Source organism: Corvus cornix, chromosome 10 (genome assembly GCF_000738735.6).
Source record: "Corvus cornix cornix isolate S_Up_H32 chromosome 10, ASM73873v5, whole genome shotgun sequence".
In the NCBI taxonomy this organism is placed as follows: Eukaryota; Metazoa; Chordata; class Aves; order Passeriformes; family Corvidae; genus Corvus; species Corvus cornix.
In genome coordinates, this window is record NC_046340.1 from 11,122,321 (window position 1) to 11,262,146 (window position 139,826).

The 139,826-nt window shown below is 42.9% G+C and overlaps 7 protein-coding genes and 5 non-coding genes across 16 annotated transcripts; 3 read left to right on the plus strand and 9 right to left on the minus strand.

The window, feature by feature from the left end:
* The first annotated feature begins 4,242 nt into the window (after positions 1–4,242).
* On the plus strand, positions 4,243–18,689 carry DIS3L (DIS3 like exosome 3'-5' exoribonuclease). 2 transcript variants are annotated; one of them, XM_039557731.1, is made up of 17 exons: positions 4,243–4,474; positions 6,954–7,107; positions 7,834–7,962; positions 8,520–8,655; positions 9,424–9,600; positions 10,514–10,592; positions 11,458–11,637; positions 12,185–12,354; positions 12,679–12,840; positions 13,512–13,759; positions 14,537–14,629; positions 15,166–15,699; positions 16,430–16,584; positions 16,683–16,861; positions 17,197–17,342; positions 17,914–18,088; positions 18,161–18,689. In XM_039557731.1, the coding sequence occupies exons 1-17, from the start codon at positions 4,330–4,332 to the stop codon at positions 18,470–18,472; spliced, it is 3,174 nt and encodes a 1,057-aa protein (XP_039413665.1). In that variant the 5' UTR covers positions 4,243–4,329; the 3' UTR covers positions 18,473–18,689. The 2 variants fall into 2 exon arrangements, with proteins under 2 accessions (XP_039413665.1, XP_019136530.3); XM_019280985.3 differs by lacking the exons at positions 4,243–4,474; positions 6,954–7,107; positions 7,834–7,962; ... (2 more) ...; positions 10,514–10,592; positions 12,185–12,354 and having other exon boundaries at positions 11,584–11,637.
* Positions 13,039–25,554, minus strand: TIPIN (TIMELESS interacting protein). 3 transcript variants are annotated; one of them, XM_010390940.3, is made up of 10 exons: positions 25,350–25,554; positions 24,841–24,997; positions 24,323–24,410; positions 24,016–24,091; positions 22,719–22,841; positions 22,100–22,163; positions 20,018–20,215; positions 17,158–19,713; positions 16,589–16,771; positions 13,039–15,720 (listed from the first exon to the last, which is right to left on the minus strand). In XM_010390940.3, exons 2-8 carry the CDS (start codon positions 24,971–24,973, stop codon positions 19,571–19,573), a joined length of 825 nt encoding a protein of 274 aa, XP_010389242.1. In that variant the 5' UTR covers positions 24,974–24,997; positions 25,350–25,554; the 3' UTR covers positions 13,039–15,720; positions 16,589–16,771; positions 17,158–19,570. The 3 variants fall into 3 exon arrangements, with proteins under 3 accessions (XP_010389242.1, XP_039413666.1, XP_010389241.1); XM_039557732.1 differs by having other exon boundaries at positions 24,841–24,994; positions 25,346–25,554; XM_010390939.3 differs by having other exon boundaries at positions 25,346–25,554.
* Positions 21,111–21,245, minus strand: LOC120410568. The gene has a single exon (XR_005602840.1).
* Positions 25,555–31,334: 5,780 nt separating the features above from the next.
* MAP2K1 (mitogen-activated protein kinase kinase 1) lies at positions 31,335–64,661 on the plus strand. The gene is made up of 11 exons (XM_010390937.4): positions 31,335–31,659; positions 46,488–46,698; positions 48,280–48,426; positions 51,636–51,713; positions 52,201–52,252; positions 57,572–57,696; positions 59,842–60,049; positions 60,519–60,583; positions 61,833–61,894; positions 62,808–62,853; positions 63,747–64,661. Exons 1-11 carry the CDS (start codon positions 31,580–31,582, stop codon positions 63,858–63,860), a joined length of 1,188 nt encoding a protein of 395 aa, XP_010389239.2. The 5' UTR covers positions 31,335–31,579; the 3' UTR covers positions 63,861–64,661.
* Positions 64,662–65,111: 450 nt separating this feature from the next.
* Positions 65,112–68,024, minus strand: SNAPC5 (small nuclear RNA activating complex polypeptide 5). The gene is made up of 3 exons (XM_010390935.1): positions 67,888–68,024; positions 67,093–67,182; positions 65,112–66,638 (listed from the first exon to the last, which is right to left on the minus strand). Exons 1-3 carry the CDS (start codon positions 67,975–67,977, stop codon positions 66,537–66,539), a joined length of 282 nt encoding a protein of 93 aa, XP_010389237.1. The 5' UTR covers positions 67,978–68,024; the 3' UTR covers positions 65,112–66,536.
* Positions 68,025–68,254: 230 nt separating this feature from the next.
* Positions 68,255–73,528, minus strand: RPL4 (ribosomal protein L4). Its single transcript, XM_039557454.1, has 10 exons — positions 73,382–73,528; positions 71,861–72,032; positions 70,977–71,083; positions 70,504–70,642; positions 70,048–70,172; positions 69,683–69,812; positions 69,093–69,249; positions 68,865–68,948; positions 68,562–68,682; positions 68,255–68,481 (listed from the first exon to the last, which is right to left on the minus strand). The coding sequence occupies exons 1-10, from the start codon at positions 73,382–73,384 to the stop codon at positions 68,335–68,337; spliced, it is 1,185 nt and encodes a 394-aa protein (XP_039413388.1). The 5' UTR covers positions 73,385–73,528; the 3' UTR covers positions 68,255–68,334.
* On the minus strand, positions 69,569–69,639 carry LOC120410569. The gene has a single exon (XR_005602841.1). It is a non-coding gene; the product is annotated as a small nucleolar RNA SNORD18 (small nucleolar RNA).
* LOC120410571 lies at positions 70,712–70,811 on the minus strand. Its single transcript, XR_005602843.1, has one exon. It is a non-coding gene; the product is annotated as a small nucleolar RNA SNORD16 (small nucleolar RNA).
* LOC120410570 lies at positions 71,165–71,235 on the minus strand. Its single transcript, XR_005602842.1, has one exon. It is a non-coding gene; the product is annotated as a small nucleolar RNA SNORD18 (small nucleolar RNA).
* LOC120410572 lies at positions 72,098–72,198 on the minus strand. Its single transcript, XR_005602844.1, has one exon. It is a non-coding gene; the product is annotated as a small nucleolar RNA SNORD16 (small nucleolar RNA).
* ZWILCH (zwilch kinetochore protein) lies at positions 73,507–82,395 on the plus strand. Of its 2 annotated transcripts, none has more exons than XM_039557452.1 (18): positions 73,507–73,811; positions 74,046–74,097; positions 74,552–74,647; positions 74,764–74,882; positions 75,401–75,597; positions 76,090–76,169; positions 76,435–76,590; positions 76,792–76,863; positions 77,180–77,273; positions 77,644–77,699; positions 78,542–78,644; positions 79,225–79,304; positions 79,511–79,667; positions 80,250–80,278; positions 80,653–80,789; positions 81,047–81,142; positions 81,231–81,349; positions 81,641–81,995. In XM_039557452.1, the coding sequence occupies exons 1-18, from the start codon at positions 73,756–73,758 to the stop codon at positions 81,757–81,759; spliced, it is 1,818 nt and encodes a 605-aa protein (XP_039413386.1). In that variant the 5' UTR covers positions 73,507–73,755; the 3' UTR covers positions 81,760–81,995. The 2 variants fall into 2 exon arrangements, with proteins under 2 accessions (XP_039413386.1, XP_039413387.1); XM_039557453.1 differs by lacking the exon at positions 81,641–81,995 and adding an exon at positions 82,007–82,395 and having other exon boundaries at positions 73,510–73,811.
* A 606-nt stretch (positions 82,396–83,001) lies between these two features.
* On the minus strand, positions 83,002–92,731 carry LCTL (lactase like). Its single transcript, XM_010391246.2, has 13 exons — positions 92,608–92,731; positions 91,454–91,614; positions 89,907–89,994; positions 89,555–89,664; positions 89,150–89,278; positions 88,570–88,665; positions 87,853–87,907; positions 87,610–87,771; positions 86,754–87,028; positions 86,296–86,422; positions 85,676–85,875; positions 85,071–85,134; positions 83,002–83,882 (listed from the first exon to the last, which is right to left on the minus strand). The coding sequence occupies exons 1-13, from the start codon at positions 92,729–92,731 to the stop codon at positions 83,767–83,769; spliced, it is 1,707 nt and encodes a 568-aa protein (XP_010389548.2). The 3' UTR covers positions 83,002–83,766.
* Positions 92,732–139,826: the final 47,095 nt, after the last annotated feature.

Genomic DNA, 139,826 nt, shown 5'->3' on the forward strand with positions numbered 1-139,826 from the left:
TAGTTTTCTTTTATTCATCATTGAGCTCTCAAGGAAAACCTCTTATATCTCATTTTTAGAGCAAATCACAACTGCAGAGTTCCCCATGAGTCAACCCCATTTAATTTCTGATGATAGGAGCCTAAGAGGGAATTAATCAGCTTCACCCAGAAACTTCTTGTTATTTTGAAAGCAGGGAGAGGTAAAAAGTCACCCTTGCTATTCTGTTTTCTATTTACTGGGGTATATAAATAAATAAACCTTACAGCATGATATTGTGCAGCACTGACCCCAGACTTGAGCAAGATATACCACAAGAAGCACTCCCAATTTGGAAGGGGGTGGAAAAGCTGACCTGTTGGGTCTTTCCATCTCTGACCACCATTATCCTTTGAACCCTGCAGGAGCTACTCCAGAGGCCAAGGCACCCCTGAGCATCATTTCAGTGCAAAGGCTCCCACTAAATCAAATGCATTTTGATGACAAAAAGATTGATATGGTAGCCTTCTCCCTTGAACCAAATTGTTTTCATAATTTCTAGCATAACAAATATAAACATGTTTTATGAAAGCAGAAATTCTGGAATACACCAAGTTATTGTCAGCTGCAAATAGCCTAGAGCTCCCTGATGAGATAAAGTGTAACATTCTAATTATGTCAGCATAAAGGAGTTTTTCCTTTAAATAATATTTAGGATCTCTCATCAGTAAATATGGTGAAAATCCTGGGATAAAGTAAATAAAGGCACAGAAAACAAGTGAAACTAAATAGTACACGGCTTTGCATTCCTGTGCTGTAAACTTTTGAACTGCATCCATGGAAGAAAAGGGTGGTGGAAAGAAGATCAAATGCATGCTATAGTAAATATCAGGTATTGTGATAAATTCCTTTTATGCTTCCAATAATTGTAAACATCGTGTAGTTTCATATTCCTGACATGCTTGAAGAAATCTGCAAGTCTTTTTTCTTTTATTATTTTATTATAGAGCTGCATCGCTTTCCAGTTTATTTTGTGGAGAAAATTGTGTCTTTATGCTATAAACAACTCCAAGCAGTTTGTTCACGGAAGCTGAAAGGTGGAATTTCAGCCCATTAGACACGGGCAGGGAAGCAAACGTTCCGATTTCAACCCAAAATCGATTACAGAGCGTCCCACAGCGGGGGTGTCCGGTATTGCAAACGCAAAGGGCTAAGGTGGGCTTGACGAACTGAAATCCACGGTGAAAATTCGGAAGCCCAAAAATGCACGAATACAAAATCATTCTCTTTTCGCTAAAATAACATTAGCATTCTCTTTGTAATGCTGTATAAATGATTTTAAAGGATAAATGAGATAATCATCGGTCAAAGGGCAATCCCAAGCAAAATTACAGAATCTAATTAATATGGGATCTGACAAAAATAATTAAAGGAGGGTGACATAATTAATGCCAGTGGACACTAGATTACATAAACCAGACATTTTAAAAATAATCTGATATATTTCTTTTTTATGAGTGCAAGGAATGTCACATTAATCCTGAGACCTTCCCAGATGTGGGTGCAATTTTTAAAATACTTGGCTTTTACTGAGCCAGCAATCCAGGAGAAGGAATCTCCAAGAGAAGACAGCATTTATCCAGTTTAGTATGAGTTAGAAGGAGATGTTGAATTGCCAATTGCTCCACAATTGCTTTAAGAATGGAAGAACCACTTCAAAAATATGCTATGAGATAATCAAATCTTGCATCCTCTACCTCAGTGACAGAGTACTTGGAGAAAAAAAAAAATAAAAAGGCCTTTTTCAAGTGGAAAGATACAATTTCTATTGATTCCATGACTCTGTGGATCCTAGATTAATTCTCTGCCTCTTGTTTGTGGCATTTGTCAGATGAGTCAGGCTTGGGAAACTTGAGCCAATTGCTGGTATTCTCCAGTGATCTCAAATTTCTTCCCCCAAACACTTCTATCAAACTTGTATCAAAAGGTAACACACTGAAATTCTGTACTGCATCTCCTGACAGGCTTCTCCAGGCAGGGAGAGCTCCCGAGAGGCTCCCACTTCCCATCCCAGGCAAGCACAAATATGGGATTGAACTTTAAAGACTTCTATTGCCCATGTAAAATAAAAGCTTCTCTAGCACTTGCTGGTGTTATCCATGGGAGCATTGCACAAAGTGAGGAATACTCCATAAAAATAATACTTGTACTGATGTCTTTGTATTCTACCATGATTTTTTTCTTTACAAGTACTTTATGAAGTGAAGCTGTATGCAGGAATGTATGTCCCATAGTTCTGCAGGCAGACTGTACTTCATCTTTATTCTTCAACATTTGGTAAGATCTTCTAATAGTGGTACTCTAACATTTTTGCAAATTTCATTTTAAAACAATTAAACATGCACACATTATCCTGCTAGTTTTGGGTGTGCCTGCACCAACTTCTTGCCCTGTGTAAAGACAATTACCAGATGCATGAAGTACCAGATGATGAAAGTTCATCTCTGATCTCACAGGGACAAACTCAGCTGTCAGATAAAGTGTCAAGAGTTCTCTTTGGCTCTAGTGACTCCAGCTTGGCCTTTTGCAATCATTTGAGTTTTCTTCCAAAAAAAGGAAGGAAGTGGGGAAACTCAGAATGATAAAACTGTTCCAACTACAATGTTAGAAATACATATGCAGCTACTCAACAGTATCAGCAAGGCATGAACTTGGCCCAAAGATCTTCCATTTTCCTCTGTGAAACAGTGAACAAATGAGAGCAGTGATCTCAGCTACTTTTATTTAATTAACCTTCATTTTATTACAGTCACTGAATGTCACTGAGTAAGCACACTGGTCTATGTTCCTCACTGTGTCAGCAATCAGCATCTGCTACATTTCAAACTCAATTAAATGTCTTTTTTTCCCAAATGTTGAGTTTTTCTTACCCTTTCTATCAGCATGGGTTACTTCATCTTTGTTCCCGCAGAACAAGAGCTCCATCATTTTGGTCTCCATTTCCCTTTTCCTCTCACATCCTTCTTACATAATACATCTAATATCATCCTGACTCCCAAACCAAGTCTACACTTTGATTGTCTCTCACTAAGTTATAACACCTCCTCCTCCTCAGATGTTTGAGAACTTGGCTTCTGCAAATCAGCTTCTTACAGATGGTGCTTCCATTTACTGGCACAAATTGGTTACTTAGAAGTATTAGTCATTGGAGATACACATTTTATAAAACATGTGAAAAATAAGACACAGAATAAACAGGAACATACAGTGACATACTGCCTCGGCTCTTTTCCAGTGGTTTTTTCCCTCCTAAGGACAAACACTACACAGCTCTCACCATGTATTTACGTTCAAGTGAAGTTATGGTGTAGGCAATTATTATTTGAGAAAGTATGAATGCTTTTTTAAGAGTCAAAACAATAACCCCCAAAATGCCACACATGCAGCATTACAGACACAGAGCAGTGACTCAGACCCAGAGACACTACTTTGGACTCCTGACTAGACTTCATCTGTCAGTGCCTTTATCTTCCCCCCCCCGTAAATGTGAAGGGCTATACTGGTGATTACTGTAAAATTAGTTGTCATTAGGGCTTGCCTGCTCTCCTTACGCAGCCTTGCCCTGATCTCTACCTCAACTCCCCGAGTGCTCCGGCGTGCGATCTCACAAAATCAGGGGTGAGGAACGGACCTGGAATTTCTCCTGGAAGGTGCTGTGAAAGACCATGGGGGGGTCACACAACTGCATCCCTCACTTTAAGGGAATCTGCCCTCTGTGTTCACCCAACCTCACAAGCGTGGGCTCCCTCGGGGCTCAGCGCCTGCACTGGTCGGGCTCCTCCTCAGCCCTCACCTCACCGACCCCTCAGAGCCCTGTCGATTCCCTCAGCCCGCCCCGGCTCCCTCAGCTCGCTCCCGCCCGTCCCTCAGGCCGCCCCGGTTCCCTGAGCGCGTTCCCGCTTGTCCGTCAGCTCCAGTTCACTCAGCTCGCTCCCGCCCGGCCCTCAGCCGCCCCGGTTCCCTCAGCCCGCCCCGGTGCCCTGAGCTCGTTCCCGCTGCCCCTCAGCTCCAGTTCCACCTCCCTCAACTCGCTCCCGCTCGTCCCTCAGCCGCCCCGGTTCCCTCAGCTCGAGGCCCCTTAGCCCGCCCCGGTTCCCTCAGCTCGTCCCGACCCGGTTCCCTCAGCCCGCCCCTCCCGCTCTCTTCCCGCCCCTCGGTTGAGGCCGTTCCCCGCGCGGTGACCCCGCGCCCCGCCCCGCGCAGGCGCCCCGGCAGTCGCGGCCTCGGGGGCCGCCGGTCCCCGCCGGTCCCCGCCGGTCCCCGCCATTCCCCGCCATTCCCCGCCATTCCCGGCCGGTCCGAGCCGCCCCGATGCTCCGCACGGAGAAGGTTCTGCAGCTGCGGGGGCAGCAGGGCCGCGCCGTGCGGGTGGTGCGGGAGCACTACCTGCGCCCCGACGTGCCGTGCCGCAGCGCCCTGTGCCGCAGCGCCCAGTGCCGCGCCGCCTGTGCCCGCGGTGAGGGGTCTGGGGGAGCCGGGGGTGCGCGCTGACAGAGTCGGGATCGCCGCGGGCCGGGCTGGGGCGGTGGGCAGCGTCCCCGGGGCCGCGGGTCGCGGGGGGCAGAGCCGGGTGCAGTGATCCCTGAGGAGGGAGTGATCCCTGAGCGGGGGTGATGCCTGAGCGAGGGGTGATCCCTGAGCTGGCGGTGATCCTTGGGCAGGGGGTGACTCCTGGGCTGGGGTGATGCCTGAGTGGGGAGTGATGCCCGGGCTGGGGTGATCCCTGAAGCGGGGGGGATGATCCCCGGGCTGGGTTTTCCGGACGGTGCTGAACAATTCGCCTCTATAGCAATAGTTTTCCTTTAAAGTAAGATCCTTTAGAAATCAACGAGGCGTTAAGAGCGGAAGGAATCGAGGAGCTGATTGTTAGAGGGTTTAACTGTGAACAGTTTACTGGCAGTGATAAAAGGCTAAAGGATTGTTCAATTTTTACACTTCTCCTGTTTTAAAAGATCCTTTAAAATGCATTAATTTCTGAAGGGTGGTGGTTTATAGCATGAATTAAATGCTATACATATCTGTTAAGTATTACAATGGGGCCAAGCTATTATCTTGAAGCTATTGTAATTCTGCATCAGCAGCTATTCCTGTTCAGTAATTAAATGTAATTGCCTATGTTATATCAGGGCATTTCAGACACGGGAAGGCTGCCAGGCTCTGATGTCTGCATTTGTTGTTGTTTTTACATACTGTGGTGCTGTTATGTGCATCATAGATCATCACCTGAGCTTTGATATTTCAGTTGGGGTTGTTGTTGTTGTTCAATACCACAATTTATTTGATGCAGGAAAGTGACTGGCAAATAACAAACATAATATCCAACCTGTTTAAATCGACCAAATGACTTGCTTGCTTAAAAGAAAAGGTTGAGAATTGTAACTCTTTTTTTTTTTTTTCCCCTTTGGAACTGTGATTGACATAGATATTTTCACTTTTAATTTAGGTTCCTGTTGCAACAGAGGGCAAAAGGTGTATTACTTAGATTATATTATTATACTGTATTACTGCTATCTAGGAGATCAGGACTAGTGATAGTTACTGCTCCTTAAAATACTGCATTTGGTTATGAATTCCTCAAGGATAACTTAAAGGCACATATCAGAAAAAAACCTCTCCTGCTGTGCCTAACTTCCCCTCTTTTGCACTTAAATGTAGATTGTGCTACAGGTGTCTGTCAGAATATGTCCCTATGTAATTATTCAAGGTAACCCAGATGTGAACAAAATATTTGTTTTCCTTCCTGACTCTACACAGTGTGCTCAGCAAATCTATTTCCTGCCCTGTGAGAGACTGCCTGCAAAAATCACATCTGCAGGTGCTTGTAAGGGTGAGCTGTGGCTGCCTAGAAGTCGTTCTCTTCTAGATGTATGGGTTAGGCAAGGATAGCTTCGCATAGGCAGGTCTCATAAATCTTCCAGTGACATTTCACTTTTAATGCTCTTCTGAATTATTAATAAATATTAGCTTTCTTGTATGTGTTCTGCCATCATCCATTATAAGCCTTCAGTGTGAGATGAGGCCAAGTTACTGTGAGCACAGTTGTGCTAGCTGGATTCACTTCTTGTGGTTGCAGCTCAAAGTTTGTCCCATGTCAGCTTCTAAGAAATACATGAAAATAACCTTACTTGTCAATACCTATATACTTTGTTCTATATAATTTGCCCTGTGGTGAGTTCAGCAGTTCAGTATTTATGATAAAGAATAAATAGGTATTAAGAGAAAATACAGTGGAAATCCCCTCCCATCTGAAAGCTATTGGGGAATCTTTGAAATACCAAAAGCAATTAAATTCATTAATTTTGAGGTACATTTTAAGATGTCGTCTGCGATGTTTTTGCTGTGGTATTTTGATGGCATATTCCTAAGGGAGAGAGTCTCCATAAAGAAAATTAACACCGATGGTTAATAGTTTAAGTTTAAAAACCTCTTCTCTTTGCAGAAGCAGTGGCTTTCTCTACATGTACCCTTACCTGTGCTCTTTTATGTAAAGAGCCTGCTGTAAATGGTGTGTTTGAGCAGAGAGCTGTAGGAGCAGGGTAAAGGAACTGCTCATAATTCTACAGCCTTTGGAAATTCCATGAAAAGATTTTCTGTGCCAGATATATAGTCCCTTTTTTCATATGGAAGCAGAGAAGAAAGAACTGTAACCTTCACTCTTTTAAGTTATAGCTTTTTCATAATGAAAGTGGATTATTTTTCTCTCCTTTGGATAGAATTTGCACTAAATTTTGGCATCAGTGGATGCAAAAGGGTTTTGTCACAGATTTATGGACTGTACCACAGGATTGTACCATAATATCCATAATATTGTTTATCAGGAAAAGAAATATACCCATTTGAGAAGACACAACTCTAATTCTTACATCGGAAAGTATTTTCAAGAAACCAATATTGCAACTGAAAGTTTATCCTTTAAACTCTGAATTATCTTTTAGACGGCAAATTGTTATCAGACGATGTCACACACTACGTTGTCCCCGACTGCAAGGTTGTTCAGGAGTACCTGGAGATTCTGGAATTTCCGGAGCTGAAAGGAATTATTTTCATGCAAACAGCTTGTCAGGCTGTGCAACATCAGAAAGGACGCAGGTACTTACCCCATAAGAACTTATTTTTTATTAAGATTGATGTAAAAATACTGATTTGTAAAATGTATAATTTGTTTCAAGTGTCTTAATGTAGTTTTACAGAAGGGCAAGGACTGGGATCCTTTGTGATCCGTGGACATCAATGCCTGGCATAGTTTTCACTCAATAGGAGAGGTATGAAACCTGTATCATTATTAGCTAATCAAATGGCCAGTGACAGGAATTAATGAGACTTTGCAGTAATGATCTATCATGTGCCCACAGCTTGATTATGGACAGGTTTTGGTTTGCTGTATTGATGCCTGAGCACTTCTCTTTGGGGAGCAATTAATATTGTTGTATGGTACTTACCTCACCAGACATTAACCTGGGCATTGCCATAGCATTTCAGAGTAAAATTTGCTCTCAAGGCCATCCTATATTTCTAAAGCACAAATGCCTTTGAAGAAATAGCCCTTGTCCCAAAAGTGACAAACAAATAAGTTCCTGAACACTTAGGATATTTTGTGGGGCTCACTGGAAAACAAGTATGTTTAAAATCAGAAGCATAAAAAACTTGCTTGTGGGTGATGGTTCAGGATTTATCATCAGTGTTGTAATGTAATGAATACATTTCTCTGTGCATGACAGTAATTTTCCTTGAGTTTTTCAGCTGTATTTTCACATGGAGTTAAAACAGCATTATCAAAAGAAAGCACAAGAATATATTTATCTTTTTTCATTCCAGACAGTACAACAAATTACGGAATCTATTGAAGGATCCCCGTCATGACTGTACTGTGTTTGCTAATGAATTCCACCAGCACTGCTACCTGCCAAGGGAGAAGGGAGAATCCATGGAGAAGTGGCAGACCAGGTTTGTTTGAACCTCTGCAGTGCCACACTTTATAGCATCATGACTTTGTATTTAGGAGTATGAGCATGCAGTGGGTACTGAGAGTTCATGCTCTTGTTCTGCTTAGCTTTGCAACAGTTCACAGCCACAGAAAGTCTGCGTTGTGCTTTAATAGTTACAAAAGTATCAACATTGTTTTCTTAGGGAACTAGACAAAGTGTACTAAATTAAATGCAATAATGCTAAGGAAAAAGCTGGATCAGTTTGAAGTTACACCGTAGCACTGGAGTCTGAGCACGGCTTTTTACAAGCTTTCACTCAGAGGAACTTTTTGTTATAGTGTTGCAGCTAGGGCACAAGTGGGTATATTGGGGAGGAAACATTCTATTTTCCTCTCTTCTCATGGTGCTTAAGAATGGCACATAAACGTTTTTGCAGAAAAATGTTCCTGTAGCTCGGTGTATGTCTTTTAAAAGTCTGGGTGTTAAATCAAAATCTTGTTTATACAAAGCCAGCAAAATCTTGCAAGTAACAAATGAGCTATGCCAGAAATCTTATTTCAAACTTTGCTTTTCTAGGAATATTTACAGTGCAGCAGCCTGGTACTACAATCACTGCCTGGGTCAGATGCCAGTTGTTATGGTAACAGAAGATGAAGATGCTATCAGGCAGTACGGAAATGAAACAGAAGGAGTGTTTGTGATTTCCTTCAAGGTAACACGCCAGAAAAATAAAAGGTTTCCTTTACGTCCCATCAAAATGATGAAGCAAGTGCATTAAAGTATATTGCAAATCATGTCAGAGTTTACATTCAAGAAAGCTGTGATGGTAACTCATGTCTCCATTTATCAAAGCAAGCAAGTATGTCACTTATGAGAATGTTGGAATAACCAGTGGCAGTGAGCAAAGCAGAGAGTTGGAAAGATAAAAAGCAGCTCTGAGGATAGAGGCCATCTTTCTTAGGAGACCTTTTCCTTGTTTTCCTTGTTTTCCTTGTTTTTAAGGAATTTGGCATTTATGAGCAGTGATCAGTTCCCTCAGCCAGCTGTCTAAATCTGGAGTGCAAGCAGTCCATAAGCAGCTGTAGCCTAAATATCCATCAGCAATGTTCTGCCCCTTACTTTGCCTGGACTGCTGAGGATACAGTGAAGCCTGAGAAGATAATTCATTCTTCCTTTTGGTGTCCATCTCTGATACCACTTGTATTCAGTGGGATGTGGGGATGGGATGTTTATGTTCAGCTGTGAAAGGATGTTGAATAAAAACAGCACCAAACTGATTTACCTTTACTGCATTTAACAGTGGATTAGGCTGAACCTGGGACAGTCTGTGGGGTTTAGAGCAGACTCATCATAACCATTTGGAAGTGCTATTTGAGTGTAGTGTGAGATAGCTCTTGTCCATTATGGGCTTTCCAAATGCATTATTAAAAGAACAGAGGTCTCTAAATACTTTCCTGTTTATTTATATTTGTGCATACAGAATTACTTGGATAACTTCTGGCCTGACCTAAAGGCTGCCCATGAACTCTTTGACTCCATAGCCCAAGCTCGGCGTGAGCGGGAGAGCGAAAGCCAAGAGAACCACGGAAAAGAATATCCTGAGCACTTACCTGTGGAAATATTGGAGTCTGGGATCAAATCCGGAAGATACCTGCAGGTATTTTTGTGCAGAGAATGTACACAGAACAATGCAGTCTTGTACTTGGTCCCTTTAGTTGCCTGAATTAGAGTGATTAGAGAAAGAAATACGGCTATGGTGGGAAGAGGGAAAGGAAACAAAAAGCAAGAGGATGGAAGGGATTAGGATTCTTAGGATTCTCAAAATATTTCCCCTACACTTTTTTGTGACACGTGGATTTGTTTTTGTTGTTGTTTGTTTGTTTGCTTTGGGTTTTTTTTTTCCTTGGAGAAGTTAAAATAAGAATTGGCTATTGAGGTTGTGAAATGTGCTATGGATTTTTCTTCAGGTTGATATGTGATGTACCTGTAAATCGAGAGACCAGGTGTGATTTGAAGCAGTGAGACCTCATTCTTAAATATAAATAGTGCTGCACAAAGGCAGCAGTTCTAACTTCATTTGCACAGACATCTTTCAGTCAATGAAATTAATTTACTGGTTTATGGCTGTTCAGGGCCTTAATATAGATTGTTGGTAGACAAGTGTCCTTCTTTCAAAAATAATTTAAAGAATTAGAGCCAGTAATTTGTTCCTTTCTTGGCAATTCCAGCAGCGAGGCAGGAATAAAATATGAACAGAAAGACGGAGGTTTTTCTTTCTTGTTGGAATAATGCCAGATTCTGTGCTAAAGCAGGCAGCAAAGGTAATCTTACATTGCCTGTGGTTGGAATAAAATGTCGTCTACCGTCTTACAAATAAATTCAGGATTTAAAAGTTCTACATTCTGCATTCCCCCCTATAGAGAGAATAATTGTGTTCAAAATAACCTACGGATCAATAAAAACTAAGTCATGTAAAAAAAAATTGCAAACCCCAAATTTTTATCCTTTAAAGTTGTCCATTTTTAGGGTGACTGTTCCATTCTGTTGATTGGTTTGTTGGTCTCTTTCAGGGTACACTGAATGTCAATAAGCACCGAGCACAGCTGGAAGCTTTTGTTCGGCTTCAGGGGTTTGGCAGCAAAGACACAGGTGAGGAGCCGGTTTTCAGTTATCAATCAAGATGAAGGCCGAGACACTGCAGTGCTTGTGTGGTTTTCATGGGCCAGAAATGAGGCTGAAAATTAACCAGAGGGTGGAACTTGGGAGCAAAACTCCTTCCTCTTTCTTAGCACCTTTGGCCATATTTTGGCCTCTTGTCCTGTTTCCCTGCATCTCTGAAGCGAAATGTGAAATGCTGATGCAAATTGTTGTCCCTGTGCTTTGCTCCAACCTCAGGTGACCACTCCTTTGACTGCAATAAGAGTTTGCATAGATGTTGGCAGGATTAGGAAGCTGGTCTTCGTGAACATAATTGGAAAATTGCCTTTTGGATCAAGCTGATCCAGGATTATCTCTCTGGCATGAGTTACTAATCAACACCTTTGAAGGAGCAGTCCATTACCCTTGCACAGACACATTGGCCCAGCTCTAACTAATAACTACTTTCAAATGTTCCTGTGACAGACCCTGCAGTCAAACCAGTGCTCAATATACTCATTATTTTTTAAAAGCTTGTTTTATTCTGAACCCTGCCCAGAATCCTGTGGCAGTGGCTTTCCCAATTTAACTATGCTGTGTGTTTTTAAAGCTGCTGCCTAAGAACAATGAACTCATCCCAGCCTATGCTGCTTTTTATCCAAAAGTTCACTTACAGAATTCCTTAATAGGTCCTTAAAAAAAAAAAAAAAGAGGAAAAGGTTTTCCTTTCCTTGCAATATTAATTACTTACCAGTAGTCCTTTTTGGAAGAAATCATATTGGAAAAGTAATTTTCTGTTATTTCAGCAGAATGCTGCCAAGAATGGAGGGATTTGAATTTTTGTAGCAGATTATAGTTCTGTTTATTTTAAATACAGAACTCCAAAGTGACATCCTTATTTATGGGGCCAAGGCTCGGAATCGTGCAATCCACGGGGATGTGGTGGTGGTTGAGTTGCTCCCTGTGCATGAATGGAAAGGAAGGACTGTTGCCCTCTGTGAAAATGAGACTGAGGACAAAGCACCTGCAGACACCACAGGTGACCCTATGCCCACAGGTAAGGAGAAGCATCCTTTTAATTCCCTGCTGATAAATAACGAAAAAAAAAATTGTTAGGTGAAGAAGTATCCCAGTGTGACATGCCTGGGTACCTTGGGAACTTAGAGTCTCGTTTGAAATTATTACTCTGCAGCTATAGCTGCATCTTAAATTTTTGTTGAGGTCAGAGCTAGAAGTTTTAAGAGGTTAATTCTCTTTTTGTAGGGAAATGATATTTTGTTTTGCTCTTTGCTGTTAAAAGTTTTCTGTATTACTAGAATTGGCCACGTTTCAGCAGCAGTGAGAATAATTTATGTCCTGTATCAATTGAAATCTATACATTGAGTTAGTCTCCATATAAATAAAAGCTCATTAAAATCTGCCTGTGCCAACAATAGTTTATGACACACTTGTATTGTCTGCACACCATATGTTGTTGGCAATTGTGACACAGATTTGGGGACACATCAGTTCATTTTACGAAGCAATGAATCTCCTGTACCTCCCACATATTTGCTTTCTTGGTCCTGTTAAACTCTTTAATGCACAATGTTCCTTATTTAAAGGTAAAGTAGTTGGAATCATCCAAAAGAACTGGAGGGATTATGTGGTCACTTTCCCTTCTAAAGAAGAGAGCCAGTCCCAGGGCAGAAATGCTCAGAAAGTCCTTGTAACACCTTGGGATTACCGAATTCCCAAAATCCGGATCAGCACTCAGCAGGCTGAAGCATTACAGGTAATTTAACTGAAGTGTTTCTCTGTTCTGTGTTCTTACAAAGCTGTGTGGGTGTTATATGCTCTAATGATGTTTTCTTTGACAAAAACATGGTAAAACTATTAAAGTGAAGTCTGTGAGGGTTCAATTTCTGCCTTGAAGGATTGTGTTCAATTCCTGTCGGAACCACTTCAGGTTAAGACGCTTATTTGAGTTCTGAATTTGGCCACGCTTACATACCACTTGCTTTGGGTTTTTTCTGATAAATGAAAGGTCCTGTTAGGGGTATACAAATTGTACTTTTAAGGGGAACAGTGCTGTTCTAACAGAGCTGCCTTGCTGCAGGAGTACAGAGTTGTCGTGCGCATCGATTCCTGGGAGTCAACTTCCCTCTATCCAAACGGACACTTTGTGAGAGTTCTGGGGAGAATTGGAGATCTTGAGGGGGAAATCGCAGCAATTCTGGTGGAGAACAGCATTTCTGCTGCCCCTTTCTCAGAAATCCAGGTTTGTCTTTGTGATCAGATCCAGTCTTTTCTGTTCATTTCCAGGGCCTTGTTTCTCAAAGAGAGGGACCCTTTTACAGCCGAACATCTTTGTTGCCAGTGGGTTTTTGAAAGCCCATTTTGAAAGCTGAAAATTTATTATTATTTTAGTTTATTTTTCTGGAATCTTTTGGATCAGTGGTTCTATTGACACTATGGATTTTCAAGTCAAGAGCGATTTTAATAGAATCCATTTGCTGTGAGGAAAGATTACAAACTCTTAATTCAAATTTGAGCTAGGCTTTTAAGATGTTTCTGTCTTTAGTGTGTGGTTATGCTACTTATCCTAAAGTCCTCCTCCTACTGTATTAAATACTTTGTTTTCAACTGGGAGAGGATCCAGCTTTCTCAGGTAACTATTTTGATTATACCTACAATTAACTGAAAGAAAAAGACTGTAAAAGACCAATATGTAGTGGTTATATTTGCCAGAGCTGCAGTATCACCACAGTAATAACACTGGTTACTAATGCACATAGAATTCTTTTCAATTTTTTCCATACTTTCCATAAAGTAAATGTAATGGACTTGGAAAATTAAACACAAGAAGAATTTGAAAAACTAATTAAATCTAATTAGTTGGTATCTTTTTGTAGAAAATATAGATTTATGTTCAACAATATTTCTGTACAGATGAGTGAAATGCCTGTGAGTTCTCCGAAGAATCCATGGAAAGTGAGTCCAGAGGAGGAAAAAAAACGCCTTGACTTGAGAGATACCCACTTGATATTCAGCATTGACCCCAAGGGCTGCGAGGATGTGGATGATGCTCTCTCTGTCAGGACTCTGCCCAATGGCAATCTCGAGCTGGGGGTGCACATTGCAGATGTGACTCACTTTGTGGCAGCAAATTCCTACACTGATGTTGAGGCCAGAGCAAGGTAAGTTATTTTCTGAAAATTAGAAAATTCATGAAGCTCAGAAGTTTGTGATGCTACCTTTAGGAAACTTTGGAAGGAAAGAAACATGCTTCCACCTTTCATGTCCTACTAAAGACTTGTTAAAGCTAATTAAACTATTATATAACTAATTACATTCTGCTTTTATTTGGACACATTTTCCAGAAAGTTATAGTATAAGGTTATTTTTCCCTCATCACTCCTCTTTGCTTTAGAGTCTAATTTAACATCTGTGACTTGAAGTATTTTTGAAAACCACTCGTTTGTATTCCAAGGGAGATGAACACCCACAAAATGGAATTAAGTCTCACATTAATTTAATTCCAGAGGTATTTGTCAGGCTTATGTTTTAATATTCAATCTTGTCTTTTAATGTCCAAATATTTCATTCCCTTTTTTCTTTTATTGTCGCTATTTGGACTTAAACTGCTGAATCACTTCATGAACTGTATTGTTTGTAGATGCAAAGAAGTATAAACTGTAGGCAGCAGAGATGTTTGATGTACCCATTAAATCACCTATTCTTCAGTGAGCATATTTTGTCCAGCCCTGGTTCTGCCCTTAATGGCAGCTGAAATACCAAGGAAGGCAAAATTAGGGTTTTACTGTACAAATAGCTATTTAAATAATTTTACTTTGGTATTGCACCTGTGAGTGTTCTGTAGAAATAACCTTTTAAAATCAGACTATGAAGCAATGCTTACACCCCAGACCCAGGAGTCCTGGTGAGAAGAACAGCAACTGTGTTTTGTTCCTCAGGGCTACCACGTATTACTTAGCCGATCGGCGCTATGACATGCTGCCCTCTGTCCTCAGTGCTGACGTGTGCTCCCTCCTCAGCGGAGTGGACAGGTAAGGGTTTGGAATTGTTCTGAGCAAGGGAGACTTTTACAAGTCATTTTGCATTATTACTAAATCATCAACTGGAAGAATTGTGTACATTAGAAATTACCTTTCAGTTCTACCACAGGTAGGCTGAATTTTATAGACCAGTTTATATCAATTTACAGGCTCAGTTGGCTGCTAGCATGAGGATATGCAGGGTGCAGAGGTGTTCATTGTGAATGCATCTGACTAATAAAATAAAAATGGATAAAAATAACTATCACAGTGTAGCTCTGCTTTAACACAAAGGAGACCTTATACCTTAGGGGTACTCTGCTTCAGCAGATGAACTGAAAATACTGCTGTGTAGCTGGTCCTCATTTAAGTTGTGATGCATGAGACTGAAAGGCAAGTGCATTATTTAGTGGTGTTGCTGAGCACTGGTTTCATGAAGAAAAAGATGCTTCCACAACCATAATTAAGTCTATAAAAGAGTTGAATGTGCTTGAAATGGGAGTTTAAGTCTACCAGAACTATGTCAGAACTGTGGTGTTGTCTTTCAGATACGCTGTGAGCGTCTTGTGGGAGCTGGAGAAGGAATCGTACGAGACGCTGAGGGTTCAATACACCAAAACTCTCATCCGCTCTGCCTACAAGCTGGAGTATGAGACAGCACAGGGATTGTTGGATGGAGACACGAGTGTGGTGGGGGATATCCTGGAACTGAAAAGCCTGGATGAAGGAATGAGGCAGAAGAAGCTGGCTGAGCTGGTTTGGGCCATATCCAAGCTCACCGACATAGCACGACACATCCGAGCTAAGCGGGACAGGTGCGGCGCGCTGGAGCTGGAAGGGATCGAGATCCGAGTGCAGCTGGATGACAGACGGAATATCCATGACCTCATTCCCAAGCAGCCGCTGGAAGTGCACGAGACCGTGGCGGAATGCATGATCCTGGCCAACCACTGGGTGGCGAAAAGAATTTCCGAGGATTTTCCCCACCAAGCTCTGCTGCGGCAACACCCTCCACCACGACAGGAATTCTTCACTGAGCTTCGAGAATGTGCCAGTGCCAAAGGCTTCTCAATAGACACACGGTAGCTTTTATTACTAAAGTTCTGTAATTAAAGTTAAGCAGTTAACTACTTGGCCATATTATCATTACAAACAATTCCAGCTCCAAGTATCAATGTTAAGAGACACTGCATAGCAGTTCTTGAAACAAATTTTATCAGAACCTTTCTGATGATGTTCTGACCAGGGGAAGCTGCCTGCATTCTGCTGGCTGTACTGCAAGTGGCAGTGGCTGAATAATTTCAGACATATTCAGATAAAGCATTTGTTCAGTCACTGTGCACTGGTCAAGCTCTTGCAGTGGCCTTGTTTGCACTGTATTTCCTGGGTAAGAGAGTACTGGTTTAAATTAGGTTAATTCTGTGCAGTGTAGTAATTTTAAATGACTCAAAATAATTCAGAATTACTTGGTCAAGATAACATGAGAAGGCCATGGTGGAAGGCATCAGTAGAGCCTCTGTGACCTGGGTGTCACCTTGTCCCATTTGTGCTGGACACAAAGGTTTTGGACCAGCTCTCTCTTTTGTACTGCATAGGAAGGGGTTTTGCTCCAGTCCCTGGTTCTCCAGGTTGCAGCAGATAACTGGGTGAAAACTGGGTTTTTTCTAAACATTTTCCTAGAGCAGAACTGTTATTAAACTGCATTGAAAGTTTCAATATCATTGTGCTTGCCATTTTTTTATGAGTAACTATTAACTTCTATGTGGGTTTTATGCTGTTGTTACCTATAAGCCATTATGACCTTCTCGACAGGTCTAACAAAGCTTTGGCTGAGTCTCTGGACAGAGCAAACGACCCCTCGGATCCCATTGTGAACAAACTGCTGCGCTCCATGGCCACCCACGCCATGTCCAACGCCCTATACTTCTCAACTGGTTCTTGTCCCGAGGAGCAGTTTCATCATTATGGTACCTGGTCATTCTTCTGCCTTTGCTGTGATTTCTGGACTCTTGCAGGAGGCACATGATGGCTTTGATTGCTAACCTCTCTTCCTTTCTCTTGGCAGGGCTGGCCCTAGAGAAATACACTCACTTCACTTCTCCCATCAGGAGATACGCTGACATTGTTGTGCACAGGCTCTTGATAGCAGCAACCCTGAAGGGAACCACAGGGGATGTTAAGGATAACATAATCAGTAACAAGTATCTTGAGGAGTTGTCCAGACACATTAATAACAGGAATCGGGTAAGGGGGTCCTTGTGGGAGTCTCCATGGTGCCCTAGGGAATGGGATACTAGTCCCGACTGTGCTTTTGGGAACTAAGAGTATCACTTTACTTTTATTTTTATTTGTAGTGCATTGAGGTTTTTTTAAATATGTTTTCTTCTGAGAGTGGTTGTAAAAGTGCCTTCATATTTCACTTGTACTTCATGTAAGATTTCCTTTTAGCTGTAATTTTTCTAGGGGACAGGTAAGGGAGTAAATAATGGGAAAAAGCAGCTGTGCAAATCAAAGCCAAAGACGCCTGTTGGAATACTTACGTAGGTTTTTGTCTCTCTTTGTGTGCGGGGTGCTCACAGGCAGCGCAGCGTGCTCAGAAGCAGTCCACAGAGCTCTTCCAGTGCATGTACTTCCGAGACAGGAGCGCCGAGAGCGACGAGCGCTGCGTGGCCGACGGGGTCGTCTACTCCATCCGCACCAACGGCGTGCTCGTCTTCGTCCCCCGGTGAGCCTGGCACGGCTGGGAATGGGCTGGGAAATAACACCTGGTGTTAGTGGAATGCTGGGAGGGCACAGCCTGGGTATAAACCAGCTCAATGCAGATGTGTCGTCTCCAGCATTCCAGAGGGTTGGCTGTGAGGCTCAAGAGCCAGAAGCTCCCCAGCCAGGAAAGGCTGCCTTAGAGAGAGCCCAGGGCAAACATGCTGCTGCTCTTCAAGTAGCTTTTTTTTAATGGAGAACTTGTCTCCTCACTGTCTGTCCAGAAAAACCTGTAAAGCTGCTCTTTTCCCATCACTGAGCCATTCCAGGCCCCACCCAGAACTAAGATAATGGATCACTGACTATTTCACTTTTGCTTTACTGCTCTCAGAACACTTCAGTCACTGTCTCCACGCTGTTTTCAAATCTGGGTTTCTGTGACACCACCTATCAGCATCCCTGGAGCAGGATTATCAGGCTGCCGTGCCCACCCCTTCCTGTTGCTTTTCTACAATCCCAGCCAGCCTGTGGGTTTCAAAATTAAGACACCTGAAAAGGCTGAAAACGGTTAGAACAGCTTCTCTGCTTTTTTGTAGATATGGAATCAAAGGTGCTGCCTACATGAAAAACAAAGAGGGCTTGGTCATCTCCTGTCAAGGGGCTGGGAACTGCCAGTGGAAGCCTGGGTCCCTCCATCGCTCTCAGCATAAAATCACCTCCACTACAACTACTGGAGACTCAGTGACCTTGAGCCTTTTCGATCACATCACAGTGAGTATCTCATCAGAGAGGAGGAAAAGGAAATAGCACCATCAGAAATATAAACAAAATATTGCTTTCCAGGTGAGAATCCTTGTGCAGACTTCCCGCTGCCACGCTGACACTATCAAGCTGGAAATCATCAGGAACGCACCGCACCACACTGCGGACACAGAGGCCGCCCAGAAGAGTTTCCATGTGGTGAAATCTGACTTGGTGAAAGAAGTCAGCCAGTCTGCAGAGGAAACCCAGCGTGCCCAAGAGAGAGCCAGGGTGGAAGTGATGGATGAGGAGTCCCAGGAGTTCTGCCAGACCAAGGGGCCCAGCCTGTACCAGCTGCTGGAGGAGATCCGGGAGCTGGCACTGCTGGATGTGACAGAGGACATCACGATGTGAACTGGGACCTGGCACCGGCTGCCTGGGGCTGTCCTGCTCCTGTTCACTGTGCACAAGTGGTTGGGGGATTTTTTAAAAAGCAGTTTATTTAAATATTCAAGTGTTCTTTTACTAAGCTCAATGTCTATTTTAAATAAGAATTATTTTTATCTGATTATGGGTATGGGTGAGTTATGAAAAGATTTTTTACCTGATAAAGCTCATATTTCAGACTAAAGACACTGGGCTGTGAATTATTTTAAGTATCATTCAAAAAATTACTTTGCTCATGTTGTCCATAAATTAGGTTCTTAAAACCTAAATACCTCCTTCTTCCCTACAAGGATATAAAAAGCAAATTCCTTCATAAAATAACACCTGGTACCCTGAGGGTAGTGGCTTAATTCAGTGTCTAGAAATTCAGTACTTTTTACTATTGGAAGGGGTGATTCCCCTTCATTCCACAAAAGGGAAAAGCTGTTGTGTAAGGAAAAACAAGACTCTAAGAAGAGGATGAAGCAGAGCTTCAAGCAGAGAGCAGGATCAGGTAAGGAAGGTCTTGTTCCCTGAGGGGAGGTACTTGTCTGGGGAGAGATGTCTGACCCAAGGGATGGGGAAGTGTGGGAGGCCTGGCCTTGTAAGAGCCTCATACAAGAATTTCAGGTTTGACTTCTGAAATTTAATAGCTTCCATTTTATAAGAAAAATATATAAGTAATGGATAAGCAGTTTAAAAAAATCCAGTATCCCTGTTAAAAAAACCCCAAACCCACAACTTTAATAGCAACTTAATCCATCAACATCCCAGTTAATTCAGTTTGACATAAATTATAAACTATAGTCAAAGTAGGTCCAAAAACTCATAAACATTTCCTAAAAAAAACATTTTGGGAGGTGGAAAAGAAGGCTCAAGTGCAACTGAAGAACTTTGTTCTGTTTGCTGGTGTATGGAACTGCTCCTCTGCAGCTTCCAGGGAAGAGTTCTGTCCTGCAGTGATGCCATGGGAAAGACTTCCCTGAAGCTTCTGGAGTGCCAAGAGCCAGCAACATTTCAGTATAATGACAGTACTTAAAGCAGGAGGGTCTTTTGGTCAAGAAAGGCATTCACAGTGTGGGGAAGTTACTGCTCTTCCCTGGCACATTCCAGTTCTTCATCTGTGGGAGCATCCTTGGCTGCAGGAACCTGAGTGTCTTCAATAAGGTCAGTGGGATCCTGAATAACTGGGCTGTCAAACTCCTCTTCTGAGTAACTACTGGGGAGCTCTATTGAGGAGAGAAAGAAAAACCATAAGCAGACACTGTTGCTGTGTTTAACTGATGGTTCCATCACCAGAATCCCAGTCTGTGGCAAAGGCAGCTCAAAGGTAACAGGGTGAGCTGCATTTCACCAAGACAAAACTGTCACAGCTTGGCACAACAAGCAGGGGAGCAGTGACGGCTCTGGAGTTTAACTACAGGAAAACTGTTAAAATATGAGAGTTACACATTATAGCACTTACTAGAAAAGCCATCAGAGCCATGACCCAGCAGCTCAGGCCACTGCCCTCACTGAAACTGGGGTCCTTACCCTGGTTTTGGGACTGGCTGTGGCCCTGCAGCCGCGCCTGCCTCCGCTCCAGGGCCAGCTGCCGGTTCTTCTTCATCCGCTCCTGCTGCTCCTCCGTCAGAGTTGTACCAGGCAGGGAATTCAGTTCTTCTGCATTTCCAGAGCGGGAATGTGCATCTTCAGCAGCTGGATCCAGTCCATTGCTTTCCCCTTCTCCTTCTGGTTAAAAACAAGGGTTGGCAGGGGGAAGAAGAGCAGAATCAACACCTTTAACCCATAGAGATTGACTACATGTCAGTCAAGAGAATATTCTGAAACCATTTCTATGATCTACATTTTGTATTGACAGCTGAAGATCATTGTATAATATAATTTTAATGGGCAATTTTCTGCCTAGGCCCACATCTCCAATAGTCAAAGGACACAACAAGTGCTCAGAGCTCACACACACAGAATAATCAATGCCTGAGTGTAAAGAGGCACAGCACACTGAGTTAGCAACAGGAGCTGTGCTTGAAGGGTCAAAAGGGACAGGAACTCCAGGCAATCTTTAGGGCCAGGTAATTTTCCTCCCAACCCTACTAATAAAACACTCTCCTTAAGGAAGTGGCAGGAGTAGCTACAGGAATTCCAACCTTTCAAGGCCAGGCTGGATGGCACCAATGGAAGCTGTCCCTGCCCATGGCAGGGGATGGAACAGGGTGGGTTTTAAGGTCCCTTCCCACCCAAACCCTTCCAGCATTCTGTGAAGCAGAGGTTTGAACACACACACTGAATACTGTTCTGAATTCAGTGTGCTCTATTACAGAGATATTTGTTCATCTGCCAGCACTGAAATGTGCAAGGTGGAGGCAGTTCAGTTAGACAAGCTTCACCACCCAGAGAGCAGCAGAGCACTCTCGAAAGAGTGCCCAAGGCCTCTGCACCACTTTAAGCCTGTGAATAGAAAGGTGAGCTGACAAAAGGGTTGGGTTGTTAATACAATGCCCCAGCTTGAATTTTTATTTCACACTTGTGAGATGCCTGCTCTAGCTTTTCCCCTGAAGGCTGGGCAGCTGTAGCAGTGCACTCAGTCACACAGTTCAGGAGCAGCTCAACAACACATTTAAAGCCCAGTGTATGGAACCATCGCACAGAACATCTGATCACTCTACAGACCCTGTCGGCAGGAACCACTCGTGTTGCTGTCCGTGGCTGCTTCTGGCTGCAGTGCAGTTCTCACCAATGCAGCAGCAGTGAAGACAGCCACGTGTCACCAACTGCCCCAAGCTGAGGCCAGATCTTACCACTCATGAACTCATCCACCAAAACACCATTCCCAGGCACTGGCTGAGGTTCACATGAAGACAAACGGGACAAGGGGTAGATAACACTCTCAAGACTATCACACTCACAGTGAAGGTATAAAAACCTGCACAAGGTCCTTAGGAATGACAATGAAATTCCCTCCTTTCTGCTGCTAAAGTTTCTAACTATCACATGAAGCTTCCTCTTCTAATTAAAAAATTGTTTATGTCTAATTTCTATCTGATTGGAAGAGACTCTTGACTTATGTCCTCAGTAAATGCTGGGTTTTGATCCTGGAAGAAGGAATGCTCCCAGCAGCTGTGTGCCAGAACTGACAGACATAACAGTGCCCCCCACATTAGCAGGTACTTTGCCTATGAAGGGCACCACACCCTGACTGCACTGCAACTCCCTGGAGGATGTTTATGATTCCTCCTTCTGTAAGATCCAAGAGTTCTCCAGACTGCACTCATGTGAGAGTGCAACACAAACCTGTGTGCTCAATAACTGCATTTCTGGAGGGTTTTTTGAAGAATATTTCTAACAATGCTGGTTAATACCCATTTTCCATTTCCTTTCAGCAGACCATACAATTTTATTTATTTTCACATACTTATGTGCAAGTATGTGCATACTTATGTACCAGTTCAGTTTTGTCATCATAAGATTCACAGAAGCCTGGTTTTAAAGGAGAGACCTCTCAGCAGCTTCTTCTGCATGAGAAAAGCGTATCATGACCATTCACTTCTGGTCAGTGCAAGGGAAGTAAATAACCTTAAGCACTGAAGTACTGAACAAACAGCAGAGAGAGCATACCTTCATTATTTTTGAAGTCTTCATGTAAAATAGGAAGATCAAGTCTAATCCGCTTTAGGCAGGTCTGCAAATGGGAGATTAAAACACTGGTACTTCATCTGTAGCAAGTTTTTATGTTCAACTTTGGGAGTATGGGAAAACCACAGCAATTTCATTTTATGCTGTATTACTCTGAAGAAAATACTCCTTTCACTCAATGTCCATTTGAGACACACACCTTCAATGCTGTGGATCATCTTCCCAGTCCTGCATCTATCACCCAGCCAGGTGAAGCTGAATTCTTTACCAGTCTTCTTTTGCAGGTTCAAACATTAAAAAACAACCAAACAAAACCCCCAAACCCACCCAGTTCCAGCACTCTTAAGCAACTTTCTGTGGTTAAAGATGTCCTGAAAATGCTGAACCATTCTCCAAAGTATTATTTCAAATACATAAAGGTTGTATCTAAACTTAAATACCAGACAAAGCTCTAAACTGAGAGAAATTAATTTAAATAACATTATACTTCTTAGCAGTATGCACAACCTAAGTCTTCTTTTGCTGCATAATTGATCTCCTAAACGTACCACTTGCACTATTCCAAACAGCATGAAGAGAAACTGACAGAAACAATTCATACCTGAACTTCCTTTTTGTTTCCCAAAGACTCCACTCTGTCAATAAAATCCTCAAACTGCAGTTTTGGGAACAGTCTGTGAGCCCAATGCTCCATATGTTGTATCAGTGTCTTCAGGTCCTCTGCCTAGAGCAAGAAAGACAACACCCAGCTACTAAACCTGACAGAGTCAGGAGACTGCAGAGGTAAACAGGACACTAAATCCTGAAAACATGAAGCATCTGCAGATTGACAGTCTCTGGAAAATGTAAGCAGTATGAATGTGTGGGTAACCTTTCCTTCCTCCTCCCACAATCCAGTGTAAGCATAATCTCAGGCTATGAGAACAGCAGTGATACAAGTTCAGGGGAGTATTTGCATATCCTGTAAAACATCTGCCAGGTCCTGAAGCATTGTCCTTAAACAATCAGGGCTGAACCCAGGCTGAAATAAATCCACAGGGGCACAGCTGGCATTGATTCTTATGTTTAGAATGCAGATACATCAAAATAACCTGATCTAGGAAAGATTTTTGTACCTTTCAGCACTACTGCCCAGTTTCTTTGTGCCTCCAGCGGTAAGGAGAACATTTATACCATGAATGCTCTCCAAAAACCAGAGATGCACAGGTCTCCTTGCAAGTGTGTCAGGAGAATCATGGAACTGTTTGGGTTGGAAAAGTCCTAAGATCACAGAGTCCAAGCACTCCCCCAGCACTGCCAAGGCCATCACTAAACCATGTCCCCAAGTGCCACATCTGCATGTCTTTGAAATCCCCCCAGGGATGACGAGTCCACAGCACAGGCTGCCCAGAGCCAGACAACGCTCTTGGTGAAGAAATTTTTCCTAATAACTGATCTAAACCTCCCCTGGCACAACTTGAGGCTGTTTGCTCTTGTCCTATTGCTTGTTACTTGGAAGAAGAGACTGACCCTCACCTGTCTACAACGAACTCTATAATGACATGTAAAGGAAAATAAGCTCTGCATGTTTAAGCGCCTCCAAAACAATAAGAAAGCTTGTAGTGAAAGTCCTGATTTTTCTTTGCTCAAGTGGTATGTCACTTTTTTTTTTTTTGAAACCTTGAAATTCAAAACCCTACTTCTATGGACAATACAAGAGTCACAGATGGGATGTTCTACTTTTAGAGTTGAGGAAAAGAATTTTATGATCAAAGATGGGTTTTCTTAAAGCATTCAAGTTTGTTCAGATACTGCTGGAAAGCTGGCTAACCAGCTTTCTCCCTGTATCAGATGGGCAGCACTCTATCAAATCTACATTAACCTCCCAGGAAACAAAACAAAAGCTCACCAGGTCTTACCTCGTGCCCTTTACCCTTGAACTTCACGTTGTCAAACATGTGTCTCAGGGCTGGGAGCCCTCTTTCTGAAATTAACCTGAGAATAGGAAATGGGCAAAGTTATTTGAAACCCACACTTCTTTCTTTCAACTAACAAGTAAAAAAACCCAAACAAAGAAAAAACGCTCACATTCCTTGAAACAGCCTAAAGCTTGGATTCTTTCTGTTGATTATAAAGAACTTAGACCAGTTTTACAGGTACCTTAATCATTCTCCCACAGCCCTACACCAAACTCATCACACAAAGAAATATTCTGTATAAAGTTACCTTTGGGCATCTAATCTAGGCCTTGGTCTTTTAACTGCTTTCTGTGTGGTCACAGCAGAATCCTTTGTTTGGGACTGCTGGTTTCCATCTGGATCCAGGGGAAAAAATGACATAATTTAAGCATTCAATGCAATTGCCATCACCTAGAATTGCACTGCGTACATTTTAAGTTTCTACTTGTATTTCTGATAAGTGCATTGATAGTGCATCCGATACTCTTATCTCCCCTAGAAGCCAAGTCACAAAGAGTAATAGATCATTGCTGTATAATTACCTCTACCAACATTTTGTCAGAAGAGCTTGAATTTTATAAAGATTCCTTTGTGCACATATTTTCATGGAATCTACAAAAATAAACTTTTCCCACTAGCTGGAAAGCATCGCATGATTAACTATGTAAGTTTACAGTTTGTTTTCTGCCTATTTTTATGCAGTGAACTCAATGCAGTGAAGTTCAACACCAATAATTTCGATTGCACAGCATTCAAATGGGATTTTTAGGGGTCACCGGTGTTCACCTCCATTAGCTTGAGCCCATTCAGCATCGTCTCTTCCCGGAGAGGCAGGAGGTGGAAGAGGTGGGAACGTTTCATCTTCAGTGTTATCATAATCAGGAAGATCAAACAAGTTGTTCTCTAAAGGATCTATCATTGCCACAGAAGCCTTTTTTGCCTCCTGCAGAAAACAGCAAAAGCATTTAAAGAGAAGCAGCGAGGCTTCCACAGAGGCAGATAAACGTCAATTATAGATAGTATTTTAAGGTTTTTCAGAAAAAGATTTGCCAGCCAGATCATCCTGCAAATTAAACAGCAGATACCATACAGAGGATAACACAACCCACCCTCGCTGAGCTGAATAAAATAAGGGCTAGTCATACTTCAACTCGTCAAAATCACTTGGGTGTGGCAGGAATAAACCAAAATAAAGGGATTTCTGACCACAGCGCTTATCCATGGAGCCGCGTGCTACTCACATCCCTGACCAAAGGCTTCGAGGTGGCAATTCGCCAAATTTACAGCTCACCCACTTCGAAACACCGCCTGGAGGAGGATTCCCCTTTTCCGGCTCCTCAAGTGAAGCTAATTCCAGAGACCTCGTCCGGAGCGGGGCTGGGCTGAGCCGATACCAGCAAGAGCACTCTTTCGAGAGCCCTTTCTCGGGCGGCTCCGAGCGGCTCCGGCCGTGCGGGAGCGCGGGGCGGGCTGAGGGGCCGGAGCCACCCCCGTGCGCGCCAAGTCCCGCGAGAGTCCCGTGTCTCGCGAGCTCCCGGCCGCGGCGGCGCAGGGGTTTTGGCGCCAAAACGCAGTGGGCGGGGCGGGGCGGCGAGGCGATCCCAGGGCTTGGGCGTGGGACCTGAGAATGGTCTGGGTGGGAAGGGACATGGCAGATTATCTCATTCCCGTTCCAGCCCTCTTGCTGTCGGCAGGGACATCTTCCACTAGACCAGATTGGCCCAAGTTCTGTCCAGCCTGGCCGTAGATACTTCCAGGGAGGGAACAGCTTCTTTAGGCAGCCTGTGCCAGGACCTCACCACCCTCACAAGGAGGAATTTCATCCTAACCATCTAAACCTACTGTCAGTTTGAAGCCATTCCCCCTTGTCCTGTCTCTCCAGACCCCTGTAAACAGTCCCTCTCCATCCTTCCTGTAAATTCCCTTCATGTACTGGAAGGCCACAATTAGGTAACCCCAGAGCTTCTCTTCTCCAGGCTGAACAATCACAATTCTCTCAGTCTTTCCCCATAGGAGAGGTGCACCATCCCTCTGATTATTTAGGTCCCTCCTCTGGACTCACTCCCCTTCCTGTGCCGGGCCCGAGGGCCAGGGCAGCTCTGCAGGTGGGATCTCACCTAAGCAGGACAGAGGGGCAGAATTCCCCCTCACCTGCTGCCCTTCCCGTGGGATCTGCCCAGGATACACTTGGCTTTCTGGGCTGCCACTGCACATGGCTCGGGCACGTCCAATGTCTCATCCACCAGCACCTCCAGCCCCCTGCAGTGTTGCCTTGTCAGGGAAAACGTGCTGGGGATTAGTGTTTAATTTGAAGTATCCAATGTTACAAAGCCCCATGATGAGTTACCCCCAGAAATGGGATTTAAAATAGTGCCTGTTGAGCCCCCTGTCGCTTCAGAGAATCACAGAATCACTGAGGTTGGAAAAGACCTCCAAGACCATCAAGTCCAACCTGTGCCCAATGCCCACCTTATCACCAGCCCGGAGCACTGAGTACCATGTCCAGATGTTCCTTGGACACCCCCAGGGATGAGGACTCAAAACCTCCCTGGACAGCCCCTTGCAAAGTCTGACTACCATTTCTGTGAGGAAATTCCTGCTGATGTCCAACCTGAACCTCCCCTGGTGCAGCTTAAGACGATGTCCTCATTCTGTCCCTGTTCCCTGGGAGCAGAGCCCGACCCCTCCCCCCCGGCTGCCCCCTCCTGTCAGGGAGTTGTGCAGAGCCAGAAGGTTCCACCTGAGCCTCCTTTTCTCCAGGCTGAGCCCCCCTCCCAGCTCCCTCCTGGGGCTCCAGACCCTTCCCCAGCTCCGTTCCCTTCCCTGGACACGCTCCAGCCCCTCAGCGTCCTCCCTGAACTGAGGGGCCGGGCACAGCACTCGAGGTGCTCCTCCCCAGTGCCCAGCACAGGGCCAGAATTGCTGCTCTATTCCTGCGGCCACACAATTCCCAGTCCAGGTCAGGGATTCTCACCCCGTCTCAAAGGAAAGGACCAGGACAGGGAGTGATCCCGAGCTCATCTCCAGACAGACCCTTCTGGTAATTTAAAACTGAACAGTTTGCAGTTGTCCAGGCTGGAATAAACATGCAGAGCCCTCAGAGGTTTGGCAGCTGTGCACATAAAATGCCATGTAAGGATTTGGGCTGCAGGAACAACAGGAGAGGCTCCCGTCTCCAATGCAGTTGGAGCTGTAAATTGTTCTCATATTTTTACAGCTCAGTCCATAGAAATGTATCTGACTTAAATTATAGTCTCTTCATTTAAACAAAACTATATAAATTAATGTAAAATATTAATCCATTAAAGGAATTGGTTTCCCCTTATTTCTCTATAAATTCAAATTTGACATACAATGTTTCTGATAATTTAATGTATTCCTTCTAATATGACAAAATCAATTGCAGTTACTTTCTGGTTAAAATTATTTTAACAGTTAATGTTTAAAATGTGTATTCCCCATTGCTGTAGCATCAAGAATACATTAAATATAGGGAGAACATACTAATGGATTTTTTAGCACTGAATCCATTTATCTTATCTTTTTAGATATGGAAAATTTCTTCAATCGACTGAGGCAGTTGAAGTATGAAAATTAACACAGAGATTTAATAATAATCTTAGATCAAGTGCTGCTAATTTCCAGCACAAAATATTGTAATTGTGTCATATGAAATTACTGAAAATCAAATATCTACACAATGAGCTCTTTGTATTGAAAATAATAGTCACTCTTTGTACTAAAAGTCCTTACAAACAAAAAAAGCAGAAGATCACTTACAATCTCTGCAGAAGATGCAGGGTTATAAAACCCACCATATTTATGCAACTTTGATGAATCAATATTTTTGAAGAGTGTTTAATTAGAAACTGGACTTGATGACTTAGGTGGTTCTTTCCAGTCCTATGTTCCTAATTAAATAAAAAGCAAATGCTGGCAGGCATTGATTATTGGTTTTTCCTCAGGAAATGAATAACCAGCCACATGCTGCTAAAATAATAAGTCAGGAAAAAACAAACAAAAAACCCCCCACAGGTTGCCTCTATTCTAGAAAACACTTCTGGTTTCTAGTTCAGGTGAAAAGGAAATATTACTGCTTGTTTCTGTTTGATTCCTGTAATTTCATTAGAAAAACTGCAGAAAATTAGCACCTTATTTTATATTTCAGTCTCATTTCCTGCTTTGTTACACGTAATATACAGCAAAGCAAATCTGTCAAATGGATAATTGCCTGCTTCCACGCTTGAAGGGGTTTATTCCTAAGGGAGCAGCATTTGCTCGGCAAGAAAACCTCCAAATACTATGTTGGCAAAGCTGTTCATGCCATAAACCCCCAGCATAACTGCTCCCATTGTATCTGTATTAGTGGGAAGTCACATCTTAAGGATTAAGCAAATTTCAGATATTTGTGATTTATACTTATTTATATTTATACCTTGCTAATCTAATCTAAATTTTATATTATGCGGACACTTTAAACACTAATTTATAGGCTTTTAGTATATCACAAAGCATTTAAATTGTGTTCTGATGCACAGTGCTCTTTAAAATCCCTGTTTCTTGAGGAAAATAAGGTGCAAGGCAGGTTGTGATTTCCGTCAGGCTGTCTGTCAGCTCCCTTCAAATAATTTCTGATCCTGTTGGCCAATTTCAATCAAATTCAAACCAGACTTCTTAAATTCCATTGCTTTATGGGACTAATTATTTCCCTAACTTGCTGTGCTAACCACTAAATTGATTAAGTATTAAATCTTGCAAAAAGAAGTTTGTGTGCCTATGTTTTGGCAGTAAAATATGCAGCTTTATGTGACAATTGAGTTTGAAAAGTTGGTTTAATTTAGATGCAATTGATCTATATAGTAATTGTGGTTTTCTTTTCATGCAAGAAATTAGGCAAAATTTCGGTTTCTGTAAGAGGAAAAAAGTGGTAATGAAGACAAGCTTCTTTGTTCCCCTTCTATTTACAGAGACAAATTATTTCTATTTTTCCAAGCTGTGGTGGAATCAATAAATCAGAAAGTCTCCCTGCACAGAAGCCTCTCACTGAAATTACAGTGGCTTCTATTTTTTCTTCATCTTTTCCTATGTGATTCACCTCCAGAAACACCTGTTTGTAGAGAAAAACACAGTTCCTTCCATGGAGAATATTCAAATTCCCAAAACATGTGTTCTGTTTTGGCTGGGGAAATGTACTTAATTTTTAGTTACAAATGCCCTGAAGTTAAACTTATTTGTTTCACAGAGGACAGCACAGAAATTATTTCTGCAGTGGCATCAATCCATATGCCTGTGAATTTATTTCTAGATACAGTCAATCCAAGATATGTTTGGTTTTTGTGCTTTGGTCAAAGGGATTTTAAAAGAGATTAATGAAATCGGTAATTCCACAGTCCAGTGTTCTCAGTGCAAGGATAAAGCGCTCCAGAGGAGGGAGCTGTCCCTTAATATCTGGAATTGGATGGAGGGAATATGTTTTTATTGGCAAAGCTGTGAAAAAAATAATTTAATCTTTTTTTTGTTATACTTTAGAAATGGGTAAGATGATAGGAAATATTTAGCATTTTTGCATTATACATGGGGAAATTTGTTCATCATTTCAGTTTCTGTAAAAACATTAATGATTACTTTGATTAAAATATAATTTTACTTTTGCAAACCACAAAAAATTTAAATTACACAGAATTCAGGCTGGTTCTTTATCCAAAGTATTTACAGTATAAATTTTGTTATGAAATTTACTCTGCACTTCTTTTTGTGTCTGAATCAACTCATTGGAGTATAAAACCTGTCCACTGCTGGAAAGATATTATTCATTCAAGTGGTGTATTCACGTCTTGTATATGAAAAAGACTATTAGGAAATCTCAGGAAAAAAACGGAACTGCTAAAGAAACTGCTTTTTCACTCTTTTACCCATACCAAGCCATTACCTCCACCTTAGTGCTGAGCTACTTGGTGCTGCTTCACTTCTTGCCTCACGTGTGTCTGTGAGAGGTTTCATTTATTACTTAAGCAAATTTATGAGTAACTGCAGAGTCTTTTCTGCTCAATGTGTTAGGTTTGTTGACAGATGGAGCACTGTGTGGTACAGAAATGTACAGTAGCAGCAGAAAGAATTTCTCAGCTGTGTCAGAAATCAGAAGAATTCCGCAAGCCCTTCTCACTGTGTAACTCCTACAGGCCTTAAAAGAGTTTTCAGCTGACTTCTGCTGGATTCAGACAATGAGAAATTAATCTTATAAAGCAACTCAAACTTTAGCAAAGTTCTTTACAGATCTCAGAAGTAGAGTCAGGATTGTAACGTCACTCTGTTCACGGAAGTCAAATGCCCGGAACTCCTTTTACCTCCTGAATCTTATCAAATTATTAACGTATGTGTCATAGTTAATGCATGTGTGTGTCCAGATTGGTTTTCTTATTGAAACAGGGCCATTGGGTGCTTTAATATTCCATATCCTGCCCCTCGCCCCCTGCAAGATCCACAACTAAACAACAGAATCTTTATGTTTAAATTCTCCCTCTTGGAAAGAGAATTGACATGGAAGAACACATTCTACTGACTGTAGCAAGGATATATATTGATCTCAAAGCAATTTTGCTACCCCAGAAGAGCCCACTGGAGCAAGGACGCCCAGTCGTCCTGTCCAAGGGGTGACGTGCCCTGCTGGCCCGTGAGCCAGCCCTGGCTGGTGACAGGCCCCACGTGTCCTGGGCTGACTGACCAGCACTGTTCCAGCTGCCCAGGTCCAGCCGAGCTGTCACAGGACACCATTGTCCTGCTTGTTTGCTGTTGCTTCTCCTCTGGGATCCCTCTGCTTCCAATGCTTGTAATACTGCAGTTCACACGCCCTTTAGTATTAAGTAGCATAATTAAAAAAAAAAACAACCAGGTCTTTATCGATCTGTGGAAGCAAGTTGATGTTAAAGCAAGGCAGTGCTCTGTTTAAGTCATCATAGAATAGGTTGGGTTGGAAGGGACATTAAAGCCCATCCCATTCCACCCCCTGCCATGGGCAGGGACACCTTCCACTATCCCAGGTTGCCCAAGAGCCGTCCGACCTGGCCTTGGACACTTCCAGGGATGGGGCAGCCACAGCTCCTCTGTGCAGCCTGTGCCAGGGCCTCCCCACCGTCACAGGGAAGGATTATTCCCGATATCGCCCCTGATCCGCGGACAGGGCTGGGTCAGGGCAGCAGCGCTGTGAGGGCAGAGCTTCCCCCCCGGCCTCGCTCCCCGCCGTGCGCGTGCGCGCGCTCCCCGCGCATGCGCGCGGCCGGTGCGGGCGGCGCGCGCCGGCGCGGTCCCGGCCGGGCACATCCCGATCCCGGGCAGTGCCCACCGGAGCTCGGAGCGCTCGGAGCGGTGTCTGGGAGTCTCCCGGTCACCTGCCCGCAGCCCGCGGGGGCACCGCAAGACAGGGGAGCTCCCCCCCGAGTTTGCCGCGCCACAGGAAGTCCCTCGGACCTGTCCGAAGTGGGGCCGCGGCCGCTCCGTCCGCTCCCCTGCGCGCCGTGTGCGGGCGAAGATGCCGAAGAAGAAGCCCGGGCCGATCCAGCTGAACCCCGCTCCGGATGGATCCGCCGTAAACGGGACCAGCTCTGCAGAGTGAGTGGAGCCGGGGGCGGGGGGTGCGGGCCGGCCCGGGCCGAGCGCTGTCCGCGGGGTGCGGTGCTCCCGAGCCCGTCCTGCCCCGCACCCGCCCGGCCCGGCTGCCACAAACATCCCAGGCGGGGATTCCCGGGGTACCCCGGGGTGGGAGATACTCAGAGTCTCCTCCGCGGAGTAAGTGGATGGTGCCTTCGGCAATAAACAAACTTCTGTCACATACGCGAGGGAAAAAAAACCTGGTGAAAAAACAGGGGGAAACTTGTCTAACTCCTTTCTCATAGTCCGTGATGGTGTCTGCTGGGTTCTTAGCTTATATAATTACCTAGTAATCCCCAATTACATGTTTCCGATGGCATATTTCATAAACGTGTGTGTGTGAGAATTTATGCTGGAACCCGCAGGTTTGTAGAAAAGGTGTTTTGTTTTGTTTTGCCTCGTCCTTGGCTTTAACCCAAACAATCGTTAGTTTGAGTAAATCTGTTCTTCACTAATTGACATGTTGTGCTGGGTACGGCAGAAACAGCTTCGGAGCTCCTCTGTGTGCAACACAAGCATGACACTGTAAATGTGGGAAGGGCTGAGCTAATCACGGGGACACTTCTGGGGGAAAAAATACTGAATATTGGATGGTTGCATGTTGCTGATGAAGCCTCTGTTGCACGTTTCTCACGGATGTGGGTGGGCAGGGTGGCCTCAGTCAGGCAGACACAACACCAGCACCTCGAAGTGATGAAATGTTACAGAAGGTTTTCATTTGAGGTTCACGGATCGCTGTTCACACCTTGATTTTTAGACAAAGGTGTTAGGCTGGCTCTTCAGTGAGCCTTGAAACAAAGGTGCGTCCTGGAGGAGCACATTCCTGCCCCTGTATGGTCAGTTCGGTCCTCTCTGGGAGATGTAAACTGAGCTGCGATGTGCTGTTGTACCACGGTGACAGAGAGGATGTGAGGCAGGCTTGCAGTGACATGTGCAAGTCTTGGGCTTTAAAGTGCTCTGTATTCATCAGTGCCACATTTTCAGACAGGCTCAGATCTCGTTTAACCACCCAAACATCTAAAAAATAATCAAACAACCGAAACCAGATCAACCACAAAAGAACTGTAACCCCAAAACCAAGTAAATACCTCCCGAAAAATAAAACATTCAGCATCTAGCAGCTCCAGCTGTGACATTTCTAGTAAACTCTTTTGATGATTAACTGAGAGATGAGCTGTTTAAAAACTGTTCTTTGGCAGAAGTTACTGATTGTATCTAAGCATTATGATATGAATATTACACAGCTTTTGTTCTGGATTGAGAGGGGGAAAATACTGTTTTTTTAAAATTTGCTTGGGTAGCACTTTCCAGTCGATTTTCTCAAGGCAGTTGGGAATATGTTGATTTAGTCTTCAGGGATCTCTTTGCATTTTAGTCTTGTTCTACAGAATAAATCTGATACACCAATCATTTGCTGCTTGTAGTACCTGATGTAAATCACCTTGCTCCTGATATACTCAATATCGTATCTCTTCCCTCAAGAAGTGTCATTAATTTTAAATTGCTTTTATGTGTATGGTACTCATTTACTTGTTGGAAGCCTTTGGAGACTCCTGGGAGTGCTGAGTCTTTTTTGCACTGATGAACTGCCTTGCTTCATTTTCTGCACTGTGTGTTGATTTGGCTGGGGTCTGTGTGTGTGTTCCCCAGACTTCTGATGTGTGTCACACACAAGACCTTATGCCCAGCTTTTGCCAGGCTTAGAGGTGTCTAGTATTTTTAAAAGAAGTAGCTTAATGAAAGTAAATTCAGCAACCAGTTGTCCTATATACAGCCAGGATTAATTAATCATGGAAATATCCCCTCATCCTGCTAATTTTAAGCCCTCATTGTGAAAGATTTCAAATAGCAAAGAGCAGTTGCATCATAATTTGGAAATGTTTTTGGAATTAAGTTGAAAACAGTTTTGTTTTTCATTTCCTTAATCTGTAAGGTTGTTTATTTTTCTCCCCTCTCCTGCTCTGGGTTTTTTCCCCCTTTGGTCACTGGCTGAATTCCTCAGTAAGGTGTTTGTGAGGCTGTTGTGCATCGCCAGGCGTTCCAAGTATGCCGTGCGTCCCTGCACTGCCATATTAACACTTTCTGAAGCTCTGAGCCTGCTATCATGGAATTTTGGCTATATGAGGCTCCATTTACTCGTTACATACACAAACCTGTCCTTCTCCAAATGCCTCCCTGCTCTTCAGAGACGGGAAAGCATGGAAGGAGCTCAAATGACTTGGCAAAGCAAAAGGGAAGATTCCAAGCGAGGCGATGAGATTCCTGTCTGTAAGTGCATGAAGGACCCAAGCATCCAGAAGGAAGGAAGTTATTTAGGCCCAAAGGCAATTTTGGCACAAAACCAAACGGATGTGCATGGGCCCTGGGGAGTTGTGTGCTGGAATTCCGAGACTTTCTCACTGTCAATGGGGGAAGGTTCTGTGACTTATTAATGCTTTTAGGAATGAGCACTTCTGATACTGTGACTTCCTGGCAGAAAGGAAGGGGAAAGGGAGGAAATGAAAGAAGGGGCTGGATGATTCAGGATGTCCTGCTTCACATGTGTGTCTTGTCCTCTGTTTTCATCCTTATTTGGTGATGGGAACTCATTGACTGAAGCAAGGGAAAGCTTATAGCATGTGGTGTAGGGCTTTAAGAGTATGCAGGAGGCCCAAGTCTCATGTGCATGACTCTTTTATCTTTTTGCCTTTCTTTTTCTCTTTTTTCTCCCTTGTTTTCTTGGCAAGGTAGTATAAAAGGGAGTTAGGGCACTTAAAATTAAATACATGTATCCCAAATATTTTAATGAAAATTTCACAATGTTTCTCTCCAACAGTAGATTTTGGTACTTGTAGCAATTACTTAACTACAACATCCTGTACAAATAATTTTTCTCGCGGGCCTTCCCAATCCCTGGCTCTGCCCAGTTGGACAATAGAGACAACTTCTTGAAAGGTTTTCCTGTGCCCTGAGCTTCACTTCTGTTTCTGACACTTCCCGCAGAGTTGCGGTTGCACAGAGAGGGCTGAACCTTTCTGCTGCTCTGAGCTCTGTGCTGCCTGAGCTCCTCACACTGAAACCAAGATGACACTGGCCAGCTGCGGTCTAATTTCATTCTGCTGCCTTCAGAGCTGCACAGATATAATTGTGCGAAGCTTCTGCAGAGAAAGGAAAAAAAACCTAACCAAACCTGAATGAAAATTAATAGAAAGAAAACTCTTTTGGCTGAATGATCTGGGATAGTTTAGTGTCTTAATAGCCAAAAGAAACAAGAACAAATCTCCAATTTATGTATTTATGTTTCTTTCAAACTTCTGACTCCCTGTTGCTTTGAATATCTGACAGTTTTCACCCAATCTTTTTTTCTCTAAAGCCAACCCAGCCCCAGAACGTGAAGTAGAAAAAAAAGCAGGTTTTGAGATAATGCCGCTTTCTGTATTAGAATAAGTTTTTTGTTCACATGAAAAGAAAGGTACTTCATGAAGTTCTTTAATTGCATCTTTAAAATAAAAAAAAAAGTCAGAGAGAAGGGTCGAGCTAACTGCTCTGAAGCATTGCATTTTACCTTGTCTCAGTAAATCAAAACAACTTTCCCAGCTTGGGTGTTAAAACATAAACTTTCCAAAAGTGCCTGGGATTTGATTAAATACAAAAATGGAAACAATTCTTTTTAAAAATTGAGCGCCACTGACTTTTGTGTATTTTATGAGCTTTGACATGGTGGGATTGAAGTGTATCTTTTTTTCTTTTCAAAATATAACTGTGTGTCTGTTTTAGCAACAATTTGTGTCTCCCAAATCAAGCCTGAGCTGTGATGTCTGCAAATCTCAGATGTGAAGTGGCAGCTACAATAGGAGGTTTGTGTATAATTAGATAAAACTGTTAGCAAAAAAAGTAGACAACAGAATTTGCATCTTCTCTGAATATGCTGAATAGAAATGGGTCCTTGAGAGGAATTTAAGATGCTGTCCATAGGTTTTTACCACCTTAGGAACTGTATTTTTTTTAAAAAAGAAAGAAAATCTAAAGCAAACTGTGAGTGAAACCAGGTCATCAGGCACAATGTGGTTTTTCGGGGTTTTCTCTTTTTAAAGCCTTAATTGTAGTAAATCTGTGCCTTAGAACTGTTCAAGCCAGAGAGTAATTTTGCAAAAATGGGTGACTGCAAATTCCAGTCATAGGTTGAGTATTAATTCATCAGCCTTTTCTTGTTGTTGCTGTTTATTCTGGTTAAATTGCATTTAAGGAAGTCTCTGAATGGCTGGTGAGACCTCTGAGTGCAACTCCCTGTATTTGCTTGGCAAAGGAAAGTTTAGGGATTATGCAGAACTGGTTTGCACTTCAATTTATATTACAGTTTGCAATACACAATTGCTCACTTACTGTATATCCTGCCATTTTCATGTTTTTCAGTATCTTTCTCAAGGGAGCTTCAATTTGGGTTTTTTAGGAGTAGAAGGGCAGGCTGTGTCCCATCAGAGGTATGGGGTTGTGGGACTTTAGGTTTGGGGTTTTGGGCTTTTAAGTTTCCATTGTGGACTCTTTCCCAGTGCATCCTATTCCAAGAGGATTTGTCCTCCATGGAGTAGTTTTTTTAATCAGTTTTCTTGAATGCGCAATTAGATAAAAGGAAAGGAAGATTTTCACAGAGTTGTTCACTTTAATGCTTGCAAGGTCATTTCTGCCTTCCTCTGGGGGGGATTTTTTATTTAGTTTTTTTTCCCCTTTGGAATTCCTTGGACTTCAGGGGAGCTTTGTGCCTGTGTGTAGTGTTCTGGAAGATTAGACCCTAGAATTTTATGACTGATCTGGTTGGATTGCAGTTGCATTCAATATACATGTAGAATTACTGCAAGCTTGTAAATATTAGGAGGAAAAAAAAAAGATAAAGAGAAACTTTTTTTAAAATCCCCTACTAATGAAGGATTAATAAAGCTTCCAAATACATGTGATATGAGAGAGCGCATTTTAGATTAAAATATATTCATGCATGGCTTTCTCTTTTAATGTGCTTGAGCCTGGCATAGTCCTTCACTGAATTAGAAATGCCATTTTAATGTTACTTAAATATACTAATAGAACACATGATCGGTTATAATAAAATAACGAAAAGGCAGAGCCTGCAGCACCTCATGGACTTCTATTATTTCTGGATACATGTGCTGAAAAAAATTATGACTGAGTGCACACCAGTAGTACAGAAATTAATGTATGGGGCACGTTGACCTGTGCAGCTCTTTCTGGTTATAGTCAGCTTTTTGTTGACAATTATGGGTGTAGGAAGGATTTTAAGACATTTAATACTGTCTTGTTATGTTCAGTCAGTTTTAAGCGTAATGATGGTAATGGAGGAATATTTAGTTTCTAAGATACGTCTTTTTCAAAAAGCTTAAATTGGTTTAGGGGAGTTTAAAAACTGGGTGTAAAAATAAATGTTGCTGAGGAAATGTGAGGAGAATGGGTGGTGAGGGAAGTGCAGCTGTACTCATGGATCCAGCTGCTTTTCTTGTCCTTTAAACTGAGTCTGCAGCCAGTCACAGAGGTGCGATTTCACAACAGAGCTTGTGCAAGATCCTGCTCCTTCTCCAGAAGTCTCTCCTCTCCTGGCTGTGCCCCAGTCTGCCTGGTGCTGCTGCTCTGGCTGAGAGCTCACCCACCAGAGGAGCCCAGAGGAGTTTTCAGAGCTCTCTCCACCAGCATTGGGGTGGCTACACGGTCGGCTTGCCCAGGGAAATAATCCCGCTGAAAATGTGCGGTATTTTCAGTTAATTTGTAAATGGGTTACTTGGGAATGAGTGGCTTGGGGCAGAATGGGACCATCACCTCCCCTGGCAGGAGCCCAGGCCTTGGCAGGATCAAGTGACACAGCACTGGGAGCCTGAGAGGGACTACTGAGAGATGCTGGAATTCAGTAATTACAACAATTTCAGAGTAGCACATCTTTTAATTGAGTAGTCTCAGGTCTCTGTCTCAAGAGGAACAAATGACCTGTGAGACCTTCCGGTGTTATCTCGTAGCCAAAAACAGGGATTGAGACGGTTGGCATGAACCCAACACGTAGTTGAATTATTTACTGGTATAACAACTGTGCTGCTGTTGTTAACCTGGAAAAAGGGGTTTTGCATTAGCACCAACTTAAAAAAAACCAAACATGCAAACTGTGGGGAATTTACATGAGGCAGAAAATACACCAGCCAGTTTTTAGAGTGGATTTTGACTATGTATTTCACTGTATACAGGAGAAACATTCTGAAATGAGCTGAGAAAGGAATTTTCTATGAGGTCTGATAAACCTTTCCATCTTACTTTTAGGTAGTTTATTCCCTTTCAATTACTAAGTTCTAAATTTTCCAGTAAAAAAGCTCCTCCCCCTTTTTGCCTATGTTGCCCTTTTTACAGCTGTATTTGTTCTCCCAGCATTGCCCTGGGGGTTGACTGGACTGTGTAAAGTGTGGAAATTCCACTGCCAGAACACCAGAATGTCTCTTGGAGGAAGCAGTGTGAGCTGGTGAAACTGAATTTTTGGGGATCATGTTCTTTCTTCCAAAGACTTCTTAATTTAATTTTTTTTTTTTTGAGGAAGCAGTGGGTCTCTTTTTCTAAACTAATTTCTAAACTTGTGTTGCTAGAAATTAGTAATCAGATGATTCCTGCTTTGATACGTGCTCAGTATTACTCAGACAAAGTCGTGGTTACACTTTGGAACAAAAGTGCAAGGCTTCCTGCCCACGGCAAGGGAACAACTGGGAAAGGCTCATTCAGTGCTCAGCATCTCTTGGCAAACATCTGTTGAGGAGCCTTTGTCATCCTGAGTCTTGTCTGAGCAGGAGGAGAGTGCATTCCAGCAGGGAGAAGTTCTGCTGACAGCTGAGGATGGGATCTCCACCTGGATCCAGCCTCCCCACAGGCATCCAGCAGCAGGAAGTATCAAGTGGTGTCCCTGACTGGGGATGCAAAAGGAATAAGGATGGAAGCAGATTATTTTACTTTGCATCCTGAGCACCAGGATGGAGATATTCCAACAGTGTGGGATTCTTTGGATGAACAAGTATCTTCTTAAAAACCTCCTTAAGGGTTTTTAAAGCAAACCCTTGAAACTTCCTGGCAACTCTTCTCCCTTTCTTGCAGGGTTCTGTACAACTCAGCATTGTTCTGTGCTTTTCCAGAACTTTTTTCTGTGTTGGTGGGAAGATGAGTCAGCAGATTGCAGAATGCATTCTTTTGGGGAAAAAAATGTTCTCTTTGGATATAGATATGTGACTATTTCTGTATGTATTGGTACAGTCTATTCATATATTAAGTAAAAGTTATCAATTTCTTTTGCTAAATGGCCATGCTGACAAATGTTCAGTGTTATGCAATCCATCCATTTGAAATACAGGCAAACCTTCCATCCCTGGCGTCCTCAGAATCCCAGTTATGGGGGGGGTTTGTCTGTTTTCAGACAGTTTTTGGCAGTTTCTTTTCCTGGTCCCTGGTGTGGTAACTGTGGGTCTGGATGGAATTTGTCCTGCTGGGCTGCGGGCTCAGCCCTTGCATGGAGGAGTCTCAATTTTAATCCTGGCCTTTTCACGAGCCTTGTAAACTGATCCTGTAACTTCATCTTTTTTATTATTGTAGTGTCCCTCAAAGGCTGTGTAGCTACCACATGAGAGAGTTGGGAAGATACTGTTACTGTAATTACTGCATGTGTTCATTGTTTGTTTTTATCATTATATTTAACTTGTACTTCAGAGACATGAAACAATGGAAATGCAGGACTTGGGCAAATATGTGTGTCAGCTGATGTTCAGAATTTACAGTTCTGTGTATCCTCTGTGTTGTGCTTTAAATATCCAGTGAAGAAATTCATTTTTCTGTCCATAAGGAAGTGTTAATTGCCCTGTGGTTCCTTTATCCTGATGATGTGTAGTGTTGGCTGGGAAAAATCAGTGATGCAGAGGCATATGAAAGGGAGATGGAGAGCTTGGATTTCTGGTTCTGAAGGTTTGGCTGTAGAATTTCTTGACTTGAGATTACAAAGTTGATTTAGGGCATATTTTGAATGCAGCTCTACAGTAAGTCCTGAGGAAGCCTCTTAACTCAGAAAAAAACCCCAAACTCCCCCTCTGTGGCATTGTTTAGCCACATAGCTCAATATGCCAAAGGGGTGCCTGAGGCTTGCTGGCAGCTCCTGCTGCCACTCAGGACAAAGGGCTGGAACACGAAGGGATGGCTGGGAACAGCTGCAAAAAATCGGGTGGGAAGAGGCACCCAGGGCATGAATTTGGAATCTCTGTGCCACTGCTGGCAGCGGAGGCTTCTCTGTCTGGTGAGCTCTGCCTTCAGCTCACATGTGTCAATTGATGTGCTTTGCCTTAGTTGAGAAAAATGCAATGTTTCATGGGATAGTGGTGAGGCTGAAGAGAAGGAGAAGGAGGCTTAAAGCAAAGATTCCCCCCCAACAGCTCAGCCTAGAGGGAGCTTTGGAAGTTCAGCTGTCCTGTTGGTTGGAGACTCAACAGGAGACTTGAAGTTGTGTCACCTGTTTTCTTCTTTAAAACACATGCCTTTCTGCCTTAGAAAAATGAGAATTTACGTTAAATTAGGGTAGCAGGATGCTCTTCTGGACAGAGCAATGGTTTTCTAATAGTTTTGTTTTACATGCCTTTTACTGAGAAATAGATTTTAATTGAATGTCTGCCTCTTACTGGGTATTTTTTTTTTTCCTGGCAGTATTAAACTTCACCCCATGCCCTGCTATGTCACTGCAGTGTGGAAGTGGATAGTATGTTAGATATTAGGGAAAAATTCCTCCCTGTGAGGGTGGAGAGGCCCTGGCACAGGCTGCCCAGAGCAGCTGTGGCTGTCCCTGGATCCCTGGAAGCGTCCAAGGCCAGGTTGGACGGGGCTTGGAGCGCCCTGGAATAGGGAAAGGTGACCCTGCCCATGGCAGGGGGTGGGACTGGATGAGCTTTAAGAAACCAGTCTGTGATGTTCAGATGATAAATTCACTTAGAAATCCCACCTAAATACATGGGAAATTTTTAAAGATCCTCTAACATGTTGCAAGGATTGAAAATAAGCAGGGGTTGAAAACCAGTGTATTTTTCCAAAACAGACTCCTTTGCATTTATAGGGAATTTGGATTTTTTTGAGTTGTTGCTCTAACTGCAAGTTTTATGAGACTGCACTGGAGTTAGCCCAGACAGACACCTGTACTCTAAGCTGGGAGACTTCTGGAATTACGTTTATCTTCCATGTTATTCTGTGAACTGCTCTTTGTTAAAGGAAAAGTTTAATAAGAATTTGTCTTGTTGCCCGGGTTTGGCAGAGTCACACAACATAGTAGTCTGTCTTCTCAAAACCACAGAATGTCTTCATGTTCCTAATATTTAATTTCAGCTCCCTGATTGAGGTTGTTCATGGAAATTTTGTAGTGAACTGCCTACTTTCTTCTCTAAATTGACAGTTGTGTGGGCTTGGGGAAAGCATTAATGTCACTGTTCTGGAAAACAACCCCCAAGCTTTGTATCCTCATGCGACAGGAGATCTGAAAGTGAAAGTACTTTTTGATGCTTTTACTTATGCTAATTGTTCAGCTTGCAGCACTGATAGTAATGCCTTTGAACAGATATTTGACAAATTACTGGTAAAGACTCTGACTTTTTTTCTTTTCCCCCTGCTACATTTTTTTCTTCTCTCTTTGAACTAGACTTTAGAGTTGAGTAACAGCTTAACTGTAGCCTTTAGGGTTGAGTGTATGATCAACTTAGCACTAACATGAATTTAAAAAAAAGCTCCCAGGGATTTGGAGTACCAGTGTTAATTAAAGACTTATTTTCTGTTTTTTGTTACGCCATTATGTGCTAGCAGACTAAAGGCAGCATTTCTCTTCCTATTACTGCTTCCAAGAGAACAAGTGTGTTCTAAAATGTTAATGCATCTCCTCCAGGAGCGCCTTCCTCAGTGCTGAGGTGGCTGTCCACAAAGCCAGGAACTGAGAATCTCCTCATGCCTTCTGTCCATCTTTGTGTGCTGAGTGCTCTCACTCTGCACAATCTGTTACTCCTCCCTGCCCAACCTGCATGTAGGAAATACAGGTTTGCTCATTGTCCCTAACTCACTGCTCTGTCCCTGCAGTGCCCAGCTGTGTGTGATGTGCACATGTTTGCAGTGGTTATAAATCATGGGGGGTTGGATGTTTAAAAAGAAAATCTGAAAAAAAATCTACAACCAGCCCTTAAAGGAATAGTGTGATGGGCTCAAAAAGTGATCTGGTGATGGGATGGTGTTTGTGACACACCTTGTCTGTCCAGGGATTTGTGGATAAGACCATGTGCATGTCTGGGAAGCAGAGAACAGGATGTTCAGTGCAGCAGTGACTCGAGGTGTTGCTGTACATTTATTTGGGCTTGTTGTGTCCAGCCAGGATTCTTTTACCCAAGCACAAACTTTTGGCCATTGTCAGAAGGTGAGGGACTGGGGGGAGGTGAGAAGTTAAAGATCCCAGATGAGCTTGCCCAGGGTAAGGTGTTCCTGAGTCTGAAAAACTCCCACATCCCCACGGTGTGATTCTCCTTGGAAAACCTTTCTCACCTGCACAACATGGCAGCAGAAGGGCTGGATGTGGCTTCCCCCAGAATCTCAGATGGACAGGGAGAGTGCTGAGGTCTCTCCACACCCATCAGGGGTTGTTGCTTGGGGAAGGTGGGTTGCGTTTGTGTGCTCTGAGTTCTCTGCGTCCTTTTCAAACTTGGGAGGTTACAGAAGTGCCACGTGGCCAGGGGGATGCTGCACTGTCAGAATACTTCCTTGAGTACAGAAAGGAGGAAGTAATGCGACTTAACAGGAAAGATCCTCTCTGATCAAATGTGGGTGGAGAGAATTCCTCCTCTAGGGCACTTGGTACCTTGTGCCACCCTTGGAAGAGAGAAAGAAACAACCAGCTGTCTCAAAAACTTGCCCTGAACATGTATTTTTTTAACTTTCCATTTAGTCAGGAAGAGAGAGATCTTGCAATAATTGTGAAGACACTGCACTGTGTGCAGAGGTGTTGTCTGCTGGCTGTGCAGGATATTTATCCCTCCTGCCAGCTGAGTAGGAAGGTGTTTACTGATGGTGTTCCCTGGAATTACGCTGTTTCTTTAACAAATGGAGGAAGCAGCACTGACCTCTCTGTGGCTTCATCCCAGGGATCACCCTGTGGAAGCTGGATCCCATCCCTGGTGCAGTTTAGTATGTGCTTGGCTTTCAAACTGCTAGCAATAAATTAAATGATAACCTATTGCTTTAGAGTAGTGCTTGGCACCGTGGAGCCCTGAGCTGATTTGATGATTTCCTGCTTTGATGGATGCCTGGCAAAGGCGTAGTGCCTTGACAGTGAAAAACACAACTCCAAGACTGCAGCAGGTAATGGTGATGAATTTTAATAGGAATCTTTGTCTCTGAATAAAAGTTTTATGTAAGATTAAGTAACTACTAGTGCTCCTGGAGACTTTAGCTGCCAAAGTTCCTTAATATTTTCATGGTGCCTGGTGATGAAGTGTCTGAAGTATTCCCTCTTCTGTGTTCTGTATGTGCTGGTTTCATTCAATTTGTAAAACTTCTGTGTAATGATTTACTTTTCCACCTGTTTCTCTGTGCTTTGCAGCTTGCTGTGATGCTTTTATCTGGGGAGGGTCCAGGTAACAGTCTCAGTTACCAATTAGGGGAGTGTTCTTACAGTAGTTGGAGTTAAAAACTGAAACTACCAAAGTCCTGCCTCCTGGAAATGCTCAGAGTAGTTTACCACCACCAGTTTTGATGACAAAAATACTCTTATTTACCTATTTGCATTTTTAATTGATTAATGTCTGGTCCTTCAAGCAAAGGACCAGAATGAAATAAATCAGTTCTTTCCTGATGCCTGATATTCAGTTACCATAAAACTAATTATGGTTCTGTTCTTATCATAAAACTAACTGCAGATGTTGGTAGTTACATTCTGAATAGTGATTCTGACAATTTATTGGGTTCATATCTTTCAGATTAATTCACTTTACAATTAGGGAATTGGTCCTAAAAATCTGAGAACTTTATTGCTCGTCACTGCAAGTAATGAAGGTTTTACCATTAGAACTTAGAATGATCTGGTGATTTTTACTGGTGGTCACAGTCAGTGGAGAAACCTGAGGTGCTGAAATTCATGAGATCAATACTTTCCCATCTGTGAGAGCCTTTGGAATCTCTTGACTTGTATTCAAGCAGGAACCCAAGCAATAATTCATAGTTTCAAGCAAGGAAATGCCTGTTTTAAGTGAATGCCAAGTTTATTTAGGTTGAAACAGGCAACTTATAAAAAAGAACTTCATCCAGACAAACATTAGACTAAATAGATGTGATAAATGCTATCCTAGCAATTTTTTTGTTCCTAAAGCATCAGCATGACAGTTGTTTGTTCCATCACACCAGCATTCTGTCTGCTCCAAGTCATGTGCTTGAGCATCTCTGTGTTGTCTCCAAAGCCAAAAACCCCCTTCTGCCTGAGAAAAAAACTGAATAATTGTTTTCTTCAAAGCACAGCAAGGAAAGCCTTGTTGCATCCTTTTTCTGTGTTTCTTTTTTTTTGTTTGTTTGTTTTGGTTTTTTTTTCCAAATGGACAGCCCTGCCTTATTCAGCAATCCTTAAAATGACAGCAAGTTTCTTCTCAACACTTGTAAATTATAATGAAGGCATGAGTTCTGTCTTCTCACAACAGTGATTTTCCAGGGTAGAACATGGAGTTTGTGTCCAGCATTCATTGCTCTGGATTTTATTGTAGGAAAGTAAGGGGTGCTTAACTTTGGTTCAGTTTTTCTCTTGTGATCACAGTGTAAGAAGAGCTGGTTCAGGCATGTTCTAGGAAAGACACACCTCACTTTGACTTCAAGCTGGGATTTGTTTGCTTCACTGGGTGCATTTGAGGGGGAAAAATAATCTGGTGATTAATTATTCAGGTTTGAATTTCTGAATTTCAAAAAATGTGTTTCTTTCTTAACGATTAGCCTTTAAAACACGGTCAGTAAAACAGATTAACTTGGATGCCATGCTTATGGGGATTCTTTAGTGGGGATACTCCAGGATTATTGGTGTTTGATTATACAGGTATAAAATATGGTATGAGGACAGAAATAATGCTTCTCTTTAAAAGAGAGTATAAAAATCATTTCATTTGGGTGCAGATACTTCATTTTTAAGCTAAGATAGAGACAGCTGTGGTAGTATGACTGCAGCACAGTAAGTACATGAGAATTTCCTCTGTCAGACTGCTGAGGATTGGAGCAGCTTTGCCAAATTGCATTTGCCCAGGGTGAGAGTTTTGTGGAACTTGCTCACCAGTGTGCCCTGGTCATCTTATGCTTGGAGTGATAAATGTCACATTAACTCACTGAGCAGAACTTTCCATCAAAGGTCTCATTCTGTTTCCTCTGTTTTGCTCAATCACTTCCTAAGTGAGTGTGGCAATGACATCCTGTCCCTTGGATTTGCACTGAGTAACGGAGTCGGAGCGGCGGCGCTTAAACCTTTCCCGGGATTGTGGAGTAAGAAAGAGCTGGGAATATTTCGTTTTCATAAAATAATTGCCTCAGTTGAACCTTGCACACAGTCCAGCCAAGGTTGTTTCCCTGCCTGGGAGTGCAGGCTCTCTAATGAGTGAGTTGAGGGGTTTTTATCCCATCACTCTGTCTTTCAGCTGAGTTTGTTGCTTGTTTGTCATTGTTTCTTGGAGCATCAGCCTCACATCCTCCCTGCTGACCAGCTCCTCACTGGGTGTGAGGATGTCCCTTTGTACAACATATTTTCAAAGTGAACATTTTACAAAGTGATGAATAGAAATAGTTTTGATTACTGGTGAAATTTAATTAATTTTTTTAATGGAAAGTAGTTCCATTCTTCATACTTCCTGAAGAAATAGATTCTTTTCCTCAAATTCTTCATCCTAGCAACACTATTGCCTGGGAACATTGCATTATATTTGGCAAAGCAAAACAGGTATTTGCTGTTAAATATTTACTCTTGCAGCAACGTATAGTTGCAGTTGGAAGCAGGAAATTTTAAAGGAGCTTTTAAGTTGTCATATTGGAATGAAGTGTTTCCATAGGAACTGAAGTTATTAAAATGTTCCTGGAAAACTGAACTTGTGTCTGTAGTTCCAAACTTAACTACTGTATAAAGTTTTGTTTTTCTATTTTTTGTTGCTTAAAGATGTTAAGACGAGGTTTCCAGAAGATGTGTCCTTAAACAAAATTAAAAATAAGCTTAAAACCTTTGGGCCAAAGACTTATATTTCCAGTGACTGTGTTTTGAATGTGTGTTTGGCTGGGCTTGATGACTTTGTAGTGATACCAAAATAAGAAACTTCTGAATGAATTATTGGTTATACAGTTATGTGAAAATCAGTCAATAAAACATTTAGGCAAACTCTGTAGGAAATTACAACACAACCTTGAAAACACACAACTAAAAATAGCGTGGAGTGCTGTGCTGTGATTCAGGAACTCTCTCTGACCAGAAATGCAGAGTCATTAAGCCACTCCTGGAGGTGGTGAAACTCAACATGCATGGATTTGGGCAAGACCTCACGGATGGGGAAGCTGGGTATCATGTGTTTGCCATTGTTTTATCTGAAATAAAACACAGTTTACTTAAATCAGAGTTGCAGTGACACATCTCATGGTGGTGACTGTGCAGGCTGGGTCCTTCTAAATAATGTGTGCAGGTGCAAAAATGGAGTGATTTAACTCTGACCTCTGTTCCCTCACTCTTCCTCTCACAGCACTGCTCAATGCTGCTCTTCTTTCTTGTGCAGGACAAATTTGGAAGCGCTTCAGAAGAAGCTGGAAGAGCTGGAGCTGGATGAGCAGCAGCGAAAGCGCCTGGAAGCATTCCTCACCCAGAAGCAGAAAGTTGGAGAGCTGAAGGATGATGACTTTGAGAAGATCAGTGAGCTGGGAGCAGGGAACGGTGGTGTGGTCTTCAAAGTGTCTCACAAACCCTCTGGCCTCATAATGGCAAGAAAGGTGAGGGGCTCAAAAAGAGCAGCTGGGGGATTATGTTTATTAAGGACATTGTCTCTGAAATACAGTGACTTTATTTAGAGAAATAATTGGTGTTGGTACACAAAAATTACTATTTAATGCAGACTTTCAGAGAAGAGGATGTGTTTCCAAATGTAGGAAAGGCTGCACTTCCTTATCCTACATAAGCTTCCCAGTTTTTCAGAAATAGTGTCACACATGTTAGTAATGAAAGGATGGGCATTTGTTCCTCCCTTTTCCCTCTCGCTGAGGAGTAGAAGGCCTAAAAGAAGTTACTGGAAGTTAGGGAAAAGTGGCAATGTTCTGTGTTCTGGCCAATAAGTTTAGATGAATGGAAAAGGTATCACCTGTCTTAAGAGCTTCCTTCACACAGGCACAGACCAGAAAAGGGCCTCTGGATGAGACTGGAGAAGAAAAGAACTCAAAGAAATGGGAATGAGGGAATGCACTGGAGTTCAGTGACATCTCCTGTTCTGTAATTGCATCCTGGGGTGCAGTTTCTGTGCAGGAGGGGATTGTCCTTCTGTGAGAGTATTTTTCATGCTTTACAACCTGGGGCAGTTGTGACCTAGTTTGCAAGAGAACTGAGATTTTTTTTTGACTGAAATAGCTTGATGTTTTAATTCTCATTTTGTTTACATGAGAGGCTTTCACTTCCTCTCAGTATCCCTGGGAACAGAACACTCATCCCAGGTCCCATGGTTTTACTACACTGGGTGCTTCCATTTTTTTTGATTGAGAAGTTGGAGACTTAAGATATTTCTTTTTAAGAAGAGGACAGTGTTATCTTCAGCAAAACTAAAGGAAAATGTGCATGTGCTGACTAAGAATAAACTATGCTCAGGACACTGGCAGTTTGGGGAGAAGCAAAGGAAAACGCCCAATTCTGAGGTGTGAGAGTTAAAAAATACACAAATCACTGAGGTTTTCTTGAACTAAATCAATCTAATTGATTTTTTGTTTTTCACCTACTGTGGGTTTAACCGGAAATTTTGCCCAATTCGTTAATATTTGATGTAACTGAGATGTTTGCTGAATTGCAATTTTTCTTTCATCTATTAACTGACATTCTCTTTCCATAATCTTTCCTTTCACAAGAGAAATACACTTGTATTGTATGGGATAAACAGTCTAGTGGGGAAAAAGCACTGGGGAATTTTTAATTGGAGGTTCAGCTCATTCCTTCCACTAATGCTTTACAAACACCTGTACAGATATTTTTCAGCAGCTGCCTCTGAGTCAGTGCACCTTTGACACATTTCCCTAAGGAAATGTGCTGAAACAAAAAGTTTCTGCTGGAGAAGGATTTTGTGGAAAGAGGATGAAATTCCTGCCTTTTCATGGGTGCTGTGTTTTAGTGTTTTGCCTTGGCCACTAAGAAAACAAGGATGGATTATTTTACAGATAAATTGTAGAATAATTCAGGTTGGAAGGGGCCTCTGGAGGTGCTGAGATGCTCAAAGCAGAGTCAGCTCTGAGATCAGAGCAGGCTCAGGGCCTGCCAGGTATTGAAAACCTCTCTGAATGGCACAAGTAAATCCTGAAGAGTGGCTTCTTTTGCAGTTAATCCACCTGGAGATCAAGCCAGCCATCCGCAACCAGATCATCCGGGAGCTGCAGGTGCTGCACGAGTGCAACTCCCCCTACATCGTGGGCTTCTATGGAGCCTTCTACAGCGACGGGGAGATCTCCATCTGCATGGAGCACATGGTGAGTGCTCAGAAATGGCATATTTACTGGGGATTATTCACTGAGCCTTCCGGCAAGCCCTCAGTGCCACCAGCACTGCAGTTGGCAAAGTTCACTGCTCGACTAAAGATGTGGTTTGGATTTACTCTGCAAATCCGAGGTTGGGATTGATAGGAGCTGTTTTATCGCCTTCTCCAGTGGCTGCCCTGTACAAATGTGGCCTCCCAATTGCTTCTCTTTTATCCTTTTGCTGTATTTCAAAATATTTACCCAATCCTGCTACTTAAACACTTGTTCTGATTGGGGTTCAGCTTTGTTTTTTCTGCAGAATGGACCAGATCACTCTGATACTGCAGCTATGCAGATTCTAATTTTTTCTAATTTATATGAATCCATGTTTTGTCCCTTTTCCAAGTTTTACAGAAAATGCAAACATGAAGAAAAGTGAACAAGCCCAGAGGGATCTTACACAACTCTTTTAATGCCAAAAAATATTTTTAGCTGTGTTTCATTTTAATACAAAGTACACATTCTTCTCGACATCTGTTTGCCTTTCTCCAGCCATATGGACTCAAAACATGAAAAGTAAATTTTCTGTAATTAAAGGACAGTCAAATTTGTTTCCTCACTTGGTAGAGGTTTTTAACAATATGAAACACAATACAGCTGAAGACCTCTTTATTTTTTCCCTGAGAAGAACTGTTTCTTTGGAGAGAAGCTGTATTTTTTTCTGGAAAGTGCATGTGATTGTTTTAATGCTTCTCTGGTCCCTCAGAATTTTTAGAAGGAATCGATGGTTGCTTAGGAACGAGCGCTCACGATCCGGGTTTCAGGCATGTGAGAGCCAAAGGGAAGGTGTGCATCCCCCAAAATACAAATTCCTGCTGGGAATTTGAAAGTTAAGCTCTCAAAATTGAAGGGAAGAGTGAAAAAGAGGAAAGTAGGTGTTAAAAAGCACTGTCTGGGCATTGTTTGAGATTATATTAAATGTCACAGATGTGCACAGCTGCAGTTGCTAAAGGAGCTTGTGTGTTATCACATTCTAGAGAGAGATGGTGGTCCAGGAGATCATATGGAGAAATAAAAGGCCTAAGGAGCCTCAATTTATTTGTCAATGAGAAAACCACCAGCAGCAGTCAGGGTTTGGAGGTTCCTAAGCAGGGAATAATGTATCTGACAGGAATATTATGTCTGACAGCAAATGTTTTCAATTTAAGAGAAGGCAGGATGAAATCTGGTGGCTCAGTGCTGAATCTGGTCCAAGCCAGACTGGATACAGTGTTTCACACATAGAACAACTGATCAATAAGTTATGAAATCAGAAGAGAGGTGGATTATTTAAATTATAGTCTTAATTTATCATTAAGCTTAATGCGGATCATTGGTAGTTTTTGATCTCCTTTTGGATAAAAGATTAGATGAAAGTCTCCATTGTGGTCTTTTTTCTTCAGTTGTTACCACTCAGAAATCTTATTTTTAGCAGTGGGTTACAAAACCTAAGTAGGATTATGAACAAAAAGTTGGAGGTGGAACAGGAATGGAACTTGAGTGTTTGATATTTTTAGGTACCTAAATTCAAGATCAATGCCTAACTTTGCTTAGCAGCAGGTATTTAACAGGCAAAAGGACTGGAGGCAGCTCCTGCAAGACACTGAAGGCTGCAGCCAACACGAGGCAGCTGAATTGTGTTCAGCCTTGTCTAGGATCAAGGCTGGTCCTTAGGGAAGGGAAAAAAAAGTGGTTTTTTCTGTACAAAATTATGGTTAATTTACCAGTGTCTCAGCAGAGACAGCTGTCTAGAAATTCAGACTGGTTTTACAGGAGATTTCTGGAGATATTTTTTTTCTGCTGGTGTATTTTTAATCAAGTTTGGAGTATGTGGGTGTGTTTTTTACAAAAATACATGATCAAATAAGTATTTATATACTTCCCTTCTCATAAGAATTACAGATTTTAGTCCTCAAATAATAAACCTTTGTGTTCCAGTTTTTTTACTTTCACCATGTGTAAATGTTGATGAAAACTTCCAAAGTGGAGGTTAAGGCAGAAGGCAATTAATTACTCCAGTTGGATTTTTATGTCAAAAAAATATTAATAACTGTGAGTGATCCAGTGCTGATCCAGACAATCGGGTATGGTTTTAAATTTGAAAAATAACTTTTCAGTTTCTTCTTTGGTTGTATATTCTCTGCTCCAGAGAATCTAGACCTTATGCACAAGTCTATTGTTGAATCAGTTGCTAAAAATAAACAGCATTTTTCCCAGTTTTCCTTTTGAAAAGCTCTTAGCAACAGTGGGATATATTTGCCTTTGCTGGGGGTGTGTGTGCATGCAGGCAGTTTATTTAATCTAATAAACAAGGTCATGGCTTACCAGGGAACCTTAAAAACATTTCTCCCTATTTTGGTTCTTTCTGTGCCAAACCAACCTTCCATCCTTGGAAGAGTCACCCTGGACCTGCAGAACTGACAGAGGCACCTTCTCCTGTGTGTAGGATCTGCTCCGGGAGAGGAGTGGAACAGGGATCTGGGTTCTCTTGTGATCATGGGGTGCCACTGGCACAGGTGCTCAGAGAAGCTGTGGCTGCCCCTGGATCCCTGGAAGTGTCCAAGACCAGGTTGGACGGGGCTTGGAGCACCCTGGGATAGTGGAAGGTGTCCCTGCCCATGGCACGGGGTAGAAGGAGCTGACTTAAAGGTCCCTTCCAACCCCATCATTCTGGGATTTTCAAGCAGAAAACTCTGTCTTTTCCAGTATGATGAGTTTTCAGCCCCATAATCAGGATCAATAAAGTCGTTTCTTTCTGTCCTTGGAAGAGGAGGATTATCATGGATGGCTGTGACAAGAAAAATTGCATTGGACTGAAAATTACAGAAACCTGTGAAATCCTTCCTTCTTGCTTGTCACTGTTTGTGGACTGTGCTTCCTTAAGGAGATCCAAACCATGGAAATGCTGCTCTGGAAGAGCATTGTGTGCAATGTTTATTTGAGTGGATGTTGTTAGTGGCCAAATGTTTGTTTAAAATAAACATAAACCTGACTGATTCCTCCTGAGGAGCGATTTATTTGTTTCAGATTTGCACTACAACAGTGTTAAAGCAGACATGAAAAGCAACTTTGTTTTTTGTGGGTTTTTTTTAAAAACAAATTTAGGCTTCAGTTTACAGCCCTGTTTGAAATATTTTAGAGCAATTTGATTCAAGTTCAACTATTCAAATATTTCTTATTAGGATGGCGGCTCCTTGGATCAAGTGCTGAAAAAGGCTGGGAGAATTCCAGAGCAGATCCTGGGCAAAGTTAGCATTGCGGTGAGTGGCTCCATGGGAATGGGCACCTCTGGGGCTTGGTTGGGCAGTGCCACATCCAGGACTGAGGGATGAGGGAGAAGGGAATATTCCCAGATTTTGCAGTCTGTTGCTTTCTCTTCTAAAGCATCTTTGTACGTGGTAACTGTGGGCACTGGAATGAGTAACACATTCTGGTGTGTGTGCTTGGAGTTGCTGCTTTTGGATCAGTTGATGCTTCTGGATAAGAGCTGAATTAACACTTCCTTATTTTTCAATATTACCTTTTCATCTCCATTCTGCAAAAAGCTCTGTATGCAGAACTTCCAGGAAGGGCTTGGATGACTTTGTTTTTCTGAGGCGGAGGTATAAATTAAAACTCAGTGTTGATTGGCAGTGATTACATTTTGGGATTTCTGTTAAGCTGCTTTCAGATGGAATTTTTGTACAGACAAAACATTCAACTCTCTCTTCTGCTTCCTAAATTAATTTCTTTTTCATTTGTCTCTAGGTAATAAAAGGACTCACATATCTGAGAGAAAAGCATAAAATAATGCACAGAGGTGAGATAAAAGTTTGTGTTGTAACTTTTCTTGAATATAATTTTTATTCACATTAAAATACCTCTTTTTCTCTATGATTGGTTCATCATGGTTCCATATGCCTTTGGTTCAAGGGGTTTTTCTTGGGCAGTGTAAGGCAAACTTTCTGTTTTAAATCTAAATCTCTTACCATGACTATCAGGTATCTTCAACTTTTGTCTTCCTGCAGCTTATCTGGGTTTATAATCCATGCTTGAACCTGCTGTTCTTGCATTATATGTGCGCACAGAACTTGTCTGTGTTTGAGACTGATTGCAGTTGAAATCTCTGATGTAGATTTCATTTGACTGTTCAACAGTCATGGCCATTAAAACTTTTTCAAGAAAGTCACTATTTTTCCCATCTGTCTTACATTCACATACTGTTTACTGACATTTGTCATGCAGAACTGCATTGTTTTTATACTTTAAAACAATTAAAAAACCACGGTGAAGCTGTGTAAAATGGGAGTGTTGCTTCTCCTGGATCTTTAGTTATTTTAGAATAAATGTATTGGATTATTTTCTGCTTTTAGTTGCCCTTTTTAAAATCCAGCTCTTCCATTAATCTGTTGCATGTTCCGTTAAAGAAAAAGGACCCTTGGTACAGTAATAAATCCATTATTGCTGCTGTGGATGTGAAGGTGGAGCTGGAGCAGTCCATGTTCCTGTGTGGCTGTTGGAGCAGTGGTGGTGCCCTGTGTGCAGCCCACAGCAGCTGCTGGGGGAGCTTTGGACCGTAGGAGAATCTTCAGGCATTAATATGTGTCTTGAGTTTACATTTGTTGCCCAGACCAAAAAGAGGAATTAGCAATCCCAGCTTGCACAAGCTGTTGTAGGATCACCTACAACATGAACTTGTGTTTATCACACATTTCTGGCTTGTGGTTTTTTTAAACAAATATAGCTCTCTTGTGGAGCAAGGGGGTTGGAGGGAGACTCTAAAACATTTCTGATGATAGTTGCAAAGTCATTTGTCTCTGTTCAGAGCATAAGGACTCCAGGGAAAGAGATCACCTTATTTTAGGGCATCCTGGAAGAGTAACTGCTGCATCTTCCTGTTCTCAAGTCAGCCACAGCAGTGGGTTGTTACTACATTGGTTGCTTGGTGGTTTTTTTTTAGGTTGTTCTTGCTCAGCTGAGACAGCAGTTTTCATTTATTTATTTTCAGTTTTACAGTCTGTAAATCTGATAAATCCAAAATGAAGCCTTCCTGATCTCATTTAAGTGCAGTTAACCTCACAGTATTTGCTACATCAGAGACTGCGCTTCAGGTTCATGGACCAAGAAAAGTTCCTTCTCCCCATTGCTTCCAGTTTTACTGGATTGCCCTGCAGTGTAAAATTGCATGTCCACATTGTGGTTTTTATTTTTCAGCTCAGTTTCCATCCTGTGTGCTCTGACAGCAGCAAGAATTCATGACCTTGTGCACTTCTTGCAGGAGCTGTTCTGTGATCACATCACATCTGTGATGTCTGATAAAGAGGGAGCCAAAGTGATGTTTTGGGAGTTGATCATGGCCAGTGCTGGCAGCTAAAAGGAAAACCAGTCAGAACAGGGACTGGTTTTCCCATCTCTGGCCATCATGAGCCAAACTTGCAGTTCCTGTCCTCGATGCTGTCCACGGGTCTGTCTGTGCTACAGACTTCGTGCATTATTTGGACACCCCTTATGAAGGTTGGAGTGCAGGTGAAGCTGCTTCTGGCAGTTTTTCCAAACTGCCTCTTCCTTGAATCCCAGCTGAAATAAACAGTGCTGGTAAAAGCACTTTTCTCTTCCTGTAACTGTGTCAGCATTATTTTATACACAGCTCTGATAATTGGAGATTTCTGTGCTTTGCTTTCTCTAGCCCCTGTAGTTTGCTATAGCACTGCACTGACAAGGTGTGAACAACATCTCACATGGGCTGTTTGTTCTCACTCATCCATCCCTGGGGAAAATGTGTGCACTTGGTGGGCTTGTTTTCAGTAGGATTTATAGGAGTTGTGTTGTGGGGAGAGTGGGTGACTTAAAAATGAAGAGACATCACTGTTAAACATGAGAACATAGCAACAAAGGGCCAAAAAATCTGTTCTTAAATCTAAAGACAGCAAGGCTTGTGAGAACTCATTTGCAGGAAGGAATTTATTCCACTGCTGTGTTTTATTACCTGTGTGGCAGTATCAGCAAGTTTGGAATATTGAGCTTAAACTGTTTTCGTGCACAGGTGTGTCCTGGACTAATTGTGGGGAAAAGTGTTCATTTGTCATTCCAGACAGCTCAAGAAAGAAATTATTGGGTCTTACTAGAGCAGGAATGGAAAATACAGTCCTTTTATAGAGGAAAATACAGTCCTTTTACTGCTCTTCTGGAGCTGGGTTCTGGTCCTCTCTGAACAGACAGGAATGAAATCACGAAACCTCTGGAAGATAAACTGGTGGGATACAAGGCACAGGAAAGGAAGGGGCAAGGAGCATCACTGTGCTAGACATTCTAATAATATCTTCTGTTAAATAAAGACGTCTCTGGTCCGGTGTGAAGCTTAAATCCTCTCTGGAAAGTCTCTCTTTGCATAGAAGCTGCTTTGTAAGGTTTTGAACCCCAGCTGGAGGCAGCAGCCCCAGGGCAGGAGGTGCCACCCAGCAGGGAAGTGTCAATGGTCTGTTCCAGGGTGGCAGTTCCAGAGGATTCTCATGAGATCCTGCTTCGGGAAATGGGAATTGATTGGAAGATCTCAATAATGTGCTGCAAGACACGTCTCTGGTGTATGTCCTCACATCTGACTGCTCAGTAACTGGTGCAGAGTGAATTCTGGTCTGAAGGTGTTATGGCAACATCCAGGGCCACCTTTCAGAATGAACTTGTGGGGCAGAGCAGAGGAGGGAACCTCTGACAGAGATTATCAAGTGTTCTGGAAACTTCTCTGTATTGCCAGCTCCCTTTGCAGTGTCATATATCCATCCCCCTGGCAAAGGACTTCTCTATAATTCTCTTCCTGGCTTGTCTGGGGTGGTGTATAAAATACCTTCCACTTTCTTTAAAACAGAAACACTTACATAACACACTTTGTGTTCCTTTTGTCTGTTCCTTGCAAGTTCCAGCATACATTTTGCAGGATGCCTTGGCATTCCTGTTCCTCTGGCAATACAAATCTCTGGTTTCCAGAGAAACTGCTGAAGTGTTCAGAGGCTCTGGAGTGAAAATAGAATAGGTGCTACATTTAGAGGGGTGGAAAGGCAGCAGCCTTCCAAACATCACTATGATCACATGGGGGTGCCTTGTGTGGAAAATGAAAATACTCCAGGGAAGAGAAGCTTTGTGCAGAAATCCAGTGAGGAGGCGTGGTTGCTGTGCTGGTCTGAGAGGTGCAATGTGGCATTGCCACCTGCAAAAACACTGAAGGGAAAAGTGAAGCCTTCGAAAGACCAGGGGGATTCTAAAACTTTAAGATGCTCATAAAGAAAACTTTGTTTGGGGCACTGACAGTGGAATGGTAACGATTTTTTCTTTGCCATTTAATTATGAAGTATGAATGAACTCTAGACACTAAAGTGAGGATTTACGTCTTTGTTCCGAGTTGAATTTTTAGCTGTGCATTGATGAGCAGCACAAATCTGGGTATCTGTGATTTGTTCAGGCTCTGCTGTGCTTCCAGTGTATTTTGCAAACACTGTTTTTTCCACCTTGCTTTTGCACAGAGCTTTGGGTGCAGATTCCTGTGCAGGTGGGAATCTCTAATCTCTGCTCCCTGCTTCCCTGCTCCGGCTGCTTTGGGTTTGAGTTTGGTTGTTTTTTAGCTCCTGCTGGCATTTTAAAGCGGTAGGTCAAGCTCCCAGACTGGATTCTTCCTTTCCACAGTGGAGTGTCCCTGTAGTGAGGTCTCTCAGCAAGAAGGAGACAGAGCTTGCAGAATGTCCAGCTGTGTGCCCAGCAGCCCTGATCCTCTCCTAGGAGTGGGGAATTGAAAGCAGCACATGCAAAATACCTGCCTGGATTTTTTGTACACAGATCAGCCAGGACACTGCTCCCGGTGTGCCTGAACAGTTTCAGTTTCCTGGAAGGGGATTTCAGGGACAAGAAAATGGCGCCACAATTTCCAAAAGTAGATAATTATCCAAACTTTGTGTTATTCCTCAAAAGGGAGCTGGAGGAGGAACAGCTGAAATACAGTTTTGTTTTATTTTGCCCTCCCCATGGACCTTGTTCAGTGAGGCATAAACATCCTGCATGGAGATCTTTCTCCAGTGGGGAGAAGTCACATCAGTGTCCTCTTCCCAGGGACATCCCCTGGGCATCCCAATCAAAGGGCAGCTCTTGGAATATATCTGTGCTTAAAAGTGAAAAGCAAATGAAAATATGTGACAGCCTATGGACTTCTGGGTCTGCTCTGAAGTGAAATTAATGATTCTCTTTCTTCAAAACAAATTTCCAGGTCCCTTTTTTCTGCAGCATTACTCTGCCAATGTGGGCTGTTGGTTGCTTATTTTGATAATGGGTTGGTAATGACCAGCTAAGCAGTGAGATACACTGAAAAACCTCCTTACAGCTATAAAAGAAACACTAAACACTTGTTCCCTGTACCTTTGCATTCACAAAGAGCTGTTATTAGTTGCTAAGCTACCAGTGACCCTTATTAAATTTCCATTTAGGAAAAGTGATGAATTCAAAATCATGAGGGGGTTCTCTCAAAGGAAAAACAACCTCAAACTATTTTAAATACATATTTTCAATAATAGGGAAATTATTTTTTAAGAGCTTTTAAAAAAAAAACAACAACCCAAATCTAAACCAACAAACAAACCCAAGACCACCACCCAAAAAAACCCCAACCAAACCCAGAAAACAAGAACCCACTCCAGGAAGTGTTTGGGCAAAGGATGATTTATGCCTATGTAGATATGGAGGAATGAGTGTGGTTGCTGTAATTCATTGACCTTTGTAAAATAAATATGTAGGGCCTCTTTATTGATCATTTCTAGGCAAAGGATCATCATTCAAGAGGAGTTATGCTGTTGTACACTTACTTATCTCAAAGGAGATCATTTATCTGCGAGGAGGATGTGGATGCTCAAATCTCATATTTAAAAGCCAGGAAATAGGGCGAAATCAAAAAGCTGACAACCTTTTATGCATGTGTAATTTCAAATATTTCTTTTTATTTATCTGTAGTTAAATAGAGAGTTTGTGAAATGGGCCTGGGAGGGACCCAAATCTGTGATTATTCCCAGAGAATGGAAGCAAAGGGAGGCACATGAGAATTACCACCTTGCATTGTCGGATTTCCTGTTTTATGTCTTAAATCATCCATTCATTTTTCTTCCAGATGTTAAACCATCCAACATTTTGGTAAACTCTAGAGGTGAAATCAAGCTTTGTGACTTCGGTGTCAGTGGACAGCTGATAGATTCTATGGCAAACTCCTTTGTTGGCACACGCTCCTACATGTCTGTAAGTACAGATTTAAGTACAGATTTTACAGCTCTGAGTTTGTTAGGGTTGAGTTGTCCCAGTTCTGGTGATCAAACAAGAACCAACTGTTGCTGTTCCTGCTGCTGTTCATGGTTCAGCTCTTCCTGCATTCCAGGAATATTCCAGTGTCATATCAGATTATGTGTGGGGGGGAAGAAGTGTTGCAGGAAAAGCCAAGCACTTGGAATATTTATAACATTCCAGAAGAGATGGGACTGTGTCTACACTGCAGAATCCAGTCAGGTTTTGCATTTGGGGGTTGTACACGTGTGTCTCCCAGAAAAGCCCAGTGTTTATGGTTTGTTTTCCTTAGGAAGTGTGGTTCTCCTCCCACTCCAGCATTCGCTGGGGTCACTCTGTAGGCAAAGTGCTGCCTCACCAGCTCCTGGTGTGTCTGCTCCCAGATCCCAGCGTGGCTGCCGCAACAGGAGAAATCCTGGGAGTGGCAGGTGTGGGCAAGGAGTTCATCTGGGACTGTTTCCAGGGTGTTCTGTGTTTCTGTGGATTAGGAACACCTTGGAACTTCTCTCCAGATGAGCTTTCTGTGTGATGTGCAAGCCCCAGCTAACGGAAATAACAGCTCTTTTATTCTCACACACCTTGTTCAGCACACAGTTAACTGGTGCAGTTGTTCCCAGGTCTGGCTGTAGGATTAAAACTGTGTGGGCTTAGACTTAAAGGGGAAAAAAGCTTTAATGCTGCCTCTGTTCAGCATGAGACCTGCATTGTCTTTGTGTCATTTCATCTTGGGGACACGCTTGAAATCGAGCTGGGGTTTAAGTTCTCACATCTGGGGGCTGTTGCTAATGAGCAAAACCAAATCCACAGCTCCAGCTCATCCACACTCCTGCCTTTCCCTGTCTCTTTCAGAAGGGATGAGAGCCAAGTGCTGTCTGCCTTCAGTTTTCTTCAATTTACTGTTTTTACAAACTGAGGTTTGGCTTTGCTCTCTGGCATCACAGACCAAGCCATGAGGGGGATTTTGTTTTGGTAGTGTTGGAAGGATCTTCTCTTGCAGTAGCTCCCTTTGCACACTTCTAAACATACAGAATTATTACCTACCAAACATCCCTTTCTACTGCATGGAGGTGTGTAAAAACACAGTGTTTAACTTGAAACAGTTTCTACGTTTTAATTATATCCACCCACCTTCCTTTACACTTATGTTTTATGAAAATCTTGGGTTTTGGGCATCTCCATTGTTGTCCAGCAGTTGTGTAGTTTGTCCAGATGGCTTTGGAACTGACTGGGGTGGGACACTGCAGAAAACTCAAATATAATCTCAGTAACTCCTACAAAACTAATTTAACAAAACTATCACCCCCTTATGGCAGAAGGAAGAGGCTTTACTGCATTCTCACATTCTCTGAGAGGAAGTTTCAAATTACATATGTATTTTTCCAATATGTGCATGTAATCAGAGAAGAATCTGCACCATTTTGGTAAAATATGAGCTTGATTTTAAAAAGTACAGAAAAGTGAACATTTTCTTTGAGAATTCTTAGTAAAAATGGATCTACGAGTGAAGTACATCAATGTATTAATAATTTCAGGAACCATATTCAACACTGAACATAGACTGACAAAGCAGGTGCAAAAATTAAGCAAAAGGAGTTAGTGCAGCACTCATCTTTTGGCTTTGGCAGAAGCAGGTGGAGGATCACACTGCTCAAAACTGAGGGTCTGTGAAGCAGTGGGACTGGAATAGCCAGATTCACTTCTGATCATCATTCAACTGACCAAAAAAATCCCATACTTAAATATCTTTACAGTGTGTAAATCTCCTAAAGACAGTACAAAATATATTTTTGGTTGAGTCTGATCTTGCCTGCAGAGCCTTGTGTAATACTTCCATTAGATTTGTGCTAAAGAAATAAAACAGTACATCAGAGTACCATTTCTGAGAAGTCTCACATTGTTTGCAGTGACGGAATGTTTGGGGAATTTCAGGAAGTTCCGAGGACAGATTTCCAGGAGAACACCAATACGTCACTCATTTGAGCATGCTGTACTAAGAAGTTGGGGCTTCATCCTTTACTTTATCCAGGGTATTGCTGAATGTAATTTTTAAAAAAACTTTTTTGTTACAAACCTGTGTCTCCTCCCCTCCCCTTTGTTTTGCAGCCAGAGAGGCTGCAGGGCACTCACTACTCAGTGCAGTCGGATATCTGGAGCATGGGGCTGTCCCTGGTGGAAATGGCCATTGGCAGGTACCCCATTCCCCCTCCTGACTCCAAGGAGCTGGAATTGATGTTTGGCTGCCCCGTGGAGGGGGATTCTCCAGTCACAGAGACCTCCCCCAGGCAAAGGGCGCCTGGCCGACCGATGAGCTGTGAGTTACAGCACTGTTAAATTCATTTCCAATACACTTCTGTGTCAGCTTCAAGGTCTTTCTTATCTGATCTTGGTCTGCACAGTGGGGCTTTAAACTTTTAAAAAATCAGGGTTGCATTGGGCACCTGGCTCAGCTTCACTGTGAGGAGCCATGTGAGAACAGAGCACCAAGACCCTTTTGTTGGTGGTTCTTGTGAACAGCCCCGTTACTGGGATCCCAGTCTGTTGCTCTTGGTCTCTCCAAGATGCTGATCCAAATGCAGCAGGATGATTCCCAGTGAAGTGAGTGCTTTGGATCAGACCCAGAAATGACTCCTTGCATGAAAGCATTACCCTGTTGCTGTTGCACCTTTTCCTGTAAATCTGCTGCGTGTCAGGTGCCAACAGTGTCAGCTTGGGCTTCCTGAAGCACTCTTGCTATGGAGGGAGAGTAACACTGTGATTCCACTTCTCCCATTTCTTCCCAGCCTATGGATCAGACAGCAGACCGCCAATGGCAATCTTTGAACTTCTGGATTACATTGTCAATGAGGTAATTTATAAACTTAAAAACCTGCACTTTACAACTGTAAATTTTTAAAGCATCCTGGAATTTGGGGGACTGTGGGATTAGTGCTATTTAGTTTGGTTTAGCCAACCTAATTCACAATTCTCCTATCTTTCAAATAGCTAAGCTCCAAGGCTAGTTAGAGATTGATATTTTAGAATGGATTGTTTCCATTATTTTCACATGTACCACTGAAACTTGTGTGACTCCACGGCTTCTGTTCTTCTAAAAAAACAAAGCATGCTCATGTTAGCTGTCATTTGTAGCAGCTGGATAACAATTGTTCCAGCTGGATGAATTATTGAAAACTGTCCAACTCGCCCATTTAAAAGGCACAGTTGATGTCTGGGTCCCTGCATTGCGTGTGCCCCTGATAAATTGATAAATTGCTTCTGTAACTCATCTGCTTGCACAATGCTCTCAGATTACAAAGCTATTTTGCATATTATATAACACCCCAATCTGCCAGCACTAACTCTGGGAATAGAGTTAGCACTGAATTACTTCAGCTGCTGTGGTCCTGCTCTTGCAGCATCCCTGAGGGGGTCAGTTTGGGCTGAAAAGCTGCAGTAGTTGAGAGTTTGGCAAGATTATCTTGTGCCACCACTGATTTAGCACAAACATCTTCAGCAGGATCTGCTGCCTCCAACACAGGCTGTGCACCAGAGAGTGAGTGCAGGCCTTGTCTCTGCTCTGTACATAAAAGTAATTCCGTGTAAGGATGAAAACTTAACCCTGATCCTGTGGCAATGTCCTGGAGGACAAGGCAATAACGTGCAGGTTAATGTAGTCCCCCTTCTTTATTTGTCAGAATTCTTTTTTAATTCAGAGCCTGAACAAACTCATTCCCAGGGACAGAAAATTTAGGTCAAAAGGATTATGGAAGTAATGATGGGCAGGGCATCTTCCCTTAGCAGTGCAGAGAATGACAGGGTGCTCATTAGTGGTCTGAGCCTTCTTTAATGAGAGCTGAGGCTGTGCTCACCCCATTCAGGTGTGTGGGGAGAAAATAACCAACTGACCAAAACCCACCCCATACCAGGGAAATTCTGATTCATTACTGAAACACCTGAAATCCTGCAGCTGGGAGTAATAATCCAAATCAGCCAGGGTTTTACAGCTTTGCTCAGATGTGGGACATGTAACTGGTAGATCCCTGGGTAGGTTGTGCATCATCATGTGTTAGTTATGCTGAATGATTGCTGATTTTTAAAATTTATTGATTTATTTATAGCCACCTCCAAAACTGCCCAATGGTGTCTTTGGTTCTGAATTTCAAGATTTTGTTAACAAATGGTGAGTATTGTCTCTGTATTTTCTCTGTGGCTGAGTGGCAGACGGACACACTGGGGTCAGCCCTGCTGTCTTTGTCTATCAGGCACTTGGCAATCAGAGTCCCTGCTCCAGGCCAGGGCAAATGCAAGGGCACTGCAATCAGCATAATCCTCTTTGGGTGTTAATGTGCCTGAAGTTCATCTTACAGGCAATTCATGCATCCAGAGGAACCCCAAGGCTCAGAGATGTTCCCCTCTTTAGAATTTAGAAATTCTTGTAGAATTTCTGCTGCTGTGTGCAGCTCAGAGTAGTCCTTTCCCAGCCTCAGGGAGTGACCCGCAGACAGCTTCTCCAAGGCTCAGGCACATCATCTTGCAGTGGCTGTGCTGTGGGGTGCAGAATCTTGCAGGCTCCAGGTGTTTCTTTCTTCCCCAGGAACCAACACCTTAAACCCAGCAGCCATTCCCCCATCTCTGCTTTCCCAGTTGCACCTCAGTGATGCCAGCACCAAAGCAGTGCTAAGGGAGGCAGCTCACTGCAGTTTCAAAAGTTCATTTATTTAGTAAATATGTTTATTTACAGCTTCCAGAAGGAAGGACAGTAATGCAATAGCTCTGCGTGATACTGAGCTTGAAGAGACTTGGGGGAAAGAAACATGAGGGATAAAGTGGCTCATGTTGTTTTAGTTGAAACGGGATTTCTCTCTCTAGCTTGGTTTAGACACTCATCAGTCACAGACAACTCAGGATTTCTGACCTAGAGCTGTGGAACCCACAGAAGGGAATTGCAGGCTCCCATCTCTGTTTGAGAGGCACCTGATGCTTTTATCAAGTGCTGTCACCAGACCAGAGCAGTACAACCAACATGACACAACTTGAGCCTTATTTTAAAACATAATAGAGTGTAACTTGTGTAATGCCTTGTGTTTTCCTAGTTTAATTAAAAATCCTGCTGAGAGAGCCGACTTGAAGCAGCTGATGGTAAGTGAAGGTTTTTAATTTGATCTAAGAGCACTTTCCAGGCAGATTGGCTTCCTCAGCTGGTCCAGAGCAGATCAGAGCACGTGGCCTCAGGGGTAGCTCAGCTTGAGGAGGAACAGCTTTCCTGAACTAGAGGTCAAGGGGCTGCAGATTTCACACCTTCCTACAAAAGGGACTGTCAAGGAGACTAAAACTGGTGGGTTGTCAGTCTGCCATTTGATAATCACAATGGGTGACTTAATTAACAAAAGAATCTCTCTTGAGTTTATTAGTTAATAATAAAGTACTGATTAATACTTTTAGGAGGACAAAAGAACAAAGCTCCGCATACCATATGGACTAATTAAATATTTTTTATCATCTGTTGTGAAACACAAAATTTCTGGTTTTTACCAGCTTTGTCTTGCAAAATCTGTAGAACTCAACAGAAATCCTGCATTTTTCCCTGTATGAAATAACTCTTATCAGTCTCAATGAATCTTTTTAGTTTTAAGTGCAATGCCAGGACTTCAGTTGTACTGCAGAAAATCAGATTTTCCCTGCCCTGATCCTGCTGTACAATAATGGTGCAAAATGCAAAGAGACTCTTTCTATTACAAAAAGCCTTTCAGTGCCCAGGCAGACATTTTCCAGAGTATCATCTTGAGTGGCTGAGTCACATCCTTATCATTCATGTGGTGTAAGTGCTCTGCAGCAGGCACTGTGGCAGGATTCCTCTGGGATACTTTGGCACGTGCTGGTTGCTTCTGCAATTCTGTGGCAAACTCTCCACGTGGTTTATAAAGTTTTACAGCTTGATTGCTCTAAGTGGATTTATTGTGTTGGGTGTTCCTGAGGGCTGTTCCTGAGCGGACTGAGTGCTGGCACACTGACCCCGTTTCTCCTGTGCCCAGATCCATGCTTTCATTAAGAGATCCGAGGCGGAGGAGGTGGATTTTGCGGGGTGGCTCTGCTCCACCATCGGCCTTAACCAGCCCAGCACCCCCACGCACGCTGCCGGCGTCTGAGCCTGGGGGCAGCTCCTGGACTGTACCTCTGGTGACAACGATGCTCTTCTGGTCCTCTTTCCTCAGCTTGTACCTGTTCAAACATGTATTTCACCTCTTAAGGAAGAATGTCTTGATAGCATGTGCCAAACGGTTTTAAATCTTGTCCTAAACTAATTGGTATCGTACCGGGTTCTGTTGTTCACTGACCAAATGTAAGCTGTGTAAGTTCCAGTGCTTGCTGATTTTAGGTGATTATGGATATTCTTTCTTAATGAAAATATCACTGGGGGAGGTTGGCCCCTGGCTTGTTTGAACTTTATCAAGACTCTCTGTAAATCGTTGGTACTTCAATCATGCTTTCCCTGAGCTCCCCAGACTCGGGATCGGGATGCTCCGAGCCTGTCTATGAGCATGCTTTGCTGCTGCCCAGCTGTACCCGAAAGTTAGGCCTCCTGGCTCCAATTTTGCAGTTGTCTAGAGATCTCTCTCTTTGCAGGTGAAGAAGGCAAGAGCTCTGCATTTCTTGGAATGCACAGAGCAATATTCTAATTGTAGACTTGTTCATATTTCTATATTTATTTTTCAAACATATCATCATCCTTGGATTTAGTGATGTATGTCTTTCTAATTGATTTTTAAAAGTTAGTTCTTGGAAGTGTCCTATGGAATCAAGACAATGATCCAAGCACTTTGCTTTCTTTTAACCTAAAGATTCATGACAACTGTGTTTAGTGTCTAAAAGTGTATGAAAATCCTTTGTTGTTTTATTCTCTCAGATGTTTAGCAATGGGTTCTCTTAATAAATATATTATCAAGTAACTTCTTGAAGCTTTTTTTAAAATGTAACCAAGGCTTTAATCTGGTCACTGCGCTACAAATTCCAGCTCCTTGAAAGGATACTTTGGATGAGGAAATGCCTGAAATTCTTCTCCAAAAGGAATCCCCATCAGTGGGACATGAACTTCCACATGGCCAACAGGCTTGGGTATCAAAGGGCTGGCACAGCCCTGGGCCCAGCAGCGGCAGGAAATGTCTCATTGACACGTCCAAGGCTTCCTCCAGCTTGTCATGGCTCCAATGAGACCTGGAGTGACAGCTGGGAGGATGGAAATTGAACTCTTCCCTGAGCTTTACCTCCACCCAGTAAACAGAACCACACCAGAACCTTTTACTGTTTGCTAAAAGAAATACACAGCAAGGTTTTGGAGGTTTAACTCCCACTTTGGGTTGTCCCCCCAGACAGCAATAATTTGGACACTGCAAACACAGTTCTGTGTAAGGACAGCAGGAAAAGAACTTTATTGCAACATGCACTAGAACTGGGCTGTTCCAAAAGCAAGGGACTTGTTCACAAAAGCAGCAGGAATTCTATCCATGAAAACTACTCTGGACCATGCTGGGCACAAGTAACATTTTTCAACAGTCAGAATTAGCCTTTGGAGTTGAAATACGCCAAGAAAGGCCAGGATGGCTCCTGAGCTCCTCCCAAACCAGCTCTTCACACACATCACTGCAAGGGCTTATTTGACTGTAACATTTTGGCTTAGACTTTTGGAGTTGTTTTACCTGTCAGGCTTGGAAAAGCTTTGTTAAACAGAATCTTCCTTCCTGTTCTAAGTTCCTTCATTAAGACATCCAGGATCCTCAAAGCCCCAGTAGTCTCTAGTACAGGATGAAGCCACATTTACACCCCACTAGTTTCCATTGGTACAAACCAAACAAGAGCCAAATTAACACTCATTAAACAGTGGCAGGAACTCACTGGAGGCTGGATGGTGTCTTCTGACCAGCCCCAGGATACCAGACACTTTTCCAAATGCAAAAGTTGTGGAAATTTCACATCACTTGCCATTTATAACTAAGTTCTTAAATTCCTCATGCTCCTCCTTGAAGATCACATGAAAGCAGGTGGCCTTCCCTTGATTTATGAGGTTACAATGAGAGAAAAGGAAAATAACACCAATTTAAGGGTATTAGCTCCTTAGTACAAGCACCACGGATCATTTCTTGCTCTACAATTTGTGGACAAATAAAAGGCTCCTTGGCTGCTACTCTGAAAGAGCTGAAGTAGAAAGTCCTTCTCTGGGACAGACTGACAGAACTGAAGAGCACCAGGGGTACAGAGAGAGCTCCCTGCTGTGCTCAGAATTGGGCTGACACTGAGAGGACTCTGGGAGTAACTCCAGCTTTCCAGGTAACTGACAACACAGCAGCTGAAGGCTGGAGACAGCCCTGGACACATCTTTTCTCACCCTGTATCTTCAATTCCCAGTTTAGGCAAATGAGGTTATAATGCAATCACTGGTTCAGCACCACCCTCCAGGACCTGGATTTGTTTCTCACATCAGGAAGTGAGAACAGACAAGTTATTGCTTTTAGTGCATGTGTTAAATTAGTCTGGTTGATCAATTACTTCTTCCTTCCACATACAAAGACATTGTAAGAGCTACATTAGGTTTGAAATGTGGAATGGATTATGCTACATATTTGTGCAGCAGATTTTCATCCTTTCAACATCTGAGTCAAGATGTGCCCAGCCTGTGACATTCATGTGTTGAGTGTCACTGCCCTCGACTCTGATATATCAAATAGTTCATATCCACACACAGCACAAAATGGAAATCGGTGGGTTTTAAATGAATGAAGAAGAAATTCCTGAGTCTGTATTAAAAACCATCTCTGATTTTTTTTCTCTCAAGAATCAGATTCCTCCTCCTCTTCCTCTTTATCATCCTGAAGACTGAGGTGTAACTCGGTTTGATTGATGGCAGCCTCATTGTCCATCTGCCCAAGAGTCTGTCATGAGAAAAGAGCTGATTACCAAACCCAACACAGATACCAAATGCTCCTCAAATCACTGTTAAAGCTGTGCAGTCACTGTTAATTAAAGATCTCAGAACTGCTGACTGAGAAGAAGTCCCTGATCTCCAGGGGAAAACTGCACCTGGGTCAGGCTGGCCACATATTGAGTGAAAAGCTGTAGCACCAGTGCTACCCCAGTATCACAAGTGTTAGACAACACATTTCATAAATGGTGAACTGAAGCTACACCAAACAGGTATTTCCCAACCCCCCTGGAAACACGGTGCTGCTTTTGGGAAAAGGTGAAACCAGCAACAAATCAGACATTTTACAGCTGAGCTTTGCAGTGAGGAGAAACATAAATGACGTGACACTAGGAACTGTACAGGAAAACCACGCACAGCCCAGCTCTGCTCATACTGACACCCAGGCATGGGGCCCCCCTTACCTGCTGAGTGTCCTCGGCCAAGGCTGACAGGGGGACAGGGACGTTCTCCTCGCTGGACCTGATCATGGACTGCAGCGCCAGCTCCTCCACCTGCAGGGAGCGGCACTGGTCACTCCTCGCACTCCATTAAAACATCAGACCTGCCAACCCCGGCACTCAGCCCGGGCTATCTGACACTCCTTAACATTTTTGACTCAGAATTTTGGGGGTTTTACCCGTCAGTCTTGGAAAAGCTTTGTTAAATCTTCTGCAACTCTGTTCTAAGCTCCTTTATTGCAATACCCATGAACCTCTAAACCCAAGTGGTCTTTAGCTCCACTACCTCAAACTATCCCTTCTCCATCCATCAGCTAAGACAAACCATACACTCACATTTACCTCTTAGAGGTGTATCCTACATGCTCACAATTACATTTATCTCTTAATGTATGCACAGACTCACAATTACAGATACCTCTTAAAAATATATGCTCCATACACTCACATTTATCTTGTAACGTATCCTACACGCATCACAACTACATTTACCTCTCAGAGCTGTACCCTACCTCTCAGAGTACCGTAGATGGATCGCACTTCCACAGACCACGTGAAACCCCGCAGCAATTCCCTGCTCTCCCTTTCGCTGAGCCAAAGCGGCGGAGGGCCGGTCCTGTGGCGGAGCGTGGCCGCGGAGCGCGGGCAGGGCTGAGGGGCAGGCCCGGCCGCGCCGCTGCGCTCGCGCCGCTCCCGACTCCATCCCCATCCCCATCCCCATCCCCGGTCCCGGGCGGTCCCCGGGATGTCCCCGCGCACCCGCAGCCGGCGGAGCTGATCGTGCAGCGCCGCCTTGACCCGCAGCAGCGTCTCCTCCTCCCTGCGCAGCTCCTGCAGCCGGCTCAGCATCGTCCGCCCGCAGCGCCCCCGCCGGCGGGGAGGAACCGCCGCGCCCCGCCCCGCGCGTCACCTGCCCCCTGCGTGACGTCACACCCACGGCGCAGCAGCGCGGGGCGGCCGCCACCGCGCGGCCACTGCCGGGCACGGCACCCGCGGCGCCTGCAGGGGGAACCGCGCACTCCCGGCTGCCGCGGGCTCAGCCACACCTCCCGCCACCTCCCTCCTCTCCTCCTCCCGGAAGAGTTTCCGTTCGAACGCCGGCTCAGACACCCACACCCGACACGGCTTTCTCTGTTCCAACAGCGTTTATTAGGGACAAACCACGGGCACAGCGCCCGCGGGGACCCCGGGGCAGCACTGCCACGGTTACGCCTCAGCCTTGGCCTTCGCCGCGGGCTTGGCCGTCTTGGCCATCTTGGCCTTCTTGGCAGCGGGTGCTGCCTTGGGTGCAGCCGGGGCCTTGGCTGGCAGCTTGGCCTGGGCCTTGGCTTTCTTCTCTTCCTTAAGTTTGTGCTAAAACAGACAAAGAGATCATCAGTCAGTGCAACATCTGAATCACGAGAGGCAGCCCTGCCTGTCCCAGCTCCACTCACGTTCTGGGCGTGCCGCAGGATGGTGTTGCGCCGCATGGTTTTGGCATACGGGTTCAACTTGATCATGATTCTCAGGTTCTTCAGTGGGTTCTTTTTCAGGACCCTGCGCTGAATCTTCTTCCTGGAAAGTACAGACATGTTGTATCATCAGCATATTTCACAGTACCAGTTGTGCTAAATTCTCCCTGAAATGTGGACAACTACAATTCCTCGTGTTTACACCCAGAGATTAAGAAATCCCAGCCTGAAACAGATTTTGACTTCCCTAGCAAAGCTTTTGTTCATTAGATAAAAATCACTTACTTTGGAGCACGCAGGGCCTTCTGGATTTCCTGGCTTCTCATGATTCTTCCAATATCTGTATTGGTCATCTTGTGCATTGGCAGGCTGTGAAACCAATGTTCAGAGTGTGAGTGGGTGAGAAAACCATGGCTAATTCACCAAACCAGGTATTTAGGAGCAAGTCACAGTATCCCTTTTCCTGGGAAAAAGGGGGCTGCTCTCCCAGCCTGCCTGGCTGGCTGCACCCACTTGTAGTCGCTCTTGAGCGTGGCAGCCTTGCGCCAGGTGCCGTACAGATCATCCAGCTTGCGGAAAGCGCTCTCTGTCCAGATGCAGAAACGCCCCACATGGCCCCCAGGAGCAAGGCGCAGCAGGTTCAGCTTGTTCACGTTGAGCAGAGTGATTCCTGGAGGAAACCAGGCAAGCCAATCCCTTTAGTTTGTACTTCAAATTAAGGAACACGAAACTAAGCAATAGACAAGATGCAGAAAGAGACTGGGGCTTTTTGGCTTTGACACTACAGAGCTACACACACCTCTCTATGAAAATCTATTGAATTTTAAAATTAATAATAATAAGCAGCCTTTTTCCAGTGGCAAACTCAGCAGCCTCATTTTTAACTGCCCCAAACATAGTTCAGGGTTGGGAACAGCTACAACTCTTGTCACAAACACTCTCAGTATCACCAGAACAGGTTCTTACAAAGAACGTATCAGCTACTGCAGCAAGTCAGAACTTCCACACAATCATGTGTTTCAGAAACACGGACCAATGAAGTGGAATCTCATCATTCCAGGCAGTCTCCCAACAGAAGAGTGAGTGTGTCCCAAGGCAGTTACCTGGGATATTCCGGAAAGCTCTGATGATGCCGTTATCCTCATTGTAGATGATGCAGGGTCCCCTGCGCTGGATGCGGCGGCGATTCCTCATCTTACCCTTCCCGGCCCGCATGCGCTGGGAGGCGTAAACCTGGGAAAAGCACAAACTGTGAATATCCCAACAGCCCACAGCCCACCTGTGAGACACAATGAACTGCTTCAGTCAGAACTTCACCATCATCACTGCGGATCTGCAACACGGACCAGTGAGAAGTTCATCATTCTTGAGAGTCAAAATATAGAACTATTTGGAATTCCTACTCTAATTAAACAGCAGAGTCAAATCACCCCTGTTTTGCCCTTCAGATCACACCTTCCCAACTCACCTTTTTGATGTCATTCCAAGCTTTAAGCTTCTTCAGGAGAAGAACAGCTTCCTTGGTTTTCTTGTAGCCCTCAACCTTGTCCTCAACAACCAGAGGAAGTTCTGGAATCTCCTCAATGCGGTGGCCTAGAGAGGATTTCACAAGACACCATGTTGCTCACTGACCATGGCTAGACCCCATTCCTCATGGTTACTGCTTTGTATATTCATAAATGATACGTGATAAATTAAATTCATGATAGAAATTAATGCAATAAAGTCAGACACAGAAACCAGAGCAGTGAAGTTTCAGTGGAGTCCTACTGGTCTGTCTCACACAGAACTTTGTGTACCTGAGTATTGAGCAAATCTTTGCCTCCATGAACAGAAATCAAACTACACTGCAAGACTCCATTTAAGTCACCACAAAGTAACCAATATGGGCTCAGACAAACAATTCCAGAGCCAGAATTCCCACCTTTAGACATAACCAGAGCTGGGAGGGCAGAGGCAGCCAGAGCAGAACAGATGGCATAACGCTTCTGCATGATGTTCACTCTGCGGTGCCAGCGCCGCCAGGTCTTGGTCGGGGCGAACATGCGGCCGCCGCGACACATCTGGGAGCTGCAGTTAAGAACAACTTTTTGTTGTTTTAGAGTCTTCTCATCCCAAACAGCTTTATTGCTTGCTCAGCATTAATGGGTCGTCAACCACCTGTGCCAGGACTCTGACAGCAGGCAACTGTCCCTGGGCACGGGGTAAGGCGCAAATTACGACATCATGGCAAGACAGAACGGGTCATGCGGTTTGGGAGTGGGAATCACGTCAAATCAAGTCTGAGTTGCAGCCATTACCTCAAGAAGAAGATTCCAACCCACATTTAGATAATTAAAAACTTTTCTGCTGGCTGAGTTCAGTGCCCCTGAAGCCAGCACAGCCATGGAAGGATACATTGCCAAAGGCACCCTGGCCAGAGCGGTGAGTGCCACCACCCCGGACTCGCGGGATTCGAGCAACGGCTCTCCCAGTACCCCATGATTCGGCGCTGGTCTGGTGACCTGCAACAGAGAGAGATGTTCATTCAGAGAGTGACATCACTGCAATTCTCCCAAAGTCAGAGGGATGCTGAACTCAGGGCACCAATCAGAACTTCCACACAATCATGGGTTTCAGAAACACGGACCAATGAAGTGGAGTCTCATCATTTCAGCAAAACAAATCTTGATCAGGAAAACTTAATCCTAGTCTATTAATGTACTCGATTCTGACCTAAGGGCTTTAAGACACTCATTTTAAGCTTGATCCTCAATCTGGAGGTCTGACTTGGCATTACTATACCTATCAAGTTAAAATGTTTATATGAAACTTAGAAGTAAAGTTAAAAAGGCATGTTCCTGGCACAAATTTCTTGGGAAGCAGAAATTATCTGCACCAACAACAGAAGCAACTCTAACAAATGCCCATTTTCAGGAGTTGCTCCTTGGCAAGTCTCACGAGGTCAATGTGGAGCAGGGGTTTTCACCTGAAACACTTTGAGACATTTTATGTTTTTCCCACAAATAATGAAGATTCTACCTGAGGACCTTGGCACTATGATACTTTCAGCAATATGCACTTCAGGTAAGACCCCAGAATACCCCAAAACAACACCTTGATGCTCCTCAGAATAATAAAACCACTGTATTTCAAACAATTTCAAATCAGGCTGTTAATAACTGGCCTTGCCTTCTATACAAACCCCATTGACAAGTACTTCTCTTATCTCCACTCCAGCTTTATTTGCACATGAACCCCCCTGTACTGAAGCCCTGGGCTGGTTCCTGTGCCAGCCATACCCGCGAGCTCGCTGACGGCGTAGGGCTGCCGGTTGTTCTTGCGCAGGTTGGTGTGCACGAAGTTCACCACGTCGGGCCGGATGGGTGCCTTAAACACCGCGGGCAGCGTCACGTTCTTGCCTGATGCCTCCCCCTTCTCGGAGTACACGGAGATCAGCGGCCGAGCGCAAGCCTGGGGAAGCACAAACCCTTAAGTGCAGGTAAAGTCAACTTCTGTCACTGCAACTCCTCAAATATTGCTCAGAACAAAGGAGTCGTCAGCTCAGCAGTGCCAGCACGCTGACAGCAGGCAACTGTCACTGAGCACTGGATAAGACGCAAATTACGTCATCACAGCAATATTTCACTCAAAGTTGTGAACACAGCACAGTCCATGCCCAGAAAACTACACCTGCATTTCCAAGGCATTTCTAGAATTCAGCCTCTGGGCTCTTTAATAACCTCCTTCAAAACTATTTCCCATCTATTATTAAAAAAGCCCATAAAAAACTGACCTGTATTAACCAAAAACTTGTAATTTAAACTAGGAAATGCTGTAACCATTAGGTTGCATTTAAATTAGGAAATGCTGCAATGACTGCAGCTCAGCAAACACTGTCAGAGTGAAGTCTGGACCCCCTGAACAACCCCTGATGCTTTAAAATCTGAAGGGAAGTGAAAAATTAAGCTGCTCTCAGCCCCAGCTGCCTGTCAAAAAGGTGAAAGGATGCCCAAAAATAGCCAGAGGTTGAACAGCACCTTTTAAAAACCAATTTTTTAGCATTATATTGTACTGCTTGTTAATTAATTTCACGGTAACAGTACAGGCAAAGCATCTTCCTTCCCTTCCCCCTCTGCAGTTCATTAAAAGTATTCCAGAACTCAAAACTAACCAGCTAATAACAATGGAAGGGCCACCTGTATATGTGACACTGGTCACAAGCAAGGCTCTGGCCCAGGTGTTAACCCAGAGACCTCAACAACAGCAACAAACTTGATCGCGGTGAAGGCATCAGAGCACAATCTCAACTGTACTGGCAAGAAAAGTTGTTCATTTGCAACCTGATTATAGACCAAGACCCCTTAAAGCCTATTTTGCAACAAAAATGGTTAAAAAAATAGATTTTTAGAAGCCGTTCTTCCCACTCTAGATGAGCGCAAACGCTCCCATGGGGCCTGTTTTGCTTTAAATAAATACATGAAGAATCTACAAAGTACTGCCAGATGGCGATGGGGACCTATCTCCCTTACTGCCCAAAGGAAAGAGGACTTCGGGCGGACAACGTCGAGCTCCCGCCCGCGGCCTCCCCAGCCCGGCCTGGCCCGGCCCGGCTCCACTCGGTCACTCACGGGCTCCACGCGGCCGCCGAGCACTGACGGGCCCAAAATGGCGGCCGCACGGCCCACGCCGCCAGCGCGGCCCCTGAGCCGCCCACGGTATTGCCCTGGCCGCCAGCCCCGGCTCCCCCGGCCCGAGGCCACTGCCCGCCCCACTACCCCCGGCCCCCCACACCCCCGGGCTAGGCCTGACGCTCCCCTCACCATGGCGGCGGAGCTGCTCGTGCGGCCGCCTGTCTGCGCCGCGCCCCGACCGGAAAAGGAAGGACTCGTCACCGCTTTCTCACTACGTCGATGTCCCTCCGCTCCGTGCCTGCCGCTTCTGTCGCGCCGGCCGGTCAACCCCCGACCCTAGTCCAAGTTTCGGACGTAGTTCCAGCCCTGGTCCCAGTCCCGGTCCAAGTCTCTTCGGCCCCGTCGCGCCCATCCTGAGCCGTCCGGGCGCCTCTGTCCTTCTCAGTCCTCCGCCAAAGCAGGGGACTCTCTTCCGGCGGAGGGATCCAGCATGACGCGTCACCCTCCCCTCACAGACGTCGCGTAGCGCCGGCGGGCGGGAGGTTTGATTGTGGCGGGCGGCGATGGCGGCGGAGCGGCGGCGCCGGGCAGGCTGCGGCCTGAGCGGGCTCCTGCTACGGTGGGGATCGGGGCTGCTCTCGGGGCTGTCCGGAGTCCTGCTCCGGTGGGCGTTGGGGTCACTGCCCGTGGGTCTCCGCTGTTCTGCTGAGGGATGTATGGCCTTGGCTTGTGGGGAGCCTGCTGAGGCTCCGGTTGTAGCCTTGGAGTGTTTAATGTATGTGGGTAATGTTGCTGTTTAATGAGGAACGCTGAGGGGGAAAGTCGTGCATCTCAGCGTTTTCTTTTCTTTCAGGATACGTGAAGAAGGAAAGGACAGTATCCCTGAACATCCGTATCTTTACGAGGTAAAATCATAAACCGGTTTGGGTTGGAAGGGACCTTGAAGATCATCTCATCCCATCCCCTGCCACGGGCAGGGACACCTTCCACTATCCCAGGCTGCTCCAAGCCCCGGTCAGCCTGGCCTTGGACACTTGCAGGGATCCATGGGCAGCCTCTGCCAGGGCATCCACACCCTCACAGGAAGGATTTCTTCCTAATTTCCAGTCTAAAGCTACTCTGTCAGCATGAAGCTGATACCTTGTCCTGTCACTCCATGCTCTTGTAAATAGTCTCTCTCCATCTTTCCTGTAGGCTCCCTTCAGATACTGGAAGGCTGCAATTAGGTCATGAATGGGTGCAATAGGACTGGGAAACACTTTGTGGAATTGTTTGATTTTGCAATTTCTGGTGTAAAAAAATTCTAAAATGCAGTCTCTATACGGTGCATTAAGAAGTTTTGATTAATTTTTTTTGCAGACTGATGTAGAGATCTCATTGGTCAGTGGCAGTTGCAAAAGTCCCATTGAAAGCTTTTGGAATGGAAGCAGTGCAATGTATATTTTGCAGAAAGCAGTAAGTGTGCTTGGTAGATGTTCATTTTTTTAAATGTAATCCAGACTTTTGAATTCCCATCAGATTTTTTTCACACACCTTGCAGTTTTTGATTTACCTACACCTTTTTCTTAAAGACACACAATGAAGAAAGTGATTCAATGGAAGAATCAAGAACAGATGATGCTGTTTATGCCCCTGAGCTTTTGCCAAAGGCGAGTCCTGGACCGCTGGCTCTTTCTGTTGGAAGAGCAAAGTAAGTGTGAAAGCCTTCTCTCCCCTTTTGAGGGAGTTTTCTTTTGTAATTTTGTGTCTTCTTCTAATATTCAGAACCTGTATTTTCAATCCCCAAAATAAAATTACTCATTAGTTTATGAGGAGTTGTGACTGTTTTCCATCCTGCAAAAGGGCCTCCCTTCTTTTAAAAGTGCTTTAAAAAGTAGATAAAATCCAGGCACTGGAAAAGCACTTCTGAGCTGAGCTGTTGAGTTAATGGAATTCCCTGGGTGTAGATGAGCAAAAAAAGCTCACTAAGACTTCAGTGCTTGTTTTTTTAGTAAGGCTTCTATTAAAAAAAGCCCTAAAAATCTGATATGGGTCTTTGGTGTTAAAATACTAAGGCATGGTACCAAAATGTGGTTTACCTAACAGATGTATTCTTTTAATTAAAGTGCTTAAAATGTAAAATTCAATTATGATTTTAGAATCTTCAGTCTACATTAATGTAATGTGTTATTTGCTGGCATCTAATTTTCTCCCTGTTCCTATTTCTAGGCAGTTGATTTCCTTGTACACAATGGTGCAAAATCCAAACATGACCTACCTGGGCAAAAGTGACCTGGCTGTGCTTCCTCTCCTCTGGGTCAGGTGTGATGGTTCTGATCCTCAGCACACCTGCTGGATTGGAGCTGAGCCTCTCAAGGCTGGAAACAAAGTCACAGGGGTCAATATCTACATGGTTTCATGTGATGGTAATGTGATCATGGTGCACAGAAAATAAATGAGGATGGCTAAAAAATGTGGGAATGCTGATGTCATGATGGCATCTTTGTTCTTTGTGTGGTACTGGCTTGGAAATGCTCTATATTCCTGGTTTTAGTGAACAAGAAGGGATTAAAATAAGAGAAAAGATGTTTTTAACCAATGCTGTGTGGGGGAAATAGCTTTTTTATCTACTTGAAGCACCTGGAGCTGTGCAGGCCTACCTGTACCCAGGTGCAGTAACAGCAAATTTAAACTGGTGCCATTCAGCATCTTACATAACCACTGACTCATTCTGAACATTTATATATGCTCATACCAGCTCCTATAATCAATAGGAGACATGCAGGGAGAATTCCTGCTTTCTAAAGGACAGCATGAGTCATGCTTCACCAAATGGAGTGTTTGGGAACGAATTTGAAGTGCTAAATTTGAATTGTGTCAAATGGGGTTTTTTGATTTTCACTTTTTTCCTTTCCTAGGTCCTACAGCTGATAAAACCCGTTTTGCAAACCTGGAAGAGCTCAAAAAGGAACATAAAATAAGACATCATTCATCTGTTGTAGGTTTTTATGCTCTGTCATGGCTTCAGCTTAAGTTTAAAAACTGTCTTTTGGGATTTATGATGCTGGTTTGGGGAAGCTTTATAGATCTTCTATAGAAACTCACCTTAGTATGATTCTGTGGTGTAACAGTCTGATTTCAGGTCATGTTTATAATGCATTTATCTGATATTAACCCTTTTTTGTGTGTTTGTGAAATGCTTTTAAAATGACTTTGCCTGTGGCAGTTTTGTTGGTTTTATCTTTGAAATCTGTTTTTTCTAGGTGACAACAAAAGGATTTGCTCGGTATGAGCTGATTGCAGCAGCTGCAATAGAGGACACCACTGCAGAATCTGAAAGCAATATCTATGTGGATATTACATGGAATGGTGTGGAGAAGATTCTGGAGACTCCCCCACTGGTCTCCGCTGCCACCCTTGTAAGTCAGGATGGAAAAAGCAAACAAACGCAAGCTCTTGGCACCACTTACATCATGAGTAGTTTCAAGGATAGAAAATAGAAACAACACAGCCTGTTCGTAATATAAATTATAAGTTATGCTAAGACACTTCACTAATGAAAATTTTAGGACACTTGATTTCTAAAGTTTGAAACTGAGATAAACTTATGGAACTTTCAGAACATTGTCCTGGAGTCGGGGGACCCCAGAAGTCCTGTGTTCCAGCTGTACCGAGAGCTGCAGTTCCTCTTGGTGAGTATGGGGGAGAAATTCCAATTTCACATTTGCAAGGAGTGGGGATTTTATGTGGTAATAATTTGCTTTATTTAAAACTTAATCTGATGTTTCAAATATAACTTCAAGCGTTTGTTTTAGCTGAAACTTTGAGTTCAGTTTTAGGAATCTTGAATGCAAAGAGGACAAATCATCCAGGAAATTCTGGAAATTTGTAACTCCTGGTTAGCTGTGCAGAGATTTGTGATCCTTGGTGAAGTTATCTGTGATATATGACACGTGCAGGACTCCCAAGAAGAACTGATTTCTGTTGTGATTTTCCTGCTGACTTTAGGCTTTGGCTGAAGGTCTGAAGACAGGTGTGACTGAGTGGCCTGAGCCATCAGAGTCTGAATCAGCTCTTAAACTGGTCCAGGAATTTCTGACTGGTAATTGCTGCTTGTTCTGTGGGGAGGGAGGGGGTGTAGCACTTCACAGGAGTAAAAGGAAATTCCACATACAGCTTTTAAAGCATTAGAACTAGAAATGTTCATTTCTGTGCTGTAACCATGCACAGAGTAGTTAAATAGGTTAATACATATTTGTCATTTTTCTTTGTCCTAATATCGTGGATCAAAGTAAAAAGAATAAAAAATATTTTAAAAAGTCTTTTCAGACTGTATTCTTACCCCCTAAAAGCATTTTTAAATTAATAAATTATATTTTTCAGTGTATTTGTTAGTTAGTGCCTGGGGATTAATATGATTGGTTTGATGACGCTTTTCATAGTGATGGAACTTATTTTTTTAACTCTACTAGATTTAAAGAAGAAGCTGGATGGAGATTGTATATCTGGAAACAAGAGTGAAAGAGAGGTGCGTGCAATTTCCTAACAGCTGCTTTGTCATTTCACTTTCCTCACAACTGTAGTTATTTCAGATTTTGACTATTTCTTGTATGTTATTTATATGTGTAAATACATAGATGTAAAGGTGTAAAGAAAGATGGATCTCTTCCTTTCTGCTTCTGCTGTGTAAAAATAATGGGAGAAGGTCTGATTTTTTCCAGGAATTCTGACCTTTGTGCCATTGCAGTCTATCATTAATTTGCTTTTCTTTCCTAATTTAGTGATTTGAGGCCAATTTAATAGTATCAGCTGAATATGTGTCTTATTTATCTAGAGGTTTATGATATTGTAAAGCAATGGGCAAATTCAAATTATAAAAAATGCGTTTGGTTGTATTAAGATTTTTTTCCCCTCTCAGCCTACAAGGAAAGGTTTACGTCTATTTTCTGTTACGAGAGAAGCAGCATTTACTTGATAATCTAAGAATATATTGATTTCTGTGTCAACAGAAATATTCTGTATCAGGATTACAGGGAAGTAGCTCTCTATTTTGAGAATTTATGTGTCTGGATTTTGGCCTCCCAGGGCACTGATGGGTACACAGACAATATCTGGCTGAGATCTAAAGTCTCTCTGACAGTGGGTTTTGTTTCCTGGTCCAAGGCTAGCAGTTATGCAGTGTGATAATTCTGGAAAGAATTAAACTCACGTTTAAACAAAAATATACTTCCAAATTACTGTGTGGTAGTTTCCCTGGAAAATGGGGAAAATTAGTGATATACCCAGTTTTGATCTCTGGACAAATTCAGAATTGGAAGGTTTTTGGATCTCAGGCACCATTTTTCATTGAAGACCAATAAATTCTTTCAGAAAATCAAATGTGACACAGCTGCTGTGGACAGTTGCATAAAATCAATCTTCGGTGAGCGAGAAGACCTGGATTTTACTGAGCAATTATGGTGCAAAATGAAAGGTGAGTGTATTGTGCCTCATCTGTTTTCCTTTCATTTTCTTGTCTATCTGCTAGACAGTATTGCTTTCTCAGAGAAATTCATGTCCATTTCTGAGTTTTAAGAACTCGTCAGCTCTTCAGGAAATTGGTAGCAGCAGTCTCTTTCTAAAAGAGCCCATTTCAGGTATGTAGGATGATGTATTTTCTTAGAACCTTCCAATAGCAGACCAGCATCTAGCAGGAGATAATTTCATTTTATTTGACTGCAAAAGGTACTAAGCCATTGGTAGTTTCTCTAAAGCAAAACTCTCTGCTCTAAACCGGAAAACTTTATACTTCTCTTTTCTCTAGATCTGAAGGAAAATTTTCAGTGTATGTAGATTTCAGTGGTCTCTGTTGGTCATTGGTTTTTAGAGTAACCTTTTTTAAAGTCATCATATGACAAAGCTGCCAAAAAGCAGTGCAGTCTGTAATTTCAACTCTCATTCTTTAATTGTGGGGGTTTGTTCTTGCAAGGGTGTGTTGGCCTGTTGTTACTGCCTTAACAACCAGAGAAACAGCCTGGATTGGTAATTAAAATATTCTGGTTTTTTCTTTCCAGGTGTCAGTTCCTATCAGGAGTTAATAGACTGTTTCACACTGGTCATAAAATCCCTGGAACTTGGTGAGATACAGCCATGGGTACGTATTTGTATTTCACAATAGATGTTAAAATTTAGTATAGTTTCAAGTAAAATAAAGTTCTTGTCCCTTCACTGCCCCTCATTTGTGTTGTTTTTAAATTGCTTTCATGTGTCACAGTTTGTTTCCCTGCTGTTGAGCTTCTGGACAATGTTTATGATGTTTCATGCGCAGTTACATCACAAGAAGACTTCTTTCATTTTTAGATTCATCAAGGGAGTAGCAGTTTCTTAAGTCAATTGATTCAACAGTCCTATCATGGAAAGATGGAGGATGTTCCTCTCAGTGACATCACTCCCATTCAGATGCTCCTGGAGATTGGCTTGGAGAAGATGAAGAAGGATTATGTCAGTTTTTTCATAGGTGAGCCTGACACTTGGTAACAGGACTAGGAATTCAAGAGAAAAGGTTTTCCATGCAGGAAACAATGAACTTTTTGGTAACCTCAGTCTCTCTTCCTTCCCATCTGCTGAAGTGCAGTTTCCAGGTTCCTTAATAATGGAACTTTTCAGCTTTTAAATTTCAAAATTTAAAAAACTCATTTGTTTCAAAAGAACTTAGAGCTCTGTGTTTTGCCGTTGTTGTTATCCCTTCATTTCTTTTTTGCTCTGTCATCCTGCTTTCATTCTTTGTTTCGTTTGCTATGTTATTTTCACTGCTTGTAAACTTGCATGTCCTTAGGAGGGTGGTTGTCTCAAAGTACATGGTGGGTTTTCTTCATTGTGCAGCCTTGCTGATAAATAAAATCATGCTTTGACCATGCCACTTTACAGGGCTTTTCTTGTTTGGAATGAACGATCATGTCAATAAATAACATCACACTCCTGGTGACTTTGTGCTATTCTTTGGTAGAACTCCGTTTGATCCCTGTTCGAGTGTCGCTTATATTTCATCTGATACCATGTATTAAAGTTTAATTTTTATTTTCTCCTTTTCATTTTACAGGCCAGGAACTTGCAACAGTAACCTACTTGGTGAGATGCTTTATTTTTATTTTGAAACTCTGAAAGCACGAGAAAGTAGAGCATGCTTAGCTGGTGGTGGGATGCAAATAATGTAAGCTGAGGAATTGAACTGCAGATGATGAGGCTGAAACAACACACTGTAGAAGTGTCATTGTTTTATTTCCTTATTCACAGAAAATTCCCTTGATATCTGATCTGGGTCACTGTCAAGGCAGTGAACCTTTTTCACACTTTGATGGGACTTTGTTCTGAGTCTGCTGGGCCACTCTAAAAATGTTGGCTTCTCCAAAGAAGCAGGAAGATTATTTTATTTACTGAGGGTGTGTTGTGTGTCTGTAGAAATAGAGTGCTCAGGTAAGAGCAGAAGCTCTTTGCTCTTCCAGGATTACTTCATTTCCACATCAGTGGATCTCCAAGAACAAGTCCATCGTGTTCAAAAGCTTCACCACATGCTGGAAATAATTGTCAGCTGTACAGGCTTACTCCAGTTCAGACATGAGAATCTCTTCCCTTTGACACAGTAATTATTTCATTTTTACTTTTGCTCTTTAAATGACTATCACAAATAGAGTTTGTTTGGCAGTTTAAAGAAACACCTATTGATGATAGTGAGACTTCAGAAGGAGCAGTTGGATCTTCCTGCCAAATTTTTCTTTGTGACTAAAAATGAAAACTAAAGGAAATAATAAAACGTGAGAGTATAGTTAATTTTGCACAAGGTTTATACTCTGTTGTACAAGCATTTCTTTAAAGAAAGTAACTTGATATCTCTTACAGGATTTGCATGCAGTATTACAAGGAAAACCCTCTGAATGAGAAGCATGTGTTTCAGATGCCCATCAGACCAGCTCTTGTGAAGAAATTCTATCAAAAGTAAGAGAAACTTCAGTGTTCACAGCATAAAATTCAGATGTGACTGAAAACCTGACTCAATTTTGGTGTTTTTTGATTATCCTCTCAGTGATAACCCTGAAATCTGGAAGGTGGAGATAAGCAGTGGGCATGGACAGAAGGAGGTTAAAACAACGTGGCAAGTCAGTACCAATGCTCCAGTTGAACATGGGACAGCAAACAATTCAGGTAGGGAATGTTGGTGCTGAAATGAAATAATCAAAGTACAAACTTCAAACAAATTCAGTTTTTATCCTGAGTTCAGTGGGTCTGAGCTTTATATTTACTTTTTAACAAGAGTAAAATGATATTTTGTCTTCTATTAAAAGAATGAGGTGGTATTTGTAGAACTGAAGATATTCAGAAAGTGGTGACTTCTTGCCTTCTCACCTTGGCTGAGTTATGTTTTGAGTTAAATTGACAGAATAGTTCCAAATAGGAGATGATTGATATCCACGAAATCTTGCATCTTATTTCTAGAATGTTTGCCAATGAATCTGAGAAGAGTTTTGAAGAGAAATTTCCCTGTTGTTAATGCTGGTCTCCAGTCAGAGAAGGTGCAAAGGGGAGGAGACCTGCCTTGCTGCCAGCAAATGTAGAACAAGTGGAAAAGCATCAGAATGGGGAAGAATTAAGCAGGGAGACTGGTATAGAAATGATTTGCCTTTTTGGGATGAGGTTTGGTTTGAGGATTTGGGAAATCTTTCCTCTTATTATTGATTTTTGTCAGGAAATGCTTCAGTAAAACGGCAGCTTTGGAAACAGTTCTTGAAGCTGCTCCATGAGCTAATCTCTACCATTTCTAACAAGAGTGGCTAATCCCAACTTTTTCCTTTGTCCTTGCAGGTCTCTTTTCTGACTCGACAGTAAATGGAAGCAGTGAAGAAAGGCTGTATTTTATTACAACAACTCAGTGCAGTCAGGTGCAGTTCACATAAATTGATGTTACTGAGCAGGCAGGACAGCAAAGGTACAGAAAGGGGGAAAGTTCAATGTTTTCCGTCCCAACAGAACTTTTAGAAACACTCTGGGCTTCAAACAGTTAATCTTTACTGATTTATTTGCTTTATTACACTTAAGTGGAACCTCCACAGCCACAGTTCACCTGTAGGCACCTCATTTGTTAAAAATGTAGTGCAATTATGACTGTACAGTATAAATATTTTGTAAATATGGTGGATATTTTTTATATATTTACAAGCATTCAATAAAGTTGTGCAATTTGGGGTTTTGTATTTTATTTTTGATCATTAAGAATGCAATCAGACACTGTTCAAAGTGTGAATTTTCTTAACCAACAAACCAAGCAATATTGTCACGTTCTCCTGGTAGCAAGTGATGCTTCATCATCGTGAAGAATTTGGAAAGCTCTTCATCCAGGGCCTTGGGATCTTCAGCCAGTCTGGGTTCCTTTGTCCCTGTATTTAAATTTTGGAGTATTCTTGGATATACTTCTCTCTCCTCTTCAAATTATTTGATTCCTTCAATGTGAAGTGAGTTATTTTAACAGTGTTTCTTTTATGTTTTGCGTATTTTTTTGAAAAAAAAATCAGTATCATTGGCTGGGTATAATAATTTAAATATTTTGGCAGTTGCCTGTGTTATGTTGATTAGTCAGTGAAGTAACATTTTGGTGGTCTAATTTAAATAATTCCATAGTTTTGTACATGCTGACTAAATAATTTGAGACAAAAATATTTTGCATTAAGAACTTAGCTGTTGGTAAGTAAGAATAAAGAAAACCCCAATATTCATGCTTTTAAAAACTATAAATTATAGATTATTATTATAAATTTCTGTCATTTCTGGTTTCAAGCACAGCAGCTCAGTACAGCCAGCTGTGTTCTGGAACCAAGTTTTTATAGTACTTGTTTCTACAGCAGTAGAAGGGAATTTAAGGTGGAATATTGCATTTTGGAAGTGCTTGGATTACTTATAGTCCACATTTGTGTGTAATATATTATGAAGTTGTATAAGGTGAGTCTAGTTCCTGTAAACTAAACTGGAGAGATGTAGTTTAAATCTGATTCAGAAGTTGTCATCTTGGTTTACTCACTTCAAACAACTCTTCTCCACACCTAAATAGCAAGGTATATATTATCCTAACTTTTAGACATGCATAAGTTCATACTTAAGCAGTGCTCTTGGAACATTTAAGTCCTTTTATATTTTAAAATCATGTGTCTTTCTTCAAATAGCAATTACATGGTCATCAAAATTCTGTTGATGAACAGACTGAAATCAGAATTTGCAAGCAGCTTTTAGTCACTTGAAATTTGTACTGTCAAGATTTGAATCTCTTTAATCTTAACTATTTTTCTGGTGAACAAAATGTGTAATAGTTTCCAAAATAATAAGGATTGTAAAATCTGTTACTTAGAATCAGTGGAGAGTAATGTGGAAAGAGAAGGTATTTTGGATTTTGGTAAAAACAAAAAGATGTTTTGGGAATTGAATAGAAAAACTATAAAAGCTCTAGGTGGATTGATAAATAATATTTCATTACAGGGGTATAAAAAGAGGCATCTGTGGTAAATTTTAGCTATCAAATAAAACAGTTGCAGCTTAGTCCTTTTGGCAAATGAAGATGTGTGCAAACAGTAATTTTAGCTGTGGTTTCGAAGGTAGAATATGAGGAGGACAATACTGATGAGTATGCAGAGTGTGAAAACTGTTGGAAGAACAATCTCTGTCACCATTTCCATGTGAGTAATCAGGGAATCTAAAATTTGAGAAACGAGTAATATATAAGAGATTTAATCCTCTGGAGTACACTCATACCAAACTTAGAGTTAACATAAGATTGTTTTGAGCATAAAAATGCTGACATTGGATAAACAGCAAACAAAGCAAACAGAATTTCCTAAGTCTGCCAAAGCTGGAACAAATCCATGATGGTTTTCTCTCTCTCTTTTTCAGTTAAATTTCTGAAGACATGTCAGTGCTCAAAGGGCTGCAAAAATTGTGCTTGCTATGAATTAGCTGCAGTGCATTAACAATATTTTACTGTCTTTTGACTTTTATTCCCCCCACCCCAAGGGGAAAGGGTAGAAAAGAAAATTGTCAAAGAGAAATCCTTGGGAAGCACTTTAGCCTTTTTATGATTGTTCTGTAACCGGATGAAAAATTAAATGGGTTTTATTTTGTAGAACTTTATTCCACCAAAAGCCTGGAAGAGTTCAGTAAACTCAGTTCATTCACACTGAACGTGACTTGGAAGTGGAGGCTGAGCAGGATAAACTTAGGCTGACTGCTGGGATGTTTGCTACCATGTGGAATTTATCTCATCTTCTTGTAAGAATCTATAGTATTTACTTGATCTTTCTTTTAAAAATTCCTGCTTCAGGAATTCTGAAAGGTCCTGAATTACACCAGGAAGTTTTTAGGTATCCTGGATCAGCCTGGCCCTGTGGGAGCTGTGGGCAGAGTGTTCTGTGTCCTCAAGCAGCTGCTCCCAGTTGTGTTGCTGTTTCTTTGTTACCAGGAGCATCAGAGACCAAACTCAATCTTAGGCCAGTCCTTAGCCCTTTTATTTATAGTTCCACTTTGTGTAGAAGTCAGACATTTAGAGATTTTCTGTCTGTGTGGTTGTCTTGATTTGTCTGGGTTTGGTTTGTGTTTGAAAATGCATTTAGCACTTTTATTTTAAGGAGAATGCTTTTTAAGGAGAATGCTGTCATCCCCAACCTCCGTTTTAAGTATTAGCTCTTCCAGTTCCTGTATTTCAGTAACATCCAAAACTGATCCATTTAGCTACAGTGATTTTAGTTTGAGACAGTAAATAAAGGCATTTTTCTTTAGAATCTTGTGCTTTTGGGGAGAAAATACCTTTTATCCATATTCAGAGAGCAATTTAATATCTGAGAGTTACAGAATCTGCTTTTATAGAACAAAACAGAGCCATCATTACCTGCAGCAAGGTGTTGGTGTGTGGCAGAGCAGGTGTCCATGGCCTTCCGATGCCAGTTTTCCACCTGGGGAAGGGTGACAGTTCTGTTAGCCTGCAGCATCCTCCTCATTCCCAGCACCTTCCTCCCTGTCCCTCAACCCTTGTCCCTACAATTAACTTGAAACTATTTTATTCTACCAACACATGATTTTCTGAAAGTTTCTTTGTCTCTTCATGGGTTTTATTGCAGTGAATTTCTCAAAGTTAATTGTTCAATAAAATTTTTAACAGCACATAATACATTCCATGTTATTTTCCAGTAGGGCAGTACATATGTGCAGTTTTCTGCCTAGAAATCTGACAGCATTGCTAAACAATTTCTGATTGAGAATTTTTGACTGCATCAGTAAGTCCAGGTAGTTTGTGGAATGCTTTGAAAATAGTAATTGAGGCTGTTCCCACTTTCAGTGTCTGAATATCTCTGTACTAAACAGATCCCTAATTTACAGAACCAAAGTGTCACTTCTGTACCATATTCATGCAAGGTGTTTCCTGAAATTCAGTGTGATATTTGCACATAAATCAAAGAAAAAGGGAAAAAGATCAAAATCAGCAGCTGACATCACCTCTCTTGGATTTGGGAATCCATTTGCACTGATAATCTTTTTATAGTAGTCAACAGATGCCTTTGGGTACCGTGGTTTGTTCTTGTTTTTGAAGTCAATGTGATAAAGCCCAAATCTTTCGGAGAAGCCTTTGTTCCATTCAAATTTATCCAGCAGTGACCAGGCAGTGTAACCTTTGACATTAACACCATCATTTAGAGCTGTAAACAGAACACAAATCACTCTGGTAAAGGTGGTTTTTGTCCTTAAAATATGGTTCTGTAAATGTTTTGGTTTATAGCAGGAAGAGATGGGGAGGAGGACAGAAAAATGAAGGCCAAAGTAATTTAATTTAGATTCTTTGAAGTTGATATCTTTAGCTTAGAGGTACTAGAGCTCTATGGGCATGGTAATTTCTCCTTTCTGAAAGTGGCAACTGGTGATCCATTGCAGTTTTAAATCTCATGTAGGTTATTGTATTTATTAGTATTAATGTGTTTGCTTAGGTTGTCATTTTGTTGAAAATTTATTAGTCTGGTTTGCTGTCCATTTTGACTTGTGAATATTTATGATGTAAAGAACAAATAGACAAGGTGAAAACACTCCAAAAGTCAAATCCTATAAAGCTGTTTCTAAGTGACCTTTCAGTATCTCATTGATGTATCCCTTGAGATACTGTATCCTCCACTCGTCACACAGCTGAGGGCACTGCACGGTTTCAGACACTCCATTCTCTGTCACATAAATCAGGGGGTTCCCATACTGGGTCTGCAAACAGAAATGTTTAGATTGATTCACATAAAATCATTTTATTTTGACAGAAAATGTGATTTAGCAAAGTGCATTAGGAGAAATTTTCTAGATTTACTTAAGGTAAGAAAAATGTGTAGTAGGATTTTAACTATGGGGTTTATTTTAAAAGACTGAATTCTGTAGTTTTCTGAGCTGAAATTAAGGCACTTTTTTTTTACAAAGAAAATTGCCAATATGACAAGACAAGTAGATGGAACTGTTGAAAATCTAAATCTAAACCAGTGTAAGTGCAGCTCCTCCAGGCATTTTGGTGCTTCCTTTATAATTAAAGATCTGTTCTACTCACCTTGATGAAATTGAGTAATCGTCTGAACCCCCAGGGCACAGAGTAGAGCCACTTAGGGCCTGGAGCTGGCCAGTTTGGGTCCACCAATTCAGCCAAGTCACGGTCAGTGTGGTAACTGGACGCTTGGAGAAAGGGAAAGTTCTTCTGCAGAACATAACGAGTTGTAAAATGACCTATTCCCAGGAAATCCGAGGTGCCTTTAATATAGGTTTTCTCTTGCACTGAGAAAGTTGGTAATCTTGATGTCCCCAGGCCCTGCTGGGCACTCTTCCTACCTATCAAAATAATTACAGGAAATGCACTTCTGAGGAGCATGGAAATTGGTTTTCTTTATCTCACCAAAAATAAATCATAGAATCATAAAATCCTGGATGGTTTGGGTTGAAAGGGACCTTGAAGATCATCTCATTCCACCCCCTGCCATGGGCAGGGACATCTTCCACTATCCCAGGCTGCTCCAAGTCCCGTCCACCCTGGCCTTGAACACTTCCAGGGATCCAGGCACAGCCACAGCTTCTCTGGGCAGCCTCTGCCAGGGCCAAATATGGTTTTCCTGAATTTAGTGCTAATGTCAAGGACACTTGAGTTTGACTGCTTTTTAAAGAAGAGATTATCTTTGATCCTTTTGGTTTGGAGACGCTGGGTACAATACATGGGGAAACAGTGATCTAAAGTGTCCTGGTGTGTCGTCCCCAAAGTGCTCAGGAGCCATGTCCAGCCTGGGGGCCTTCGGTTGCTTTGCTGTGTCTCACCTGCGCCCTCACTTGACTAAAGCACACATTGGCCAGGAATTACTCCCTTGTAATGTGCTGGAAGCGTGGATTTATTCATGTGTTAGTCAGTTACTGGGACTTACCTACATAATTCTTCATAACTTCTGGGTAGTCCCCTCTGTAAATGGGATTTGCAAACCATCCCAGGTGGAACTGGATGTACCTTTCGGCAGCATCTCTGTCTGTTTGGCTGTGTGGATCAACAGGTTCCCCCCAGCCACTCGTTAGGGAAATTCCAACCATCCCTTAAAACAAAGGGACAATTCTGCAGTTCTTTAAGCCCTTAATATAAACAGCAGCACAGTCACAGAATGAATCCAGATTACCTCTCTGCTCCCTGCGCCAGGTGTTGTTGTAGGAGTGCCAAACCTTGGCGTGAGTCTGTAAAAAAAAGTACAAATAGAATAAATCATGTGCACATTTTCCTCTCTTATGCCATGGGCACTATGGAAAGCTGGTGAGCACTTTTTGCACTGAGGTCAGTCTGAAAATATCACAGAATTTCTTTTGTGTTTATTACAGAAACTTTCATTTCATGTAAGACATCACAAGAGCCTTTATGCAAGCTTCCTTCCCTAAATTGGAGGAGATCCACATGGCAGTGACACACAGCCCTCAGGACAGGGTTCTGTCCCATGGCTCTGCTCTTTGGATATCTTTCCCTAATTTATTTAGAGGAAAGTTAATTTTTACCAGAGTCTTCTGAAGTCACTTGCAACATTCAGGTTCATTTCAACAGGCCAGGATGTTACTGCTTAATTCTAGACTAACCTGGATCTTTTCTTTTTCAACCAGCTTCAAACAAACTATTAGAGACATCTATAATATAAGAAAAATTCAAATTGTTGCAACAGTGTTAAATGAAGCACCTAACATTGGGACTGCCTTGGATTATGCACTGGAGTTTTAAAGCCAGATGGTAATTTCAGAGTCCTAGTTGGAAATGACATGGTTGTGAAACTATTCCTGTTTAAAGAGTGAAATCTGATAAAAATCCTTAATTGGCACGTAATTTCAAGCACGTGTTCAGGAGGTTTTTTTACTTTAATGATGTGATGAGCAGCCTTGTAGGCGCCGCAGCCGCCGAGCTTCAGTCCTGGCGCGTGTTCTCCTGTTTCATAGCCCTTCTCAGCCACTGCCTGCAAACACACAGAGTCAGCCCTTCTCTGGGCACCAGAGCCAGGGAATGTGCTCCCTCCTGTGGATCCTGTGCTCTCCTGCCTGGGCTGTCCGTCTCCAGTCCCCTTTTCCCTTCCCCGTGGCTCCCATTTCCTCCCCCGCTGCCTGGTTGGTACTGTGCTGTGGCTTGTTGGGAACAGGGTGTTGGTGAGGAGTGAGCTGATGGAATGGGAAAGGGTAAATAACAGCTGCCTTTCCAATTCCTGTGTCTCTCCAGCTGAGGAGTTTTCAAAATATTCCTGGAATTTCATGTCTTAAATCTCTGCCCTTGTGCAAAATCTGCCCGCTGACATTTTTGGCCACAAAGATTAATGGTTTAAATCTTTCCTCTTCCCTCTCCCTCTCCATTTTCTTAACCTACTCTCCTCTAGTGTCACTTCCACATAATTTTGGGAACAGAACTGTGGAATCAGAGTGATTGGAAGGAAAGCACTGATGATTTACCCAAGGATTGCTGAACGTAATCCAGTGTTTCACACGATCGCCAAACTTCTCAAAGCACAGATTTGCATAATCATTAAAATAATTTATCATGCTTATATTCTGCCAGCCACCATACTTTTCTTGGAGAACCTTTGGAAATAAGAATTTCAAGAGTCACTAATTGTACTTGAATGTCAGCTGCTGCATAAAAAAAGACTTTTATTTCTATTTCATTCTGTTTCTAGCTCAGAAAGATTTTTCAAAACTTCAATGCATATAAAATGCAAATGAATAGGAAATACTTACAAGTTCTTAAAATCATGCAGACTTCTCTAATTTTAAGTACCCTTAGTTCTTAACCTTAGAAAATTATTTCTATCAGAAGCCTTTATTTGAGGTGTTTGACTAATTTAAATATTGTCTGACCTGTGGCAGATCCCAGTGGTAGAGGCTCACAATAGGGGTGATATTGTTTTCCAGAAGACTGTTAATTGTATCATTGTAGAACTGTATTCCCTTCTCATTCAGTTGCTCAGCTGATGAAAAGCACAGACAAGGAATTACCTGGATTAGTTCCCAAATAACTGGAAGAACAGAAATCTAAAACTATTGACCAAGGAATTTTACATTACAGCGCTGGGAATTCTGTAATGGTTAAACTCTGTTCTGCAGAGAAACAGATCTGTTTAACAGGAACGCTGAACAACTGTGGGTTACCCTGGAGTAAAATTCCTTACAGGTAAGAATATTGGTAAGAATGTGGTGAAATTGTGCTTACCTTTGATGCCTGTGGGCATAATTCTTGGCCATGAGATAGACAAGAGGTAGTGATTCACCTTCAGCTCCTTCAGTAACTGAATGTCATCCTGTGAGAAGAAAATCCAATTAACACATCCTGAGGCTGAGCAGAATAACTTCAGTTACTGATCTGTCTTAAATAACACTGAATGCAGAAAATCTATGGAAGGGTTGCACAAAAGAGAATTCCAGCAGTTATTTTCTGATCTTTGAGATGATGGCTTGTTCTGTTTGAACCTTTTTCTTTAACCACTTTTTTTTGGACAATCCAAGGAAATCCTGTAATGTTTTGTGTAACTATGAAAACTGAATGTTTGCACTACAGAAAAATGAGCTGAGGTTCTGCAACACAATTATATTCATGTCAGAATTTGTAATGTGCATGTTCTAGAAAATAGTAGAAGCCTGTAAATCTTGACCTCAAACATTAGGCTCAAAACCATAATTACTTGGACTTTCATTTACTGTCTTATACTGGAATGAGAAAACCCCCTTAATTCCATATGAACATATGTTCTTTTTCTAAGAAATTGTACCTCTTCCGTGTTAAATGAAATTAGAAATTTGTGGTATTTGAGCCAATGCAAAGAGAATTCTGATGATAAAGGCAAAGAGTGCTTTGATATAAAGAGGATCATGTAACTGGACTAACACAAACAAGTTTTTAGAAAGTATTTCTAAATACAAACCCAGTGTAGTGAGTGCCCAAATCATCTCTGTGTCAATGTCTTCTGGTGCCACAGCCCAGTGAGGCTCAGAGTCCCAGCTTCTCTAAATTTTTTTATTAAGCTGTTCTTTCAAACTTCCGCTGGTTTGAGAGTTCAAATGAAACCTCTCCTGCATTTTCCCATTTTAGGAGAGTAAGGCATAGTTTCTTTTCTCTTAGTTCTTGCTGAGACCTCTGGCTCTCCCTTGAACTTCATGTATGTGGAGAAACCTCAGTGGAATATAACTTTTATTAAATTAGTTGCAATTCCAATTACATAACCCTGGCTTCTCACAGTAATTTGGATTCCTCTTGCTGTGTATCTGTCTTTCTTCCAGCGCAGTAATTTGAAAATTGGTTTTGATGGTATTAGGCTTGGAAGCATGTTGTGAACAGAGCTGCATTGATTGTTTGTTTGTTATCATTTCAAAAAATGGGGAATATTCAGACTGATTTTTAAAGCCTCTTAAAAACACATAGAAAACCTCATACAGGCTCACACAAAAAGATGTTAGTTTTATTTAATGCTCAAATGTGTTTCTTGTATTTCTAACTAAGCATTTGGACTTCCAGAATATTTCTTTGGACACAAAAATCCTGAAAGGCTGAGATGTATTTGGGAAATACTGTGGTATGATTGGTTCTATGAGATTATAAGGAAAGAAGATTTTACTGTACTAATTTAAAATACCAGCCCTTGGATTCCTAAATTAAATGAGCCTTTAGAGCAGCTAAAGCTGTTCCTTCAAAATGGGAAACCGGGATCATGGAATGGCCCCAGAACATTTGCAGAGGTGCAATTCATTCCTCTTGAACAATACCTTAACTTTGTAGTAGCCATCACACGTGGAATCTCCCGTCTCATTCCTAAACACTTTCCCTTTCTTGTGAGTGAAAGCATCCCAGATGCTTGGTCCTTTCCCATCCTTGTCCCAGGCCCCTTCAGTCTGGTAGGCAGAACTTCCAACACCCCATAAGAAACCTAAAGGTAAAAACAGGGGAGTTATTGGAATCTTTTCCTGCTAGTTGGTCTTGCTAAATGTTCATAGGATAAAGGAACTGAAACTGAAAGTAAGCACTGCTGGAGAGGCCAAGGTTTTCTAGGTGAAAATGTATCTGTGCCTAAAAAGTGAGTGAAAATGGGACTGAAGGTGTTGTGTTCTGATGCCCTGAGCAAGGAATCAAATCCTTTCATTTATTAAATCTGTAAAGTCTGTATTTTACAGTGATGAGGTAGGGCATTGATAGTGTGGCAGAAATATGTTACTGTAAAAAACAAACTAGGTTTTCACATAATTTCTTCCTGCTGGTTCATAGTGGTTTTAGCAACTACAAGTTTAGATGTTACATAAAATATATAGAAATATTCTGGATTATTTCCCTATTGTTACACAAAATACCAATTCATAAATTACTTAAAAACTTGAGCATGAAAACCAATCAGTGCCTATATCTTTCTAGTTTTGATTTTGCTTGGATGAAATGTATTTAAATATGTGCTGAAGAAAGAATAAGGTTCATCAGTCCATACTGGAGAGTGCATTGGATAATACTGAACAGCTTGAAACAAACCCAGCACAGTTATTTCACTCAGTTCTTAAGTTAGCTGCTTAACAAAGGGTATTTTTAGTTTATTTCATTAATTGTAGATAATTTATAAAAAAGGAGAAGAGTTCTCAGGTGTGACTTGTTACACTGCATTTTAATCAGGGAGATGTGGATATGAACTGTTAATCTGTGAGCCTTTCTTCTGTATTTCCTGTTTTAAGTGGCCCTGTGGAGTGCAGGGTTATGGGGATCCCTGTACTCCCAGGACCAGATCCCAAAGGTGTTCCTGCATTCTGCAACAACCTCGATTTCTGCTTCCGCCATTTCCCTGGAAGGACAAGGAAAACCTTTGGGTTGCTTCCTTGTGCAAACACAGGAGCAGGTGTAGAACATTCCAACCCCCAAACCAAGTGGGCTTGGAAGGTACCAGCCGGAAAAGTGCCGTAGTAGAAGGAGCCTGGATTGTTCTTGGTCCACGGGAAGTCCTCGGCTGCGCTCAGCCCCATCACTGCCACAAGCACAGCCCAGGATCTCAGGATGTCCCTCCTCATCCCTGCCAGCTGCTCTCTGCCAGGGCCCACCTGGGAAAACACAAGAGCTCTGTCAGTGTTGCTGCTCCACAAATGGGCTTGGGGGATCAAAAGGGAAAAGGTTTTTTTCTGCTGGATGGGAACTACTTTAATTGAAGCCTGGAAGCTTGGGCTGAGTGGAAGGTGCAGTTAAACTTCTGGCAGGGTGAGGAAAATGAGGGAAGAATGGGGTGTAAAATTATAATTATTAGAAGCTGCATATTTTCTATAATGTTACTTATCTTCATCCTAAAGCTCTCTTTGTTGGTACCTATTTTGTTCTGGATTTCAAACTGTTCCACAAATACCAGTAAGTAAAACCCTGCAAAAAGGGGCAAGAAAGGAGCGATTATGCTGGTAGCATCTTTCCACCTAAATATGTCATGGCAACAAGCCCTGTGGAAGTTGAAAAGGAAAACTAATACTTGTGATTATTGCAGTTTTAATTAATTGCAGCTTTTATCTTGATGATGTTCCTCTTTTCCAGTCCCATCATCAATTTTAAACTGCGACATCAAGTTAAACTATTAGAGAGACCCATTTTAACTGTGTTAAATAAAGTTTCAGAAGAGCTTTTTAGTAAAGTACTGTTTTCCCCAAATTGATACAGTCCCCAAAGGATGTTTTACATTCCTAAGCATCTGTTGATGAATCTGAAGATGGGGTTGGAACATGAGGAAAAGTAGAACAAATACTTTATTTAAAATAATCATGTTTTGCATTGGAGTATCTGTGCTGCTTTGCAGGTTGGCTCCTGACCAAAATGAAACCCCCAGTCTGGCGAAAGGCAAAGGAGTGACCCGCTTTTCAGAACATGTAGTAAATGTACAACCTCAGAGGCCTCCTGTTCCTCTGTGTTTATTAATGATCATCCCATATCTCCTAATTAATGCAGGGACTGCATAGCTGGCTTGGGAAAAGGTAACTACTTCAACATCAAAGGCTTTAGTCCTGGATTAAAAATATCTGCACCTCTGCATTTCAAATGGGAACCTTTAGATTGCAGGGGGGAAAAAGTTTGTAGCAGACTAAAAACATTTTAAACCAGGTCTAAATACTCTAGATTTACTTTTATTTTAAATATAAAACGTTGCAAGTACATGTGATATTAACTTAGACATTGACAGTCAAATGTAGCTCTCTGGCTTATTCAGTACCTTTAAATTCAGCATTGCCCTTCATCTTTTCATTAGCACTGACCAACAGTCCCACGAAAAGAAGCCAGGAGAGCAGGAAATGTTCTGTGGGATCTGTCCCCAGTTTCTGCAGCTGAGGCACTGCCCCAGGGCAGTAGGGCTCTGTGGTTTTATATGATGCTGCTAATTCCTTTCCAGAGTCAGAGCAGAACATTGTAGGGTGTTTGTTATGGTTTGAGACATTTGTAACTTATCTGATTCATATTTTGGGAGCTAGGAACTCATTTGTATTTAGGGATAATTAAACAAAATCAATGTATTTTTCACATTTGGCTTGATTATTCTTAGTAGAATTTGAAATAATTTCAGTACCTCAAGAACTGCTCAAGCACAATAAAACACTTCATGATTTTACAGCACTCTGTATTGAATAGAACAATCTTATGCACAGTCTATTGTGAAATTTTCAGTCAATTACTTTTCAAATTCATAGATGCATTTTGGAACACTTCATTGCTCTGGTTTTCTGGCATGTACCTTTACAAACACAGCGGAAGAAACAGCTTTTCAAATTGTGCAAAAAGATTTACTAAGTTCAGACTGTAAAGATGGTCCTGTAAAACCCTTTTCACCCCTTTTTGTCTGGGTGAAAGCTGTGGTCCCTTCTACCCTGATTATAGCTGGAGTTATTTTAATTTCCCCCCATTCCTGCCTTACCTGGTGTTCTTCACAACAGATGTGTCCTATCTGGGAGATTCCTCTGAACTGCCACAAACCTACCAGGGCATTCAGAATAAATTTACTTTCCCAGAATAATTGCATGGAATTAATCCAGGCTATCACAAAACCTCGGGAGAAACATCTAGTTGCAAACAGCATTTTGTTCACTTACAGTCAAAACAAAGAAGAACAATCCTTTTGTATCCACAGTCAATGCTGCAGGACGAGCTTTAGCTTAACCACAGGAATCTGTTAGCAATGAGGGTTTTCCTTTGTAAGCAAAATTAGCTTTGCACTCATCCATACATTCATACAGAACTGGCTCTTGAACAGGGGGTGTGTAGATACTTTTCATTAGGAATTGCAGTGATGGGCCAAGGATGGGTTCAAACTGAAAGAGGGGAAATTTAGGTGAGATGTGTGGAAGACATTCTTCCTGTGAGGGTGGGGAGGCCCTGGAATGTGTTACCCAGAGAAGCTGTGGCTACCCCATCTCTGGAAGTGTCCAAGGCCAGGCTGGATGGGGCTTGGAGCGGCCTGGGATAGTGGAAAGTGTCCCTGCCTATGGCAAGGGGTGGAATCAGGTAATCTTTGATGTCCCTTCCAACTCGAACCATTCTGGGATACTGAATTCTGTGATTTTCTTTTGGTGCAAATATCTGTATCCTGGATGGTGTTTGGCAGGGAGAACTCAGTGACAGATTTTGTGAGGCTGAGAGCTTTGTTTTTACATGGCATCATTTAAAATCAGATCATTAAGGTGCAGGTTGAAAAATAATATGCTTTTTTCTTTTCTTTCTAAAGGAATTCCTTATGGTGATATCTTTGTGGAAAAAACAACTTGTCCAGTCTGGGTGTTCAACTCAAGCTACAGCACCTCATTTATTTTAGTTCTGGAGTTACCATTCAGCCTCTCTCAGAGATAATGTGCATTGAAAAGGCCATGAAAGGAGGCAACCACTGCTGGGCTGAAAATGTAGTTTCAGACATCTCTGCTCACCTGGCTCTCAGGTGAGAAAACCTTTCTGGGCTGAGGGAGAAGGGGAAGAGCCTGGAGGTCACTGCTGCCCCTGTGCCAGAGGCCTGAGCCATGACAGAGGGAGGCTCTGGGCACTGAATACAGCAAGGTGTGGGAGCCTTTCCCACACCCACGCTGAGGAAAGGGATCTCTGAGCAAGGGGAGCCCGGCAGGGGCAGCAGGAGCAGCTCAGCTCCTGATGGTGGGGGATTTCCTCCTCCCTGCTGTGCACCCCCAGAGCTGCTGGACACTCTGGGTTGGTGACTCCTGCGTGGAACCTGCTATCTTGTGCTTTTGCAGCTGTACAGTTTGTAAACAAACTCCTCTTTATTCCTTTGGCTACGCAGTTTTGTCTGTTTCGGCCTTTCATTTCCCCGAGCAGTGCTGGTGCCCTCGCGTGGCCAATTTCATAACTGAAAATGTTGCCTGGCGGCATAAAATACGTAACAACATTGCAGTTCTTACAGAGCCTCTGATCTCAGAAGCAAAAAGTGCATTGGAATGAGAGCAGAAATATCACCGGGAGCTCGCTGTTCATCCCTGCAGGTCTCTCAGTACACTTGCCTGCCCTCCTGCTCCTCAGGAAGGACCATTTTCAGGGACAGAGGGAACGATCCTTAAAAATCCAGCAGCTCCTACAGTTGTGGTGCACACAAAAGGCAGTGCTGTATACACACGTCAGCCTGCTGTAGGGGACTTGGGTGCTGAAGGCACGTTTTTGTCACTTTTTTGGCATTTGGCTCATTTTATCTCCTGCAGAACCTGGTAGGGCAGTGAACCAGAGTCACTGCAACACTGAACGATGCCAGAGTTGTGATGGTGAAGGGTGGGCATTACTCATGATGCCTTGAAATCAACAGTCAAACACGGTTAGAAGGGGAAAAGGGATTTTACCTTGGTACTTATTTTAAGGATCCTTAGATGCATCACGTCCAAGTGAAATGCACAAAAATGCACCCTGCAAAAATGCCCCCCCCAAAAGAACGGGTATAACATTATAGGTTTTACTAATTAGCATATCTATCAGAAATTCCTCAATGAGAGGCTCGAGTGAGCCCCCCTCCCCAAGGAACCGTCCCCTGGATGGTTCTATCTGAGCTTACAGAATGTGTTCTGGAGAGGACCTTGGGGTCTGGGGCACACTGATCCCTAACTACAAAGCTTCTAAAATGTTTAGTCTCTCAGCTTGACAAACAAGTCCAAGAATGTAGGCAAAAAGCACTAAGAATACAGAAGTTGTAAAAAAAGTATAACAGGGGTATAAAAGAAAAGGCAAAAGATCTTCATGGCATCACTCATTCCTCGTTAAATCATAATTGCACCTAAAAACACCCCAAGAACAAAGGCTTTGGCATGCCAGGAGAGGCTGGGACTTCAGAGAGCTGGCAGGGTGAGCAGACTGACAGATCACCCTTCTTTCCATGTGAGAAGCTGGATGGATCTCACACCAGGAGCTTGGATCAGGCCAGGACTGAGCTCAGAGCTCTTGTCTGGCTGCCTGGTGCCATATTTATAAGTCAGGCTGCTGCTTTAGGGCATTGCTGAAGTCACTTGGTGAATTGTCACTGACTCAGTGGTCAGGAGGAGCCAGCCCTTGGTGTGCATGAAAACACAATTCTTTCCAAGTGCATTTAACATGGGCTGCCAGGAACATGACACTGTTCCACTCTAAGTCGTGCTTGCACAGGTTTTCTTCTCTCAACATAATCTTTTCCTGTGATGTTGTTTCCCAGTTTCCTGCATAAAACCCCAACTTAAAAAAAAAAATTAAAAATCATATTTACATTGTGACAGCTTGGTCATTTTTTCCTCTTGGAAAAGTTTTATTAGCAGCAGTTTTTAAACTGTGCCAGAAACACATCAAGGCTATAAAATCTTTTATTGTGTTTTACTGGTAAAAAGAATGTTTAAAAAAAATCTACTTGTTGGAGTCCATCCAAAATTGCCCAATGAAGTAAAATGCAGTAACATAACCTGGAAAGCAGCTTATGCAATGGGCTCACTACATGAGTGTGAAGACAGTACTTTGTGAGTGCTTTATCTGCTGTTCACTTGTCTCCAGCCTGGAGTGGTTCTTCATCCATAAACGCTGTAGATATTTATGGCTTCTCTTGCTGCAGAATTCTGTGTTAGCATATCACAAAAACTTTGGCACAAAGTTCATTGTCCTCCCACTTTATTTTCTATCTGTGCCACACTTTGTGCTGCAAAACCTCTTATCTCCAGATAGACACCAGGGATGGAGTCACCCCTAACAGCAAACACCCCAAAACTGCTCTTTATTGGATTTTTGCTTTTAGCCCTTATGTTTTGATGAAAAAGGAGAAGCTGTCTTTCCTAATTCCCTGGCAGCTGTTCAGACAATGAGACCACATCATCCTCACACAATTCTGACCTATCTCCCCAGCTTCCTGATTCTTCATTCTTCCGAGCTACACTCCCTTTCCAACCTTGAATAGGCCTTTTCTGCCTCAGAGAGAAAATCCTTTCTTATTATACAGCCACCAGAAAACCACATAGTTTTTCCAGTGTGTGGTCCGCTGCAAATACACTGAGATACTGGAGTTTTTTCCAAATCAAAACAAAACCCACTTACAATTGTTCTTGGAACGAGAACACTTGTATAACTGAGCTTGTATTTTTCTGTGTTACAAAATTACTTTCCTTGCATTATATTTGCTGCTTTTGGAAACTTTTTGTCTAAATCTCAACAGGGCTTATGGCCTGGCCTTGCTTTTCAGAGAAAACATTGGAATTATGGAAGAATATTGGAAGGAAGTGAAATGAGGATGCTTTGCTTTACTGTTTGGTACCCACCTCTGCTGGCCTCTCACTGTGGGGAACACCAGTCTGGTATCCTGGGAAATCTGTAGGCAGCTTCTGGAGACAGTCTCCATTGCAAGAAAACCTCCAGAGTCTGGGAGATCTAGTGTTTGAACTGGGATTCCAGAGAAAAGGTGGAGATGAGTGACTCTGAAACTTACACCAAATTTTCTTAGCAGCTCCTCCACTATTATGAAAGACACTACTCTCATATTTTATGCCCATTGAGCTCACTGAGTAGCTGTTATCACTAACCACTGGTTTTATTTGGGTCATTTTTTAAAAAATTAAACTGTTTGAGAACCTGCCATCGCTGTTTGCCAAAGAAAGATCATAAAGATTGGCAAGGACAGGATAAGCCTGCAGAATCTATTCTGGTTGTACTGAAAACTCCAATTTTAAAGATGTCATTTTCAAACAAGCTCCTAAATTTTATATTTTTAGTGTTTGTTGGTGCATGCAGAGAGGTGCAGACACCTCCTCCTTTTGTGGAACTCCCAAATGGTGAAAACTCCTGAGGCTTTGCACTGATACAGTCAAAGGTGCACACTGGATTTGGAACGCCCAAGCTCAGTGGTTGGTTAAAAATCCCAACCATGATATATAATAAATGACAGATGTTATAGGTACTCCTGGGTGCAATGAGGAAGGTCACAGAAGTTTGCTTCAAAAAATCAATTTTAATTCTCTTTTCCGGCTGACAGCTTCGTGCTAAGGGTGGGCCTCCATTTGATGTGAGCACTGCAAGCTGCTGCAGGCTACCAGCGATTGGAATTTACTTGGATTAGTCTAATTGCTGGCTCTGCCATCATCTGTTTGCAATCACAAAGAGGAAGCTTCTGAAGCTTGGGAATGAGAGAAAATGAAGTGTCCTGACAACCACAAAACAGCGAGACAGCTTTTGGAGGTTTTCCCATCACTGTTTGTGAGTAGGAACAAAAAGACACAGTTTTATTTTCTTTCCATGTCCATCTTTACCCTGCACCCATAACACAAATATATCCAGAACCAAAGAATAGTGGTAATTAGTGAAGGTCCCCAAGCACTGTCAGTTGATAATGAGTAAGAGTTCATGAATTGTTTTGGAAGGGGTTGAATTAGTTCATTATTGAATTAGTTGAATTAGGTCATTACTAAAAACATACTATTGTTCTTTCTATGGATATTCAACTTAGATTATAAAACATCCACATCCAGGGCTTTCAATTCAGTTTTAAAATGCATTTTATCTGTGGTTTTGCCCTAGAAGGGCCCTTTCTCATGCATCAGACAGGCACAAATTGTCAGGAAGTGGACAGATAGAACACTTTGATAACTAGAGACATTCAGACTAATTTTGCTTCTGTCCAGGGCTGAAGGTTTAGGCTGGAGAGGAAAGTTTGGAGTTTTGCAGAGCACAGAGCTGTGCTCCAGGGAGAGGCAGCATTGCACAGCAGTGGGAGCTTGGGGACAGCCTGGGCAGTGCCAGCCTGACCCAGACTGGCTTCCTCAGCCCTTCACCTGAGAGGAGTTTGAAAAACGCCAGTGAAAGGTGCTGCACAGGGCACCAGTGAGCCGGGAACCTGTGATCTCTGGCTGAACATTCAGGGATCTATGTCTGCCTGGGCAGGGCAGGTGGGAAAGGGCAGCAAAGGGATGCAGAAGGTTCTGTGCAGCCTCAGGAGCTGTCAGTGGGGCTGCAGTGTCAGGGCTGCCAGCGACAGGAGGACTTTACTCACATAAGCACAGACTGAGAAAACTCCTTTCTGAACTGCCAGGCTCATTATTCCCTAGGTAAAATTTAAAGTTTCATGGAGAAACTGAATATGAACTGGGATAATCTCAATTCTTTCACAGCTCTTATAGTGACAGTTCTTTGGTGCCATGGCCTGACCTTCTTCTACCTTATTTATTAAATCAAACAAACAAAACCAGCGAAAAGAAAAAGAAAAAAGCTTTTACTTTTGCTTTTTCAGGGATAAATTGAGAGACAAGGCCTCACTAATGCTCCTTAGCACTTCAGCTCAAGTCAAAAACCAAGTGATGCCACTGGAGATTTAATGTGTTCCTAATGTGAAATATCTGCCCCAGTGCTCTACTCCATCACAGCTTCCTTATTATTCTGGGGACTGAGCTGAAGGTAAATCAGTTAAAATTGTGGCAAATTACAGCCTGGCTTAGTGAGCTCTGAGAGGCTCTGTCACTTTGTCCTGGGAAGGGTTACAGCCTTAGCACAGGCTGTATTTAATAATAGTATCATTTTTAAAATGCTGCTAAGTGATACTTAAGATTGTATTTGCGAACTTTCTTTTTGCTACATCAAATCAAGAAAGAATCTTAGTCCCAGTCATCTCTGCAATACTTGAATTTGATACGATCCAAGCTGATTTAACATATTTTTATAAAGCTAAGCTGCATTCTTTAGAATGAATCTTCCCATTATGCCAAAAATACAAATTCCCAAACATATTTGTAATTATAGTAATAATAACAATGCTCCAGACATGCCAGATTTCCAGTCTGGTGGATATAAACTGTTGGCATTGTGCATTTTTCTTTCAGCTGGCCTCTGAAGACAGCATCAGTAAGGAACAGTGGGAGATAAGCAGGACAGACCAGAAGAAGAAGAAGAGATCCTGAGGGCTGTCAGAACAGTAAGTACACGTTTTTAAAAATGTTTCTAACAAGCGCTTTTCTCTGAGACTGTGCTGTAAAACAAGCAGCATGACAGGGAATCATGGATTGATTTCCCTGACAGGATGTGCAGGTGGGACTGCAGGCTTGTATAAACTTGAAAATTGTATTTATCAAATGGTTTCATACTTGTGGAAGAACCTGGAGCAACATTTTTTTCTACAGAGATCATGTCTCAAAAGAAAAGTTACTTGATTTGTAACCTAGATCCAAATCAAAAGGGTGGATGTGAATTGTCTGTGAGAAGAATGATTGTGTAGTGCCTGAGCTGAAGTCTGTTAAACCTTTCCTGATGGTTGATTAACTGCTGAAAAAGAACATTAGCACTGTTGTGTGCTACACATTTAAAGATGTTTCAGGTGTTTTGCAATCAGATATGACAGCTTTTTTGGGTTTAGGTGTATTACATAACCACATGCACATACAGAGGCCTGCAAACAGAGGTAGGAGTAATTCTATTACCTTTTAAATTGCAAATTTCAGTGTGAATCCCCCAGAACCAAGTGAGCCAGGAATAATTTCACTCCAGCCTTACTCTGCTACGTTACTTTACTTCGGATCAAACCTTGTTTGTTTGCCCTGTGGTCTTAGAAGAAGGTGCTTTAAACCACAGAGAACAAGGTTTGCAAATGCTGTGGCCACTGCTGAAAGGAAACAGATGCTTTCCCAAACCCAGAACTCAGGGCACTGGAAGTTTTGGAGCTCTCTCCCAGAGAAATGGGGTTTTTGTTACTATTGGTTTGCTAAAACCCAAGAATATATTATACACTGTATTACATTCAGATGATCTCATCCTAAGCAAAACAATCTTGTGGGACCTCTGATTCTGATTAAGCATTTGGGCTCAAGGGACTGTGCTACCATCCTACCTCACTGGCAGGGGTTTTGTCATGAGACATTTGTTATGTTTTTGAAGCAAATATTTCTGTGATAAGTGTTATATTAAAACCCACAAGGATATGAATAATCCTGTTTTTGGTGAGGAGTTTAAATGGCATGCTATAAATAAAGCCAAGGCCACACATTGACTCAAAAAGGTAAAAAAAAAAACAACCAGAAATACTGAATAGCTCTGTTCATCCTGCCCACTAAATGGGGTGAGGCCATGGGGGAAAATAGCTTTTAATTGTATCACACAGGAATTGTATCACAAGTGAATTAGGACTACACATGGCAGCCTTAACTCTGGTGTTTCCAGCCCTTGAACACTTGACTTTACAACCTTAACATAGGTGGGTTGGGGAGGTTCTTATTAATTTTGTCACATGCAGGTCAATTCCCCTTGAAAGCAGTTGGTGATTTTAAATTTGTTCTGCTTGTCCATTCCATTTACTAAGTCTCAGCTGCTGGTTTTTAAACTGGGCTGGGAATGACAAATTCTCCCTTAAAAGGATTATTTGACTCATTGTGAAGTGAGGCTCTCAGCTGCCATCTTCACTTCTCTCTGCTCATAAACCTCCAGCCATGAGACAAAGCTCAGTGAGGCTCCTGCAAGGAATGGGCACCCCAAGGAAAGCTGAGCAGCCTCCAAAGCAATTGTACTGCAGTGACATCAGCACTCAGACATTTCCATTTGGTTTTTCCAGCACATCCAGGCAATAAGGGGCTCTGGAGCCAGCACACACTGACTCTTTATGGCTCCCCCACTGGGAACACGTCTCTGTGAGAGACCCACTGAAAGTGGTGGGTCCAAAAACCAAACAGCCTCATTTGTGGTGAGGGATTTGCCTTCCAAGCCTGGATAGTGACTGTGTCCCTCAGCCACAGCTTGTGTGGGGAGAAAAGCTGAAATTCAGCCGTGTGATCCCTGGCCCTGAGCTCTCTGACTGATAGGCATCAGCCTTTGTGCATCTCACACACCTTTTCTGCCACCTGACAATCACTCCTGACATTGCTACCGGCCCTTTCTGAGACGCTGAAAAATCCCTTGCTCTGTTGTATTCCATTTCCCAGTATGGGATATCATGGGGATAATGCTGAGCTCCACTTTGAAGTGCTGTAAGGGCTGGAGATGAAAAATGACCTTTGATTAGGGAGTATTTTAGCTCTTAAGTATTACTGGTGATTCTCTAGGATCATTCATTCCTTTAACACCACCTGAAGGAATTCCAGCACTCTAATCCCTACTTTACACATGGGAAGCAGATGCACTGAGCAGGATAAGAACTGGTTTTGTGCTTTCTTAGTGTAGCAGAGGTGGGGCAGGAACACAGGAATACATTGATATTCTTGAGCCAGAATGTTTTACCTTTCCTGGCTTGGTCTTTTTTTTTGGAGAAAGTCATTTTCCTCAACCTTCCCCCATCACCTTACTGATGTATTTCCATGTAGAAATAATATTTGGGACCTGAGATTGTGCCTTCTGAAGTGGTTTCCATCTTGCTGTCCTCCTAAGAGAACTTTAACCTTTATTGAATGATCATGTTCAGCTACATATAATTACAAATCCATAAAAAAACAAGTCCCCTTGTATTTATATACACTGCAGCAAAATGTACCTTTAAGGAGAAAACATTGCTTCAGTGTGATTGTCTGAATTTATTGGCTATTAGAAGCCTTGCAGTGTGTGGCTCACATTTTAGAACTCCTGATTTCAAGCTTAATGTGGTCAGGAAATATAAAAATACATTTATTTATGTCATCTACTAAAAATCTCAACCTATGTTACTGCAAGTCGAACCCAATCTGTGTTTATGTTGGAGAAGAATGATTGGTTTGTAGCTGCCTATGTTTCTAGCCAGGCTCAATGGAATGATTCTGCAGCAGAACTCTGGGTGTACTTTTTTTTTTTAAATTATTTTTATTTACTGCATGTGGCAGCTATTTCCTTCCTTCCAGAACCCACTGCCCAGTTCTCAAGGGCAGCGCAGCTGCCTGACTCCTATCAGGCTGTGTATGTGGAGTGCTGGGATTTACTGAATTGTTCAAGGCTGTCAAAATCCAGGCAATTATTTCATTATTACTGATACCTGTTCACTGTTGAAAGCTTGGATTTGATTTGCTTTTCCAAGTCTTTGCAGCTGATATTTGCACAGGTTTTCTTGTTATTAAACTGCAGGAAAATATATCTGAATAGAATTTCTTCTCAGACATTTGATAACTGGATGTCTCTGTCAGATGGGCTGCAGCAGCTTCCTTGTGGTACCTTCTTTCCCTGGAGCTTTAGTTTTGGTTTTGTTCCTGGGATGAAATCCCCACACAGGGATCTCAGCTGACTTTCCATGTATATAAGAACCAGGTCTGGCTCCCCTGAGCTGTGAGTGCAGAGGGGTTTGATGTCATCTCCTGCATCAGGTACAGCTGAGAGCAGCTCTGCCCTCCTGTCATCAGCACATTTAACCTTCTTGTCCAGCAAATTTCCCATCCTGTGTATGTGGACAATGAATATTAACACCATGCAAATGATTTCCTTTTGACTGTGAAGGCTCCCTGATTGAAAACACACTGTCCAGGTACCTGGGGCTATTCTGCTCCCTCTGAACAGAACACCCTTGCTGCCTTTAACTTTAGTGATTGCAGGATCAAACTCTAAGTTTCAAATATGTTGAAAGCAAATTTTTTTTCCCCTCTGGAAGTGAGGGTGAATAACCAACTTGGTAAAAAAGGTGTAAAGAATACAGAGCAGAAGAAGCCATGAAGATCTGGGGTAAAAATTCAGGGAAAGAAAAAAATAGCATTAAAAGTCTTGCTTGAGAGTCCAGAAATTTGTCAGAAATTCAGAAGCTGAGGTTGGTGGAAAGGACTCTTGGGATATAAGCAGGAGAAGAATTGAGGAAAAGCTAAATTACTGTGCCTGGAACTTCCCTATCTTCCATATCATATTCCAAAATGAGGTCTGGATCACTCATCCACCTTCCCAGCTACTGGGGAAGTCATACCTTGGTGTTATTCACCCAGGTAGGAAATAAGGGTTTAAGTATCTTTGGGTTTCCATGTCTTCTCTACATTGCATCTCCCTTCATACATAAAGGCTCTTAAAACAACATTAATGTGTGCTATAGAATTGAAAATAATATAAGTGTAGGGTAATTCTTTCATGAGGCTGCTTTTTAATTCATATTAACTCTAATTTAGTCTAAATATCATACCTGCATTTGTCAGTATCAGAGCTCTGCTCATCCTGCATTTTTGGTATGTGTTGTACTTAATTTTTATTGAAAGATACTCTAAAATTATGGGAGAGCATTGATCATTCCAGTATATATTTTTTAATTAAGACGTTCTTATGAGTGCCTCAGCCAGCAAACAATCCCAATGCTCTAGTGGGACAATAAATATGTGTAGAACTCCCAGACCTTGCAATCCTGTATGAAGAGTTGGGTGATTTTAAAGGAGCTGCTTTGTTTGCTCTAGGAATTCATGCATCTCTGGGGCAGAACTTCCAGTTTTAACAGTGTGTGTCAGGATTAGCAGCCAAGTCCTGTATATTCTCAGCTCCTCAGGCCAGCTTCTAAATGCCTATTGTGAAGAAAAAAAAGAAAGGAAAAAAAAACCCCACAAAACCACTTTGGGAAGGCCTTTTTATGGGTGTGCTTGAAAGAAAATCAGCCAGGAATAATGTCCACCAAGCAATTCCATGTAGGAAAATGGGACGGTGCTGTAATCCAAGGCTTGAACCCCAACAGCAATGGAGAGTCTGTTGTTCTGCATGGGCTGCCTCTGGAGTATCCCTTTTATGAAGGTTTTTGACTTCTTAAGGATTTCTGTACAGATTTGCCATAAAGTAGCTGAGGTCTCCTGGGCTCCTCTGCCTTGTCCTGCCACAGAAATCTCATCTAACAGCCCTGGCTTGGGAAAGGAGCCATGAGGGAAAAAAAAAGAACAGGCTCCTTTTGTAGCTAATAACTTCCTTTAATTGGTAATTAAGCTGCCTGCTACTTATAAATGTCAATAAAGGTCAAAATATTTAGAAGCAGAATCATTTTAGTGGCTTCCCATTTCTCATTGCATAAGCTGCCGGCTCAGACCACACACAGGCACATTTGAAGATGGTTTGTATTTCAGAGCCCTCATCTTCCCACCAAATTCTTCTCTAAAGCGGCCCAGAAGGGACAGAGCAGCTTTAGTCAATAGGAGGGAGGATGTGAACTGAGTCTTCTGGGTGAGCATTCCTCACATTTTGGAATTGCACCGCAGGCGCTGGGCTGGATCAGGCAGGGCCTGGCCAGATGGTGCTCTCATTTACTCCTTCATTCAGGGAGAGGGGCTGCATCCCATCCATGTGCAAAACGACTCAAGGAAAAGCTGCCTGGTAACAGATTAAACACCAACTGCAGCTTGGAAATGAGAATTAGTGTAAATCCTGTTGTTTCTGTCGAGCAGGGAAAAATACAGAGAGTTTTGCTTGCAGAGTTAACATGTACAAACACTTATCCTCACTGCATGGATTTGCTGATTTTGTGAGCACTCTTCCCACTGAAATTAATCAGTTTACAAGGGGGCAAGTGAGGGGACATTTGGCTTTGAAGAGTGCAGAGAATGTATTCCCAGAGGGATCTTTGATCTTTTTATGGTGTTTTGTTTCTGAAGTGTGTGTGTGTGTCCTGCAGGGACTTGGCATTTTGGAAATCAGAGCCATGGGGACTAGACTTTGATATTTCACTGAATATAGCTGGAATATTAGAATATGAATGTGGCCTCCTTTTTAATGCTTCCCCAAAGCATCCTCAAGAAGCTCAGAGCCTAATTTACCATTCCATGAGCTCCCCATATAGGACAAGGTGGGGGTTTTACGGAAGGACATTGCAGTGGTGCTTTCTTGAGTCTGGAGGTGGAGATGAGCTGACCAGGATGTCAGGTAGAGCTTGGAATGGGAAACCCTTCCTTCCAGACTAAATTGGTGATGTTGGTGAGGGTGCCACAGGTCCCCAGCTCAAGTTTACTCTTGGTAGCATCAATCTGAGTAAGTGGGAGACTGGAAAATGTCCTGGAAGCAGTGATGTCCTCTTGGCACATTCATCCTGCTTGGGAAGTATGCACTGGAGCCCCCCAGCCCAGCTAGGCCCAGCTGTCACTGGAGGCCAAGATTCCATGGACTCCTGGGTGTAAATAATCATTCCAACCACATGGAATCTCCATGTTCTCCTGGGGCAGATTTGCTCACTGGTTGCATGGTATGATCTCTGTTATTGAGTAACTGATAAAACATTCCTGGGGTTACATGTAAAGGTACTTCTGCCATAAAAATATCAAGCCAGGGAAGCAGGAAGCACTCGTGCTGATGTGACTCCTGCTGCCTTGTTTGCTCTGTGTCAGTCCCAGATGTCTTCTGCAAAGATTCGAAGGAAAGGGCTGTGAAGAGAAGCTTTATATATCCAAGTGCTAGCTTTCAAAAAACAAAAATGCTCTCCAAAGTCCGGAGATTTTGTTAAAGACCATAAGCTTAAAGCTGATAAGTATGCTTTCAAAATTCATTATTTCCTGGGTGTTTCTGAGTAAGTGGAATATTTTTATCTATTTTCTTCCAAACTTTTATTCTGCAATTGTGATGGAGAGAAGCTTTGTATTAAAAACTTGAAAACAGAGCACTCTGAAAATCACTTTCATGATTTCAGAAGCTGCTCATTTGATAATAATGCATGTAATTATTCCAGAAGAGCAATTTGACCATCGTACCAGAAAAATAGTGTACATTTTGATATTAAAGACACAAACACAAATTTAGTAGCATTTTGAGACTTTTGAGATGAAGTTCATACTGCTTCATCTTTCATAAATCCTCTCATAATTTGTCTGGGGGTGGTAATGTCTACGTGTTCATCTTAAGAGCTGAAAAATGACAAATTAAGATAAATACTCAAGGAATTTAAACTTCCATTTTCATATCACAATTTCTGTAACATGATAAGGGTTTGTCCCGATCCTTCTGCTACAACTCTTCCCCTGTATCAGCACAGCCCTGCACCAGGCAGGATTTGTGTCTGTGCCTCCCTGTCTGCCCTGATCCATCCCTGTCCCACATCCTTCAGCTGATGGGATTTGCAGATTATTGGAGGAGGAACAGAGGAATGGGAAGGGTGACTTATTTCTTACGTCATGATTCTGTGCATCTTCAGTGGGACTGAGAGAAAAGGCAAAAAGAGGGAAAGAAAAGGAATACAAGATTAAAAACCAAAATATATTGAAAAACAGAGGACAAAAAAAGTAATTCCAAAGCGTAATTCCAGTAGATGATTATTGTGCTAAAATCTATACATTCTCCTGGGATATAGCTAAGAAGCAGTGAAGGAGTGGGGAAGAAGGTGGGAAGAAGAGATGAAGATGGGAATCTCCTTCCGATTTCATCTGTGCCGCTGAGCAGGTCTGTTATCAGGTGTGTTATCGGGTGTGTTATCAGGTGTGTTACCTGTCCTTCTCTAGGAAAGAGTTTAGAAGGACACTCTAAAAGAGCTGGGCTGCTCCAGGCTTCCCATCTGGGAACCCCAGCAGCAGTGGCACGAGTTGGGCTTTTCCTTTCACTGAACCCATCTTCTCATCTCCCTGCAAGTTTTTGTGTAGCTTGGGCGGCATGGAAACGCTTGCAATCACTCCTTAGGAATTCTTTCCTCTGTTCCTTTCTCTTCCCATTCACACAAACAGTAAATCCCTGCTGTCAGTCCTGTAACCCTGTGCTCACAGAACACTGAGCACTGACAGCTCCAGCCACCAACAAATGGTGCTGCGCGTTTTCCTTATGGTTTCCCAGCACCTAGTGTATGATTTAGATCCTTCAGCCTCCAAAGTGCTCCACTGGGTGTCCTTTAATATTGCATTATATTACTCATGATGCATAGTCGATTCCACTGCTTCCATTTACTTTAGCAATGATAAATGGCACAAACTGGATGAGAAGTTTATAAATTTTAAGTGCTTTGTAGCAACTGTTACCCAGAGAAATTTTCAAACTGTTTGTTACTTTGGGTCATGGAAAAATTGCTTCCAGAAGCTTGGTTAATGAGTTTCAAAACAGGGTAAAATGCATGAATTCTTTATGACTGAGAAGCATATTAGTGTCAGGACTTTCCCTTCTGTAGGAATCGTCAATTCTGCACAGTTAATATTTTAAATGAGTTACAAAAATATAGCAAAAACACTCAAGAAACTTGCAAGTTAGCTTTTCTCACTGTAATGACTTCCTAAAAACTGTGTTCAGCTGCAGAGGCAGGGCTGGAGCATTGTGGCCCAGATGATGCCTGTGTATGGAAAGGTGAGGCAGCTGTGTATGGAACTGTTGAGGCAGTTGGAGTAAACCATGCCCTGGTCAGTGTGGTGTTAATACAAGTCTGTGTCATCCCTCTCCTTGTGCTCTGAGTATCCCAGTGTGGAGCGAGCTGGAGGCTGTGCCTTGTGGTCTGGCAGTACTGCCTTCCCCGGGGATGATTCGGGCAGCCTGTGTATTCCCGGTCCCTCTGGCCATTTGTTGGCTATGGATGAGCCACACTGCAGGATGTAAATAGGTCTCCTGGCCTGCTGTCTCTGCTGCTGAAAGTGGTAAACAACAGCCAGCAAAGCAGGAGGACAAAGGAAATGGGGAAGGAGTTAAGGAACATTTACAGGATACAGTTCTCTCCACTTCCCACAAACAGCGAGGTAAAGTGTTCAGTGAGAGGAATATGGGATGATGGCTTTTTACTGCACAGAGGTGCTGAACCTTTGGGGATAGAACATACCAGAAATGTTCATTCTTATTTAACACTCACAGGAGGGGCCCCTTGTGTCCTGCATGACTGTGAGAGCTCACAGTCCCCAAAATTAGTCTTGAGGAAGTCGGGTCTGCCCAAGCCCCAGCAGTGCTTGACAGACGGGATCATGACTTTAAACTGCCAGAGGGCAGGGTTAGATGGGATGTTGGAAAGAAATTCTTCCCTGGGAGGGTAGGGAGGCCCTGGCACAGGATGCCCACAGAAGCTGTGGCTGCCGCATCCCTGCAGGTGCTCAAGGCCAGGTTGGACGGGGCGTGGAGCAGTCTGGGATAGTGGAAGGTGTCCCTGCCCGTGGAGTGGAACGAGATGATCTTTGAGGTCTCTTCCAGCTCAAACCATTCCGCGATTCTGGCTCGGAGGAGCGAGCGGTGCGAGGAGCCGGCAGCGACCGCACGATGGCAGCGTGGGATCGGCGCTGTGGCCGCGGGAGCCGGGACCGTCCCGAGGGGACCAGTGAACCCCCGGCATCGGGGGAGCCGGGACCATCCCGGGGGAAGCGGGGAACGCCGGGGCTGGAGGATCCGGGACCATCCCGGAGCTGCCGAGGGAACCGGGACCTTCCCGGGGCCGGGGGAGCCGCTGCCTTGGCGGGACGGCCGGAGGGAGAGGCTGCGGCCGCAGCGCAACACAAAACGCGACTGTGCAAGATAATCTTTAGCCTTGTGTTCTACCACTGCAAGCAGTCGCTGCAGCAGGTCAGGGTTATTTTAAATTAGACTTTGACATTTTGCTTTCCTGTGTTTTGTGGTTTCCCTTCCCCCGCAGCCCAATCTTTGTGGGGGTGGCGGAAGAGGTGGAAGCCCAAGCAGTAAAATGGGAGCTAACAGGAATATCACGGTTTGCAGAGGCTCCTTTATTCCACAGCATACACAGACCTGGGCAGCCTGGCAGGATCCATCCAGACTCCAAATAAATCCTCAATAAAGAGCCCAGCCTTCAAAGCCGTGCCTGTGAAAGCACGTGGGTGATAGGCACTGGGGAGGACCTTTGGAAGTCTACACAAAAATAAGGCAGAACTGCTCATATCAGATCCATCTGGTAGAGCTGCACAAAAACATCCAGCCGGGCTTTCCTCTATTCCTTGCAAACTGTGCTTACATTATATACATTGTCCCTATTGTGCATTGTAGGGGATGGTCTCTCTCAAATGCCAGCGTCTTCTGGCTTTCATTTGTTCCCAGACCTCCCACCAAGTGGCTGCTGATTGAAAACCTTTTTACTCTCCTGCCAGGTTTAGCAAAAAGGGCTTGGTGTACTCAGGGCCTTTGATCTATCTGGGATGAACATTTTCATTGAAAGAAGTGCATGAGTCACTCTATATTTGACACGGAGCTATCTTGGAATACCTCTGGATTTGCCTTTTCAAGCTCTTTTGTGTCTCTTTCTTTTTTTTTTTTTTCTTTTTTTTCATGCGGCTATAAATATTTTGCTCTGCGAGAAGCATGAAGCTCTTTTTTGGAAATGAAAGAGCCCTATTCCAAATAGGAAAAACACACTTAGCTAAGGTTTGTGCAGTGCATATTTAGTGGTAGAAGGTGCTGCGTTGGCCCTGCCTTGCTTTTCAATACAATATCCTGCAGTGTGAAATGAATGGCTGTATTTAGAGGTATCTGGAAGTGATGACTGATGTTTGGAGAAGTTACAAGGCTTTTCCTTTTCCACATGAACTCTCCAACCTGGCATTTCCACAGCACTGAAATACTTCTGGGGCTGAGATCATCTGATTATTATTTCCTGTGTCATGTGCAGAATTTATTATTTTGTTGAATATTACAAATATATTCTTAAGTTGCCTGAGTTTGGGGTTCTTCAGCAAAGTTCACTGGAATAAGAGGGATATTGGACTAGCTAAAATAACTTTTTCTCCTTGGATATTATTTTGCTGTGATTAGTGAATAAAAGTCACAAATGAAGGAGGGGGAAGGGAGAGTGAAATTCCCTAAAAATGCTATGGAGATATTCTGCCAATTTATTATATTCTCAGTTCCAGAAAAATTAAAATACAGATTTTTGCACTAATAACTGCTAAAAGCCATAGATTTTGGCTTTTCATTTGCTTCAGTGTCCTTTTCTTCTATTCTTTGGAAAAGGTGAACACATTTGTGCTAATCCAGGATTTTTCTTGGTCACAGCAGAATCAGTGTTGCCACTGGGAATTGCAGAGGACAGTGGGTTCATTGCCTCAAATATTTTCATGAAGAGTTTTTTATCTGTTTTATATCTCTAAAAACTGAAACAGAAGAGACTAAAATCTTAAGTTGCCCAGAGAAGCTGTGGCTGCCCCTGGATCCCTGGAAGTGTCCAAGGCCAGGTTGGATGGGGCTTGGAGCAGCCTGGGATAGTGGAAGGTGTCCCTGCCCATGGCAGGGGTGGAATGAGATAATCTTTAACCCTCCTAACCCAAGACATTCTGTGATTCTATAAAACCCAGTAAAAGCTCTTCAAATAAATTGTGACATTGAAATGTCAATAAAAATGTGTGTGCAGTCCTTGCAAGCATTAAATCAGGACATCAGTAATAGTGAGAGTCATCTCCCATCTCAAGACTGTTGTTTAAAACTGGGCTTAATTCTCCAAAAACTGACTCAAATGCTACATAGGTCTCTTTAGCTGCCTTGTCTATTGCTCAGAGCAAGGTCTTTTTGGGCTCTTTTGCTTACAAATAGGGTGGGAGAATAAATAATTTTTTAAAAAAATAAATATTGGCATCTAGATTCTTGCAATTTGTCTATTTGTAACACCACCCATATTTCTTCCTCCCTTGTTTTGGAATATTGCATGGTATGTGGGTCTTCATTAAGGGATATTTTGTCCTTTGGCTTTTTCTACACATGATTACACAGTAGCCATCCGTTCCCAACATCTGTGTTTATTAAAACCTTTCCAATAAATCTGTGCAGAAGGGAACTGTCCACGTTTCCTCCGAGTTCTGCAAAAGATGCTGTTTTTCTTTGTGATGAATTGGTTAAATATTATCCAGCTGAGATGTTTAGTTTTTAGGTGAATCTTCAACATTACTCCAGAAGTTGATTGGAAATGGACATTGGATGGGCAGGCAGTGCCTCCAAGGCTGTCCAGGATACCGAGTGCACCCTTCTGACTGCAATCCTTAAATCCTCACTCTGGAGTGGCAAAGCCAGCTCAGGGTGTCCCAACCAGGGCCACTTTCCAAGGAGAACATCTAAGGAATGACTTAGGGAATAAACTGGTTTGCCTGTGCGTCACCTTCAGAGCTACCTGCTCTGTTCCTGGGGGTGGCTGGTGCAGTTCTCACACTCCCCACTGGATAAGAACCTCTTGGCACTGACCACCGACATCGGATTTTGGCCGGGATTGCGAACTCTCTAAGACAGGGCTGTTCTCAGGCAGATTTTTGGCTCTGTGATTCCAGTCACATGAGGGTGAACGGCTCCAGTTGTGGTCATGGAACAAAAGCCACCAACTCTCCCAGTGCTTGGGAGGGACCCTGTGAGAGGATCAGCAGCCATGCACAGCTGTGTTTTCTTGGCTGGGCAGCTTCTGCTCGTGCTCAGCTCTTACACCCAGCATATTTTGGAGCACATGGGTTTGAGTTTCACCAATGAGGGAGCAGGCTGGGAGTCAAATCCTCACAGGTGATGCCTATCTGGGCAGAACCTTTATTATTCTATAGGTACCACCTGAAAACATTTAAAGACCTGATGAGCTTCTATCAGGTGGCAGAAGTACCTTAGAACCTTTTGTGTGGGTGAGAAATTTTGGGTAGTTCATGCTGTTCAGGATGTCTCTGAGGTCCAGGAATTATGAAGACAACCTGAATAAGTATGTAGATTTTGAAGTGCTTCACAACTCGGCTTTTGATCAGTAAGGTAACACCACCTTTAACTCTTGGGGTGCTTGTGCTCTATGGTCTGTGGCACATTTATTGCAGACTAAATTCTCAACTATCATCAGAACTATTTGTCTTCTCTGCAAAACTTGCAGAAACAGAGGCTGGTGCCCTCCAAGCTTCCAGATTCAGGACTTACCCACTGTTTTTCTTTGAATAACTTTTGTTAACGTTGGCAACAGGGCCTGGGTTAATTTATCTTGGGATTAGGAATGTTGAACAGGTGTGAGGACAAGGGTGTCTGAGGGGTTTTTTTTATTTCTTTCTGTGTCTGTGCTCAGTGTCTTGGCTAGACTCGTGGATGTGAATCTGGTGCTGAGGGACTGGGACTGGGTTTGGAGTTAAGTTACTCAACCTGAAGAGTTACACAGGGATTTATGAATTAGGAACTAGTCACAGTTGCATTAAGCTCAGTCAGAGGGTGTTAGAACGTAAGACCTGACTCTTTGGGGCTCAGAGCACTGCACCTTTGGTTTTCCTAGCTCATACTCACCAAGAGACAAAACCTGAACTGTAGACCTGCCCATGTTCCTGTGGGCTGTACATCCAACAGCAGTACAGCTGTGGTACTGTGACACCACAGCTCTGCCCCTGTGTAACCTTAAAAGATATTTAAGAAATTCTTATTGATATTCATTTTCTGGTTCTTGGACAAAGGATTTGTTCTCTGGCAGTCACTTGCCCATCACTAAAACAGTAACATTTTGTTTCTAATTCCAGGGAGAGCCTGTTTTCATAAAATTAAGGAAATGTCTTTTCTCTGATGTGAAAATCAGACTTTTGAGGACAGTATATCATCATCTTCAAATTCCTAGAGCTCCCCTTTTCCTGATATAAGTAGTCCTGAACTGAAAGTTTCCTGAGTATTAAGAAACAAATGTTTTGCTCAGTTTGCTCCAGAGTCTCAGGAATTCAGTGGGAAAAAGGCTCAGGCACTGCTTTGTGGAGATGTCATTAACTGTCAGCTCTTTTAAAACTATTTTGAGGGATTTTTATAACATTGTTTTTCCTTTCTTCTCATTTGTGTTTTACATACAAGTTCTGGTATTTTGGTTTAGCCCACAAACAACATGAAGCCTTCGTTTTTCCTGCCTACTGCAAACCAGACTTTTCCCCAGCATCAATTATCCGGAAGGGAACTGCGGATGTAAAAGCACACCAAAAAGTTTGAAGCCCATACAAAAGTATTTGAATTTCTCATAAAAGCCCCTGTTCCTCAGTGTGTGTTGTCTTTGGGCCACCTTGTTTTTCACCATGTCTGATGACTACATTGGGGCAGAGGTGCTGCCCATTTTACTGTCCTCTTCCTCATGGTGGTTGCTCTGGCAAATAGGAGATCTATGGCTGTTGGTGAGGAGAAAAGAGCTCTCTGCAGCTTCTGTAGAGTTTCTCATTTTTCTTTATGCTGTGGAAACCCAACCTAAAACTGAGGTTATGACAAACTGTTTGTGTGCAACTCTCCCTTCCAGTGACCAGTGCACTAAAGTTTGGTTTCTAGAAAGAAATTCTTTCACGAGCAGACTTTGTTTAAAATGATAAAAGTGTTTGTGTGCAGTGTGTGGGCAGATTTAGCAGGGATGGCTGATGGGACACTGTGGAAGGCATTCCCTAATCACTTCAGTCTACAGCCCAACATTTTCACCTGAACTGCCACTGACTTCAGTTTATCATTGCAAGGGCTATAAAATGGGATGGGTACAGCCCACCTCTCCCAGGGTCTGGAGCTGCCTCAGGTGATGGGATCAGCAAGGATGAGGTAAAACTTGTCAAACTTCCCTTGGCTTGGCAAAGCTCCCTCAGAAAGAATCCACAGGGACAGCAACAATAAATGGCATTAAGATTTCTCTGTTGTGCACCAAGGCCATAACGCCCATTTTATCTCCTATTGTTTCTTACTAAGCTGCAGGGAGCAGGGAAAACACAGTCAGGAAGAAGTTCAGTCCACAATGCTCTGATATTTGCATTTTCTCCCCCAAAGTGTTTGCTACCGGGAGTCACTGGAGACAGGATGCCGTTCTATATGGACTTCTGATCTGATGCAGGTTGATTGTTTTCCTGCTTTTAAATACTTTAGGGCTGGATTTTGGCCAGATCTCCTAGGGCCTATATGAAGATAACAAATCAAAATGTCTTCCCCAAGGAGCAAACAATTTAAGCACAAGACAAGAAAGACGCAGGAACAGAGACAGTCTGGGGAGTATTAAGAACAAGTTTAAAATTTCCAGCTATTAATGAGAAAAGGTCTTTCATTTTTCATCCAGCTCTGGGGAGGACATCTGAAGAGTTTGGATTTCAGTTTCACGGTCTGGGAAGCTGTGCTGGCAGGATTGTTGTTTATCTCTCCTGAGAAACAGCATGTTTCAAGTTGATTCTCCATTGAATAAAGGTTTAAGAAAAATATTTTGTTTGCTGCTTTCTCAGCTGTGCACAGCATTTGTCTTCATCCTTTGCTGGTATAATATTATAATAGTTTCTTGTAAGTGCTGAGCCTTTACTGCTGACAGCTGCTGAGAAATGATGCTGTCATGAATCATGCTTGCAAACACAGTTCTGTGATGTGACCAGTTCTCAGCCCCCATAATTAACAGCCAATTACTTCCTCTCTGAGAAGCCAAAACTCCAACAGATGAAAGAAATAGTGTTGTGGGAGCAGATGTGTTGTATCAGTTCCTGTGTCCTTTGCAAACAGACAAACATTGGCTTACATCGGAGTGCAGAGTGGAAGTCCCTAAAACCATGCCTGGGTTTGGCCATCTGGGCTCAGCGTGCATGAGGAGAGTGAAAGGGAGGAGGAGGAAAGGTCCACCACATCTTCGGCTACAGTAACAGCAGGTCACCACTTTGGAGTTTTCTGGCTATTCCCTGGAGGGAACAGCCCATATTTATTAATGGGGGTGTGCACACGCCTGAGCACAGGGAGGAGAGAGCTGCACGCTGTGGATGCCAAAATCCCTAGCTGGAATGTTGCCAGTCCCTGGGCTGCAGCCTTTTGTTTAACCAGGACACCCAAAGCTGAGCCTTTTCCAGCTGGAGTTTGTGCGGCACAAACCAATGTGGTTTAGGAGACAGAGCTAGTGAATGGGAGCCAGGAGCTCCTGAGCAGAGCCTGCAGTCAGTAATTTACTGACTTTTTCTCCTCTTTATAGATTGTTTTTAACCAGAATTTCATTTTTGTTGGTTCACTTGTATCATCTGTGCAGGACTGATTTCCTGGGAGCAGATTTGAGCCCATAAGATGTTCCTAAACTTTTTTGCTTTCTCTTTCTTTCATCACTTTGCATGTGCAGTACTTGATTGAGCAACTAAACTCTCCGGTGGTGATTCTGTGTCCTGAAAGGCTGACTGGGAATTTATAAGTAGAAAGAGTTAAGTTAGGATTTCAAAAGGAATCTTTGCTCTGGATGTTTCATTATCAATCCTTCACATAGTCCCTGGTTTTGTCGACATAACATTAATTATCAACATTCATTAATATCATTAAATGTGTGCAGAGATAGTAAGGATCTAAAATTAACTAAGGGGTTCTCTTTTGTTTGCTTTATGATAGGTGGAGGTGCCACCAGTCTCTTTTCCATAAATATGTGATGGAATTTAAATTAAAATTTTTAATGATCCTCAAACTGTAAGAATAAAACTGCTACTGATTGTCTGGCTTTGGAGAAAGCTACTTTCCTGCCTCTGCTGCTCCTATAAAATGTGTTCAGAACGTTTACAGGGAGGCTGGAGGAGTTAGTATTTCTGTAATTCTCTAAACATTTGAAAATGTAAAATATTTGCAGATGTAGTGCCATATGTAACTCCATAACAAATTTTTATTCCTTGTATACTGAATTTCTGAATAGCAAGAGTCTCTTGGCTGGCTGCTTCTCAGCTGTGAGACTTTCAAAGATGCTTTTTGAGGAATGACTCATGCAGGCTGTGCTCCCAAGTCAGGGCTTCACCACCTCCTGCCCTGGTTTGTTGTTGCTCTCACATCAAGAGCGGTGCAAAGCGAGAGCCTGCTCCTGCCTTTGAGCACCCCATGTTCAGCTGGCTCCGTGATTTGTGCTCTGGGATCAGCACCACTTCAGAATGGATCAAGGAACAGCCTCTCTTGCCTTTTAACCTTCTGTAATTTGTACCAAGGCTTTCCTCTGCAGTTGCAAAATCTGTACGTGTGAAAGCTTTGCTCACCAGCAAACCCTGTCAGCCTGACCAAAACTCAGTTTCATAATGTGTTATTTGGATTATGAGAGTCTCCTTCTCTCTCCATCACCCCTCCTCCACAGGATTCAAAAAGCTTTATGGAGTTTAATGTGGCCTCTCCCCCTTTGGAGTTGCATAATGCTAATGAAATAACTCACAGGTCATCAGTGCTATTGGGCTGGATTTATGGAGTATATGGCATTCAAACCCAGCCTTTCTGGTCAGCAGAAATCCGCCACATCTAATGAACAAGCAGAATGCTTTTCCAAGAGAGCAATGCTTTGGATGAACGTGAGAGCCTGAGAAAAACCCAAAAATCCCCCTCTCTGGTTAATATGCCTGTTGTATCACCTCAACTTCTGCAGGGCTCCAGTGGAATGCACTGCAAGCCTTGTGCTCCTGAGGCACTTCCAGGTGCCATCCAAACCACTTCCTCTCTGTTTAATATTTTGCTAGTGTCCTTCCTTCCCATTTATCTTCATCTCCCTGCCACTGGCAGCCCAGGAGAGAAAAGCAGCTCATGCTGCTAATGGAGACAGGGACGTGGTGTTGGATGGCAGAGCTGTCTCTGACCTGGAGCATGGGGAAAAGTGATCCAGACTGGTCATTCCTCCCCATTCCCAGCATGCCTGGTCCAGGGGAAGAGGAATGTATCTGCCCTTGGTGTCCCTATCAGCCTCCCACCCTGTAAGGCTGTGTCAATATCCCACAGGAGGACAAACCTAGAAGTGCATTTCTGATTTTGGAGATGGCTTTGGATTTGGTTTATGTTGAGTCTCAGTTTGCAGGAAGAGCTTTGTCAGCCTTTGGTGAGAACTGGACCTCTAAAGCCCATTTCTGGGAATGTTGTACCTGCAAAAGTCCCAGAGACTGCCCTGGGGCCTCCACTCACAGCACTGCTGGTAAGAGGGGCCCAAAAGGCAGAATTGCTGCTTTAAACCTTCTACATCCCATGTCTCTTAAAGTCGTTTTAATCAGTTTATTTTAGGACAAGCTGTCCAATGACATCCTGGTCATTTAAAAAAAATCAACAGGAAATTCTGAATGTGAGTCATGCCTTTGTCTTAGTGTTTTTCAAGGATTTTTGGAATTTATTAAAAAAAGAAAAAAAACAGAAATCCTTGATGTTGACAGAAACAATCTCAAAGTCCAAGTATTGAGAAGTCACTCCACAAGGAAAGAATGTCTGTAAACTCTGTTATTTACTTGATATCAAGTCTTTCTGATTAACCAAAACCCCACAACTTCCAGGGTCACCCTTGGGTTTTGGGGAGAGACCCAGTGTCCCAGCTATTTCTCTTCCACCTGGGAAAGCTGAGTTTTCTGCTTTGGTAGGAAAGGTCTGCACTGTGGGACACTACGGAAATCCCAGATGCTCCTGAATATCAGATGCTTTAGGAACAGGCAGGGATTAGTCCTGTGCTCCCATCTCGAGTTTACAGACTCCTGATGAATGCATGGATGTAGCTGCCAGCTCACTGCATTCTAAGGGCAGAAGCAAACTGCTGTGGAGCAGTATGGAAAATGGGAGCACACTGGGAGGGACTGGGACTCTGCAGAGTCTGGAGCACTCAAACTAATCCCTGTCCCAGGTCTTTTAATAATTTAAGACAGGGAATTATTCTCAATCACACGAAAAAAGCTTATATCAAAGTATTTAAAATTTACTGTAGTGAACTGTACAATTTTCCCTGTCCTCCTCATGCCTTTCATGAGGAAGCAACAGGAATTATACAGAGGGATGGAGATGAAACCATACATCCTCTGGTTTTCCTGAAGTCCTTTGCCAGGAGTTTTTAGGGCAGTCCTTGCTCTCAGGAGGGGCATCATCTGTTTTGTGTGTGAGATTAGGCTGCTAAATGTTCATCCTCAAATGATGGACTTGTAGCTGAGGGAATAAATTTCAAATAAAGGTGAAGCTGGATTCAGACAGGTATTAACCAATGCAGAAACACTGTTACCAACTCCACCCACCCTGAAAAACCATGTCAGGCTCTGACATTGGAGCACTGTTGTAAGAATAACTAAAAATTAAAAGGGAAGATAGCAAGATCAGCAGTTGGTGGGGTAAGGGAACTCCTGTCCTCCTTGGAAGAGGAGCCTCAGGTGGAGGTGGCTGTCCGTGTGTCCGTGGCCAAGGTACCACCAGAGGGTGCTCAACAACATGGAATGTTCTCCTCTCATAGCTTTGGAGGGCTGCACTCAGATGGCCGCTGGTTACAGCCCGGTCACTCAGCAGCTCTGTCACCTCCGGGCAGTGCAGAGCCCGGCTGGCTGTTCTGGAAGCATTTGGTGTAATTCTGCATCCAGGGTTTAAAGGAAAAAACATGTGGCTTGGGCAAAGGTCCAAGGCAGAGTGCTGAGACAGGACAGTCCCCAAGCGGTGCCTAAGCAGAATAATAGAAGCTGGGTGTTGAGGGATCCCCCTTTTCCTGGCTGCCACCGCAGTGAGCATGGACACGCCGGGATTGGGGAATGCGGCGCAGCCTTTGCCTTGTGCTCCTGACACCTTCTCCAAAACACCCGGATTACATTCACTTCTGTATCACTCCTGCCACCTCATTTCTTGTTCAAATCACTGGTGTGGGACGAGGGAGTCTGGTCAACGTACAGTGGGAAAATCCGTTTGGTCAGGGCTTGTTGCTGTTGCTTTGCCATGGGTATGTTTTTTCTTTAAACCCCTACTGTACACTTGGGAAAGGGATCCTGTGCCCTGAGTCAAGTGAATTAATGTTTTGTAAAAGGAGGGTGTAATCATTTATTAGCATTGTGCTGGACAAAGTTCTTTGTCTTTGGAGATTTGGCTGAGTGCCCAGATTTAGGCAGCCTCTGACTTTTGCTTTAGTCTTGAGATAAACTCTCAATGAAACAAGGCTGGAGTTGCCCCAGCTGACACGGATCCAGGGAGCAAACCCAGTCAGGAGGAACTGTTCGGAGCAGTGCCAAGCCCAGCAGAGATGGCAGAACCTGTTACAGATGTTTGGGGTGGTGTGGCATGAGGGAAGGAGGGATCTGCTCACAGCGTGAGCCCAGGTTCTGGTCAGGTTTTATTCCATTGAAGCTGATCTGCTCGTCCCTGTGACCAGATCTGATTAGAAGGGTCAGGTTTCTCGCATCTGTCTTTTTTTTTTTTTTCCTATGGAGTATTGAGTTTACCAGTGCCCAAATATCAAAACGTCCCTGGCTTGTTTTCAACACTCGACTGTGGATTCTGTTTCCTCTGGACACTCACTCCATGTCTGACTTAGGCTTTGTTTGAATCGTACCGGCAGCTTCAAGGGCAGAGCCTTGAGCCTGAGTGCCGTTAATTCACTCTGAATGTCACTTTGAGCCTTTTCCCAACGTAATCTCTCCAAAGGTCAATCATAAAGTGAAGGAATGTGCTCTGGCTTCTGACACAATGCCTGACAAATATTTTCAGCAGGCCACCGCTAAAGAAACACAGGTGTGGTCTTGCTCGTAATGTCTCTGCGAGAGTGTTGTATCTTTGGAGAAACAAAGATAAATTGAGAGCTTAACCCATTGGCTTCTTGGCATTTAAAAAAAAATTAAACTTCCACTTGTTCTGGTTTTGCTCGTCCATAATTCCCTGGGGGAGATCGTGTTTCAGAGGGATGAAATACACTTGATGTCTTTATGAAAAATGCGAACAATGTGTTATTTCTAATGGTGCCGAAGACTTTCTGTGCTGTTGAATTCAGTAGGATGCTCAGAAGCCCAGTATTTACACAGTGAGCTTTGAACTGTTTTGGACTTGGAAACAAACAGTTTAAGGAGTTTAAAAAATCTTACTGAAATATATTAATGATTTCTGGGATTATTCCTTTTTTTTAAATTGAGATAAGTCTATCATTCAGCATGCTTGTTTAAAAATAAATCGAAGAAAAAGGAGTAGTTCTAGAATTGTTTCAGTTTTACTTCAGTACCAAAGGGGACATACATCTGCTTTTAGTAACTGGGGACATCTTGGTTTTTCTTTTAAAGTGACACTCTGTTTTTCTTAATATAACTTGTCATTTCCTTCTTTAGTCTTAGAACCTAGAATTAATAGATTTTATTTTGTTGTGTTTGTTTCCTGAGGTAGGATTGTATAGAGGGAAATAGGATATTTTATGGAAACATGGGAAATCTTTCCAGCTCCTGTCCTGGTCGTGAGCGCAGCTTTTACTGAATTATGTAATGTTACTGTCTGCTTTAGCAGTCTCTCTTGCGTCCTTAGAGGAGCTGCACATCGGGAGTTGATATTCTGGTGTGGGTAGGAATTGCCCTGAGCTCTGCTCCTTGCATATGTCATTAGAGAGATGAAAGAAAGCCCAGTGCAAGGTGTAAATAAGTCTCTCGCACAGCAGCTGCTTTCCTTGTGCAAGCAATTTTTGGTTTATCCTTTTAATTATCACTTTAGGCTGCTCTCAACCCAAGCACATTCCTACTTTTCCTGGAACCCTCCAGTTGGAGAGGGACAGACGGCAGCAAGGAGGACTCGCTCCTTCTTCCCACCAGAGTCCACTTGGTGTGGCTCTGAGGGAGGAGACTTCATAGCCCTTTTTTCCCTTCTCATGTTTTACCTCTGAGGAGATTACTGTTTGCATTTATGAAGCAAAACGCCTCTTTAAACCGCTCAGTTTGTTGAAGTTCGGTTCCTCCACTGTGTTTCTAAGAGTGATTGTGTCAGACAACACTGGCTGCAGAAGGTTATGGTCTTCTAAATATTTGGGCAATCACACTTTTATCAGAACCTAATTTTTCTCAGCTCTTCAGTTTTTATCCTTTCTGTGCCTCTGTGAGGTGATGCTGTTACCCCCTTTTCACAGGTATGAAAGTAAACCCAAAAAAAAGAATTGCTCCATTTCATAGAAAGTCTGTGTCAGGGCAAGAAAGGAAATTCAGGTTGCTAAAATCCTGGGTTACAACCTGACCTCTCGCCCTCCTTCCCCTAGCTGCTTGGGGAGGTCTCTGCTCACGGAACACTCACACAAAACCCACCCAGGAATGCAGGTTTTAATGCCATCGTTTAGTCCATGGACTTTCACTGAGGAATTCCTTTCCCGAGACACATAGTCTGGGCTTGACATGAAAAACTGATTAAAGTAGCTGAAAAAATAGAACAGCACTTTCCAGTTTCCTCAAGTATCATTTCCATTTTCCAGTGTCTGAAATCTGGTCAAATTAGAATTTTGCCTTTTCCAAGTCTGAGGGGGGAAGACCCCCTCCTACTGATACTCATTCAAGGCGTGCTGCAAAGTGACCATTATGATATTTCATTTGTCAGCATGTGCTGCACTCACTTGTGCTGGATCCCTTGGGCAGACTGCCTTCAAATCAGTATTAATTATGGACCACTAGACAGTAGCTAATCTGAAAGAAAGAACAGGTTTCATTTAACAGCTGACTGACGGTTGCTTTCTTCCCTGGGAGCGTGGGGTTTGGTTTAGTTCTGGTCCTTTTTCTTTTCCTTTTAAGAAATCTCCTATCACAGTATTGAAGCATTAATTGTGTTTTGCTTTATCTAGTAAAATTAAAAAAAAAGTATCACCTTGTTTTCCATAAATCTAACATGGAATTTAGAATATCCAGAATATATGCTGGAGATTCTAACTGAGATTCTGCAAGATCCATCAGTGCAGTTCAGCTCCAGCCCTGATGCCTTTGGAGAGCTCACCCCTGGGTAACATTTTCATTCCTTCTGGCAACTGTCCAGTGAACAACAGAGGAACCTGACGAAAGTGGCTTTGAAATGTGTGTTTATTGCATTGTCATGATGCCAGAACGAGCTGTTTGTCTGGAATTCGTAAAACTGCTCCTCATACTCCTGTCTGAGTTTCTGGAGAGTGATCTGTGATAGCCATGAGCTGGATGCTCTGCTGGGCTGGCTGAGGCTGACAGCTGATTTCTGACAGGGTTAGATGCATGTCCTGCTCTTTCTTCATTGGGAGTGTCAGCTGAAAGAGACTTTAGAAGATTTATTAGCAAGAGTGTCAGTAATCAGGGAAATTGAGAATGTTGGATATATATTTGTTGTTGCAAAATTAGGTAAGAATAAGAATCAAATTAATCACAGAATCATAAATGTTGGAAAAGACCTTTAAGATCATTGAGTCTGTCACCCAGCACCACCCCCATGTCCACCATTAAACTGAGTCTTCAAGTACCCCTTCCACCACTTCCCTGGGCAGTTTTTTGCAGTGCTTGACAACACAGCTGGTGATGTGAAAGTGCTTTGGAACTGGAAGAGAAGGTTGGGAAGTTCCTCAGAAAATCTGCCAGTCCCTTGACATGATCACCCACACCAACATCACTTTTGACAGTTGTTTGTCCATTCTCAAACCTCCCATGGTTACAGCTCAAGGTCTCCCCAGCTGGATCAAACTAGCCTTTCACCCAGTGTCCCAAGGACTCCAGCAGATTCCTGGCAGCCAGCAGAATTTTCATCTTCTTTTCTATTTTAGCCCTGAGACTCTGGAACCAAACCCACGAGAAGCCTAACTAGTGCTTCTGCCAATGGGTTTGAGAGAAAAAATATGGAACAATAAGTAATTTCCATCTTGCTTCTGCTCAGTGCCTCAAATCCGGCACGTGCCCGGCAGTGTGTGCAGTTGGAAGTTGTCTCTGTGCACTTGGAAATGCTGATATTTAGAATTTTTCTGCCATGAGTCATTCCTGGATTTGCAAAGAACAAAGTGTTACTTGATCTGGGCAGAGTGTCTCTGATGCCCCACATTGCTCAAGTTCTGGTTGCCTCTTAGCCCTGCCCTCCTGCTTTTCCCGACGGCTGGAAGGGCCGTGGATTTTGGGCCCCCTTTTTGGAGTTTACCGTATCTATTAATCAACATTCTTGGGTCTTCCTTCATCGCCGTAACTCACTCGAGCCCAAGCAAGAAGAAAACTCTGTCAACTGTCCCTGTAAACTGAGCCACCAGTGCCGTGAATAGTGCTGGAATTTTATTTATTAGGCAAAGACTCCTGGATTTCTGGCTTTTGCTTTGGAATGGCAGCCAGGAAACTCTACCCTGCCCTGCATGTCCCTTGGGAATGGAGCCTGGATAGAGCAGGCAGGGCAGGGGCAGGGGGTCAATCTCATGGTAGAGGTGGCCCAACCACAGCTGCTTTTTGACAGCTTTTAAAGGAAGGAGGGTCTTCATGGAGCTTAGCACAGAGTCCTCCATGCCAGGGAAGGAACATCTGCTGAAGGAATCACAAGGGAGAGACAATCCCTATTGCTCTCCTCCTTATTCCATAGCGCAGCTTTGCATCTGTTACCTTTAAATCCAAAAGATAAACCTTTAAAAATCATTTCACTCTTAGGTGAAAGGTATGGCAGAAACTCACTTAAATTTTTGGGGTTCCATTTTAGGCAGTAAACTGTAAATATTTTTAAAATCATAATGCTTAGGACTGCACTCAATACAGTTTTGGAGTGCTGTGATTTGGGAATGGAATGAGTGCTGTGATGGAATCAGAATATCCTGAGCTGGAAGGGGCCCACAAGGATCACCAGAGACCAACTCCCAGCCCTGCACGGATACCCCAGGAATCATTTCCTGGCTTGTTTTGTCATCTGTGGCCATGGGAACAGGGGTTCTCCCTGAGAGAGCAGCACTGCCATTATCATATAGATTTCTTTGAAAATTGGGGGGAAATGAAACAATGCAGCAGTGTGAACACTGAGGAATGCTTATCTTTCCATTCTCAGTGCTTTAGGAAATATCCCTGGGGAAGCTGTGGGAGGGAGACTCTAAACTCTCCAGACATTTAGATTAGGGAATTTAAGAGTTTAGGGAAGTCTGAAATTTTAAAAAAAATTGGAACGGGCATCATGTGCTTCCCACAATCAAGCATATCTAAACATGGTTGTAAGTTACTCATTATAGTATATCAAAAAACCCTTTAAAATTAATCTTTGTTATCATTCTGTGGTCCACTTTCTCATATCTTATGGTCCTTAGTTGAAAATACAATTAGGAGCAGAAGTGACTTCCTTTTTTAAAAGGGCTGTTGTAAAAATAAAAGTTATGTGCTTCCACTTGTACAGGCACAGAAATAAGTACAATCAAAACATAAAAGCAATAAACAAACATTCACAGCTTGGACTCCTCTTTTGTTTTTGTTAAAAAAAAGTTTGAAACAAACTAGGCAACACTCCAGGAAATGGTTCTTGGTGTTTTAAATATATTGTTTTAAGTTTAGGTGATCCTCCACTTTATTAAGCGGGTGGTGGGATTAAGAAACATTGTTGTAGGTTACCTGTTTATAAACTCTGCCTCCAGAAATAACTGAGGGGCACAATTCACATCAGCACTATCAGAAAACAGATCATCTAAATCAAAGCTTAAAGCTGAAATTCTTGTTTACCATTTTAACTTAACCTCATTTACTGTGTTTCTATTCAGATGAAGATGTAAATAAAACACAAAAAAGAAATTGTTATAGGCCGGATGTGAACTGGGATGCACAGACCTTTTCCAGAGCTTTGTGTCCTGGTTTTGACCTTTGCTTGTGCAAATGCCTGCCTGGATTTGCAGGCACAGTCACTCAAACCTCCCTTGTCATGTTGTGTATGAGTTTTGCTTGACTCTTCATGGTTGTTGAATATCCAGAGCAGCTGTGGCTGCCCCATCCCTGAAAGTGTCCAGAGCTAGGTTGGACAGGGCTTGGAGCAATCCGGGGTAGTGGAGGGCGTCCCTGCCCTTGGCAGGGTGAGGAGTGACAAGGTCTGTGAGGTCCCTTCCAACCCAAAGCACTCTGTAATTCTGGGAATATCGTCACGACAGCTGAAGCTGGGCCACTTTCTCGGGATGGTGCTTTGGGGTGATCTCAGAGGTCCCTGGCTCAGCTCCTGTTGGCTTGTGGACTTGGTTGGCTTGGGTTTATAAAGTTGAGTTGCCAAAATTGCCCATCCTCCTGAGCTGGAAGCATTCCCTTGCCTTCTCCTGAGTGTTTATATCCATCTCTTTTCCTGTTCCAAACACAGGTTTTGTAGCCAGAGCTGTCATTTTGGAAAGCGCAGTTTCAGTGCCTGGTTTATGACCAGAGACGCTGTGCATCATCAAGATGAGTCCCAAGCCTCCCAGATTTGAATATGTTGGAGAATCTGGGTCTGGGAGAACCCAAAGAGTGAGACATTATAGTCACTGAGGGAGTCAGCAACATAAAAGTACAAACAGCTCTTGGGTTGCCACACGTCCTTTACACACCCAGTTGGGGTTGTCCACTCCTCAGGCCATGGATCTGCAGACTTTGCAGGATATTTGCGTTCTTTGCATGTTAAAACTCTGGCTTTTTCCTTAAATTCTTCCATTAGCAAAGCATTTTACATTCCTCTGGCATCTGCTGTTTAAAATATATTATATATAAATCTGGATTTATGGGAAATGTCTTTACTTATTTTTCAACTTCTTTCGGAACATTTATTGGAGAAGATGCATTTGGCCTGGGAGGCAAGGCTGGGATGCAGGACAACTGGGGTTTGTTTTCAGGAGAGAAGATCTCTCTAGAGAAGCAGGATTGTCTCCACTGAAGATTTACTGTCTGACACAGTACAAGCCTCCAAAATGGAGCCACGGCGAGACTCTAAGACACGAGGCCACAATTTTCTCCCTTTCTGGAAGAATTTTTAATCTGGGCCAGCACTTCATTTTGGAGTTTGGCTTGGCAGTGGAAGTGGAGCTGCTCTCTAATTTCTGGATGTTAGATGGTGACCTGATTATTGAATGTTTGCTGTGTGGACATGTTGCTGTAGTTTAATAGGAGGCTGCCAGGGAAAATAAGCAGCAAGGAGACAAAGTCTCTGGGTGAGCCACCCAAATTCCTGGTGCTCTTTGGGACAATGGTAGGATTGATGGCTTGGAGGAGTCTGGCTCAACCTCAGACTGTATTTGTAGAGCTGCTGTGGGTGAGCAGGAATTCAAAGAACAAAGCAAGTCTGGCCAGATTATACGGGACTCCCTTTCTGCAGAATTTGGAACTGTGTGAGAGCCAGGTTAACACAGGTGCCACTTCAAATGTTTTGAAGAAACTAATACTTCTGGAACTCTTTAACCTGTTCCAGAGAATGCAAATTAAATGCAATTATTTATTGGCTGCTGAATGCTGATGGATTTTTGGGTTTACGGATTAATCCCTCCCAGTTCCAAACTGCCTGCAGGACTGAGATACTTGATATAAACTGTTGTCAGAGAGGAATCACCTTGTCCATCTCCAGCCCACCTCCAGGTACCATTTTCCCTCACAGGACACCACCATCTAAAGTGTGAATTAAAAATAGGTGCTGGAGAGCCTGTTCCAGCCAAGGAACCTTCTGGGAGCACAGAGGATCTGAGTGCCATGGGAACGGGAAAGACATTGATGTGTGGTTTTCCTAAACACTGCCCAGTCGAGCCGAAGGCTTGGTCCGGTGCCCTTTGGCAACTGCTGAGGTGGGAGCATGATTTACCCCCTTGCAGTGATACTAAAGCTGTAACCTATATCTGCAAATTAAAGTCAAGGATTTATGAACCTTGGAATATTTTACCCATGCCTCTGAACTGCCAAGTGGAACTATTCTGGGCTGTAACCCAAAACATAGTTTACTGAAATTCCACTGCTTTAATGATGACTTTTTTTTTTTTCCTATAGAAAACAATATGAAACATTCTGCCATCCAAACATAATTACATTCTTCATCTGGAATTTGTTGATGTTTCCTTTTGCTGCTCATACTCATTCAATTCAATGAAATGGTTGGTGAATTCTGTCGTATCCTAAATCGTGGTTTCTGTTGGTGGTTACAGCTCTTGCATTACTAAAGAGAACTGTTAGGTGGTGAATTCAAGTGGCTACTGTGTGGAAGGAGCACTGCTCTGGCTTTTTTCTCAGAGGATTTGAAGAAATAGGTCAGTCAGGCTGAAATATGTCTTGGGAATGAAGGTGAAACCAGTTGGGTGAACATCACTCAGCGTGGTCCATGTCCTGTGTGCACAGCTGAGGCTCCTGCAGCTCTCACTCAGTGGGATGCTGGAATTAGAGTGGAAAAGGCACCTAGATCTGCACTTGACAGAGGCAGGAGTGTGAATCTCTTACAAAATGTTTGGTGGTTACTGTGGCTGCTGGGAGAGCAGGAAGATGCCACAGCTCCCAGCTTGCCGGTGCCTTGAGGAGAATCCTGCTCCCCTTGCTGGAGCTGGATTGGGGAGATGTGTGTTTTATTTATTTTTTATTAGCCACGTCCCCAGAGCATCTCCAGGAGAAGTTTCCCATGACGAGGATGGTATGAAGCAGGAAATGGGAGATCTGTAGAGAGCCAGAGTTACAGGCCTGATAAGTGAATCTCTGTTCAGCAGCTGCGCTTAGACAGGAGAAAAAGTGGGAGAGCATAAGAGATTCAATGTAATTCCATGGGCACTCCTTGCATAGGTTTCAGCAGACCTGAGCTTCCTCCAACTCTAAACAGCTCTCCAGCCCATTTAGCTACAGTGAAAATTAGACTGGCCTTGGGTTGGGTAGTGTGTGACGGGCATTGTCTCTGGAATGCCTTAATCCGATGTGGTCATCTGCTGAAAGTGAGTGAGAGTCAGAAACCCCAGGCTGCTTCCTGCCATCTGTCTGTGCAATTCACTGGTTTCAGGGGTTTCCATGTGTGTTTGTGTCTTTCATCATTTTACAATGAAGATCCCTTTCGACCAGGCTTTTCTGAAGTAATTTGGCAAAATTTAGCTACATGCTCCTTGCCTGTGAGCTCAGGTTCTGCATGTGCTGCTCAGCTCCGTCTGTCAGCAGCAGCCACTTTAACCTGGGTTGAGGATCCAGGCTCTGAAATCCCCCCGGGCTACATTTGTTGAAGTAAGATGGTGACAGGTGAGGGAGGCACATTGCAATGCCTGGAATGAAACCCAAGGGAGTAAACACACCTTAAACTTCCTCTGTGCTTTTATGAAACCTACAGAGTCAGCTTCATAATTACCTGCTCAGCGTATGCTGGTGTGCTGCCCTTCCTTTCCAGACACTGAAGTTTAATCAGAGCAGCCTGTCCAGGAGCAACCTCTTCAAGGAAGCACAGCAGGACTCACAGAAGCAATTCTAGAAAATATTTCAGTAGGGCAGTGCAGTGATGTTATCACCAGTCTGTTACCCCAGTAAACGCCCCTATTCTGGCAGCCCCTGCACTGGATGAGGGTTAGCACCCTTCCTTCTCCCGTTGGCCATAGTGGTATCAATGAGGGCATCTGTAATGTTGCTTGTAAATGAGTCTGGTAAGGCTTGAGAAATGGGCAGAGGCCTTGGTGAGCAGCCTAAGGGACACAGCAACCTCCTCACCTGCACCAGCAATGCCCACAACAAACCATCAGCCCAGTACAAGCATATCTATCTCTCTGCAATCATACCTTGATCTCTGAGAATACTCCCACATCACCTTTCTAGGGATACCCTTGAAGCTTACAAGCATTAAACAAATGCCAGGATGTTGCCCTGGCTGGAAAGGAGGGGAATTTGGGAGAACACGAAGCACAAATCCAAGGTAAGAACTGAGAAAGTCCAGTCCCTGCAGTCACAGGTCACTCCAGCCTCTCATCTTCTCTATGAATTTATAAACAACCATTTTAAACCACTGTAGCATTTTTTGTGTGGTTTCTCCCATCCTGTTGGAAGGCTGTGCCAGAATATTTCTGCACCTTTTTCTCATTTCTAGCAGAAATTTATTAAGCTCTGGCTTATAGCCACTGCTTGTTGTGCAAGTGTTTTCCTTCAGATGGGATGACTTCTTCCTGCTGATTGCCCTTCTGATTTATCTGCAGAGCCCTGTGTGCCTCTCTCAGCCTCACTTCTGGTGCATCCTAAAGGCGCATCTTTGCAGTGCCTGAGAGAGTGGTGCAGAGAATTCCAAGCTACTGGTTCCAGGTGAAGGGGAATGTGCTTTGCAGCCAGTTCCAAAAAGCTGTCTGTGCTTCATAGCTTGGGTTTGTGTCCAGGGGAGATGTTGGTGTGTTCCCATCCAGCTCAGACACAGCAGCTGGAGTGAAGATGAAAATGTTGAAGTTGTATCCAGAATGTCCTCCTGTCTTATCACCTTGGATTTGTCAGGGTGTCTCAGAGCTTTGAAGCACATCCTCCCCAGCCCCTGCTGTCTTCCCGAGGCTGTTCCATGTGCAATCAGAGAGGAATGGTTCATTCAGTCCTCAGGCTCCAGCAAACCACCAACTGCTTGGTGGGATGTAAAATGTGAAAGTTATTAAAGTGAAATAACATCTCTTCCCATCCTGAAATTTGCTAAGCAGATGGGAAATTTCCAGGAATAATTCACAGCTATCGTTGTGGTGCTTGCCAAACAGACTGTGTGCTCAAAGGTCCGTGGGACAGAGCAGCAGTTACCTTGTCTGTCACTGAAGGATTTCCCTGTGTCCTTTACAAGCACTTAACACAGGGAACACTGTGCTCACAGCAACAATTGCATGTTAATGCAGGTTAATAGGAGTTCATGTGGCTGAGTCTTGAAACACTTAGTTCTCCTTTTCTGTCTGCCTGACAGCTTTATTGCTGCAAATACACGGAGGAGCCAGTTCAATAAGCTGAACACTATCAAAAGATTTTTCTTTATGGTTTTAAGAGGGCTTATCTGTAATTCCTGGCTGCACAGTCTTTGAAAACTATAATGTTACAGACAGTGATTTTTTTTTCCTTCCTTCCTTTCTTTCTTTCTGTCTTTCTGTCTTTCTTTCTGTCTTTCTTTCTGTAACATGTAGTTTATTTTGAAATAAAGACCTTCAGGGTCATTGTTAACTCTTTTTCCCCCTCAGGTCTTTCAGGGAAACTGCAGATTTGACACAGTTGTTTTGTTTTATCAGTCTGTGGCAATTTCATTGAATTACTCAATTTGAAAAATTGCCTCAACAGTGCAGAGGGTTGAAATATTTCATAGTGAACTGAAGAAGTTTTGCTGTCATTCCCTCCACCAAACACAGTTCCTGCCTGGCCAGGGCTGCACTACTCTGGAGATTGCTCAGACACCTTGTATTGTTACTGTAGTGATTTGCTTTTTCTAACTGAGGATTTGCAGTCACGGTTTGCATCAGGAAATACTTTATTTTAATTTCTGGTCCAGCCTGCTTCCATCATGCTCCCCTCTGGAGCTGGAAATGAGTGGCACACACTTGTTCTCCTGTGACAGGAGGGAGCATCCATGTCAGGGATGGGGTTCTGACATGGAAAACACTGGCTGGCAGCCAAGGAATGATCCCTGCCCAAAGGACTTCCCTTTCCTTAATCCTCCCACTTAGGGAAGGCACAAAATGGGCTGAACCTGGTGGTACTTGAGCATATCCCCACCCATGGGACATGGTGATGTGCCCACACATCCCAGCAGTCTGTGGGAACACACCCCCAGTTGCCATTTTGAGACAGTCCCAGGGATGCCTGATGCAGCATCGAGCTGCAAGCGATGAGTCAGGCTGTGTGTGAGCCATAAAACACATTCCCTGGAGCTGGCAGGAATTCCCAGTTGCAAAGAGGAGTTTCAGGAAGTCTGGCACACCAGACCTGCTGCCTTTGATCTCGTTTGAGCTGCAGCAAGGACCAGACCTGAGTGGTATTTGTCTGACACTTTTGCCTTCATCTGCAGAGCTCGAAGCCTGGTTTTGAAAATGATGCTCCGTTGCATCACGGGTTCTAAAGGAGATTTCTTTGAAAGCAAGAACCATGAATCTCAGCATCACTTTGTTATGCTTTTACAACACAAATTTCATCCCTAGAAGAAGAGCAAAGATTGTGTGTCACGTGTAACTGCAAAAACATTTAAGTAGAATAAGAAAAACCATTTAATTGAATGCTGACACAACTGGGATGTATGAAGTAGCTATAGCTGTAAATGTATTTATAGGTAACCAAGTTTCTGCAACAGACACTGGAAAAGTTTGATGATCACTGTGGGCTCTGTGGTTCCAGGCTGTCTGGAGAAAAGTGACTTGAAAGTTCTGTGTTCTCATCACCTGAAAATTTAAAAATTCTTCAAGGTATCCAAGCTGAGCACCCAGTAACTGAAACATTTGAAACCAATCAATTTCTTTAAAAGTGTAGGGTTTGGTTTTATAAGATGGCAGTGCTGAGGTCAGAGTGGCTGCTCCAGAGCGAGGGATAAGCAGGAGAAAGGAAAGGTTGGAAAACTGGCTGTAATTTTTTCTGCTTAATCTCATTTGAAGGAATCATTGTCAATGGGGAAAATGCATTTCTGCTTTATGCAAAGTCCACGTGGAGTCCTGCTCTGAGGCAGAGGAGGAGGAGCTGCCTGAGCCAGGGGTTATGGGGAAACTTGTTCTGACTTTCTGTTCACACACCATTAAACCTCTGCAAAGCAGCAGCTCCCACTGGGAGCTTCCCACTGTTGAGAGGGAGATGATGGGGAGAATGGACTGTTCTGCTCCTGCTTTGTTTCTGGACACCAAAGAAGTGCAGCATGACCTTAATTATATGAACTGGGCAGTTTTGACATCTTTTTCAAATTACAGAACTGAAACTCTCAAATCCTTGGTGTATTCATCTCTTTTTAGATTTGATGAACTGAGGAACTCTTCACAGAGAGATGCTCCTTCCACATCCCGGGTCTGCATGGGGCTCAGATGTATTCCAAATCCATTATAGTCTTGGAATACACTTCAAAACAACACTCTGAACTTCTTGTTTTCTTCCTCTTCCAAAAGCAGAGCCATCAGTGCTTACTGAGAACAGGGCTGTAGCCAAATAAATACGGTCTTTTTATATAGTGAGCAAGCCCCACATTTGAGATCTGATGTTCCCAGAAATGGTAGCAGACTTTTCAAAATTGAAAACCTCTGGATATTTTCTTTTTATTTATGCTGCTCCGTTAAAAAATGCCTCATTTGATTGCTTTTAAATGTTGTGTTTCTGGAATGAAAATAGAATACTGGCATTTAATTCTGTATGTGTTATTATTTCAGCTTAGGAGAAGGCTGGGAGATGTTTTTTTTTTAAAGAGACTGTTTTAAGATCATTGTAAAGCCAAATGTTTAAATACTGACTGTTTTAACTTACTTCCAATACTCTGCAGTAATTGGTAGAAAGCCTGAATCTTTTTTCTGTGACTTCTTAAAAAGTTCTTAGTTGATTGAAAGGTTTTATGATGAAGTCTTGGCTAACTTGCCGTACAAGACCCTGGTGAGAATATCTTGTAGTCTGGGGTTTCTCTGATTTGTGATGTTGCCTTTTAGCTGGACAGATTTTTCTTATAATGAAAAATAAACCTATAGGTAATTTGCTTGCCATGAAGCCATGCAGAAGTAGGATTTGGGTATGTTTTGGTTAAGATGGCTAATACAAAGTTTAGGAGGAAGAGGAATAGATTCAAGCCTTGGTATAGAATGCTCTGAAAAGTACCTTAGGTCTGAATATTTCTCTGAATTTTGGGAAAACATAAATCTCCACCTGAAGTTCATGAGGGGCATTTTCTTTAAATACAGTAGGTTCTGTCCATGCTTTGCATGTGAACAGTTGTGGTGTTGTCGGTTAGCTGTGACCTTTATCTGGCACGCAAATTTTTGCTCTTCTGTGGATCTGGGCTTGTCTAAAAGGATCCTTCAGCTATCCCTAGGGCCAGATCTAACAGTTTTTTCAATGTACCTTTTTTTAAAATGTACTGAGAAGTAAAACCATGTTCTCTATCATGTGAAATCTCATTATTAGTCCATGCTACATTCTGCTTTTGCATGCCTGCAAGTAGTTCTGAGGTGGAATTTTTGCTGAGATGGGATTTGCATGATCAGTTGTAAGAAAAACATAAGTATTTACATTCCTGTTCTGCTTGTAGATCTTCAACTTGTCCTGAAAATTAAGGAGTGTTTTGGTTTGGTTTTTTAATAAGTATTTTTATAGTTACATGAAAAGCCTGAAATGAGGAATGAGTTACAAACATCCATCAGATGGGATAAAGCTGGGAATTTATTCTGTGTGCTGAAAAGAGTTAGAAACCTTTGAAAAAACTTTGTGCAAAGCTTTTAATTGGCATTTGAAATGTTTATCACTACTTTACTCATAATTAGCGTCTAAATTTGTCAGCTCATATGGCATAGCTGCAGCTTCTTAGATCAGAAATACTTTCTGTTTTCTATCCAACTGGTTTCCTGTAAAGGGCTGAATTATTCTAGCTTTTATGGGTCATTGTTAAACATGGCAGGAAGGGTCATTGTTAAAAATGTTTTCAGAACTTTGATAACCAGTTTATCAACTGATTCACATGTTTAATCAGTTAATAGGTTTTCCTTTTCAGTGCATGGGAATTTCTTTGTTTATCTTAACTGAGTAACTGTTTCTACAGTGGAAAGAACTGTAGTTGACTGATAATCTTTTCAAATATGTGGAGTTTGCTCTTGTGACACAACTTGCATGAACAGATCCTGCACTGTTCCTCCTAAGTCTGTGTTTATAGGGAAAGGTCCATCAGAACAAGGGTTTGCATGGAATCCCCAAATGGTCTGGTGTTGTGGGGATACAGGCATGGAGCCACAGTCATAAGGCATTTTATGATAAGGCTTTTGAAGGCATTTGTTTATTATAAAAAGAGGGACAGGTGCTTTTGAGAAGTGCCAAACATCTGTGGTTCCTCCAATACCTCAAGAACTTTTTTGTAACGTATTTTATCAAAAGTGTCCAAAGGCATGTGTTTAGCATGAAATATCTCCAAGGATCACCATCCTGCACCTCTCTGGGCACCTGTCTAGGGGCTGCATCACCCTTCTGCTGAAAAACCTTTTTCCTAATCTCTGATCTGGGCCTGCCAAGGCACAGTTTTTGATGTTGCCCCTTGTTCCAGCATCTGTCTCGAAGGAGAATTTTGGCTCTGTCATCACTATAATTTCCCTCCAAGTGAGGGAGTTGTTACTATCTCCTCTTATATAACCTGTTATTAAATCTACCATCTCCTCATCAGGCCCAAGAGGCCAAGGCCATGCTCAGATGAAGCCCTCACTTGCTGAGAGCACTCTTGGCTCATGTTCAGCTTGAAGAAGGTTTTCTTCTGCCATCCCCATTGTAATAAGGCCAGTCTGCTCCTGTGTTTATAAACAAACTTGAGGCCAGGCAGAACTGTAAACTTTATTTTGTTTTTTACAGAAAATAAATTCAATGATATTTGCCTTCTATGTAAAGCACAACTTGGCATGAAATAATACACAGCAATAAAGTTGCAAATTTTGAGTTTACATAACATTTATCTGCCTTGAAATTGCTGATACTTAGAGAGCCCTGCAACCCTCGTCTGGGTTTGTAGGAGAACCATGTTCATGGAGTCACAGCAGCTTCTGGTAACTGGCATCTGTGAGAAAGAGTCAGCAGCTTGTTCTGTGTATCTGGGTGTTTTAGATATACTCATTCCTGTTGCTACATGAAGGAAATGTGCTGAGATGAACACAAGTCTAAGTAAAACCTGGATTACACTGGAAACCCAGACATGGGGGTTTTATTGGGATGCCCTGGGCTGAGGAAGGCAATGACACACATTGTGGCTCACATCTCAACTATAAATTCCTTCCATGAACAGCACAAGGGGCGAAAGTCTTAGATTAGATACAAGAAAGGAGTTTTTACAATGGGGTGGTAAAACACTGGCACAGGTTGCCCAGAGGGGTGGCGGATGCCCCATCCCTCGAAGTGTCCAAGGCCAGGTTGGATGGGAATTAGTGGAAGGTGCCTCTGCTCATGGCCTTTAGAAGGTACATTCCAATTCAACCTATTCCATGATTCTATGAAATGGAGTCTATTCTGTCCTGTTGAGAGAGTTCTGGGAATGCTGATGGAGATCCCTGCTTGGAAAACACAGCTGGACCTGGATATATACCAGGAAAAAGATCTATCCTGGAGCCTGCCAGTCCTGGGCTGTGTTAAACCAAAGCAGGACTGCGCTGCCATCCAAAGTGACTGCTCTTTCACTGGTGTGAGTGAGAATGAGCAGGGAGGAGGCTGCAGGGATTTGTTCTTTCCTATGGCCACCAAAAAGCAGGAAGTGATGGGAGGGAAGCAATGGAATCTTGTGGATGAGGGTGAGAAGAAAGCAGAAGATTGGGTTAAGGCAGTTGTAAAACTGGTGTTGATTCAGCCACTGTTTCATATGGAGCATTAAGTCAGTGTTTTATTTGATAAAGCAAAATTTCCTGAGCCTTGAGCAGTATATTTAACTGTGCGTATTGAAAACCAGTTATTCCAATCCTGCTTATGGTGTTTGAGTAGTTACCTGTTTGAAAAAATATTTTATCAAAAAGATGCTTATTTTAAAAACACTGCAGTGAAATGTGGTGAAGATAAATGAAGTGTTACATTTGAAACCTTTTTTTTTTTTAATTTATTGTCCGTTTTCTGTTCTCTTCTACTAAAAAACTCTCTATAGTGGAGAGCCAGAAGCAAATACGATCGTCCAATTTGTTGCTGGAGCTTTCTGAAATTTAAACCCAATTCATTAAGTACAACGTAGGTGTAGAGCATGGGCAGTCATTAGGATTTCAACAGCAAATAATGCAGCCCGTGAAACATCAGACTTATTTCCTTCTCATGTAAAACACAGTAATGCGTTTTGCCCTGGCTAAATGTGCTCTTGAGCTTTTATGTCAGAGTGAATCATGATCTAACGCTCACCAGATTAAATCTAAACGTTGCAGTATTTCCTTTCTAATTCTGGCTCTTCCCACTAGGATAATATTATTTGTCTCGTCAGTTATGTGCAAGTGTGAATGAGGAGATGTAGTTTTTACATGTGTGCAAACACCCATGGAAGCACAGCCTGAGGGGACGGGGCTCCACGAGGAGAAAAGCCCACCTGATAATTAGGTAAAACGCATAATAAGATCCATGTCCATAGGGCCAGCGTGGCCAAAAAGACTTTTATTTGTGTGAATTTCTGGTACAAACGTGAAGGATCTCGCCCCCTCTCCAGGAAGGACCTTTGGGCCGATGCCTGGCGGGCCCCGAGCCGCCAGTGCAGCCGAGCGGGCCCTGAGTGGCTACGACAGCGCGGCCACCGCGGCCACCTGCGCCCAGGCCTCGTTAGGGCCCGTCAGGGAAACCCGTTGTGGCGTCGCAGTAAACGGGCCCAATTAGCAGCCCTGAAAGGCCCTCTCCAGCCAGCCATCACTAACACTCCAGATAAAATTTGACATCTTCCCCCTGCTCCCCCTGCCCCAAACTCCAATTAATTTAAATGGTTTTACTGAGGGACTGTGGCTCTGCTGAAAAGGCAGAGGACTTTGCTTGGGTAATCAGCTTAAATACCGACCCGTTTCCTGCCCTTGCTGATCCAAACTTCCCATTTGGGAGACATAAATACTGTTTTTATTTTAAAATCTTTTTTATCTCCAATTTCCTCCAGTTTTTCTGATGTGCCTCGTACACGACTCCGTTTCAAAGGGCAGGGTGGTGAGGCCTGTAAACTGGATGCAGACAGGAACTTATAGGTTCAATGTTGATTGCCTTTATTGGATGGAGGGGGTAGTGAGGGGTTTCACACAGAAAAGGTACATCTTCTCTGACAGACACAAACCAGTGATAATTAGGATGAAATCCACAGTTTCATTTCTTTTTATACTTCTTAAACACTCCTACCTAAACAAGCATTTTGCGTCTCCTGCTACAGTAGCAGAGCAGTGATGTTTTGAAGTTCAAAAGAGGTAACAGCTCATTGTGTACATTTTTATAAATATATTCATCTGAAGACATGCCAAGGTCCGGGTCAGCTGTCAGATAAGCTGTGAAATGCCAATATTCTGTATAGACAGAAGTTGTTAAGAAGCATCTGTAATTCAGTATAAGACATAGTTCAGTTTCTGCCAGGGTTGGATTCTTCACTGTCATTACATCAAGTGAATATGTTTTGTGGGGTCAGGGTCTTTGCTCAGGTGAAAGACTTGAGTGTGTTTAATTTTAGGAGGGTAAGCTGTGGAAACATTCCTGTGCTTCAAACTATATGTGCACACCATTTTATTCCTATATTCACCATAAATTTTTCATCCATCAGACCTAAACTGATGGGAGAATTCTGTTTTCCAGGAGGAGAGTTTGGAATCAGAGAAATATCCTGCTTTTGAGAGTATTTGTTTCTTTTAAATAGCCAATATTTATCTAACTCAACATTCTCTCTTTTTCTTAACAGGCAGTAGCATTTGGCCTAGAGGACAAACTGCCCTCCAGCCACAATCCCATCCCGTGGCTGATCCAGTACCTTGGGAATCAGGCACATGGTGACCTCCAGAGATGGCAGCCAGCAGCAAACCCACGGGACCTGCAGTGACACAGCACGACAAAAGTGAGTGTATCACCCTCTTGCCAACCTGCACACCACCCTCAGAAATTCCCTCCCACCCTTTTTAGGGATCTGCTAAAACTGTCCCATGTTTTTACACCAGAGGCTGTAAAGTGGCACTATACAGCAGTCAGAAAATCGTTCATGGACTCCACACAGATTTCTGGAGGCAGGTACATGTCACCTGATAGGGAAGGTTCATCCTCTCCTTAAAGCCCAAGTCAGGACCCATGTGGCTGTTCTGGGATTTGCATGGAATGTCAGGAATTGTTTTAGGAACACAGTGTGTAGCTGGCAATCTGTGTTAAGGACCCAAGTGAAATCTCCTGAGGAGTGCTCAGAAGCTCCTCCAAGTGTCAAGGAGAAGCTATCTGTAGGAAAATCAAGCTTATCCCACCAATTTATTTCAAAAGGAAGGGGCTGGCTGGTGTTGACGTTAATCATATTGACTGGAAATGGCTTTGGGTTTCACAACCAGAGTTTTCCATCCAGCAACTGGACTCAGTTCAGGTCCTGCAAGGGCACTAAAATAAATTGACAGACATGCAAGACTTGCATAAGAGCTTCCAAACCCAAGCTTAGGAAGCTGAGTGACAGTCAAGCTTTCCTAAGCATGAACCTGTTAGCAGTAATTGTTGGAGGGTGATTTTTTCAGGGGGGAAGGTGTCATGTTCTTCACCTCATGGCAACAAAACCAGGATTCCCTTCCAT

Excerpts from the sequence above, each read along its gene's own strand:
- DIS3L (XM_039557731.1), top strand. The coding sequence starts at position 4,330 with ATGCTCCGCACGGAGAAGGTTCTGCAGCTGCGGGGGCAGCAGGGCCGC. Across the intron at positions 8,656-9,423 it reads TGTTTGTGATTTCCTTCAAG|AATTACTTGGATAACTTCTG; the intron begins GTAACACGCCAG and ends TTGTGCATACAG. Across the intron at positions 10,593-11,457 it reads GTTTGGCAGCAAAGACACAG|AACTCCAAAGTGACATCCTT; the intron begins GTGAGGAGCCGG and ends TTTTAAATACAG.
- TIPIN (XM_010390940.3), bottom strand. The coding sequence starts at position 24,973 with ATGATAGATCCTTTAGAGAACAACTTGTTTGATCTTCCTGATTATGAT. Across the intron at positions 24,411-24,840 it reads ATGGGCTCAAGCTAATGGAG|ATGGAAACCAGCAGTCCCAA; the intron begins GTGAACACCGGT and ends CCCTGGATCCAG. Across the intron at positions 22,164-22,718 it reads GAAACAAAAAGGAAGTTCAG|ACCTGCCTAAAGCGGATTAG; the intron begins GTATGAATTGTT and ends TCCCATTTGCAG.
- MAP2K1 (XM_010390937.4), top strand. The coding sequence starts at position 31,580 with ATGCCGAAGAAGAAGCCCGGGCCGATCCAGCTGAACCCCGCTCCGGAT. Across the intron at positions 52,253-57,571 it reads GCATAAAATAATGCACAGAG|ATGTTAAACCATCCAACATT; the intron begins GTGAGATAAAAG and ends TTTTTCTTCCAG. Across the intron at positions 62,854-63,746 it reads CCGACTTGAAGCAGCTGATG|ATCCATGCTTTCATTAAGAG; the intron begins GTAAGTGAAGGT and ends TCCTGTGCCCAG.
- SNAPC5 (XM_010390935.1), bottom strand. The coding sequence starts at position 67,977 with ATGCTGAGCCGGCTGCAGGAGCTGCGCAGGGAGGAGGAGACGCTGCTG. Across the intron at positions 67,183-67,887 it reads ATCAGCTCCGCCGGCTGCGG|GTGGAGGAGCTGGCGCTGCA; the intron begins GTGCGCGGGGAC and ends CGCTCCCTGCAG. Across the intron at positions 66,639-67,092 it reads TGGCCGAGGACACTCAGCAG|ACTCTTGGGCAGATGGACAA; the intron begins GTAAGGGGGGCC and ends TTCTCATGACAG.
- RPL4 (XM_039557454.1), bottom strand. Across the intron at positions 69,250-69,682 it reads AGCTTTCCGGAATATCCCAG|GAATCACTCTGCTCAACGTG; the intron begins GTAACTGCCTTG and ends GGTTTCCTCCAG. Across the intron at positions 68,683-68,864 it reads AAGGCCCTGCGTGCTCCAAA|GAAGAAGATTCAGCGCAGGG; the intron begins GTAAGTGATTTT and ends TGTACTTTCCAG.
- ZWILCH (XM_039557452.1), top strand. The coding sequence starts at position 73,756 with ATGGCGGCGGAGCGGCGGCGCCGGGCAGGCTGCGGCCTGAGCGGGCTC. Across the intron at positions 74,883-75,400 it reads CTTTCTGTTGGAAGAGCAAA|GCAGTTGATTTCCTTGTACA; the intron begins GTAAGTGTGAAA and ends TCCTATTTCTAG. Across the intron at positions 80,790-81,046 it reads AATCTCTTCCCTTTGACACA|GATTTGCATGCAGTATTACA; the intron begins GTAATTATTTCA and ends TATCTCTTACAG.
- LCTL (XM_010391246.2), bottom strand. The coding sequence starts at position 92,731 with ATGAGGAGGGACATCCTGAGATCCTGGGCTGTGCTTGTGGCAGTGATG. Across the intron at positions 89,995-91,453 it reads ATGGCTACTACAAAGTTAAG|GATGACATTCAGTTACTGAA; the intron begins GTATTGTTCAAG and ends TTCTTCTCACAG. Across the intron at positions 86,423-86,753 it reads GATTACTCAATTTCATCAAG|ACCCAGTATGGGAACCCCCT; the intron begins GTGAGTAGAACA and ends TTCTGTTTGCAG.